Source organism: Lutra lutra, chromosome 6, assembly GCF_902655055.1.
Source record: "Lutra lutra chromosome 6, mLutLut1.2, whole genome shotgun sequence".
NCBI classification, from domain to species: Eukaryota; Metazoa; Chordata; class Mammalia; order Carnivora; family Mustelidae; genus Lutra; species Lutra lutra.
The window spans coordinates 27,536,533-27,680,711 of record NC_062283.1 but is presented as its reverse complement, the minus strand read 5'-3'; the positions used below and the strand labels follow the sequence as shown (position 1 = coordinate 27,680,711).

The following is a 144,179-nucleotide window of genomic DNA, read 5'->3' as shown; positions in this document are numbered from 1 at the left end:
ACGTGAGACAGGAATCCATCAGAATCATAGAGGAGAACATAGGCAGTAACCTCTTCAATATCAGCCACAGCCACTTCTTTCAAGATATGTCTCCAAAGGCAAAGGAAACAAAAGCAAAAATGAACTTTTGCGATTTCATCAAGACCAAAAACTTCTGCACAGCAAAGGAAACAGTCAATAAAACAAAGAGGCAAGCCACGGAATGGGAGAAAATATTCAAATGACACTACAGAGAAAGGGCTGATATCCATGATCTATAAAGAACTCCTCAAACTCAACACACACAAAACAGATAATCATGTCAAAAAATGGGCAGAAGGGGCGCCTGGGTGGCTCAGTGGGTTAAAGCCTCTGCCTTTGGCTCAGGTCATGATCCCAGGGTCCTGGGATCGAGACCCACATCAGGCTCTCTGCTCAGCAGGGAGCCTGCTTCCTCCTCTCTCTCTTCCTGCTTCTCTGTCTACTTGTGATCTCTCTCTCTCTCTGTCAAATAAATAAATAAATAAAATCTTTAAAAAAAATGGGCAGAAGACACGAACAGACAATTTTCCAAAGTAGACATACAAATGGCTAACAGACACATGAAAAAATGTTCATCATCACTAGCCATCAGGGAGATTCAAATCAAAACCACAATGAGATACCATCTTATACTAGTTAGAGTGGCCAAAATTAACAAGACAGTAAACAACAAGTGTTGGAGACAATATGAAGAAAGGGGAACCATCTTACACTGTTGGAAGGAATGCAAGTTGGTGCAGCCACTTTGGAAAACAGTGTGGAGATTCCTTAAGAAAGTAAGAATAGAGCTACCCTATGACCCCTGCAATTGCACTACTGGGTATTTACCCCAAAGATACAGATGTAGTGAAAAGAAGGGCCATCTGTACTGCAATGTTCATCGCAGCAATGGCCAAAATCACCAAACTGAGGAAAGAGCCAAGATGCCCTTCAATGGAAGAATAGATAAAGATATGGTCCATATACAATTGAATATTATGCCTCCATTAGAAAGGATGAATACCCAACTTTTGTATCAACATGGACAGGACTGGAGGAGATTATGCTGAGTGAAATAAGTCAAGCAGAGAAAGTCAACTAACATATGGTTTCACTTACTTGTGGAACATAAGGAATAACATGGAGGATTTTAGGAGAAGGATAGGAAATGTGAATTGGGGGAAATCAGACGAAGAGTTGAAGCATGAGAGACCGTAGACTCTGAGAAACAAACTGAAGGTTTTGGAAGGGAAGGGGGTGGAGGGATGGGTGAGCCTGGTAGAGGGTATTAAGGAGGGCACGTATTGCATGGAGCACTGGGTGTGGTGCATAAACAATGAATCTTGGAACACTGAAAAGAAAAAAAAATGGGAAAGAACAACAAAACAAAACAAAATGAAGCAAAGGGAATAGGAAAGCTGCAGACATAAAAAAAAAAAAGAAAAGAAGATATGATCCATATATACAATTGAATATTATGCCTTCATCTGAAAGGATAAATACTTAACTTTTGTATCAACATGGATGGAACTGGAGGAGATTCTGCTGAGTGAAATAAGTCAATCAGAAAGAGTCAATTAGGGGCGCCTAGGTGGCTCAGTGGGTTAAAGTCTCTGCCTTCGGCTCAGGTCATGATCCCAGGGTCCTGGGATCAAGCCCCACATCGGGCTCTCTGCTCTGTGGGGAGCCTGCTTCCTCCTCTCTCTCTCTCTGCCTGCCTCTCTGCCTACTTGTGATTTCTGTCTGTCAGATGGATAAATAAAATCTTAGAAAAAAAAAGAAAGAGTCAATTATCCCATGGTTTCACTTACTTGTGGAGCATAAGGAATAACATGGAAGACATTGGGAGAAGGAAAGGAGAAGTGAGATAGGGGAAATCAGAGGGTGAGATGAACCATGAGAGACTGAGGACCTGAGATAAAAATTGAGGGTTTTGGAAGGGTGAGGGTTGTGGGTTGGTGAGCTTGGTGATGAGTATTAGGGAGGGCATGCATTGCATGGAGCAGTGGGTGTGGGGCATAAACAATGAATCTTGGAACATTGAAAAAATAAAATAAATTTTAAAAAATGCAATGAATGAGATGCAGTCTGAACTGGATACTCTAACAACCAAGGTAAATTAGGCAGAATGAATTAGTGATTTAGAAGATAAGCTGATAGAAAGAAAGCATGCTGAGGAAGATAGGGATAGGCAGCTTGTAGCCCAGGAGAATAGACTTAGAGAGATCAATGATGCCATGAAATGTTCCAGTGTCAGAGTTATTGAGAACCCTGAGGGGGTGGAGAGAGAGAGGACTAGAAGGTATATTTGAGAAAATCATAGCTGAGAACTTCCCTAATCTGGGGAGGGGAAACAAACTTTTATGTCCAAGATGCAAAAAGGACCCCTCCCAAAATCAATAAAAATAGATCAACACCCCAACATATAATAGAGAAATTTGCAAATCTTATAGGCAGAGAATCTATCCTGAGAATAGCCAGGGGGAGGAGGTTCTTTACATATGGAGGGAGGAACATCAGAATAACACCCAACATATCCAGAGACATGGTAAGTCAGAAAGGGCATCAAGACATATTCAGGGTATTAAATGAGAAGAACACACATTCAAGAATACTTTATCCATCATGTTGGTCTTTCAGAATGGATGGAGAGCTTCTAGGACCAGCAGAAACTAAAGGAATATATGACCACCAAGCCAGCCCTGCAAGAAATATTAAAGGGGCTTGTCTAAAAGAAGAAAGACCACAAAAGTAATATAGACCAGAAATTTACATAGGTAATCTATAGAAACGAGGACTTTACAGGCAATACGATGGCACTAAATTCATATATTTCAGTAGTTACTCTCAATGTGAATGGGCCAAGTGTTCCCATCAAGAGACACAGGGTTTCTGATTGGATAAAAAAGACATGATCCATTTATATGCTGTCTATAAGAGACTCGTTATGAACCTAGTCACCTCCAGTTTGAAAGTGAGGGGATGGAGTACAATTCACCATGCCAACAGTACTTAAAAGAAAGCTGGAGTAGCAATTATCGTATCAGACAAATTAGATTTTAAACCAAAGCCTGTAGTAAGAGATATAGAGAGATAGTATATCATACATAAAAGTCTATCCAACAAAAAAATCCAAGAATTATAAATATCTACATCTCCAACATGGAAGCAGCCAACTACATAAACCAACTAATAACCAAAATAAAGAATCATATCAATAATGATACTTTAATATTAGGGACTTCAACACTCCACTCACAGCAATAGACAGATCATTGAAACAGAAGATCAACAGAGAAACAAGAGCTTTGAAGGACCCATTAGACCAGATGGACTTCACAGACATATACAGCACATTCCATCCTTAAAACAACAGAATACTCATTCTTAAAAAAACAAAAACAAAAACAAACTCAAAACAAACATACAGAAAAACCCACTCATTCTTCTCAAGTGCACATGGAACTTTCTCCAGAATAGATCACATACTGGGTCGCAAGTCAGGTCTCAACCAATACCAAAAGATTGAGATTATTCCCTGAATATTTTCAGACCACAATGCTTTGAAACGTGAACCCAAATACAAGGAAGCATTTGGAAGGAATGCAAACACTTGGACGTTAAAAAACATCCTGCTAAAGAATGAATGGGTCATCCAGAAAATTAAGAGGAACTTAAACAATTCATGCAAACCAATGAAAATGAAAACACATTGGTTCAAAACCTCTGGGATACTGCAAAGGTGGTCCATAGAGGGAAGGACATAGCCATCCAAACCTCTCTCAAAATAAGAAAAATCCCAAATGCAGAAGCTAAACTTACACCTAAAGGATCTGGAGAAAAAACAGAAAATAAAACCTAAACCATGCAGAAGAAGAGAAATAATAAAGATTAGAGCATAAATAAATAAAATAGAAACTAGAAGAACAGTAGAACTGATCAACAAAACCAGAAACTGGTTCTTTGAAAGAATTAATAACATTGATAAACCTCTGGTCAGATATATCCAAAAGAAAAGAGAAACAACCCATATTAATAAAATCATGAATGAAAGGGAAGAAATCATTACCAATACCAAGAAAGAAGAGATAATTATTAGAACTTATTATCAGGAGATATATGCCAACAAACAAGGCAATCTGGAAGAAATAGATGCATTCCTGGAAACTTATACACTACCAAGACTGAAACAGGAAGAAATAGACAATTTGAACAGACCCACAACCAGCAACAAAATTAAAACAATAATGAAAAACTTCCCCCCCCCAAAAAAAAAAAAAACAGAATCCAGGGCCAGATGGATTTCCAGGGGAATTCTACCAAACATTTAAAGAAGAAATAATACCTATTCTACTCAAGGTGTTCCAAAAAAATAGAAATGGAAGGAAAACTTCCAAACTCATTCTACAAGATCAGTATTACTGTGATCCCCAAACCAGGCAAAGACCCCATCAGAAAGGAGAATTACAGACCAATATCCCTGATGAACAAGGTTGGCAAAATACTCACCAAGATCCTAGACAAGAGAATCAAACAGTACATTAAAAGGATTATTCACCATAATCAGGTGGGATTTATTCCTGGGATGAAAGAATGGTTCAACATTTGCAAATCAACAAACGTGATAGATCACATTAATAAAGGAAGAGACAAGAACCCTATGATCCTCTCAATATGCAGAAAAATCATTTGAAAAAATACAGCATTCTTTCCTGATTAAAACTCTTCAGAATATAGGGATAGAGGGAACACACCTCAATTTCATAAAAGCCATCTATGAAGAGCCCACAGTGAATACGATTCTCAATGACAAACAGACGAAAGCTTTTCCTGTAAGGTCAGGAACACAACAGAGATGTCCACTCGCACCATTTTTTTAAAAAAATTTAATTTATTTTTTTTCAGTGTTCCAAGATGCATTGTTTATGCCCCACACCCACTGCTCCATGTAATACATGCCCTCCCTAATACTCACCACAAGCTCACCAACCCCCAACCCCCACCCCTCCAAAACCCTCAGTTTGTATCTCAGAGTCCACAGTCTCTCATGGTTTATTTCCCCCTTCATATATCCCCCAATTCACTTTTCCTTTCCATTTCCTAATGTTTTCCATGTTATTCCTTATGTTCCACACATAAGTGAAACCATGTAATAACTGATTTTCTCTGCTTGATTTATTTCACTCAGAATAATCTCCTCTAGTCCCATTCATGCTGGTACAAAAGTTGGGTATTCATCCTTTCTGATGGCTGAGTAATATTCCATTGTATATATGTACCACATCTTCTTTATCCATTTGTCTGTTGAAGGGCATCTCAGCCCCTTCCACAATTTGGCCATTGTGGCCATTGCTGCTATGAAGACTGGGGTACAAATGGCCCTTATTTTCACTACATCTGTATCTTTGGGGTAAATACTCAGTACTGCAATTGCTGGGTCATAGGGTAGCTCTATTTTCAACTTTTTGAGGAACCTCCACACTATTTCCCAAAGTGGCTGTACCAACTTACATTCCCACCAACAGTGTAAGAGGGTTCCCCTTTCTCCACAACTTCTCCAACATTTGCTTTTACTTGACTTGTCAATTTTTGCCATTCTAACTGGTAGAAGGTGGTATCTCAATGTGGTTTTGATTTCTATTTCCCTGATGGCTAATGATGTGGAACATTTTTTCATGTGTCTGTTAGCCATTTGTATGTCTTCTTTGGAGAAGGGTCTGTTCATGTCTTCTGTCCATTTTTTGACATGATTATCTGTTTTGTGTGTGTTGAGTTTGAGGAGTTCTTCATAGATCTTGGATATCAGCCCTTTGTCTCTAGTGTCATTTGCGAATATTTTCTCCCATTCCATGGCTTGCCTCTTTGTTTTGTTGACTGTTTCCTCTACTGTGCAGAAGCTTTTAATTTTGACAAAGTCCCAAAAGTTCATTTTTGCTTTTTTTTTTCCTTTCCCTTTGGAAACAGGTCTTTAAAGAAGTGGATGTGGCCAATGTCAAAGAGGTTACTGCCTAGGTTCTCCTTTAGGATTTTGATAGATTCCTGCCTCACATTGAGGTCTTTTATCCATTTCAGTTTGTCTTTGTTTATGGTGTAAGAGAATGGTCGAGTTTCATTCTTCTATACATAGCTGTCCAATTTTCCCAGCACCATTTAATGAAGAGACTTCTGACACCAACTATCTGAACTTGGCTAAATTTCACAGGTTAAGAGCACTATCCCTACCAAGACTGCCCTCATTTCTGACATTAGCTATGAATTCCAGGACCGCCCAGACTACCTGCACATCTGGTCCACTGGGTACAAATTCAGAGGTTCACATAACCCCTCAGGTTCAATAATTCACTAGAATAACTCAGAGAACTCAGGAAAATGCTGTATACATGATTACAGTTTTATTATAAAGGACATAAATCAGGACTTAGACCAAGGACCTAGATGATGTCCCAGACACAGAGCTCTGTGCCCTCTACCCATATCCTCAGGATGTACCACCCTCCTGGAACAATGGTGTGTGTGGTTTTTTTTTTAATTAATTAATTTATTTTTTATAAACATATAATATATTTTTATAACCAGGGGTACAGGTCTGTGAATCGCCAGGTTTACACACTTCACAGCACTCACCATAGCACATACCCTCCCCAATGTCCATAACCCCCACCCCCCTAACCCCCCTCCCCCCAGCAACCCTCAGTTTGTTTTGTGAGATTAAGAGTCACTTATGGTTTGTCTAACAATTGTGTGTTTAACAAGCAGTACACTCCACTGAGTCCTGGGGTCCAGAGTTTCTATTAGGGGTTTATCCCATAGGCATAATTGATTGAATCCTTGGTCATGAGATTGACTCAATCTCTAGCCCTCTACCACTCTCCAGAGGTTAGGATGATCTCACATGACTGAAAGTCCCAATATTCTAATGACATTGTTGGTCTTTCCAGCATGGCTACTGCCATCCTGATGTATTTAGGGACCACCAGGAGTCACTCCATCAGCATAAACTACAAGGGACCACAAGAAATAACAAAAATACTCCAATTACTGGGAAAATTCTATTCCAGAAACTTACACAAAGGCCAGGCAGATTCTTTGTTAGGCAGGAGGGATGTGTGTAGCTACATGTCTGAATGTTCATGAATGTACACATGCGCTCATCCTCTGTCATCCAAAGAATAAAATTGTATCTTCTTAGCATGCCACGTAAAGTCCTTAATTACTTGGCCTCATCTCAACTTACCAGCTCACTTGATGCCACACTGAACTCCTCACTATTTCCTGGACATCAAGCCCCTCTATGACTTCCAAGACCACCTCCCACCTTCATTGCCTAACACAAGGATCCTTCATAAGGCCTTTTCATGTAAGCTCTCCCCAGGTCCTCTGAGCAGGGCTGATTGTTTGATCTTTTGTGTAGCCAAAGCTCTTTGATCATATTTCTATAGTCATAATTAATACTATTACTCTTCTATTTAATTTAATAGTTTTCTCCACTAGAATTTTTTTATTAATTTCTTTTCAGTGTAACAGAATTCATTGTTTATGCACCACACTCAGTGCTCCATGCAATACGTGCCCTCTATAATACCCATTACCTGGATCCCCCAACCTCCCACTTCCCGCCCCTTCAAAACCCTCAGATTGTTTTTCAGAGTCCATAGTCTCTCATGGTTCATCTCCCCTTCCAATTTCCCTCAACTCCCTTCTCCTCTCCATCTCCCTATGTCCTCCTTGGTATTTGTTGTGCTCCACAAATAAGTGAAACCATATGATAATTGACTCTCTCTGCTTGACTTATTCACTCAGCATAATCTCTTCTGGTCCCATCCATGTTGCTACAAAAGTTGGGTATTCATTCTTTCTGATGGAGGCATAATACTCCATAGTGTATATGGACCACATCTTCCTTATCCATTCGTCCATTGAAGGGCATCTTGGTTCTTTCCACAGTTTGGCGACCATGATCATTGCTGCTATAAACATTGTGGTACAGATGGCCCTTCTATTCACTACATCTGTATCTTTGGGGTAAATACCCAGTAGTGCAATTGCAGGGTCATAGGGAAACTCTATTTTTAATTTCTTAAGGAATCTCCACACTGTTTTCCAAAGTGGCTGCACCAACTTGCATTCCCACCAACAGTGTAAGAGGGTTCCCCTTTCTCCACATCCTCTCCAACACACGTTGTTTCCTGTCTTGCTACTTTTGGACATTCTAACTGGTGTAAGGTGGTATCTCAATGTGGTTTTAATTTGAATCTCCCTGATGGCTAGTGATGATGAACTTCAAAGGTAACATGATGTCAATAAAAACGTATCTCTCAATAATCACTCTCAATGTGAATGGCATAAATGCGCCCATAAAATGACACAGGGTTGCAGATTGGATAAAACTACAGGACCCATCCATAGGCTGTCTGCAAGAGACCCATTTTGAACCTAAGGATACACCCAGACTGAAAGTGAAGGGATGGAGAAGCATCTTCCATGCCAATGGACCTCAAAAGAAGGCCAGGGTGGCAATTCTCATATCAGATAAATTAGATTTTAAACTAAAGACTGTAGTCAGAGATACAGGATACTACATAATTCTTTTTTTTTTTAATATTTTATTTATTTATTTGACAGACAGAGATCACAAGTAGACAGAGAGGCAGGCAGAGAGAGAGAGGGAAGCAGGCTCCCTGCTGAGCAGAGAGCCCGATGTGGGACTCGATCCCAGGACCCTGAGATCATGACCTGAGCCGAAGGCAGCGGCTTAACCCACTGAGCCACCCAGGCACCCCACTACATAATTCTTAAAGGGACTATCCACCAAGAAGATCTAACAACTGTAAATATTTATGCCCCCAATATGGGAGCAGCCAATTACATAAGAAAACTGTTAATCAAGATAAAGAGTCTTGAAATGAATACATTAATTGTAGGAGATCTTAACACACCTCTCTCAGTAATAGATCATCCAAGCAGAAAATCAATAAAGAAACAAGAGCATTGAATAAGACATTGGACCAGATGGACCTCAAAGATATATACAGAACATTCCACCCTAAAACAACAGAATACTCATTCTTCTCGAGTGCACATAGAACCTTCTCCAGAATAGACCACATACTGGGTCACAAATCAGGGCTCAACCAATAACAAAAGCTTGAGATTATTCCCTGCGTATTCTCAGATCACAATGCTTTGAAACTGGAGCTCAACGACAAGGAAAAGTTTGGAATGAACTCAAACACCTGGAAGCTAAAGGCCACCTTGCTTAAGAATGCTTGGATCAACCAGGAGATCAAAGAAGAACTTAAACAATTCATGGAAACCAATGAGAATGAAGACACTTCAGTCCAAAATCTAATTGGAAGGGGTGGTGAACCATGAGAGACTATGAACTCTGAAAAACAATCTGAGGGTTTTGAAGGGGCGGGGGGGGGTGGGAGGTTGGGGGATCCAGGTGGTGAGTATTGGAGAGGGCACGGATTGCATGGAGCACTGGGTGTGGTGCAAAAATAATGAATACTGTTACACCGAAAAAATAAAAAAATTTAAAAAAAAAATCTAAGGGATACAGTAAAGGTGGTCCTAAGGGGAAAATACATAGCCATCCAGGCCTCCCTCAAAAAAGTTGAAAAATCCTGAATACACCAGCTGTCTCTACACCTTAAAGAACTGGAGAATCAACAACAAATTAAGCCAACTCCACACACAAGAAGGGAAATAATCAAGATTAGAGCAGAGATCAATGAGATAGAAACTAGAGATACAGTAGAACGCATCAATGAAACTAGAAGCTGGTTTTTTGAAAGAATCAATAATATCGATATACCATTGGCCACACTAATCCAAAAGAAAAGAGAGAAGGCCCAAATTAATAAAATTATGAAGGAAAAGGGAGAGATCACAACAAACACCAAGGAAATAGAAGCAATCATCAGAAGTTATTATCAACAGTTATATGCCAATAAGTTAAGCAACCTAGATGAAATGGATGCATTCCTGGAAAACTATAAACTCCCAAAATTGAACCAGGAAGAAATTGACAACCTGAATATACTGATATCTAGTAACGAGATTGGAGCAGTGATCAAAAACCTCCCAAAACACAAGAGCCTGGGACCTGACGGATTCCCTGAGAAACTTTCAAAGAAGAAATAACACCTATTCTCCTGAAGCTGTTCCAAAAAATTGAAACAGAAGGAAAACTTCCAGACTCTTTCTATGAAGCCAGCATTACCCTGATCCCCAAACCAGGCAAAGACCTACCAAAAAGGAGAATTTCAGACCAATATCCCTGATGAATATGGATGCTAAGATATTCAACAAGATCCTAGCAAATAGGATCCAACAGCACACTAAAAAGATTATCTACCATGACCAGGTGGGATTCATCCCTGGGTTACAAGGATGGTTCAACATTCACAAATCAATCAATGTGATAGAACAAATCAATAAAAGAAGAGAGAAGAACCACATGGTCCTCTCAATTGATGCAGAAAAAGCATTTGACAAAATCCAGCATCCATTCCTGATTAAAACACTTCAAAGTATAGGGATAGAGGGAACATTCCTGAACTTCTTAAAATCTATCTATGAAAAACCCACAGCAAATATCATCCTCAATGGGAAAAAGCTTGCAGCCTTCCTGTTGAGATCAGGAACACGATAAGGATGTCACTCTCACCACTCTTGTTCAACATAGTATTAGAAGTCCTAGCAACAGCAATCAGACAACAAAGAGAAATAAAAGGCATCCAAATTGGCAATGAAGAAGTCAAACTCTCTCTCTTCTCCACTTGATTTTTAAAAATATTTCATTTATTTATTTGGTGGAGAGAGACACAGCAAGAGAGGGAACACAAGTAAGGGGAATGGGAGAGGGAGAAGCAGGCTTCCCACTGACAGCAGGGAGCCCAATGCGTGGCTCCACTCAGAACCCTGGGATCATGACCCAAGGTGAAGGCAGACACCTAATGACTGAGCCACCCAGGTGTCCCTCTCCACTAGGTTTTTAAGCCTGTGTATATATTAAAATATGTTTTCCTGGCTACAAGTAACAGAAAAATCTGGATTAAAGCATGGAGATATTTCTAGTTTACTTAAGAAGTCCAGAGATAGCTGAGCCCAAGGTGTTTCAGCCATTCAGTAATGCTGTTAAGGACTAGCTTATTTTGTTCTTCTACTCTACCATGCTTGGAGAGTTGGGCTTTCTACCAAGTGTATAACAAATAAGAGCAACAGCAAAACGCAAGGTTCTAGCTTGTAGATATTTTTAAGATGAGTGTACTTTACAACTAAACCATACCAAGATGATTTACTATGCCTTAATAGTTTTCATACTTTTAGAGCAAACAAACTTTGATTTTAAAAAAAATCTGTGTTTTTTTTTTTCATTCCATGGGTCAGTGTAAAACAAAGATAATCCATTTTCCATCCAAAAGTGACTTGCACCACATACTTTTTGGCTCATTTCTGGTCTGCTCTTGGAAAAAAATATTTCTCAGCCATTTTCTCACTTATAAACAATTTCTTTGGAGATTGACAAGGGAACAGAACAGAATTAAATAGTAAACTTTTGCAAACTTATTTTTTTCAAAGATGCAATTTCTCCCAAACCCTCAATGTGTGGGGCCTTTGTTAAAGTATTTCTTAGGTTTTTAGGCATTGTTGGTTGAATCTCAGCAACCACATTCTAGAAAGCCCAGATTTATGAGCCTTCCTTCTATGATGCCTGTGTTAGAAGAAGGGCAAGACAGTAGATGCATATCAGAAATTGTGTCCAAGAAACCAACGGACTAAGGGGAAGGCTTGCACCCCTCCCCACAGTGTCTAAATATAGAAAGGGGCACAGCCGGGCCATGGGTGGTGATATGTGGACTTATTTTCACTTCCCTGCTGCCGGGTGGATCCAAGCCAGTTTCAATGGTTTTGACAATGAAACTCACCTGGGTGTGTGTGGTTTGGCTTTGTTCTTCAGGTTTTGATGTTCCCTAAGGTCAAATTGAAACCCTCAAACTGGTGTCTTATAATAAGCTGACCTGTAATGTAATATAATGTAATGTAATGTATGTGTAATGTACTGTGTGCTTCAAATCCATGTCAACTGAAATCAGTGGGCTTCTTACAAATAAACAGGACCCACCTCCTTGACCAGCAACATCTTGGAGTCATGAACTAACAAACTGGCCCTTGCGTTCAGTGCTGACTCAGAATGAAGGACATCTCGAACCCCCCCCCCCAAACCCCCATTCACTTTAGACCTTTTAAACCTATTTCCAGTATACAGAGATAATGTAAATCCTTCACATTAATACTAAAATGAAATAATTATAAGCATATATACATATACAAATATAAAACATACCTATGTGTATGTGGACATACACATATGTCCACACATGTTTACGTATGTGTGTTTATGTATATGGCTCTTAATCTCACTTTTTCACTTAACAATACTACTTGTAGGAAAAAGTGAATTGGGAGAAATCAGAGAAGGATGAGAGACTGTGGACTCTGAGAAACAAACTGAGGGTTTTGGAAGGGAAGAGGGTGGAGTGATGGGTGAGCCTGGTGGAGGTATTAAGGTGGGCATGTTCCCCCAATTCACTTTTCCTTTCCTTCTCTTAATGTCCTCCATGTTATTCCTTATGCTCCACAAGTAAGTGAAACCATATGATAATTGACTTTCTCTGCTTGACTTATTTCACTCAGCATCCATTTTAAATTTTGACAGCAACTGCCCACCAAAATGGTTGGACAAATTACCTTCACACCAGTTTCACCAAAGACTGCTGTGTAAACTCCACCAATGCCAAGTTTTAACCAAGCTTATTGGTAACAATGGTTTATAGGTAGCCATTTATACTGCATTGTTGTTTTGATTTGCATTTCTTTAATTATGAGCGTTACTGAAAAATCTGTCCCATGTTTGATGGCTAGTTGCATTTTTATTGCCATGAACAAGCTATTAATAGTCTTTTTTTAATAGAATTATCCACCTTTTTCTTACTGATATGACAGAGTTTGTGGTACAGTTAAGAAAGAATCCTAAGGTCTATCATATGTTGCAAAATTGTATCTTTTGGCTTTGTGTATTTTATGTAAATTTTTAATTTCTTTTGAAAAGTTAAACAACATTTCTTTCATTATTTCCTGGACTTCTTCATCAAGATTATTTTTGAAATCAACTATCTTTTCTTAGAACTTACTGTTATGACTAATTGCAATATGTAACACACCTTTTAACAAATGGTAGTTATTAATTCACAAACTCAGTGATTCCTGGGTGATGTTCCTGTGCAACATTTGGCAGTTGTAGGTGAACTTGTATTCTAAGTATCCCCTTTCCCAAGGGTTACAAAGTCAAATGCCATTAGTTGCCTGTCCTTTTCATCATGTGAAAAGATGACTATTGAGAAAATTAGCCTATTAAATAATTATATAAACATTCATGGTAGCAATTGTCAAGTTTCCTAATTTTTTTATTATTGTGCAAGATTCATGGGCTGTTACAGTTCTAATTAAACCTACCATTTACCTTATTCAATTGTGGCGTCATTTCTTTTTGTTTAATTAGGATAAATTCCTTTTTTTTTTAAAGATTTTATTTATTTATTTGACAGAGAGAAATCACAAGCAGGCAGAGAGGCAGGCAGAGAGAGGAGGAAGCAGGCTCCCTGCTGAGCAGAAAGCCCGATGCGGGGCTTGAACCCAGGACCTGGGATCATGACCTGAGCCGAAGGCAGCGGCTTAACCCACTGAGCCACCCAGGCACCCCAGGATAAAATTCCTTTTGATGAAATTTTGTGAAAGAATGTAAGGGCTGTAGAAAATTGATGCTAAACATTTTAAAGATACTTGATGAGTTGGCAGATGAATGGATAAAGAAGATGTAGTATACATCTTAATAAATGATTAATAAATTAATAAATATTAGTCAGCCATAAAAAAGAATGACATCTTTCCATTTGCAAAAAAATGGACAGAGCTAGAGAGTATAATGCTAAGCCATATAAATCAGCTAGAGAAAGACATTTACCATATGATTTCACTCATATGTGGAATTTAATAAGCAAAACAAATGAACAAAGAAAAAAGAGAAAGAGAAAAGCCAAGAAACAGGCTTTTAACTATAGGGAACGAACTGATGGTTAAAGAGGGGAGGTGAAGGGGGATGGGTGAAATAGGAGATGGGGATTAAAGAATACACTTGTTCTGATGAGCACTGAGTAATGTATAGAATTACTGATCACTATATTGTATACCTGAAACTAATAGAAGAGCGTATGTTAAATATACTGGAATTAATAACCTAATAATACCTAGTTAATATCTCAGGTAATTGGGGGAGAATTCAAAATGGGATACAAATTATAGCAATCACCTAGCTGTGTAACAGAAGAACAACATAACCATAATAAAGTGATTGAGAAAGAAATCAAAATAATAATAATAATGGTAATAAAATATACTTAAAATATTAAAAAAATCTTATGTTAAAAAAAGATATTGTTGTGGATATGTGGTTATTACATAATGAAAAAATGTTAGTCCTACTTTATATGTTTCAAAATTGAGAGAATTAAAAATATCTAACCTGGGTCCTAAGAATCTCATCACATATTTTAAAGAACTGAAAGGTATCAGGAATGATTGCAGCTGAAAGTAAAAGGGTTAGAGGCAATTTGTTAGGTTCTAACAGGATACTGGAGGCCAGAAAAGGGAAAATCATGGCTGCCTGTCCTGGGAAAGTCAGAAGCCTGTTCTGGCAGCACTCTACAAGAAGCCAATCAAACCAGACAGGCCCAATTGTTGATCCCATGACAGGAAGCCCCTGACCAATAAGGAAGACATGAAAACCCTGCTTCCGAGAAATCCCTGCCCCAAATAATGAATATCCCTTCTACCAGTTAACAACTGCAATAAACCACACTCCAGAGCATGCAGTACTCTTCTGTTCTCTCTCACTCAAGCTCTCCTAATTTCACATCTCAAGAGTGTACTTTCACTTTAATAAACTTTCCCATTTGTGTTGCTCATCCACTGTATTGTGTTCCTGTTCTTGAATTCTTACTCATGAGGAGACCAAGAAACTTTGGCAACATTCTTGGGTTGAAGCCCCAGGGCCAAGAGTTTTATCAGTCCAGCCAGCAACAACAGAAACATGGGTAACAATGTATGTAATAGGGTATTTATTTGCCAGGGCTGCCACACAAGGCACTACAAAACAGTTTATTTACTCAAAGTCTGGAGATTGGAAGTCCAAGATCAAGGTGTCAGCAGCATTGGTTTCCTCTGTATCTACTCTCCTTGTCTTGTAGATGGCTACCCTTTCACATGATCTTTCCTGTGTGCCTGGATATTCCTGTGTCTCTTATTGTGTCCAAATTTCCTCTTATTATAAGGACTCCAGCCACATTGGATTGGGACAAACTCTAATGGCCTCATTCTAACTTAATTGAACTTATCTCCAAATATAACTATGTTCTGAAGTACTAGAGATCAGAACTTCAAAACAGTATTTAATCACCAAAAAAATTGAAGTGCGGCAATAGGCAGTCCAGCAGCTGGTTCATGAGCTCACCAATATCAGAAACAGATTTCTGTGTTCCTCGTTGTGTTTCCTTTATGGTTGCAAGATGGATCCAGTCTGAGGCCTTCCCTTTGCAATAAAAGAAGAAATAGGAAAAGGTGGTGCCAGAATTTTATGTTGTTTGTTTGTTTGTTTTGTTTTGTTTAGATGGTAAGAACTATCATGCAAGCTTCCTGGTAGACTTCCTTTTCCACTTTAATAGCCAGGACTGTGCCACATAGCTATTCCTGGATGCAAAAGAGCCTGAACATGCTCAATACTTATGTCTATAGTAGAAGTACAAAGGGAAGGAGGATGGGAGTTGGGTTAGCCAACAGTGTTTGCCTCATGGATTCCTCTCTGCTGCTCTGAGCTCATGCGTCCATTTATATATTTATATATAATTTGTGGTTCTGGTGCCTTTTGAGAATGGTTTATATCATGCTAATAATTACTGTGGTGAAAACATTTATGACATATCAAAATGGGAAATTGCTCTTCATTCATACCAACACTACATTATTTTTTTTCACTTACATTTACTTTTCCATAATGCTAATGCTTATGTAATAAACATATGTTAATTTTACACTTTCTTTTTTAAAGATTTATTTATTTGAGAGAGAGAAGGAGAGCACAAGTGAGAGAGCAGGGAATGGGGGGGGCAGAGGAAGAGGGTCAAGCAAACTCCCCTAAGCAGGGAGTCTTATGTGGTGTTGTTCATTGGATCCCTGGAATCATGATCTGAGCCAATGCAGATGCTCAGCTGACAGAGCCACTCAGGTGACCCCAAATTTTACATATTCAAAAAACAATGGATGTGGGGGGAAAAAAATCAAATGACAATAATATAGAGACTTAACTCCCTGGTGAACAAAAAAGATTCCTGGTTTCATTTTTAAACCAATGTGGGAGGATGAGAATATGAGAAACATACTATACAGAATACATGAACTGATGGGAACCTGAAAGACCATCTGGTCAAATACCTGTTTTCTATCCATAAGAAAACAAAGACATGGGACTTCATCAAAGTCAGTCAGCAAATTAGTGTTCAAGTCCCTATGAAAGCCCAGATCTTCCCATTCCAGGTATGTATTCTCTATCCTAACATATTCTCTTACATGAACTAAAGTGTTGGCTAATATATTTAGAGACCTGCAGCATGTAGTATAAGTTTTGACTTCCTTCAAGGAGGGAACTCTTGTTAAGGAGCAGCTCATGGTAGCTTCCTGGAAAGACTGAGGGCTTGTGGAACTGCTTTTCAGTCCCAGATGCACTGTTGCTCAGGGACTACCTTGAGCTTGGTGTCCTTCATGACCCAGAGCAGGAATTCCACAACAATAAAGACTGCCATTCACGGAGAACTCGCTATGTATGCCAGGCACTCAGTTCTATTGCTTTTAATCTTCACAACTACTATGCAAAGGAGAGTTATTTGCCCCATTTTATTATCATGGTATTTTTAAGGGTTCCACTGTAACCTCCTCAAAGGCATATTGAAATCCTTATATCTCCCACTACCTCAGAATGTAACCTTATTTGGAAATATGGCCCTTGTTCATGTAGTTAGTTAATATGAGGTACCTGGAGTTGGATGGTCCCTAATCCAATATTTCTGTTGTCCTTAAGAAAAGGAGACAGACATGAGACAGACACATAGGGAAAAGATGGCCATCTGGAGACAGAAGAAATGCCAGGGATTGCCAGAAACCACCAGAATGTAGAAAAGAGAGAGCATATGGTCTTGCTGACACCCTAATTTTAGATTCTTCTTCCAGAACAGTGAGGCAACACATTCTTCTTGCTTATATCTACCCTATTTTTAGTAATTTGGTGTGACCGTCCTTGCAAACTAATACAGATACTGAGGCTCATTAAGTAGAAAGTATGCCCAAATCTATTCAGCCAGAATTCAAATTGAGGTCTTCCTGGTTCAATAAAGTCATGTTCCTTCTTTCTTTCAAATGAGTTGTGAAGGTGGTATGACAGCACATCCCCCAAACACTGCTATGCTGGCAAAGACAAGGGAAGAAGACGAAGGCTCTTTAGAAGAGTGTTCCTTACAAAAGCAAAAATGAACTTTTGGGACTTCATCAAGATCAAAAGCTTCTGCACAGCAAAGGAAACAGTCAACAAAACAAAGAGGCAACCCACAGAATGGGAGAACATATTCACAAATGACAGTATGAATAAAGGTTGATATCCAGATCTACAAAGAATTCTTAACTCAACACAAACAAAACAGATAATCATGTCAAAAAATGGGCAGAAAACATTAACAGACACTTCTCCAATGAAGACATACAAATGGCTATCAGACACATGAAAAAATGTTCATCAATCACTAGCCATCAGGGAAATTCAAATTAAAACCACATTGAGATACCATCTTATACCAGTTAGGATGGATGTCAAAATTAGCAAGACAGGAAACAACGTGTGTTGGAGAGGATGTGGAGAAAGGGGAACCCTCTTACACTGTTGGTGGGAATGCAAGTTGGTGCAGCCACTTTGGAAAAACAGTGTGGAGATTCCTTAAGAATTAAAAATAGAGTTCCCTATGACCCTGCAATTGCACTACTGGGTATTTACCCCAAAGATACAGATGTAGTGAATAGAAGGGCCATCTGTACCACAATGTTTATAGCAGCAATGACCATGGTCGCCAAACTGTGGAAAGAACCAAGATGCCCTTCAATGGACGAATGGATAAGGAAGATGTGGTCCATATACACTATGGAGTATTATGCCTCCATCAGAAAGAATGAATACCCAACTTTTGTAGCAACATGGATGGGACCAGAAGAGATTATGCTGAGTGAAATAAGTCAAGCAGAGAGAGTCAATTTTCATATGGTTTCACTTATTTGTGGAGCACAACAAATACCAAGGAGGACATAGGGAGATGGAGAGGAGAAGGGAGTTGAGGGAAATTGGAAGGGGAGATGAACCATGAGAGACTATGGACTCTGAAAAACAATCTGAGGGTTTTGAAGGGGCGGGAGGTGGGAGGTTGGGGGAGCCAGGTGGTGGGTATTATGGAGGGCACGTATTGCATAGAGCACTGAGTGTGGTGCATAAACAATGAATTCTGTTACACTGAAAAGAAATTTAAAAAAAAGAAGAGTGTTCCTTCTTTTCTGAACTTGGCAATAGTGTAGGCAGGCTTGCTCAAAGCAATAACTATTATATAGAATAACCACAACTTCATTGTTCAGCTAAGAAATATTTATCCTAGAAATGCAAATTGAGTTAGAAAAGACTTAATAATAATAATAAATAGTGGCAGAAGAACAGCTCAGGTAAAGCGCTTTGCAAATATCATCTCGTTTATGAGTTCTCACTTTGTGAGACAGACAGGACAATGTTATATTGTCCCCAAGGTAACGCTGTTTCCTGTCATCATTTTCCATATGAGAACTGAGGCTCAGAAAGGGTAAGTGACTTCCTTAAACTGTGGGGCCCCACATGGGATGCCTGGGTGGCTCAGTCAGTTAAGCATCCAGCTTTGGCTCGCATCATGATCCCAGGGTCCTGGATCAAGTCCTGCACTAGGCTTCTTGCTTAGCAGGGAGACTGCTTCTCCCTCTGCCTTCTGCTCTCCCTTCTTGGGCGCTCTCTCTCTCTCTCTCTGACTAATAAAGTCTTAAATAGAAAATACTTTATATATTAAACACACACACACACACAAAAGAGAAGGAGGGATCTGAGTTTTAACCTAATGAGTGAACTCTATACCAGGAGCTGCTCTAAGTCATCAGAAGGGCTGAGTTCAGGAGATAGCTTTGAGGTGTGAAATAAGGTCACTTCTGTGAAGACTCACAGACTAAGACCTCAGTATCTGCCTCTGGAAAAGACGTATTCATTCTTTCAGACTCTCAGCCTGGGAATCTTTATTAGCCAGGATAACTGGAAGAAAGTAGATAAAACAAATGGGAGGATTGTCTAGGGGGACCTAGATTGAGGGACAGAGAGATATAGGTAGAGGCAGGAGGAAGAAAAGTAGGAAGTGAAAGTGATGTCCACCTCTCACTGCTGGTATGTACATATTTATTCATTTATTTATTTTTTAGAAGGCAACTTTCCTTTTTTATTATTATGATCAGTTAGCCACTGTATAATACATCATTCATTTTTGATGTAGGGTTCAATGATTCATTGGTTGCATATAACACCCAGTGCTCATCACGACATGCATATTGAAAAATAAGTAGTCTATAAATATTATGCAGTCATCAGAAAGGATGAATACCCAACTTTTGTATCAACATGGATGGAACTGGAGGAGATTATGCTGAGTGAAATAAATCAAGCAGAGAAAGTCAATTATCATATGGTTTCACTTACTTGTGGAACATAAGGAATAACATGGAAGACTTTAGGAGAAGGAGAGGAAAAGTGAATTGGGGTAAATCGAAGAGGGAGATGAAGCATGAGAGACTGTGGACTCTTAGAAACAAACAGGGTTTGGAGAGGAGGGTGGTGGGGAGATGTGTGAGCCTGGTGGTGGGTATTAAGGACAGCACATATTGGATGGAGCACTGGGTGTGGTGCATAAACAATGAATCTTGGAACACTGAAAAAAAATAAAAAAAAATTTTAAAAAAGAAAGAACTAGGTTGACCCATTAAATAGTATTTCCAATGTATTTAAATGTAGAGTTCTGTTTTACAAAGGCTTTGTATTTAATTTGCATACAATGTTTAACTTGGGAGTCCTTTGTGTGACTGGATAAAATATTTGATCAATTCCACTATTAAAAGTAATAATGAGGGGGTGCCTTGGTCGCTCAGTGGGTTAAAGCCTCTGCCTTCGGCTCAGGTCATGATTCCATGATTCCACATTGGGCTTTCTGCTCAGCAGGGAGCCTGCCTCCTCCTCTCTCTCTGCCTGCTTCCCTGCATACTTGTGATCTCTTGTCTGTCAAATAAATACATAAAAATAAAAAAATCTATCAAATAAATAAAATATATTTTTTAAAAGTAATAATGAGAAAAAAATAAAAATAAATAGTCCATAAATGTCCTCTCTTTTCAAAGTATCTGATGTTTGTTGCTTAGAATATTGGGGAGCTGTGTCCTATTAGCACTTTATGTGCTTTTTCAATGTATCAGTAGGTTGTTTCCAAATCCTTTCTCAGAAATTCATGATTATCAAGACAATCTCATTCTTATGTTCTCTACCCTTTTCCATAATAAACCCAGCTCAGCCTCAGAGGTCTTGGGGTCTCTTCCAAAACCATGATATGTGAACACAAATGTTGATCAGTGAAAATAAATAGTTTCCATTCAAAAAAGAGAGGGGAAAAAAGGGAAAGTGAAAAGATTTTGGAGACTTCCTCTGGTGAGTTGATTTCCCTCCATCTGTTGTGCTCTCTCTCTCTAGACATTTTTCATTTTTTCCGTTTTTTCAGACATCACAGAACAGAAAAGAAACTTATCTCATCTAGAACAAGGCACCCACCCACACACTGAAGACTGTAAGAGGGAGTGTGGTTAATCATTTCACAGAGAGAGAAACATTTCTCTGGAGAATGCAAAGAGAGAAGAGGTTGAACTCTTTGCAGATTTACAAATAAAATTAGATAATTAGTATCATCCAGAAGGCCAAGCGAGAAAGAGAAGTATTGAAAGAACAGCTACACAGAGTATCCTACCAGTCTGGGTCTTTCATGACCCCATTGCCCTTCTCCATTTTTCTGGAAACCCAGATTTTTTTTTTTTTTTTTTTTTTTTTTTTTTTTTTAGGAACCCAGATTTTTGAGGGAACTTTTTAAGGAATGGTTACGGGGAAAGGGGGATCTAGAAAAAACTGTTAGAATCAAGTAGGAGTTTTGCATTTATGACCTTAAACCTGTGTGGACAACAAATAGAACTTTCCTTCTATAACTAGAATCGATTTTTCTTTGTGTCTATTTCACTGGTTGGCAAAACTTATTTTCAGCCAAGCCAGGCCTCTAACCCCTTCCCACCCACAGGCTTCTGCTTTAGAATGAAAACCAAGCTTTCTTCTTATGGGCCTGTACAACTCTGGACCATACTCAGGTATACAGAAAAATCTCTCTGTTGTTGGCTATTGGTGCCTTGGCTGGAACACCATGAGCAGCATACGGTCATCTTTCCAGACACACCATTTTTATTTTGCTTTATTGGTAATCTCTTTCATCCTGTGGCCATCTCTCACTCCATATTGCCCCTTGTACTAGGAGTCATCTAGAGCTTCAGAGGAAAGTTATGCACAACATAAAAGGCAGTGAGAACTCTATGCCTGTTGCTATTTGATCCTACAAGGAGAAGAAAAGTTCTTAAGTTGCTGCTAACCTATTGGATTTTTTAAAATATTTTTTATAATGGTATGTTAGTCACATACAGTAGTACACGTTAGATTTTATGTAATGTTCATGATCAGTGTTTGTGTAAATACAGTACTCCATGCCCTCCTTAATATCCATCACTGGGCTGACCCAATCCCCACTCCCCTCCTCTCTAAAACCATCAGTTGTTTTCCAGTGTCCATAGTCCCTCTTGGTTCACCTCCCCTTCAAATCCCCCCCCTTCATTTTCCCTCTCTTCTCCCTAATTGTCCTCCATGCTATTCCTTAGTTCCACACATAAGTAAAACCATATGAAATTGTCTTTTTCTAATTGACTTATTTCACTTAGCATAATCTCCTCCAGTCCCATCCATGTTGATGCCAAAATTGGGTATTCATCCTTTCTGATGGCTGAGTAATATTCCATTGTATATATGTACCACATCTTCTTTATCCATTTGTCTGTTGAAGGGCATCTCAGCCCTTCCACAATTTGGCGATTGTGGCCATTGCTGCTATGAAGATTGGGTACAAATGGCCCTTATTTTCGCTACATCTGTATCTTTGGGGGTAAAATACTCAGTATCTGCAATTGCTGGGTCCTAGGGTAGCTCTATTTTCAACTTTTTGAGGAACCTCCACACTATTTCCCAAAGTGGCTGTACCAACTTATATTCCCACCAACAGTGTAAGAGGGTTCCCCTTTCTCCACAACTTCTCCTACATTTGCTGTTTCTTGACTTGTCAATTTTTTGCCATTCTAACTGGTAGAAGGTGGTATCTCAATGTGGTTTTGATTTCTATTTCCCTGATGGCTAAAGATGTGGAACATTTTTCTCATGTGTCTGCTAGCCATTTGTATGTCTTCTTTGGAGAAGTGTCTGTTCATGTCTTCTGCCCATTTCTTCACTGAGTTATTTGTTTTTTAGGCATTCAGTTTGAGAAAGTCTTTATAGGTCTTGAATACCAGCCCTTTATCAGAAATGTCATTTGCAAAGATCTTCTCCCATTCTGTGGGTTGTCTCTTAGTTTTGTCGACTGTTTCCTTTGTTGTGCAGAACATTTTGATATTGAGGAACTTCCAAAAGTTCATTTTCACTTTTGTTTTCCTTGCCACTGGAAATGTGTGTCTTGAAAGAAGTTGCTGTGGTTGATGTAAAAGATGTAAAAGGAATTAAGGAGTCAATCCCATTTACAATTGCACCCAAAACCATAAGATACCTAGGAATAAACCTAACCAAAGAGGCAAAGAATCTATACTCAGAAAAACTATAAAGTACTCATGAAAGAAATTGAGGAAGACACAAAGAAATGGAAAAATGTTCCATGCTCATGAATTAGAGCAAATATTAGATTAGATTAGATAGATTAGAAAAAATATTGTGAAAATGTCTATGCTACCTAAAACAATATACACATTTAATGCAATCCCTATCAAGATCCCATCTTTTTTTTTTTCAAAGAAATGGAACAAATAATACTAAAATTCGTATGGAACCAGTAAAGACCTCAAATATTGAAAAGAAAGCCAAAGTTGGTGGCATTACAATTCCAGATTTCAAGCTCTATTACAAAGCTGTCATCATCAAGACAGTATGGTACTGGCACAAAAACAGACACATAGATCAATGGAACAGAATAGAGAGCCCAGAAATAGACCCTCAACTCCAGGGTCAACTAATCTTTGACAAAGCAGGGAAGAATGTCCAATGGAGAAAAGTCTCTTCAATCAATGGTGTTGGGAAAATTGGACAGCCAGATGCAGAAAAATGAAACTGGACCATTTCCTTATCCCAAACACAAAAATAGACTCAAAATTGATGAAGGACCACAATATGAGAAAGGAATCCATCAAAATCCTTGAGGAGAACACAGGCAACCACCTCTTCGACCTCAGCCATAGCAACTTCTTTCTAGGAACATCGCCAAAGGCAAGAGAAGCAAGGGCAAAAATGAACTATTGAGACTTCATCAAGGTCAAAAGCTTTTGCACAGCAAAGGAAAGAGTCAACAAAACCAAAAGACAACTGACAGAATGGGAGAAGATATTTGCAAACGACATATCAGATAAAGGGCTAGTATCCAAAATCTTTAAAGAACTTACCAAACTCAACATCCGAAGAACAAATAATCCAATCAAGAAATGGGCAGAGGACATGAACAGACATTTCTGCAAAGAAGACATCCAGATGGCCAACAGACACATGAAAAAGTGATCCATATCACTCGGCATCAGGGAAATACAAATCAAAACCACAATGAGATACCACCTCACACTAGTCAGAATGGCTAAAATTAACAAGTCAGGAAATGACAGATGCTGGCAAGGATGAGGAGAAAGGGGAACCCTCCTACACTGTTGGTGGGAATGCAAGCTGGAGAAACCACTCTGGAAAACAGCGTGGATGTTCCTCAAAAAATTGAAAATAGAGCTACCCTATGACCCAGCAATTGCACTACTGGGTATTTACCCTAAAGATACAAACGTACTGATCCGCGGGGCATGTGCACCCAAATGTTTATAGCAGCAATGTCCACAATAGCCAAACTATGGAAAGAACCTGCATGTCCATCAACAGTTGAGTGGATAAAGAAGATGTATATATATATATATATATTGCAGCCATCAAAAGAAATGAAATCTTGCCATTTGCGATGATGTGGATGGCACTAGAGGGTATTAGGGTATTATTCTTAGCGAAATAAGTCCATCAGAGAAAGACAACTATCATATGCTCTCCCTGATATGAGGAAGTGGAAATGCAACATGGGGGGTTTGGGGGTAGGAAAAGAATAAATGAAACAAGATGGGATTGGGAGGGAGACAAACCATAAGAGACTCTTAATCTCACAAAACAAACTGAGGGTTGCCTGGGGGAGAGGGGTAGGGAGAGGGTGGTGTGGTTATGGATATTGGGGAAGGTATGTGCTATGGTGAGTGCTGTGAAGTGTGTAAACCTGGTGATTCACAGACCTGTACCCTGGGGCTAATAATGCCTTATATGTTTATAAAAAATTTTTTTAAATAATTAAAAAAAATAGACAAAGACTCCACTAAAAAAGAGAACTACAGGCCAATATCCCTGATGAATATGGGTGCAAAGATTCTAATAAAAATACTAACAGTGGATTAAAGAATCATTCACCAAGACCATGTGAGATTATTCCTGGCTGCAGGGTGGTTCAAAATTCACAAATCAATTGACGTGCTACATTATATCAATAAACAAAAGGATAGGAACCATATAATCATTTCAAGAGATGCAGAAAAAGCATTTGACAAAGTATAATTTCCATTCATACTAAAAACCCTCATCAAAGTAGGGACAGAGGGAACACACCTCAGCATAATAAAAGCCATATACAAAAATCTTACAGCTGATATCATTCTCAGCAGGGGAAAACTGACAGCTTCCTATATGGTCAGGAACAGACAGGGATGTCCACTCTTACCATTCTTATCATAGTACTGGAAGTCCTAGCCACAGCAATCAGACAACACAAAGAAATGAAAGACATCCAAATCAGCAGGGAAGAAGTCAAACTTCCACTATCTGCAGATGACATGACACAATCCAGAAAATTCCACCAAGAAATTGCTGGAACTGGTGCAAGAATTCAGTAAAGTCACAGGATACAAAACCAACATACAGAAATCTGTTGTATTACTATACAGCAACAATAATGAAGCAGCAGAAAGAGAAATCAAGGAATATATCCCATTTATAATTGCACCAAAAACCATAAACCTAACCAAAGAGGTAAAATCTTACTCTGAAAACTATAAGACACTGATGAAAGAAATTAAAGATGACACAAAAGTGGAAAAATTGTCCATGCTCATGAAGTGCAAGAACAAATACTGTTAAAATGGTTATATTATCCAAAGCAATCTACACATTTGATGCAACCCCTACCAAAACACCCCCAGCATTTTTCACAGAGCTAGAACAAACATCCTAAAATTTGTTATGGAGCCATAAAAGATTCTGAATAGCCAAAGCAATCTTGGGCTAAAAAAAAAAAAAAGAAAAGCTGGAGGCATCACAATTCCAGATTTCGAGTTACATTATAAAGTTGTAATGATCAAGATAGTATGGTACTGGCACAAAAACAGACTCTTAGATCAATGGAACAGAAGAAAAATCCCCAGAAATCAATCCACATCTACATAGCCAATTAATCTTTGAAAAAGTAGGGGAAAATATCCAATGGATAAAAGATAGTCTGTTCCACCAATGGTGTTGGGAAAACTGGACAGCCACATGCAGAAAATGAAACTGGACCACTTTCTTACACCATACATAAAAATAAATTCAAAATGGATGAAAGACCTACATGTGAGATAGGAAACCATTAAAATCCTAGAGGAGAATACAGGTAGTAACCTCTTCAACATTCACTATAACAACTTCTTACTAATATGTCTCCTGAGGCAAGGGAAACAAAATAAAAAATGAACTATTGGGACTTCATAAAGACAAAACTTCTCTGCACAGTGAAGGAAACAAACAAAACAAAAAAGGCAACCAACTGAATTGGAGAAAATATTTGCAAATGACAAGTCTGATAAAGGGTTAGAATCCAAAATATAAAAAGGACTTATGAAAATCAATGCCCAAAAAACAAATAATCCAATTAAAAATGTGCAGAAGACATGAATAGACATCTTTCCAAAGAAGATATATAGTTAACAAACACATGAAAAGATGCTCAACATTACTCACAATCAGGGAAATACAAATCAAAACTACAATGAGCTATTACCTCACACCGTCAAAACAGCTAAAACTAACAACACAGGAATTAACAAACTTTGGTGAGGATGTGGAGAAAGGAAAACCCTCTTACACTGTTGGTGCTAATGCAACCTGGTGCAGTTACTCTGGAAAACAGTATGGTGGATCCTCAAAAAGTGAAAAGATTAAGTACCCTATGATCCAGCAGTTGCATTACTCAGTATTTACCCAAAGGATACAAAAATATTGATTTGAAGTGATGCATGTAGCCTGATGGTTACAGCAGAATTATCAATAATAGCCAAATTATGGAAAAAGCCAAATGTCCTTAAGTGATGAATGGATAAAGAAGATGTTGGTGTATACACTGTCTATATATACTGCATGCATATATATGAATGGTAACTGAGTACATTTACATACATATATGTATAGAAACATGTTATACACAAATACATATATGTTACACATATATTATATACATATATATTAAATAATGGTAACTCCAATCAGTTACTACTCACATATATATGTATCTCTGTGTGTGTGTATGTATATAGTATATATACGTGTGGTGTATATAGTGTATATACATATATATAGTGTGTGTCTATATATATATATATATACAGAGTATACATACACACACACACTGAGCCATGAAACAGAACTAAATCTTCAGATTTGCAACCAAGTGCATGGAGCTAGAGATTATTATGCTAGGTGAAATAAGTCAGTCAGAGAAAGATAACACCATATGATTTCACTCATATGCGGGATTTAAGAAACAAAACAGATAAACATAAGTAGAAAAAAAGAGAAATCATAATAAAGACTCAACTATAGAGAACAAATTGAAGTTTGGTAAAAGGGGGTGGGTAGGAAGATGGGTTAAATGGGTGATGGCTATTGGTGAGGGCACTTGGGATGAGCACTGGATGTTGTATGTAAGTGGTGAATCACTAAATTCTACACTTGAAACTATAATTACACTCTATGTTAACTAATGGGGAATTTAAATAAAAACTTAAACCAAGGAAAGTCTTTGTCTAATAAATCTCTCACTTGGTCTTTCTCAGTAATCATTTCTGTCAATTCATTTGTACCTCTGAATGAGTCAGACTTTCTTGGTTTTTACTTTTTTTTTTAATGCCCTATAATTTTTAAAAACTGGACATTTGAATCTTTTCATTGGGTAACTATTGAAATCAGAAGCAGAAGAAAGAAAGGCAGACTAATTTTTGGAAATATTGAGTGCATTGGGGCACATGTCACACACTCTGATATTTTCATGTCACTTTTATTGCTGGAAGTTATATATGAAATGGGATAAGACACTTACCTTATTTTTAAAATATGTAGTTGTATAATAGATTTTTGAAGTTCATGAGAATATTTTCTGAAACCTTTTCATTTCTCCAAACTTGCAAATATATTTGTACCATAGCAGTTGAATTTCTTTTGAGGCAATTTCATAAAGAACAAAACTTTGTATTTATGGTGATGAATACAGTATAACCAAACCCAAATGATTTGGATACTGATCATTGGGTAAATACATCGATCAACTAAGTGAGTTCATTCTATACATTATGAGATAGAAATGATTCAAATTTGCCTCAGCAAAATTACACATGCCATATGTCAAAAACCTTTAGTGTCCCTCATGTGAATATTTAAATGTCATGGTACTGCTTTAGACCATAAATGGTATTTGTATTCTTTATTTTAGTTCTTCTACTTCGCTCTCCTTCCCTTCATCTCTCCTTCTTCTCCTCCTCCTCCTCCTTTTTCCTTCTTCTTCTTCTTCCTCTTCTCCCCCTCTCCTCCTCTTCCTCTTCCTCCCCACTCCTCCTCCTCTTCTTCTACCTCCTCTTCCTCCTCTTCCTCCACTTCCTCCTCCTCCTTCTTCTTCATCTTCTCTCTCTCTCTCTTTCTTAAAGCAAAATATCTAAACTTCTCACTTAGATTTTGTCATTGTGTTTAATAAAAAAAATATATCACAGCCTTAATGAAAGATGATAGAAGTCCTATAAATTGTACATAAGATTATACATACATATCATGTCCTAGACACTGAGATATTTGCATGTCTCTTTACCCTGCCCATGCAGTATAATCATCCAGGGAGCTTTTCAAAACACAGATAACCAGGTCCAAGCTGAGACATGCTCAACTGGTCACCAGTGGGGTCCTGTGCTTATAGCTACCTCATAAGCCACTTTTATACCATCACCTTATTCTCATCACAACACTAAGCCATAGTTTTTTCTGTGCTATACTCGAGGAGACTGGCTTACCTTAGTTACTTTCCAAGGGATACATGCCTACTGAGTGGAGTTACGATTATTTAAACTCAAATCAATTTGATGCCATAGCCTATTTCATTTCCACTCTGCAGTAAATTAGCAATTTTTCTATTCCAAATTCCACAAAATTCAACCTTCGTAGGTTTTTTTTTTTTCTCTCTCTTTCACATGATTTCTTCCTGGTATCTTTTGATGCACTGTTTTGTTTAAATGGAAAAATATATCAAGAAATTCATTTTTGTGGCTGAATAATATTCTGGTGTGTGTGTGTGTGTGTGTGTGTGTGTGTGTGTGTGTGTGTGACACATCTTCTTTATCCATTTATCTACTGATGTATACTTGGGCTGCTTCCATCATTCACTATTGTAAATAATGCTATTTTTAGATTTTTTTTCAATTAGTGTTTTTACATTTTTTAGGTAAATATCCAGTAATGCAATTACTGGATCATACAGTAGTTATATTTTTAACTTTTTGAGGAATCTCCATACTGTTTTCCAGAGCGGCTGAACAGTTTGCATTCCCACCAACAGTGCAAGAAGAATCCTTTTCCTCCACATCCTCACCAACACTTGTTTCTTGTGATTCTGATTTTAGCCATTCTTGCAGGTGTGAGGTAATGTCTTACTGTACTTTTATTCAGCCATAAATAGAATGAAATCTTGCCATTTGCATTACATGGGTGGAGCTAGAGAGTATAATGCTAAGTGAAATAAGTCAGTAAGAAAAAGATAAATGCCATATGATTTCACTCATATGTGGAATTTTAGAAACAAAACAAATGAGCAAAGAAAAAAAAAGGGGGGAAACAAACCATGAAGTAAACTCTTATTTATAGAGAACAAACTGATGGTTACCAGAAGGGAGATTGAAGGTGGGGAGGATGGTGAAATAGGCAATGGGGATTAAGGAGTGTACTTGTTGTGATGAGCACTGGATGATGTTTAGAATATTGAATCACTATTTTGTGCACCTAAATCTAACATAACACTGTATGCTAACTACACTGGAATTAAAATTAAATTTAATTTTTAAAAAAGAATTTCACTTGTGTAAACCTTCCTTATTTTTTTGCTTGCTCCACTTTCATTTCTGTAATACATTTTTTAGTTTTATTGAGATATAATTAACATACAAGATTAGTTTTAAGTGTACAAGATAATGAACTTATATATGTATATGTTACAAAATGATCACCATAAAAAGTTTAGTTAACATCAATCACCTCACATAGTTACAAATATTTTTTCTCATGATGAGAATTTGTAGGATTTACTGTCTTGGCAACTTTCAAATATACAATACAGTATTGTTGATTATAGTCAACATGCTGTATATTATATCTTGAACTTATTTATCTCGTAACTGGAAGTATGTACCTTTGACCAAGTTTATTTCCAGCAGCCCCACCAACTGCCTCTGGTACCCATCAATCTGTTTCTGACTCTCTAAGTTCTATTTTTGAGGGATTTTTTTAGATTCCACATGTAAATGAAATCATAGAGTACTTATATTTTTCTAACTTATTTCACTTAGCACTATGCCCTCAAGGTCTATCCAAGTAATCACAAGTGGTAGGAGTTTTTTATAGCTAAATAGTAGTCTATCACATATGTGTGTGTGTGTACATATGTATGTGTATATATATACATATATATATAATATCTCTTTATCATTCATGCATCAATGAACACCTAGGTTGTTTCTATGTCTTGGCTATTTTTTGTTCTTTTATTTTTATTTTTTTATTTCTTTTCAGCGTAACAGAATTCATTGTTTTTGCACCACACCCAGTGCTCCATGCAATATGTGCCCTCCTTAATACCCACCACCTGGCTCCCCCAACCTCCCACCTCCTGCCCCTTCAAAACCCTCAGATTGTTTTTCAGAGTTCATAGTCTCTCATGGTTCACCTCCCCTTCCAATTTCCCTCAACTCCCTTCTCTCCATCTCCCTATGTCCTCCATGTTATTTGTTATGCTCCACAAATAAGTGAAACCTATAATTGACTCTCTCTACTTGACTTATTTCATTTTTGTAGCAACATGGACGGGACGGAAGAGATTATGCTGAGTGAAATAAGTCAAGCAGAGAGAGTCAATGTCTTGGCTATTTTTTTAAAACTTTATTTTTTCAGTGTTCCAAGACATTGTTTATATATCACACCCAGTACTCCATGGAATATGGGTATGTCTTGGCTATTTTAATACTACAATGAATATGGGGATGGAGCTATCTTTTTGAGACAGTGATTTCATTTTCTTCAGATAAATACCTTGAAAAGGAATTGCTAAATCATATAATAGCTCTATTTTTTATAAACATATATATTTTTTTTAATTTTATTTTTAAATTTTATTTTTTATAAACATATATTTTTATCCCCAGGGGTACAGGTCTGTGAATCGCCAGGTTGACACACTTCACAGCACTCACCATAGCACATACCCTCCCCAATGTCCATAACAACACCCCCCTCTCCCAACCCCCCTCCCCCCATCAACCCTCAGTTTGTTTTGTGAGATTAAGAGTCACTTATGGTTTGTCTCCCTCCCAATCCCATCTTGTTTCATTTACTCTTCTCCTACCCCCTCAACCCCCCATGTTGCATCTCCTCTCCCTCATATCAGGGAGATCATATGATAGTTGTCTTTCTCTGATTGACTTATTTAGCCAAGCATGATACCCTCTAGTTCCATCCACGTCGTCGCAAATGGCAAGATTTCATTTCTTTTGATGGCTGCATAGTATTCCATTGTGTATATATACCACATCTTCTTTATCCATTCGTCTGTTGATGGACATCTAGGTTCTTTCCATACTTTGGATATTCTGGACATTGCTGTTATAAACATTCGGGTGCACGTGCCCCTTCGGATCACTACGTTTGTATATTTAAGGTAAATACCCAGCAGTGCAATTGCTGGGTCATAGGGTAGTTCTATTTTCAACATTTTGAGGAACCTCCATGCTGTTTTCCAGAGTGGTTGCATCAGCTTGCATTCCCACCAACAGTGTAGGAGGGTTCCCCTTTCTCCGCATCCTCGCCAACATCTTTCGTTTCCTGACTTGTTAATTTTAGCCATTCTGACTGGTGTGAGGTGATATCTCATTGTGGTTTTGATTTGTATTTCCCTGATGCCGAGTGATATGGAGCACTTTTTCATGTGTCTGTTGGCAATCTGGATGTCTTCGTTGCAGAAATGTCTGTTTATGTCTTCTGCCCATTTCTTGATTGGATTATTTGTTCTTTGAGTGTTGAGTTTGCTAAGTTCTTTATAGATTTTGGACACTAGCCCTTTATCTGATATGTCGTTTGCAAATATCTTCTCCCATTCTGTCAGTTGTCTTTTGGCTTTTTTAAGTGTTTCCTTTGCTGTGCAAAAGCTTTTGATCTTGATAAAATCCTAATAGTTCATTTTTGCCCTTGCTTCCCTTGCCTTTGGCGAAATTCCTAGGAAGATGTTGCTGAGGCTGAGGTCGAAGAGGTTGCTGCCTGTGTTCTCCTCAAGGATTTTGATGGGTTCCTTTCTCACATTGAGGTGCTTCATCCATTTTGAGTCTATTTTCATGTGTGGTGTAAGGAAATGATCCAATTTCATTTTTCTGCATGTGGTTGTCCAATTTTCCCAACAGCATTTATTGAAGAGGCTGTCTTTTTTTCCATTGGACATTCTTTCCTGCTTTGTTGAAGATGAGTTGATCATAGAGTTGAGGGTCTATTTCTGGGCTCTCTATTCTGTTCCATTGATCTATGTGTCTGTTTTTGTGCCAGTGCCATGCTGTCTTGATGATGAGAGCTTTGTAATAGAGCTTGAAGTCCAGAATTGTGATGCCACCAACTTTGGCTTTCTTTTTCAATATTCCTTTGGCTATTCGAGGTCTTTTCTGGTTCCATATAAATTTTAGGATTATTTGTTCCATTTCTTTGAAAAAAATGGATGGTACTTTGATAGGAATTGCATTAAATATGTAGATTGCTTTAGGTAGCATAGACTTTTTCACAATATATATTCTTCCAATCCAGGAGCATGGAACATTTTTCCATTTCTTTGTGTCTTCCTCAATTTCTTTCATGAGTACTTTATAGTTTTCTGTGTATAGATTCTTAGTCTCTTTGGTTAGGTTTATTCCTAGGTATCTTATAGTTTTGGGTGCAATGGTAAATGGGATGGACTCCTTAATTTCTCTTTCTTCTGTCTTGTTGTTGGTGTAGAGAAATGCAACTGATTTCTGTGCATTGATTTTATATCCTGACACTTTACTGAATTCCTGTACAAGTTCTAACAGTTTTGGAGTGGAGTCTTTTGGGTTTTTCATATATAGTATCATATCATCTGCAAAGAGTGATAGTTTGACTTCTTCTTTGCCAATTTGGATGCCTTTAGTTTCCTTTTGTTGTCTGATTGCTGAGGCTAGGACTTCTAGTACTATGTTGAATAGCAGTGGTGATAACGGACATCCCTGTCGTGTTCCTGACCTTAGTGGAAAAGCTTTCAGTTTTTCTCCATTGAGAATGATATTTGCGGTGGGTTTTTCATAGATGGCTTTGATAATATTGAGGTATGTGCCGTCTATCCCTACACTTTGAAGAGTTTTGATCAGGAAGGGATGGTGTACTTTGTCAAATGCTTTTTCAGCATCTATGGAGAGTATCATATGGTTCTTGTTCTTTTTTTGTTAATGTGTTGTATCACATTGATTGATTTGCGGATGTTGAACCAACCTTGCAGCCCCGGAATAAATCCCACTTGGTCGTGGTGAATAATCCTTTTAATGTACTGTTGAATCCTATTGGCTAGTATTTTGGCGAGAATTTTTGCATCTGTGTTCATCAAGGATATTGGTCTGTACTTCTCTTTTTTGATGGGATCCTTGTCTGGTTTTGGGATCAAGGTGATGCTGGCCTCATAAAATGAGTGTGGAAGTTTTCCTTCCATTTCTATTTTTTGGAACAGTTTCAGGAGAATAGGAATTAATTCTTCTTTAAATGTTTGGTAGAATTCCCCTGGGAAGCCATCTGGCCCTGGGCTTTTGTTTGTTTGGAGATATTTGATGACTGTTTCAATCTCCTTACTGGTTATGGGTCTGTTGAGGCTTTCTATTTCTTCCTGGTTCAGTTGTGGTAGTTTATATGTCTCTAGGAATGCATCTATTATTCAGATTGTCAAATTTGTTGGCGTAGAGTTGCTCATAGTATGTTCTTATAATTGTCTGTATTTCTTTGGTGTTCGTTGTGATCTCTCCTCTTTCATTCATGATTTTATTTATTTGGGTCCTTTCTTTTTTCTTTTTGATAAGTCTGGCCAGGGGTTTATCAATCTTATTAATTCTTTCAAAGAACCAACTCCTAGTTTCGTTGATTTGTTCTATTGTTTTTTTTGGTTTCTATTTCATTGATTTCTGCTCTGATCTTTATGATTTCTCTTCTCCTGCTGGGTTTACGCTTTCTTTCTTGTTCTTTCTCCAGCTCTTTTAGGTGTAGGGTTAGGTTGTGTACCTGAGACCTTTCTTCTTTCTTGAGAAAGGCTTGTACCGCTATATATTTTCCTCACAGGACTGCCTTTGTTGTGTCCCACAGATTTTGAACCATTGTGTTTTCATTATCATTTGTTTCCATGAATTTTTTCAGTTCCTCTTTAATTTCCTGGTTGACCCATTCATTCTTTAGAAGGATGCTGTTTAGCTTCCATGTATTTGGGTTCTTTCCAAATTTCCTCTTGTGATTGAGTTCTAGCTTCAGAGCATTGTGGTCTGAAAATATGCAGGGAATGATTCCAATCTTTTGATAATGGTTGAGACCTGATTTAGGACCGAGAATGTGATCTATTCTGGAGAATGTTCCATGTGCACTAGAGAAGAATGTGTATTCTGTTGCTTTGGGATGAAATGTTCTGAATATATCTGCGATGTCCGTCTGGTCCAGTGTGTCATTTAAGGCCTTTATTTCCTTGTTGATCTTTGGCTTGGATGATCTGTCCATTTCAGTGAGGGGAGTGTTAAAGTCCCCTACTATTATTGTATTCTTGTCGATGTGTTTCTTTGATTTTGTTATTAATTGGTTTATATAGTTGGCTGCTCCCACGTTAGGGGCATAGATATTTAAAATTGTTAGATCTTCTTGTTGGACAGTTCCTTTGAGTATGAATAGTGTCCTCCTCATCTCTTATTATAGTCTTTGGCTTAAAATCTAATTGATCTGATATAAGGATTGCCACTCCTGCTTTCTTCTGATGTCCATTAGCATGGTAAATTCTTTTCCACCCCCTGACTTTAAACCTGGAGGTGTCTTCGGGTTTAAGATGAGTTTCTTGTAGGCAACATATAGATGGGTTTTGTTTTTTTTATCCATTCTGATACCCTGTGTCTTTTGATTGGGGCATTTAGCCCATTAACATTCAGGGTAAGTATTGAGAGATATGAATTTAGTGCCATTGTATTGCCTGTAAGGTGACTGTTATTGTATATTGTCTCTGTTTCTTTCTGATCTACTACTTTTAGGGTCTCTCTTTGCTTAGAGGACCCCTTTCAATATTTCCTGTAGAGCTGGTTTGGTATTTGCAAATTCTTTCAGTTTTTGTTTGTCCTGGAAGCTTTTAATCTCTCCTTCTATTTTCAATGATAGCCTAGCTGGATATAGTATTCTTGGCTGCATGTTTTTCTCGTTTAGTACTCTGAATATATCATGCCAGCTCTTTCTGACCTGCCAGGTCTCTGTGGATAAGTCTGCTGCCAATCGAATATTTTTACCATTGTACATTACAGACTTCTTTTCCCGGGCTGCTTTTAGGATCTTTTCTTTGTCACTAAGACTTGTAAATTTTACTATTAGGTGACGGGGTGTGGACCTATTCTTATTGATCTTGAGGGGGGTTCTCTGAACCTCCTGAATTTTGATGCTTGTTCCCTTTGCCATATTGGGGAAATTCTCTCCAATAATTCTCTCCAATATACCTTCTGCTCCCCTCTCTGTTTCCTCTTCTTCTGGAATCCCAATTAGTCTAATGTTGTTTCGTCTTATGGTGTCACTTATCTCTCGAATTCTCCCCTCGTGGTCCAGTAGCTGTTTGTCCCTCTTTTGCTCAGCTTCTTTATTCTCTGTCATTTGGTCTTCTATATCGCTAATTCTTTCTTCTGCCTCATTTATCCTAGCAGTGAGAGCCTCCATTTTGATTGCACCTCATTAATAGCTTTTTTGATTTCAACTTCGTTAGTTTTTAGTTCTCTTATTTCTCCAGAAAGGGCTTTTATATATCTCCCGAGAGGGTTGCTTTAATATCTTCCATGCCTTTTTCAAGCCCGGCTAGAACCTTGAGAATCGTCATTCTGAACTCTAGATCTGACATATTACCAATGTCTGTATTGATTAGGTCCCTAGCCTTTGGTACTGCCTCTTGTTCTTTTTTTTGTTGTGAATTTTTCTGCCTTGTCATTTTGTCCAGATAAGAGTTTATGAAGGAGCAAGTAAAATACTAAAAGGGTGGCAACAACCCCAGGAAAATATGCTTTAGCCAAATCAGAAGAGATCCCGAATTGTGAGGGGGGAGAAAGGGGATAAAAAGGGGTTCAGAAAGAAAAAAAAAAAAGAAACTATTAAAAAGAAGAAAGCCGATAAAGAAAAAATATAAAAAGAGGAAAAAAATATATATATATTAGATAAACTATTTAAAAAATGTTAAAAAAGAAAACGGTAAAAGTTAAAAAAAATTTAGCAGAAGAAGAGAAAAAGAAAAAAAAAATTGAAAAAGAAAAAAAAATTAAATTAACTGCAAGGCTAAAAAATCATGGGGAGAAAGCCATGAGTTCCGTGCTTTGCTTTCTTCTCCTCTGGAATTCCGCCGCTCTCCTTGGTATTGAAACTGTACTCCTTGGTAGGTGAACTTGGTACTGGCTGGGTTTCCCGTTGATCTTCTGGGGGAGGGGCCTGTTGTAGTGATTCTCAAGCGTCTTTGCCCCAGGCGGAGTTGCACCGCCCTTACCCGGGGCCGGTCTGAGTAATCCACTCGGGTTTGCTTTCGGGAGCTTTTGTTCCCTGAGCGCTTTCCGTAGAGTTCCGGAGGACGGGAGTGAAGATGGAGGCCTCCCGGTCTCCGGCCCGGAGGAGCCGAGAGCCCGGGGCCCCACTCCTCAGAGCGCCCTCAGAGAACAGCGCCCAATGACTCCCGTCACCGTGGCCTCTGGCCGCGCTCCGAGCTGACCGATTCAAGCGAATCTTGACCGAGCCTGCGACCAGTTCAAGGCAACCCCGAGCTGAGAGTAACTGCTCGGCTCTGTCTCTGCAGCCGGCTTCCCCTTTCTAATACCGGTAAGCTCTGCAACACCCAGACACCCCCAATCCTTCTGCGACCCTGCGGGACCTGAGGCCGCGCTGACCCCGCCTGGGCTTCACCCCAGTTAAGCCTCTGGAGCGATGTCCCTCAGCGGAACAGACTTTTAAAAGTCCTGATTTTGCTCTGTTGCTCCGCCGCTCGCCGGGAGCCGGCCCCTCCCCCCGCGGTCTATCTTCCGGTCGCTTTGGATTCACTTCTCCGCCAGTCCTACCTTTCAGATAGTGGTTGATTTTCTGTTTCTAGAATTGCTGTTCTTCTTCTCTTCAATCTCCCGTTGGATTTGTAGGTGTTTGCAATCTTTAGATAAGCTATTTAGCTGATCTCCCGCTACCCGAAGTAGTCTCAGCCTGCTACTTCTCCGCCATCTTGACTCCTCCTGTCCCACAGATTTTGAACCATTGTGTTTTCATTATCATTTGTTTCCATGAATTTTTTCAGTTCTTCTTTAATTTCCTGGTTGACCCATTCATTCTTTAGAAGGATGCTGTTTAGCTTCCATGTATTTGGGTTCTTTCCAAATTTCCTCTTGTGATTGAGTTCTAGCTTCAGAGCATTGTGGTCTGAAAATATGCAGGGAATGATTCCAATCTTTTGATAATGGTTGAGACCTGATTTAGGACCGAGAATGTGATCTATTCTGGAGAATGTTCCATGTGCACTAGAGAAGAATGTGTATTCTGTTGCTTTGGGATGAAATGTTCTGAATATATCTGTGATGTCCGTCTGGTCCAGTGTGTCATTTAAGGCCTTTATTTCCTTGTTGATCTTTTGCTTGGATGATCTGTCCATTTCAGTGAGGGGAGTGTTAAAGTCCCCTACTATTATTGTATTCTTGTCGATGTGTTTCTTTGATTTTGTTATTAATTGGTTTATATAGTTGGCTGCTCCCACGTTAGGGGCATAGATATTTAAAATTGTTAGATCTTCTTGTTGGACAGTTCCTTTGAGTATGAATAGTGTCCTCCTCATCTCTTATTATAGTCTTTGGCTTAAAATCTAATTGATCTGATATAAGGATTGCCACTCCTGCTTTCTTCTGATGTCCATTAGCATGGTAAATTCTTTTCCACCCCCTGACTTTAAACCTGGAGGTGTCTTCGGGTTTAAGATGAGTTTCTTGTAGGCAACATATAGATGGGTTTTGTTTTTTTTATCCATTCTGATACCCTGTGTCTTTTGATTGGGGCATTTAGCCCATTAACATTCAGGGTAAGTATTGAGAGATATGAATTTAGTGCCATTGTATTGCCTGTAAGGTGACTGTTATTGTATATTGTCTCTGTTTCTTTCTGATCTACTACTTTTAGGGTCTCTCTTTGCTTAGAGGACCCCTTCCAATATTTCCTGTAGAGCTGGTTTGGTATTTGCAAATTCTTTCAGTTTTTGTTTGTCCTGGAAGCTTTTAATCTCTCCTTCTATTTTCAATGATAGCCTAGCTGGATATAGTATTCTTGGCTGCATGTTTTTCTCGTTTAGTACTCTGAATATATCATGCCAGCTCTTTCTGGCCTGCCAGGTCTCTGTGGATAAGTCTGCTGCCAATCAAAAATTTTTACCATTGTATGTTACAGACTTCTTTTCCCGGGCTGCTTTCAGGATCTTCTCTTTGTCACTAAGACTTGTAAATTTTACTATTAGGTGATGGGGTGTGGACCTATTCTTATTGATCTTGAGGGGGGTTCTCTGAACCTCCTGAATTTTGATGCTTGTTCCCTTTGCCATATTGGGGAAATTCTCTCCAATAATTCTCTCCAATATACCTTCTGCTCCCTTCTCTGTTTCCTCTTCTTCTGGAATCCCAATTATTCTAATGTTGTTTCGTCTTATGGTGTCACTTATCTCTCGAATTCTCCCCTCGTGGTCCAGTAGCTGTTTGTCCCTCTTTTGCTCAGCTTCTTTATTCTCTGTCATTTGGTCTTCTATATCGCTAATTCTTTCTTCTGCCTCATTTATCCTAGCGGTGAGAGCCTCCATTTTTGATTGCACCTCATTAATAGCTTTTTTGATTTCAACTTGGTTCGATTTTAGTTCTTTTATTTCTCCAGAAAGGGCTTTTATATCTCCCGAGAGGGTTTCTCTAATATCTTCCATGCCTTTTTCGAGCCTGGTTAGAACCTTGTGAATCATCATTCTGAACTCTAGATCTGACATATTACCAATGTCTGTATTGATTAGGTCCCTAGCCTTTGGTACTGCCTCTTGTTCTTTTTTTTGTGGTGATTTTTTTCACCTTGTCATTTTGTCCAGAGAAGAGTATATGAAGGAGCAAGTAAAATACTAAAAGGGTGGCAACAACCCCAGGAAAATATGCTTTAGCCAAATCAGAAGAGATCCCAAATCGTGAGGGGGGAGAAAGGGGATAAAAAGAGGTTCAGAAAGAAAAAAAAAGAAAAAAAAAAAAGAAAAAAAAGAAACAATTAAAAAAAGAAAACCAATAAGGAAAAAATATAAAAAGGGAAAAAAATATATATATATATATATTAGATAAACTAAGTTAAAAAAATGTTAAAAAAGAAAGGGTAAAAGTTAAAAAAACTTAGCAGAAGAAGAAAAAAAATGAAAAAGAAAAGAAAAAAAATTAAATTAACTGCAAGGCTAAAGAATCATGGGGAGAAAGCCATGAGTTCCGTGCTTTGCTTTCTCCTTCTCTGGAATTCCGATGCTCTCCTTGGTATTGAAACTGTACTCCTTGGTAGGTGAACTTGGTCCTGGCTGGGTTTCTTGTTGATCTTCTGGGGGAGGGGCCTGTTGTAGTGATTCTCAAGTGTCTTTGCCCCAGGCGGAGTTGCACCGCCCTTACCCGGGGCCGGTCTGAGTAATCCGCTCGGGTTTGCTTTCGGGAGCTTTTGTTCCTTGAGTGCTTTCCATAGGGTTCCGGAGGGCGGGAATGAAGATGGCAGCCTCCCGGTCTCTGGCCCGGAGGAGCTGAGAGCCCGGGGCCCCACTCCTCAGTGCGCCCTCAGAGAACAGCACCCAATTACTCCCGTCACCCTGGCCTCCGGCCGCGCTCCGAGCTGACAGAGCCTGCGACCGGTTCAAGGTAACCCCGAGCTTAGAGCTCACTCCTCGGCTCTGTCTCTGTAGCCGGCTTCCCCGTTCTAATACCGGTAAGCTCTGCGACACTCAGACACCCCCGATCCTTCTGTGACCCTGCGGGACCTGAGGCCACGCTGACCCCGTGTGGGCTTCACCCCGGTTAAGCCTCTGGAGCGATGTCCCTCAGCGGAACAGACTTTTAAAAGTCCTGATTTTGTGCTCCGTTGCCCCGCCGCTTGCCGGGAGCCAGCCCCTTCCCCCGCGTTCTATCTTCCCGTCACTTTGGATTCACTTCTCTGCCAGTCCTACCTTTCAGAAAGTGGTTGATTTTCTGTTTCTAGAGTTGCTGTTCTTCTTCTCTTCGATCTCCCGTTGGATTTGTAGGTGTTTGCAATCTTTAGATGAGCTATCTAGCTGATCTCCCGCTACCTGAAGTATTCTCAGCCTGCTACTTCTCTGCCATCTTGACTCCTCCCCTCAATAGCTCTATTTTTAATGTTTTGATGAACCTTCATACTGTTTTCCACTATGTCTGTAGCAATTTATATTCCCACCAATAGTGAAGAAAGGTTCCTTTTCTTAACACCCTTTTCATCATTTGTTATGTCTTTTCTTTTTTTTTATGTCTTTTTTTTTTTTTTAAGACTTTATTTATTTATTTGACTTAGATCACAAGTAGTCAGAGAGGCAGGCAGAAGTTGGGTGGGGGGGGGGGAAGCAGGCTCCCTGCTGAGCAGAAAGCCCGATGTGGGGCTCGATCCCAGGACTCTGAGAACATGACCTGGGCTGAAGGCAGAGGTCTTAACCCACTGAGCCACCCAGGCGCCCCTTTGTCTTGTCTTTTTGATGACACCCATGCTATCATGTGAGATGATAGCTCTTTGTGATCTTGATTTGCATTTCCCTCATGATTAGTGATATTGAGCACCTTCTCATGTATCTGTTGACTATCAGTATGTCTTCTTTAAAAAATTGTCTGGTTTTTCATTCATTTTTTATTCAGATTTTTATGCTATTTAGTTATAAGAGTTCAATACATATTTTATAAGACTGACATGCTACCTACTGTGCTAACAAGGCACCTTATATTTTAGATATTAACTTCTTATCAGATATATGATTTACAAATGTTTTCTCCCATTCTGTAGTTTACTTTTCATTTTGTTGGTGGTTTCCTTTCCTATGCAGATGCTTTTTTAGTTTGACATACTCTTGTTTATTTTTGCTTTTGTTGCCTTTGCTTTTTGTGTAAAATTTAAAAATAATTATTATAAAAACGGATTATAAGGATCTTATCCCCAGTGTTTTCTTCTGGAAATTTTATGATTTTAGGTCTTGTGTTCATTATTTAATACATTTTGAGTTTATTTTTGTAGATGGTGAAAGATAGGGATCTGGTTTTGTTCTTTTGTTTACAGCTGTCCAGTTTTTCCAACACCACTTATCGAACAGACTGTCTTTTTCCACAGTATATTCTTGGCTCCTTTGTCATAAATTAACTGACCACATCTGTATGGGTTTATTTCTGGGGTCTCTAGTCTGTTTGCTTGATTTATATGTCTGTTTTTATGCCAGTGCCATACTGTATTGATTATTATAGCTTTGAATTATAGAGTGATGCCTCCAGCTTTGTTCTTTTTCAAGATTGCCTTAGCTATTCAAGATCTTTTGTGGCTCCATATAAATTTAAGATCATTCTATTTCTGTGAAAAATGTCATAGAAATTTTGTTAGAAATTGCATTATATCTGTAGATTGATGTGGGTAGTATAAACATTTTAAAAATATTAATTCTTCCAATTCACGAGCATAGTAAATCTTTCCATTTATTTGTGTCTTCTTCAATTTCTTTTACAAATGTCTTACAGTTTTCATATACAGGACTTTCACCTCTTTAGTGAAGTTTATTCATAGATGTTTTATTATTTTTGATGAAACTGTAAACAGAATTGTTCTGTTAATTTCTATTTGTGATAGCTCACTGTTAGTATATAGAAATACAACTGGTTTTTGCATATTGATTTTGTATCCTGCAACTTTACTTAATTTATTCTAGATGTTTTTCAGTGAAATTTGGATTTTCTATATGTAATATCATGTTATCTGCAAATAGATACCATTTTACTTCGTCCTTTCTAATTTAGATGTATTTTCCTCCTTCCTTTCTTCCCTCCTTCCTTTCTTCCTTTTTTTTCCTTTCTTTATTTCTTCTTCTTTCCCTAATTGCTCTGGATAGAACATCTGATACTATTTTGAGTAAGAGTGCAGAAACAGGCTTCCTTGTCTTGTTCCTGCTCTTAGAGGAAAACCTTTTAGCTTTTCTCCATAGAGTATGATGTTAACCATGACCTTGTTTATGGCTTTTATTATGTTGAGGGGTTATGCTTTTTAATTGTTGAAGGATGCCTTGTGCTGGGGATGAACCTACAGTGTAAACTTAGGGTCTTCTCAGGTCTTGTCTGAATCTGCTTCTTTCTCTGGGTATGTGGGATAACTTTCTAAATTCTCCCATATAAGCAGTTGCTTTTGAATATCCTAATCCTTAAATGTCCAACAAGCCTTTCTCTGAAAGCTGCAAAACTTCAAATAGACTCCAGAGTTCCAAAATATTTTTGCCAGACAAGAATCTGTCAACAAAATTGTTGTCTAGGTAGATATATGACTTTCTGGAGCTTCCTACATCTTTCCTGATGTCTCCCTATACTGAATTTTAGAAGAGCTCATAATCAAGAATGTTCTTTGAATTAGCACATTAACTTTAGTCCTTATTAAATGAGTTATATAAGATGGTAATATCAATTTAATTTAGTGATAATGCAATATTCCAATCTCATTTTGAAAAAATTCTGCTACTACATTGTGTTGGCCATTATTATCACATAATAAAATCATTACATAGCCAACTAGTCAGAATTTTAATTTTTACATGTCTTTCATCCATATTTACTTTGTAAATGTAACTGGAATCTCTTGGTTAAAGGTCCATCTCATAATTACCATTTCTAAGAACAGTCCCCAAACACAGATAGGCTTCCAGGTTTAGGACTTATCTGCATAAATGTCACTGACCTCAGAGCCATAGTGAATCAACCCAGGGGCAGGCATCTGACCTAACCTAAGCCAAACTGTTTCTTCTGGGGTTTAAAATCTGGAAGTAAGAATACAAAGATGAGGAGTTTTTAGAGGAGAATCACATTACTATAGCATCCAGGGAGAGAAGCTTCACAAATTCCTGATGATCAAATCCTTGGGTATTTCTCTTCTCTCAGTTGCTTTATTTTTCTTTTGATTCTGTAGATGGCCCATTGTTCACTGCCTACCCAAAAACCTCCTTTGTTCTTCTTTGCTTAAAAACCCCATATATTTCCCATGATGGTTTCATGAGATGACTTTCAAGACAATATAATTTATCTGTATCAGGTACTATATTTTTCATCCTTTCTTGCAAAAGAAAAAAAGTGTCCATACAATCCAATTCTAATCAAGGATGAATAAGAGGAATTTGGAGGAGGGATTCTGAAATAGCTCTTCCTCTTCCTTCTAGCCTTCAATACAGACATAGTGCCTGGAACTGCAGCAGGAACAGCAGAAAGCTAAAACATTAAAGATGGTAGAGAGGAAGTCTGCCTGTCAACACCTTGACTTCAGCCCAGTGAGACCCATGTCAGACCTCTAACTTACAGAACTGTAAACTAATAAATGTGTGTTGTTTTAAGCCACCAAGTTTGCAGTAATTTATTAAAGCAGGAATAGAAAACTGATACATATATAGTAACATCTTAGTAAATTCAGTTCATCTCTGCTAGAACTGAAAGAATCTTCAGTAATTCAATAATACAGTCTTGTAAAATTAAACTCACATATTCTCTGAATTAAAAATAAAATATGCTTTTCCCAAATTCTCAGCTATGTGCCTGGATGTGCCCACTATTGTCTTTCCTTTGTTAGTCCTTACTCTAAAGAGACAAGGATACTTCTACATTGCTATGTGTTGTTCTTCAGAATTAGATCTAGAGTTATGTTTCCTCTTTATTGCTTCCTCCACCAACTTAGATGAACTCAGCCAAGCAAAGGCAAATATTTAGCAGATGTTGTCCTTTTAGCAGAATTAAAGTCACAGTAGATATCTAGAAATGTAAGTACATGAAATAAAAAAAAACAAAAAGTTCTAAGTCTGATTCTTTTAATCAGTTCAACATATAGAAACTTCGTTAATATTATTAAGCATTTAAAATAATTTTATTATTAAAATAGTTTTTAGTATTCCATGTGGGATTGTATGATTATCTAAAATGAAATACAAAATAGCAAGTAAATATGCATAGTACAGAAAGAATTCACACTAGAGTAATGGCTGTGTGAAGCCACTCTGCCTCGATACAAATAACACTCCTTCCACTTACTCAGCACATGATGATGAGGATATACCTTCTCTTAATTTCTCTTAACTCTTAATTCCCAATTAAAACAGAATTATAGTACCTGAATCATAGAGCTGTAAGTATTAAACAAGTTAATATATTTAAGGCACTTAGAAGAGTTCCGGCCTATAGCAAATACTTGACAAATATTATTATTTATTACCATTCATTGAACATCTTATGAAGAAAATATTTTAAATAAATATTTCAGATACCTTTAATGACTTTATCATCCTGAATTGGCAAGACTCTTTCATTTTACATTTGGACATCATTAAGAAATATTGTTGCCAAAACAGTTGCTTTCTTATTGGCTATGATGCTTTCAGCTGCAACAACATAAAATTCAACTAAGTGTGCTTAAACCTATAGGAAATTTATTGTTTATCCAATAATTCTAGATCCTTTAACTGTTCATATAAATTTTTAGAACCAGCTTATTGTTTTCTATAAGGAATCAGGGAATATAAATGGGATTTATATTGCATCTATAGAGCAAGTTGGGGGAGATTTTACATTTCAACAATATTGAGTTTTTAAATTCATGAACATGGTATACTTTCCCATTTAGATAGTCTTTAATTTCTCTCACTAGTATTTTGTTAATTTTAAACACATAGACCTTACACATATTAGATTTACATCTATGTATTTCATGTTTATTGGTGCTATTATAAGTGGCAGGTGGGTGGGGATGGATTAAATTAGGTAACGGGGATTAAGTGTGCACTAAGTGATGAATATTGGCTGTTGTATGTAAGTTTTGATCACTAATGGTGAGTATTGGCTGTTGTACCTAAGTGTTCAATCACTAAGTTATATGTTAACTAACTGGAATTTAAATAAAACCAAAAAATATAATAATAATATATGTTGGGACGCCTGGGTGGCTCAGTTGGTTAAGCAGCTGCCTTCGGCTCAGGTCATGATCCTAGCGTCCTGGGATAGAGTCCCACATCGGGCTCCTTGCTCATCAGGGAGCCTGCTTCTCCCTCTGCCTCTGCCTGCCATTCTGTCTGCCTCTGCTCGCTTGCTCTCCCACTCTCTCTCTGACAAATAAATAAATAAAATCTTAAAAAAAATAATATATGTTAAGGAAAAAATGGCAATATTCTTTAAAATTTAAATATCCATTATTTCATTGCTATTATATAAAAAATGTCATTTTCATATTGATCTTGTAACCTGTGGATTTGTTAAATTCACTTACTAGTTCTAGTGATTTTTTTATATTAAGAATCTCTATATAAGTAATCATCTCATCTATGGAGATGGTTGTATTTCTTTATTTATTTACTTATATATTTTTTAAGATTTTATTTATTTATTTAACAGACAGAGATCACAAGTAGGCAGGGAGAGGGGGGAAGCAGGCTCCCCGCTAAACAGAGAGCCCAATGCGGGGCTCGATCCCAGGACCCTGGGATCATGACCTGAGCCAAAGGCAGAGGCTGAAACACTGAGCCACCCAGGTGCCCCTATTTCTTTCTTTTCAGTGTCTATTCTTTCTCCCCCTGCCATTCCTTGATACATTGACTAGAATCTCTAGTATGATGTTGAATAGGACTGGTCAGAGTGGACATACTGGCCTTGTTCCTGATCTTAAAGAGATAGCATTTAGTTTTCACCATTAAGTATGAAGTATAGCTATATACATACATACACACATATCTTTCTCAGGTTGAGAAAGTTCCCTTGTATTCCTAGTTTGCTGAGCATTTTATCAGCAATGGATGTTAGATTGTGTCAAATTTTTTTCCTTAGATCTATCCAAATGGTAATTCTTTTTCTTTATTGTATTGATATAGTGAATTAGATTGTTTGACTTTCCAATATTGAACAACATTGCATTTAAGGAATAAATCTCACTTGGTCATAATCTATTGCTTTTTTACATATAAGTAGATTTTATTTACTAACATTTTGTTCAGGATTTTCACAAATATATCCCTGATAAAATTGGTCTGTGGTTTTCTTTTCTCATATTGTCTTTGTCTGATTGTGATGCCAAGGCAATACTGGCTTCACAGGATGTGAATGTGGATAAAAATTATATAAATATTTTGACTATTTTAGGTTAAAATGTGTTACCTCCCTTGACTAGAATTTAAATTCTTCAAGGATAACAGTTTTATTTTCTGGGTTTCAAGTCAAAGCTTTAGTTCCATAGGGCAGAAGGGTTTGGGTGGGACTCATGATTTTCCCAGTGGCATTGCTCCCCTCCTCTATGTCTGTACCACCACAAGAGGCTCTTTCCAATCTTCTGCCTGTCTTAGCTTCTAATCTCACCAGTGAGAATCTGGTGAAAATCTGTGGGGAAGAGCCTGTGAGTGGGTACAAATTTTCATATGATTTGGGTGGCACTCACACTAGTTTATACCTGGTTTCTAGCATCTGTCAAAAAATATTTACCTCTTACTTCTATGGTATCTGACATCTTTTCCTGTCATATTCTACCATTGATTGGGCAAGTGCTTGTATCCAATTTATCCTGGAGAAGACTTGCCTTTCTTTGAATTAAGGGGCTACTTAGTTAAACTAAGACTTCAGTTGTCTAAGAGTTTCAAGAAAAGTTACAAATATATAGTTTATCTAGCTCTTGCCTATTTGAGTGAGAACAATACTCCTTATTTTCTATATACCCAGAACTTCTAATCTTTGTACTTTCTTATATCTTTTATTTATTTATTTTAATTTTTTAAATTATATATATTTTTAATTTCTTTTCAGCATAACAGTATTCATTGTTTTTGCACCACACCCGGTGCTCCATGCAATCTGTGCCCTCTCTAATACCCACCACCTGGTTCCCCCAACCTTCCACCCTCCGCCCCTTCAAAACCCTCAGATTGTTTTTCAGAGTCCATAGACTCTCATGGTTCACCTCCCCTTCCTCAAGAAATTAAAAATAGAGCTTCCCTATGACCCTGCAATTGCACTACTGGGTATTTACCCCAAAGATAGAGATGTAGTGAAAAGAAGGGCCATCTGTAACCCAATGTTTATATCTTTTTTTTTAATTTTATTTATTTATTTATTTGACAGACAGAGATCACAAGTAGGCAGAGAGGCAAGCAGAGAGAGAGGAGGAAACAGGCTCCCTGCTAAGCAGAGAGCCCAATGCAGGGCTTGATCCCAAGACCCTGGGATCATGACCTGAGCTGAAGGCAGAGGCTTAACCCACTGAGCCACCCAGGGACCCCTGTACTTTCTTATATCTTTTTTTAAAGATTTTATTTATTTATTTGACAGAGAGAGATCACAAGTAGGCAGAGAGGCAGGCAGAGAGAGAGGGGGAAACAGGCTCCCCACTGAGCAGAGAGCCCGATGCCGGGCTTGATCCCAGGAGCCTGGAATCATGACCAGAGCCAAAGGCAGAGGCTCAACTCACTGAGCCACCCAGGTGCCCCTACTTTCTTATATCTTAATTGAAATCTTAATTAATACACAATGAAATAGAATTTTAAATGTTTGTATTGAAGACCTTTCTATTTGGCCTTACAAGTGCATAGGTTTTTCTATTGTAATAAAAAAAAGTGCATAGTACCTTATCTTTATTATTATACAATCTACATTAGGAACATTATTTGAACAACAGTGTAACCACACAGTTTTCAGAAGGGACTTTTAGGTGGACTGAGAGCCATCTTTCAATGAGGTTTTCTCTATTTTATATTACTGGAAGCTAAAAGTCCAAGACCAAGGTGGCAGCAGGGTTGGTCCTTCGTGAGGTCTCTCTACTTGGCTTGTAGATGGCCACCTTCTCCCTGTGTCCTTACAAGGTCTTCTGTGTGTGTGTCCTAATCTTCTCATAAGGACAGCACTCAGATTAGGGCCACCCAGATGACCTTATTTTACCTTAATCACCTCTGTAAAGACCCAATTTCCAAATATAGTCACATGCTGAGGTACTGTGGGTTAGGGCATTAACATAGGAAGTTTGGAGAGCACAATTCAGCTCATAACCCTCCTTAACTACAGCTCCAATCAGGTGGCCCACTGCCATGGCTCCAACTTCTAGTAGGCTCCAAGCAGTATAGTCTTCCTCTCCATGATCCAGACCTAGGGATGACAACAGCTTCCCACTATCTTAGTCTCCTGCTGCCTCAGCAGTTATCTTGGGTTCTGTTAACCTTGACTCACCTTTCACTAAGAAAATCTTCATTTCAGTTACTTGAACAATCTGACTGTTCAATCTGATTGGATACTATTTCCTGCTGAGATAGTGTTCTAGCACCTACTCTGTGGATACCCTTATCAACTTCTCTCTCCTGCTTCCAATGTGCTGCACATTGTATGGCAACTCTTTTTCTTCCTCTTCTCCGATGTGCTCCTCATGGCCAAACCTCGATCCCCACTGCACCTGCTGCAGAGTGGCACCTTTGCCTGCCGTGCCCTCTACCCCATGGCACAGTGTCAACTCCACAGAGTCTTTGGCCACTCAGGAGGCCCTTGTGGTGGACTGCTCAGCCTGTCCTTTCCCCATGAGAAGCTACTGCTTATGTGCACAGACCAGGAGGAGCTGTTGCACTGGCACCACAGTTTGACTCTGTCCATCAGCAGCCAGAAGAACTAGAAGAATCTTAATTCCAGAACCCAGTTTACTTGAGAGACAAGTCAAAGTCAGAGGAGTACAAAGAAATCTTCAGTACTAACTAAACAAAACACACACAACACTTCATGGTTGGAGAAGGGTCATTTCGGGTTTGCTTGGGACCAAGCCGTGCCAGCTCATCTGACCAGCCCTTGAGAATCAGGAAACCCAAGTCCCACCCTGGTGAAGCTCTGCTGAACCAGCCCCTTCAATGCAGATGAGGGAATTTAGGACTGATTAAGCTCAGTGCTGGGTCCCTGGGTGGTCGTTTATCAGGACTGCAGCCTTATAAACATGGATGTTTTTATGTTGAATACAGTTTCTGTAATTTATTTTCCCACTGCATTTTAGTAAACATTTTTTTTCTTCAAAAAAAAAAAAAATAGAGTCACCATAAGTGACTCTTAATCTCACAAAACAAACTGAGGGTTGATGGGGGGAGGGGGTTGGGAGAGGGAGGTGGGGTTATGGATATTAGGGAGGGTATGTGCTATGGTGAGTGCTGTGAAGTGTGTAAACCTGGCGATTCGCAGACCTGTACCCCTGGGGATAAAAATATATGTTTATAAAGCTGTAAAAAAAAAAAAAAAAAAGAAAAAAGAAAGGATGAATACCCAAGTTTTGTAGCAACATGGACGGGACTGGAAGAGATTATGCTGAGTGAAATAAGTCAAGCAGAGAGAGTCAATTATCATATGGTTTCACTTATTTGTGGAGCATAACAAATAGCATGGAGGACAAGTTTTTTTTTTTTTTTTTCACACACTTAGCATATGCAACTTTAATCAACCAAAAGAAAAAGTCCCAAATGTACAAGTGGAAAAAATCAAATTGTTGACACAGGCTTAACTAATATCAGCTACTTTTATGTACAGCTATATAAGTTCAAAAAAGCTATCCTATATGTATATACAAAAGTTGTTTATACACAATTCTGTACATAGGGTCTATACATTTATTTCCTCAGAACCCTTAGGTGCCACCTCTTGGTGAAGACACCAACACTTCATTCACATATCTTACAAAAAAAGACTACTGCCAGGATTGACAACAATGTGCATCCTGTATTCAGACCACATAGGCTCCATTCGATTGGTTAAGATACTTCCCTCTGCAGACCACACCAGGTGCCTGGGCTTCCCTAAATAGCTTCACAGAGTGCTCCAAAGTAAAACTCCATAAACCAACCCGCAATGAGGAAGCAGAGTCCTAATCAAGGTGCCACCGTAGGTCCAGGCACAGGTTAGTCCATGTACCCTATGGAACTGCAAATTCCTTTGAGGTAAAAACCAGGCCTTTTCATTTTTGTATGTTTAGGGCTTAGCCTGGTATCTGTTGTATAGTACATGCTAAAAATTTGTTGTACAATTAATTATTGACTAATGACTCACTTCCTCCCGATCCCGCCATCACTCTCTCTCCAGGATTATTTTATAGAACCCTAATACAACATCTCTAGGCTATGGAAACAGATTTCTAGTGGATCTTACTGTTCCACCTTCAGTACTAATAACAGGTTAATCTTCCTAATAAATGATTCTCAGAGGGATATAGCATTCAATAAACCACACTCAACCTTAACCTACCTTCAATTTCTCATTCTCCTACTATGCCAATAACTACCACCCACTTTCCAGCTGCCAGCCTTTGTGCTATTGCTCACATGCTTCCCTCCACATGACGCAGCTGTTACCCCTTTGTCTTCAGCTGGAATCTTAACAAGCCTTTGAGGTATGGATGTTCACAATATCACTATATCATGGGTATATAAAAATTACAAAAGCAGTTTGAATTAGAAGCAGGGTTTAAAGTCCTGAAGGCTTTAAGTTGTGTCATGGATTTACCTAGTTTCCAGGTGGTGGGAAGGTAGGGAATCCCAGAGAATGGGCCTGGTTAATGAGAGGGAAACCTGAAACAGCAAATAATTTCTGCTATTGCTTATCTGTGTGGCCCTAGGAAAATCACTTAATGTTTTGGTGCCTTAGTAGCCAAATACCTTAGACTAGAATCTGACGCTAGTCAAAGGTACTTTGAGTTCTATAATTTTATTTTCTTTAATATAAGCCAAATATGATTGCTGATTAAGCTCACTATCAACCATCTATCTCTTGATGCCAGGTTTTCCTCAAGAAGTATAGAAGAACAGGTTTCACTTCACAAGATTAAATATTTCACATATATATACAGATGTATATCTATCTATCTATATATATCTTTTACTTATTTGCAAATTCTCTGAAGTCCAGTCTTCCCTTGAAGATGGTACCTGTGAGAATTTGAATCAGTTTTGACAACCGAGAATCAGTTTGACTTCTAAGCAAGAACATATTCTGGCACTGCCCTTATTATATCTAGACATAAGGCACATGCATCACTCCCTATATTACCACACTTTTAGAAATTACACTTTATGAACCAAGAGCTTCAAAATGTGGCATTAAGACAGACAATCTTATATTCCTAGCTCTAAATAACCAAAATCATTGTGCTTGAAACACACGTGAGTATATATGTTTATAAAGAACTTGCATTCTCTTGCACAATACACAAAGATAGACTCAAAATATATGAAATACCTCAATGTCACACAGTATTCCATCAAAATTCTAGAGGAGAACATAGGCGGTAACCTCTTCAACATCAGCCACAGCAACTTCTTTTAAGACACGTCTCCAGAGGCAAGGGAAACAATAGTGAAAATGAACTTCTGGGAGTTCATCAAGATAAAAAGCTCCTGTACTGCAAAGGAAACAGTCAACAAAACTAAGAGACAACCCATGGAATAGGAGAAGATCTTTTCAAATGACATTTCTGATAAAGTGCTAGTATCCAAGACCTATAAAGACCTTCTCAAACTGAATGTCCAAAAAACAAACAATCCAGTCAAAAAATGGGCAGAAGACATGAACAGACACTTCTCCAAAGAAAACTTACAAGTGGCTAACAGACACATGTAAAAATGTTCATCATTAGTCATCAGGGAAATCTCCAACAAATGTTGGAGAGGTTGTGGAGAAAGGGGAACCCTCTTACACTGTTGGTGGGAATGTAAGTTGGTATAGCCACTTTGGAAAACAGTGTGGAGGTTCCTCAAAAAAGTTAAAAATAGAGCTGCTCTATGACCCAGCAATTGCACTACTGGGTATTTATCCCAAAGATATAGATGTAGTGAAAAGAAGGGCCACATGCACCACAATGTTCATAGCAGCAATGTCCACAATAGCCAAACTGTGGAAAGAGCAGAGATGCCCTTCAACAAATGGATAAAGAAGATGTGGTCCATATATATAATGAAATATTACTCAGCCATCAGAAAGGATGAATACCCAACTTTTACATCAACATGTGTGGGACTAGAGGAGATTATGGTGAGTGAAATAAGTCAAACAGAAGAAGATAATTATCATATGGTTTCACTTATTTGTGGAACATAAGGAATAGCATAGAGGACATTAGAAGAAGGAAGGGAAAAATTGAAGGGGAGGAGAGAATCAGAGGGGGATATGAATCATGAGAGATTATGAACTCTGGGAAACAAACTGAAGGTTTTAGAGGGGGGTGGGGTTTGGGGGGATGGGTTAGCCCAGTGATGGCACATATTGCATAGAGCACTGGGTGTTATATGCAAACAACAAATCATGGAACACTACATCAAAAACTAATGATGTACTGTACGGTGACTAACATAACATAGTAAAAAAAAAAAAAAGAAGAAGCAGAAGAACTTGCATGCCACAAATAAGGAAATAAGAGCCAATTAAGACAGTTCCATGAGTGCCTTTCTCTAAGTTCTCAAAGCAAATTTTGCAAATTCAAAGTCTACCACAGTACATGGAAATTATTTATGTATGAGACCTTTCCCAAAGACTTAATAAATAAATGTGAGTTTAGAATGGGCCAGTTTTTTTATATTTCTGTATCCTTGGCTTCGGGCACAATGCCTAGAATATAGGTTTTCAATAAATGTTGGTTGAATAAATAAATAAGACGCCTCGATGCTTGGAGATGGGGAACGTGTACAAGGACATCCAAGACCATGTCACCTGGAGACCAGTAACTGGACTAAGGGGTGGTAGGCAATGAGGGGATTTAGGAAGTGGAAGATGATGATTCATTTATGAGATAGTTTCTAGGAAAATATTCAAATGGAACCTAAGACAACTTTTGACTTGTTTTGGGAAAGATCAAAATGTATTTTTCTCTAGGGAGAAATACTGACATTGACTTTTCTTCAGTCAATATTTCCTTCTAGAAAGTATCAGTTGCCCATTACAACCCTTTAGGAGAGCCCAGTTCTTGCTTAGTGTGCAGCTTTCAGAGCTATGAACTGCCTGGCCCTGTAATGGAAGTAATGGAAGTAATGGAAGTAATGGAAGGCAACTGTTCCTTGTTAACATTAAACACATAGATCTATTTTTAAATAAAGAAGAAGATGCTTAAAAAAAAATTAAGTATTTATTCTCATTTCAAAGGAATTCATATTTCCCCAAAATATAGCATAGCTGTAGGGTAACTATCCTGGGTTGCTCAGGACTAAAGGGCTTCCTGGGACACAAGACTTTCAGTCATAAAAACAGGAAAATCCTGGGACAACTGGGACAAGTTGGTCACCCCACATGATCGATGCTTATGCCTACTTAGAGAACCAAACTCTTCCCTCTTTTTATGTGATCAGTAAATATTTTAGTAAGAAAGTTAAGACGAACAGAAAGAGACTGATGCAAACAAAAACCAGATATTTCTTTAGGAAATAGGTAAAGAAGGTTAAGACATTATTATCTTAACTCTGTGGAACTATTATACTTAATAACTGGAAGTGAACATGGTCTGTTTCAAAGTAGTTCTGCAACCATTTGATTAGAATTTTCACATCTGCAGTCCTAAAACAGCTCTGTAAATCTGGCAATCAGATTCAACACTTACACTGATTATAAATCTCTACATTTGCTATTACTCAAGAAAAGAAAAACACACAAACCATACCTTTATACCAAAAAAAAAAAAAAAAGCTTCAGGGGGAGGAGTCAAGATGGCGGAGAAGTAGCAGGCTGAGACTACTTCAGGTAGCGGGAGATCAGCTAGATAGCTCATCTAAAGATTGCAAACATCTACAAATCCAACGGGAGATCGAAGAGAAGAAGAACAGCAACTCTAGAAACAGAAAATCAACCACTTTCTGAAAGGTAGGACTGGCAGAGAAGTGAATCCAAAGCGACGGGAAGATAGAACGCGGGGGAAGGGGCCGGCTCCCGGCAAGCAGCGGGGCAACGGAGCACAAAATCAGGACTTTTAAAAGTCTGTTCCGCTGAGGGACATCGCTCCAGAGGCTTAACCGGGGTGAAGCCCACACGGGGTCAGCGTGGCCTCAGGTCCCGCAGGGTCAGAAGGATCGGGGGTGTCTGAGTGTCGCAGAGCTTACCGGTATTAGAACGGGGAAGCCGGCTACAGAGACAGAGCCGAGGAGTGAGCTCTAAGCTCGGGGTTACCTTGAACCGGTCGCAGGCTCTGTCAGCTCGGAGCACGGCCGGAGGCCAGGGTGACGGGAGTAATTGGGTGCTGTTCTCTGAGGGCGCACTGAGGAGTGGGGCCCCGGGCTCTCAGCTCCTCCGGGCCAGAGACCGGGAGGCTGCCATCTTCATTCCCGCCCTCCGGAACCCTATGGAAAGCACTCAAGGAACAAAAGCTCCCGAAAGCAAACCCGAGCGGATTACTCAGACCGGCCCCGGGTAAGGGCGGTGCAACTCCGCCTGGGGCAAAGACACTTGAGAATCACTACAACAGGCCCCTCCCCCAGAAGATCAACAAGAAACCCAGCCAGGACCAAGTTCACCTACCAAGGAGTACAGTTTCAATACCAAGGAGAGCATCGGAATTCCAGAGAAGGAGAAAGCAAAGCACGGAACTCATGGCTTTCTCCCCATGATTCTTTAGCCTTGCAGTTAATTTAATTTTTTTTCTTTTCTTTTTCATTTTTTTTCTTCTTCTGCTAAGTTTTTTTAACTTTTACCCTTTCTTTTTTAACATTTTTTTAACTTAGTTTATCTAATATATATATATATATTTTTTTTTCCCTTTTTATATTTTTTCCTTATTGGTTTTCTTTTTTTTAATTGTTTCTTTTTTTTCTTTTTTTTTTTCTTTTTTTTTCTTTCTGAACCTCTTTTTATCCCCTTTCTCCCCCCTCACGATTTGGGATCTCTTCTGATTTGGCTAAAGCATATTTTCCTGGGGTTGTTGCCACCCTTTTAGTATTTTACTTGCTCCTTCATATACTCTTCTCTGGACAAAATGACAAGGTGAAAAAAATCACCACAAAAAAAAGAACAAGAGGCAGTACCAAAGGCTAGGGACCTAATCAATACAGACATTGGTAATATGTCAGATCTAGAGTTCAGAATGATGATTCACAAGGTTCTAACCAGGCTCGAAAAAGGCATGGAAGATATTAGAGAAACCCTCTCGGGAGATATAAAAGCCCTTTCTGGAGAAATAAAAGAACTAAAATCGAACCAAGTTGAAATCAAAAAGCTATTAATGAGGTGCAATCAAAAATGGAGGCTCTCACCGCTAGGATAAATGAGGCAGAAGAAAGAATTAGCGATATAGAAGACCAAATGACAGAGAATAAAGAAGCTGAGCAAAAGAGGGACAAACAGCTACTGGACCACGAGGGGAGAATTCGAGAGATAAGTGACACCATAAGACGAAACAACATTAGAATAATTGGGATTCCAGAAGAAGAGGAAACAGAGAAGGGAGCAGAAGGTATATTGGAGAGAATTATTGGAGAGAATTTCCCCAATATGGCAAAGGGAACAAGCATCAAAATTCAGGAGGTTCAGAGAACCCCCCTCAAGATCAATAAGAATAGGTCCACACCCCATCACCTAATAGTAAAATTTACAAGTCTTAGTGACAAAGAGAAGATCCTGAAAGCAGCCCGGGAAAAGAAGTCTGTAACATACAATGGTAAAAATATTGGATTGGCAGCAGACTTATCCACAGAGAACTGGCAGGCCAGAAAGAGCTGGCATGATATATTCAGAGTACTAAACGAGAAAAACATGCAGCCAAGAATACTATATCCAGCTAGGCTATCATTGAAAATAGAAGGAGAGATTAAAAGCTTCCAGGACAAACAAAAACTGAAAGAATTTGCAAATACCAAACCAGCTCTACAGGAAATATTGAAAGGGGTCCTCTAAGCAAAGAGAGACCCTAAAAGTAGTAGATCAGAAAGAAACAGAGACAATATACAATAACAGTCACCTTACAGGCAATACAATGGCACTAAATTCATATCTCTCAATACTTACCCTGAATGTTAATGGGCTAAATGCCCCAATCAAAAGACACAGGGTATCAGAATGGATAAAAAAAACAAAACCCATCTATATGTTGCCTACAAGAAACTCATCTTAAACCCGAAGACACCTCCAGGTTTAAAGTGAGGGGGTGGAAAAGAATTTACCATGCTAATGGACATCAGAAGAAAGCAGGAGTGGCAATCCTTATATCAGATCAATTAGATTTTAAGCCAAAGACTATAATAAGAGATGAGGAGGACACTATTCATACTCAAAGGAACTGTCCAACAAGAAGATCTAACAATTTTAAATATCTATGCCCCTAACGTGGGAGCAGCCAACTATATAAACCAATTAATAACAAAATCAAAGAAACACATCGACAAGAATACAATAATAGTAGGGGACTTTAACACTCCCCTCACTGAAATGGACAGATCATCCAAGCCAAAGATCAACAAGGAAATAAAGGCCTTAAATGACACACTGGACCAGACGGACATCACAGATATATTCAGAACATTTCATCCCAAAGCAACAGAATACACATTCTTCTCTAGTGCACATGGAACATTCTCCAGAATAGATCACATTCTCGGTCCTAAATCAGGTCTCAACCATTATCAAAAGATTGGAATCATTCCCTGCATATTTTCAGACCACAATGCTCTGAAGCTAGAACTCAATCACAAGAGGAAATTTGGAAAGAACCCAAATACATGGAAGCTAAACAGCATCCTTCTAAAGAATGAATGGGTCAACCAGGAAATTAAAGAAGAACTGAAAAAATTCATGGAAACAAATGATAATGAAAACACAATGGTTCAAAATCTGTGGGACAGGAGGAGTCAAGATGGCGGAGAAGTAGCAGGCTGAGACTACTTCGGGTAGCGGGAGATCAGCTAAATAGCTTATCTAAAGATTGCAAACACCTACAAATCCAACGGGAGATTGAAGAGAAGAAGAACAGCAATTCTAGAAACAGAAAATCAACCACTATCTGAAAGGTAGGACTGGCGGAGAAGTGAATCCAAAGCGACCGGAAGATAGACCGCGGGGGGAGGGGCCGGCTCCCGGCGAGCGGCGGAGCAACAGAGCAAAATCAGGACTTTTAAAAGTCTGTTCCGCTGAGGGACATCGCTCCAGAGGCTTAACTGGGGTGAAGCCCAGGCGGGGTCAGCGCGGCCTCAGGTCCCGCAGGGTCGCAGAAGGATTGGGGGTGTCTGGGTGTTGCAGAGCTTACCGGTATTAGAAAGGGGAAGCCGGCTGCAGAGACAGAGCCGAGCAGTTACTCTCAGCTCGGGGTTGCCTTGAACTGGTCGCAGGCTCGGTCAAGATTCGCTTGAATCGGTCAGCTCGGAGCGCGGCCAGAGGCCACGGTGACGGGAGTCATTGGGCGCTGTTCTCTGAGGGCGCTCTGAGGAGTGGGGCCCCGGGCTCTCGGCTCCTCCGGGCCGGAGACCGGGAGGCCTCCATCTTCACTCCCGTCCTCCGGAACTCTACGGAAAGCGCTCAGGGAACAAAAGCTCCCGAAAGCAAACCCGAGTGGATTACTCAGACCGGCCCCGGGTAAGGGCGGTGCAACTCCGCCTGGGGCAAAGACGCTTGAGAATCACTACAACAGGCCCCTCCCCCAGAAGATCAACGGGAAACCCAGCCAGTACCAAGTTCACCTACCAAGGAGTACAGTTTCAATACCAAGGAGAGCGGCGGAATTCCAGAGGAGAAGAAAGCAAAGCACGGAACTCATGGCTTTCTCCCCATGATTTTTTAGCCTTGCAGTTAATTTAATTTTTTTTTCTTTTTCAATTTTTTTTTCTTTTTCTCTTCTTCTGCTAAATTTTTTTAACTTTTACCGTTTTCTTTTTTAACATTTTTTAAATAGTTTATCTAATATATATATATTTTTTCCTCTTTTTATATTTTTTCTTTATCGGCTTTCTTCTTTTTAATAGTTTCTTTTTTTTTTTTCTTTCTGAACCCCTTTTTATCCCCTTTCTCCCCCCTCACAATTCGGGATCTCTTCTGATTTGGCTAAAGCATATTTTCCTGGGGTTGTTGCCACCCTTTTAGTATTTTACTTGCTCCTTCATAAACTCTTATCTGGACAAAATGACAAGGCAGAAAAATTCACAACAAAAAAAAAGAACAAGAGGCAGTACCAAAGGCTAGGGACCTAATCAATACAGACATTGGTAATATGTCAGATCTAGAGTTCAGAATGACGATTCTCAAGGTTCTAGCCGGGCTTGAAAAAGGCATGGAAGATATTAAAGCAACCCTCTCGGGAGATATATAAAAGCCCTTTCTGGAGAAATAAGAGAACTAAAAACTAACGAAGTTGAAATCAAAAAAGCTATTAATGAGGTGCAATCAAAAATGGAGGCTCTCACTGCTAGGATAAATGAGGCAGAAGAAAGAATTAGCGATATAGAAGACCAAATGACAGAGAATAAAGAAGCTGAGCAAAAGAGGGACAAACAGCTACTGGACCACGAGGGGAGAATTCGAGAGATAAGTGACACCATAAGACGAAACAACATTAGACTAATTGGGATTCCAGAAGAAGAGGAAACAGAGAGGGGAGCAGAAGGTATATTGGAGAGAATTATTGGAGAGAATTTCCCCAATATGGCAAAGGGAACAAGCATCAAAATTCAGGAGGTTCAGAGAACCCCCCTCAAGATCAATAAGAATAGGTCCACACCCCGTCACCTAATAGTAAAATTTACAAGTCTTAGTGACAAAGAAAAGATCGTAAAAGCAGCCCGGGAAAAGAAGTCTGTAACGTACAATGGTAAAAATATTCGTTTGGCAGCAGACTTATCCACAGAGACCTGGCAGGTCAGAAAGAGCTGGCATGATATATTCAGAGTACTAAACGAGAAAAACATGCAGCCAAGAATACTATATCCAGCTAGGCTATCATTGAAAATAGAAGGAGAGATTAAAAGCTTCCAGGACAAACAAAAACTGAAAGAATTTGCAAATACCAAACCAGCTCTACAGGAAATATTGAAAGGGGTCCTCTAAGCAAAGAGAGACCCTAAAAGTAGTAGATCAGAAAGAAACAGAGACAATATACAATAACAGTCACCTTACAGGCAATACAATGGCACTAAATTCATATCTCTCAATACTTACCCTGAATGTTAATGGGCTAAATGCCCCAATCAAAAGACACAGGGTATCAGAATGGATAAAAAAAACAAAACCCATCTATATGTTGCCTAGAAGAAACTCATCTTAAACCCGAAGACACCTCCAGGTTTAAAGTGAGGGGGTGGAAAAGAATTTACCATGCTAATGGACATCAGAAGAAAGCAGGAGTGGCAATCCTTATATCAGATCTATTAGATTTTAAGCCAAAGACTATAATAAGAGATGAGGAAGGACACTATATCATACTCAAAGGAACTGTCCAACAAGAAGATCTAACAATTTTAAATATCTATGCCCCTAACGTGGGAGCAGCCAACTATATAAACCAATTAATAACAAAATCAAAGAAACACATCGACAAGAATACAATAATAGTTGGGGATTTTAACACTCCCCTCACTGAAATGGACAGATCATCCAAGCCAAAGATCAACAAGGAAATAAAGGCCTTAAATGACACACTGGACCAGATGGACATCACAGATATATTCAGAACATTTCATCCCAAAGCAACAGAATACACATTCTTCTCTAGTGCACATGGAACATTCTCCAGAATAGATCACATTCTCGGTCCTAAATCAAGTCTCAAACGGTATCAAAATTTGGGATCATTCCCTGCATATTTTCAGACCACAATGCTCTAAAGCTAGAACTCAATAACAAGAGGAAATTTGGAAAGAATCCAAACATGGACTAAACAGCATCCTTCTAAAGAATGAATGGGTCAACCAGGAAATTAAAGAAGAATTGAAAAAATTTATGGAAACAAATGATAATGAAAACACAACGGTTCAGAATCTGTGGGATACAACAAAGGCAGTCCTGAGAGGAAAATATATAGCGGTACAAGCCTTTCTCAAGAAAGAAGAAAAGTCTCAGGTACACAACCTAACCCTACACCTAAAGGAGCTGGAGAAAGAACAAGAAAGAAAGCCTAAACCCAGCAGGAGAAGAGAAATCATAAAGATCAGAGCAGAAATCAATGAAATAGGTACCAAAAAAACAATAGAACAAATCAACGAAACTAGAAGCTGGTTCTTTGAAAGAATTAATAAGATCGCTAAACCCCTGGCCAGACTTATCAAAAAGAAAAAAGAAAGGACCCAAATAAATAAAATCATGAATGAAAGAGGAGAGATCACAACGAACACCAAAGAAATACAGACAATTATAAGAACATACTATGAGCAACTCTACGCCAACAAATTTGACAATCTGAATAATAGATGCATACCTAGAGACATATAAACTACCACAACTGAACCAGGAAGAAATAGAAAGCCTCAACAGACCCATAACCAGTAAGGAGATTGAAACAGTCATCAAATATCTCCAAACAAACAAAAGCCCAGGGCCAGATGGCTTCCCAGGGGAATTCTACCAAACATTTAAAGAAGAATTAATTCCTATTCTCCTGAAACTGTTCCAAAAAATAGAAATGGAAGGAAAACTTCCACACTCATTTTATGAGGCCAGCATCACCTTGATCCCAAAACCAGACAAGGATCCCATCAAAAAAGAGAAGTACAGACCAATATCCTTGATGAACACAGATGCAAAAATTCTCGCCAAAATACTAGCCAATAGGATTCAACAGTACATTAAAAGGATTATTCACCACGACCAAGTGGGATTTATTCCGGGGCTGCAAGGTTGGTTCAACATCCGCAAATCAATCAATGTGATACAACACATTAACAAAAAAAGAACAAGAACCATATGATACTCTCCATAGATGCTGAAAAAGCATTTGACAAAGTACAGCATCCCTTCCTGATCAAAACTCTTCAAAGTGTAGGGATAGACGGCACATACCTCAATATTATCAAAGCCATCTATGAAAAACCCACCGCAAATATCATTCTCAATGGAGAAAAACTGAAAGCTTTTCCACTAAGGTCAGGAACACGACAGGGATGTCCGTTATCACCACTGCTATTCAACATAGTACTAGAAGTCCTAGCCTCAGCAATCAGACAACAAAAGGAAACTAAAGGCATCCAAATTGGCAAAGAAGAAGTCAAACTATCACTCTTTGCAGATGATATGATACTATATGAAAAACCCAAAAGACTCCACTCCAAAACTGTTAGAACTTGTACAGGAATTCAGTAAAGTGTCAGGATATAAAATCAATGCACAGAAATCAGTTGCATTTCTCTACACCAACAACAAGACAGAAGAAAGAGAAATTAAGGAGTCCATCCCATTTACCATTGCACCCAAAACTATAAGATACCTAGGAATAAACCTAACCAAAGAGACTAAGAATCTATACACAGAAAACTATAAAGTACTCATGAAAGAAATTGAGGAAGACACAAAGAAATGGAAAAATGTTCCATGCTCCTGGATTGGAAGAATAAATATTGTGAAAATGTCTATGCTACCTAAAGCAATCTACACATTTAATGCAATTCCTATCAAAGTACCATCCATTTTTTTCAAAGAAATGGAACAAATAATCCTAAAATTTATATGGAACCAGAAAAGACCTCGAATAGCCAAAGGAATATTGAAAAAGAAAGCCAAAGTTGGTGCCATCACAATTCTGGATTCAAGCTCTATTACAAAGCTCTCATCATCAAGACAGCATGGCACTGGCACAAAAAAAGACACATAGATCAATGGAACAGAATAGAGAGCCCAGAAATAGACCCTCAACTTTATGGTCAACTCATCTTCGACAAAGCAGGAAAGAATGTCCAATGGAACAAAGACAGCCTCTTCAATAAATGGTGTTGGGAAAATTGGACAGCCACATGCAGAAAAATGAAATTGGATCATTTCCTTACACCACACACGAAAATAGACTCAAAATGGATGAAGGACCTCAATGTGAGAAAGGAACCCATCAAAATCCTTGAGGAGAACACAGGCAGCAACCTCTTCGACGTCAGCCACAGCAACATCTTCCTAGGAATTTCGCCAAAGGCAAGGGAAGCAAGGGCAAAAATGAACTTTTGGGATTTTATCAAGATCAAAAGCTTTTGCACAGCAAAGGAAACAGTTAATAAGACCAAAAGACAACTGACAGAATGGGAGAAGATATTTGCAAATGACATATCAGATAAAGGGCTAGTGTCCAAAATCTATAAAGAACTTAGCAAATTCAACACCCAAAGAACAAAGAATCCAATCAAGAAATGGGCAGAGGACATGAACAGACATTTCTGCAAAGACAACATCCAGATGGCCAACAGACACATGAAAAAGTGCTCCACATCACTCGGCATCAGGGAAATACAAATCAAAACCACCATGAGATATCACCTCACACCAGTCAGAATGGCTAAAATTAACAAGTCAGGAAATGACAGATGCTGGCGAGGATGCGGAGAAAGGGGAACCCTCCTACACTGTTGGTGGGAATGCAAGCTGGTGCAACCACTCTGGAAAACAGCATGGAGGTTCCTCAAAATGTTGAAAATAGAACTACACTATGACCCAGCAATTGCACTGCTGGGTATTTACCCTAAAGATACAAACGTAGTGATCCGAAGGGGCACGTGCACCTGAATGTTTATAGCAGCAATGTCTACAATAGCGAAACTATGGAAAGAACCTAGATGTCCATCTACAGATGAATGGATAAAGAAGATGTGGTATATATACACAATGGAATACTATGCAGCCATAAAAGAAATGAAATCTTGCCATTTGCGACGACGTGGATGGAACTAGAGGGTATCATGCTTAGCGAAATAAGTCAATCGGAGAAAGACAACTATCATATGATCTCCCTGATATGAGGGAGAGGAGATGCAACATGGGGGGTTGAGGGGGTAGGAGAAGAGTAAATGAAACAAGATGGGATTGGGAGGGAGACAAACCATAAGTGACTCTTAATCTCACAAAACAAACTGAGGGTTGATGGGGGGAGGGGGGTTGGGAGGGGGGGTGGGATTATGGACATTGGGGAGGGTATGTGCTATGGTGAGTGCTGTGAAGTGTGTCAACCTGGCGATTCGCAGACCTGTACCCCTGGGGATAAAAATATATGTTTATAAAAAATAAAATTAAAAAAAAATTTCTCTATTAAAAAAAAAGCTTCATATCATCGTTTGAATAAAATAATTACAATGCAGAGAGCTTCCTGCTCCACTTGTTTGGTTGTTGTGACTACAACAAAAATCGTGAGATTTTATCCTTTTTTTTTTAAAGATTTTATTTATTTATTTGACAGAGATCACAGGCAGGCAGAGAGGCAGGCAGAGAGAGAGGGGGGAGGAAGCAGGCCCCCTGCCGAGCAGAAAACCCGACTCGGGGCTGGATCCCAGGACCCTGGGATCACGACCCGAGCCGAAGGCCGAGGCTTTAACCCACTGAGCCACCCAGGCGCCCCCCAAAATCGTGAGATTTTAAAAGCAAAAGATCATTTTAAATTGTACATATCTTAAAAAGCATTGCAGTGAGCATGCATTGATAGCCACATATCACACTGCCTTATATATCATTTATCTAATTTTCTTGCTAACCATCTACTGTGCTAGCCCCTCTGTTATTGCCCACAAAAACCTTGACAAGCAGGAAGTGGAACTGCCATTTAAAAATCACAAAGTTTTCTATCTGTAGAGATAGATTTCATATCACTTTCAAGACAAACTGTGCCTTTGATAGGGAAAAAGCACCTTCATGGACCCTTTGATTACAAGAGAGATAGAGCACTCCCTTGTATTCCTGAGCAGATTAGAGGAGACACTGATGTCATTTTAAAGGCAAATATAAATGCTTTTAGATTGAGACACTGTTCTAGTCTGTTTGGTATGCAAGTTGTGTATCAATGAAGTAGGGAAAGCTTTGCCTTAGACTATCTTGCCCTTTCTTAGGGCTTTGAAATTCCTTTGAATTGAATGTACCCCATGCTGCAACGGCTTGAATTTCTCTACAGCTGTTATTCTTGCTTTAGTCACTTACACAGGCCTGAAGTTGAAGCTCTGCATAGACAAGGCACACAGGTGTGAACGAGATGGTGAAAAGTACAAGTCTACCAGTGCTTGAAGGGTGCTGGTCTTTGAATAACACGATGTGGCTATAGCTGAGGTCTTGGCTGGGTTGGGGAGTAGGTGGAGTTTAGGGGGCAAAGGAGAAGGTAGTCTCCTGCAGAACAAGTTTTTATTGGGGAAATACAAGCACCTTGGTGTGGATAGGAAAGAAGATGCTGGTCTGTAGTCTAGCCCAAGCAGCTCTTTATGTATGATGGTTTTCTCATAATTCACAGGGTTTTAATGATGAGTGACTAATCAAAATAATGATAAATAATTAACAAATGTAAAATCCAACAGAGTGTTAAATAATGACACCATTATGTCATATGAAATGGACTTCCCCTCTCATGACAAGTGAAATTTCTCTTGGGACATTCCATTCTTTGAGGAAACCCCCTCCTCTCTCCAGCCCCCTACCCAAACTTTTTGTAGAATCTTCAGACCTAGTTCTATTTCTGTTTCACACACAAAAAAGGGTGAAACAAACAAACAAACAAATAAAACTAACCAACACAAAGCTCTTTACTAGAGAAAAACCTTAAAGTAACATTTAGCAGATAGATGTTATATTTGCTGAGGAGAGCTGCTCTTGACCAATCATTCTTCAGAGCTGTAGCTTCCCTTGACATCTTCCTTTCTATCTTCACTTCTGGGTGGCCCCAGGCCCTTGAGGGGCATATGAAGAAGCAGAAGTGTGCCTTTAAGAGGATGACAGGCCATGCAGGTGTCATAAATGCAGATAGATGTGATCCTCTGACCACGGACACTTAGGGGCCATCCCACTTCCCACTAGATATAAGGCCATGTGGTCACTTTGAATAGGGCTTTATGAAAATTTAGAGGCCAGCAATATAGTACTACATAGAAGGTAACTGGTCAGGGCTCCCGGGTGTATCTCTTCATACCCAAGTGAGTTAGGGTAAGAAAGCAAGGCCCAAGCCACATCTTATATCAGTACTGTCAGGCAGATTAAAAAGACAATTATTGTAGGGCACCTGGGTGGCTCAGTCATTAAGTGTTTGCCTTCGGCTCAGGTCATGATCCCAGTGTCCCAGGATTGAGCCCGCATCGAGCTCCCTGCTCGGCAGGAAGCCTGCTTCTCCCTCTCCCACTCCCACTCCCCCTGCTGTGTTCCCTCTCTCACTATGTCTCTCTCTGTCAAATAATAAATAAAATCTTTTTTAAAAAGACAATTATTCTACTGAATTTAAAAAGATATTAGTGGTTCAAATTTTAGTAGCTTTGGGCTGGGATCATCAACCTTGTAAAGTTGTGGGGTTTTTGTTATTGTTGTTGTTGTTTGTTTTTTTGGTTGTTTTTTTTTTTTTAGTCTTTTTTTTTTCAAGATTTTATTTATTTATTTGACACAGAGAGAGGGATCACAAGCAGGCAGAGAGGCAGGCAGAGAGAGACATGATTCGGGGCTCGATCCCAGGACCCTGAGATCATGACCCGAGCCCAAGATCATGGGCTTAACCCCCTGAGCCACACAGGTGCCCCTGTTGTTTGTTTTTTAAACAATGGAAAGTCTTTTTTTTTAAGATTTTATTTATTTATTTATTTTATTTATTTGACAGAGAGAGAGAGATCACAAGTAGGCAGAGAGGCAGGCAGAGAGAGAAGGGGAAACAGGTTCCCCGCCAAGCAGAGAGCCCAATGAGGGGCTCGATCCCAGTACCCTGAGATCACGACCCAAGCCGAAGGCAGAGGCTTAACCCACTGAGCCACCCAGGCCCCCAACAATGGAAAGTCTTAAAAGAACCATTTGTTGTCTCAGGTAGACCTTTCTTGACAAAGATAGGGAAGTACAGAGGTCAAGGAAAACCATTCCAGACAAGGAAAATAACCATAGCCAACCAGCAAAATGGATGTTCATAAACCAGGAATGATTTCTTAACCAAAGCTCAAAGAACAACATGATATCAAGGGCAGAACTACAGACAGTACTGGGCTCTGCCAGCTACAGCTATGATAGCAACTCAAGTGGCAGAGTACAAGAGTACAGCAATGCATGAAAGCACTATATGCAAGGACTCTCCCCGCCTACCACCATTACACCAGTGTGCACTACATCACTTTCAAAAACAAAGGACAATAGGGCTTTGGTCATCCTTAGATCAAAGAGCCATCTCACATAAAAATTGCTCTACAAAAGGAGAAACAGGTAGGTGAGGTGATGATAGAGTAGTATATAAAAGAATGAATTATTAGTGAAACTCACATTTGGACAAATGCAACAACCTCCCAGTTGTGTTTTCTATCTTTAATCAAAAACATCAGAAAATTTCCCCATATACTAGGAACTATTGGGTGGTGGATATAAAGAGGGATAACACCTGGTTCTTGTCCTCATGAAGCCTGCAATTTTGGAAGCTAGGTATACTCAAAATAAACATGCATCCATGTTATAACCCATAGCCTGGCAACAGTGTCTCTTTCTACCTGATTTTTAGGAATAAGGGCTATTATTTCCCCTTTTGCCTAGGGGTCCATTTTGTAAACTTCTGGATAACCCCATTCCTCCAACACTGGCCTTACCTCTGCCAACACTCCCAGAAACTCTACACATAGCAGATTTTATTGACTCCTAACTAAGTCTGCTAGTATCTCTCCATTTACCTACCCCCAGATTCTCTGACCCTCTATCTCTACCCTGCTTACCTACCTATGTAACCATTCCTCTTACTGCTCTTCTCTGACCTCACTAGATGGCTGTGCTCTGAGATCTGAGCTCTCCAAACCTCTTAAGGGGAAGGAGGACACCAAGGTCATAATCAGAAGACTGCTTGGAGGTCTGGAAACTGGTGGTTTTTGAAAGGCTGAGGTCACTGAGGAGCACATTCTTATGATCAGGCTTCTCTGCATGGCCTCAGTCAACCGGGTGACCTCTTTCTGGGCAGTTCTGAAGAAATAAAGAAAATGTTTTGTGCTTTTGCTTAGGTAGTTCTAGACTCCATCTTTCTTCTTCTTTCCATAAATCATTAGCTTCCTTTACTTTCAGTCATGCTTTAGTTATATTAGCTCTTCATTTTAACTTCCTGTTCTTAGTTTGTTCTTATGACAGCATGGCCTAAGAATTCTGTGGAAGACTAACATTATCTATTAGTATAAATTTAACTTGTTATAAAGCAAGAGAAAGAAAAAAGGAAAGAGTTACAGAAAGAAAGAGATTTCATGTCTGAAAGACGATATCTATGTGGCCCTATCATTCAGATGATAATGGCAGGAAATGCGTTTTGCTCTCCAAAGACTGGAGATAGAATGTCATGACACTATAGGGATGCTAGTAACATATAGTAATAGAGACCAGGGATACTCCTAAATATCCTACAATGCACAGGACAGCCCCACAAGCAAAAAATAAATAAATAAATAAAATAAAATCATCCCCAAATATCAGCAATACTGAGGTTGAGAAACTCTGGATTATAGAATGTTTAAAAGGCCAAGGAAGATTATGTAGCTCCTTTTCATTAGGTCAGATGTTTATCTTAATTCTCTGAAATTATCAGTACTATCCCTCATAATCTGGCTGACTTTGTTGAGCTTCTGCTTGTGGACTTTTGCACACTACTACCTTAAAGTTCAGTTATTGCTCACTAAATACAACATTAAGTGGTTATCCTTCACCACATGCCTATGAACTCAGCTTAACAGAGTATTCTTCACCATGCACATGTGAAGGCTTTACTTATTTGGAGTCATTACCAAAATTCATGGTGTTGATTGTTTTGAGAGACACAAAAATGGAAGGAAAGAAAATGGAAGCAAAAATCTTATATGGCATGAGATTCCACTAGGCTTGTGATGATTTAAAAAATTTTATGAGCCAGAGAGAATGCAAAAGAATAGTTTCTACTTTAGATGTGAAACTTGCCAGCTTCTTCTAGGAGTCTCCTTCCTTTCCTTCTTTCTATAATCAGGAGCTATCAAGAATAAAAGAAGACAGAAAGGCACTTGGAAATGGGCCGTTCCCCCGTTCAAGAGGAGAACTGAACCTGAAAATCTCAGAGGTGTTGCGGTGAAAATGAAAAGAAAGGAAACCAGGACTTGGTGCCCAAACTGGATCAGACTTTTCCTTTTCCTTTTCTTTAGTCATAGACTTGCAAGATATGACAAACTGTTAATTGTTGTGTGATGATAAAGAGAGGTAGGATTAAGCTCTAGGATAGGATGAGGGGAGTGAAGGGAGACAATCTCTTATGGAGAAACATCCCACAGAATATATTTTTAAAATAAGTCTTCTGACTTCTGATGTTAATGGTCTTCTCTTTTCTCATTTAACCAAAAATAAAAATTTGAGGCTTTGAAATCAGTTCTGAGCATGTGGATCTTTTAAGACCAGAGTATTGGTCTTATGAAGACCAGAGTACCCATTTTGACTGTTAAGAGATAATCATCACAAGTTATGAGCTTAGAAGAGGTTATAAGAAATGAGTAAGAGAACGGAAATGTTCCAAATGGATTACAGAAGAAAAAATTCATATGGATCTGCCATTTATTGGAAAGTACCAGCTTATGAACTGGTTATGTTCTTGAAAGTTCATCTGTCTACTGGAAACAACAACAGCAAAAGTGAAGTGGAGGGGAAAAAGTAGTTCATTGATTGCTGAATAGGATCTTCAAAAATTTGAAGTTCAATGCTCTCTAAAATGAGGAGGAAAAAAAAAAAACAGGTTCAGAAAAGTTGATCATCTTGCCAAAGATCACTATGAGATTCAGGAACAAAGGCTGGTCTTGGGATTCCCCAGACAGACTCCCCCAGGCAGTCTACTAACCACCTTGTGTTATCTATAAGCAGGAAGGCAGTAAAAAAATAGTGATGGTGAGGAGCAGAGGGATAGGAGATATGCTGTCCAGGTGTCTGGAAGGTGAGGAAGACAAGAGGAAGTGAAGGTGGTAGAGAAGAAACACTCCATAAGCAAGAGAGCAGGTCTGGATTCCAACCAACCCATGGGAGACAATTTGGGTGAACACTGAGTGGGGGCTTCCTACATGAGGGTTCTGGTCCCTGCTACTGCCCAGAAAATATATTGAGTCCAAGGAGAGATATGACTCAGATGGAATCTGGAAGTTCTTTACAAAATGTCAGCATCCTTCAGAATCTAATTGATGGTATCAGTCCTCCAGAATTCATTAATTTATTCAACAAGTATATACTGAACCCCTATTTCATGCCAGGTACTATCCCAGACCATGTGGCTTTGGCAATGAATGAGATGGGTAAGGTCCTTTACATCAGAAGGCTGCTTTTTAGTGAGACAGATAAAATGTAAGCAAACATATATGATAATGTCCAATTAGGTTAAATGCCATGAAGAAAAAATATAGGATAACTTAATTGTGACTTAAGAATCTGCTTTAAATTGGGTGGTAGGGAAAAACCTCTTTGAGGAGGTGACATTTGGGCTGAGACCTCAAAGAAAGATCCAGCTTTGCAAAGGGCTAGGTCTGGATGGAGAGCACAGCCCATACAGAGTGCACGATCCAGCCTGGCAGTTTCAAGAGGCACAAAGAAAGTCAGTGTGGCTGTTAAGTTGTTGAGCAAGAAGGAGCAGCTGAAATGAGGTCATCAGGGGTGAGCCCAGCCATATTAGATTGATAATATATATTCATTTAACATTGGGCACCTATTTTGTACAGAGCATTGCTAACGAAATAAAAATAACACTGAGAAACCCCTACCTCAAGGATTCCGTCCCCAGGGAAGAAAGCTGCTTAGTAGAAGTGACAGAATTCTCAAAACAATTCTACTATAGGTTGGAAAGTATTCTACTGTAGACACAATTATAATGCAGACATTATGCTGTTTAGCAAGGACAGGGGCTTTCCAGAAGTAACTCTATCAACACAGCTAAGCCACCTACTACAGCCAGTTTATATCTGAAGATGGGCACATACTAGACGTCTCATGACACAGTATGAGGTCTGAGATCTGGCCATCTGCTCCCCCACAGTAGGGAGGTTAGGTCATCCCAGAGATGAGTCACTGAGTCCACCTTTCCCCACCGGGTGAGTCTTCTCGGTCTTCGTGGGTGGGGCAGGGCCATAGGAATCCCCCAACCCGGGCCTAAAACTGTCGCCCTCAGAAAACCCAAGAAGGGGAGCTGCGAAGACCAAGGCTCTGATTAGCACCTGATTCACCGAGGCAGTCAAGGAAGGGTGGTGACTACTGGTAACAGGTCTCCCCAGTCGCCCCAGGGGAAAAGGTCTGCGGGAGTTTTGGTGACCCTGATCCCGGGGGAGGTTGCTGGGTGACGTGCTGAGGCCGGGTTGGGGAGGCGCCTGCGCGACCACCAGGCCCCGCCTCCGCCCTGAAGTCCTCCCCAACGGATCATAGCAGCTGCTCCCGGCGCTCGCTTTGCGCGTGCGCTTTGGGCTCAGGCTCCGGCAGCCGGGAAGCTGTGGGCTGCGCAGGGCGGGGCGAGCGGTCGCAGCGCCCGGGAGCCTGACTACAAGTCCCAGGGAGCCGCCGGGGAGGGTTGATTGGGCGCTCACGGGGCGTGCAGTGGCAAAGCGAGACCATTTCCCGGCAAGAGCGCCAGTTCTCTGCTCTGCTCGGCCGGGAAGTCCGGGGCGGACGAGCGGAAAGCTCTTCCATCCAGGCCAGCTGCCTGGAGCAAGCCGAGTGGCCTGGATGTCCCTGATTGTTGTTGTTGTTGTTGTTTATACTGCGAGCACGAAATTACTCCCCAGGGCCTCCTCCCCCGCCCGCTCCACCTGCTCCTCCCTCCTGTTGTAACATGCCATTAGAGAGCCTGCGACCTCATTTCCAAGGGTGCTAGAGTTCGCATTCAGCCACCATGGGGAATGGGATGAACAAGGTAACGTGTCTTTCTTTCATTTGTGCTGGTTTTGCTTCCACTTTTCAGGCTTCTCCCCGGCTGGTGTTTGCAGGGCAAGGAGAGCCCTCAACGGGTGCCCCCTCTTCGCGAAGGAGGGGCAGCGCGCCTGGCTTGGTGCTTGTGATGTCAATGTCTTTGGGGGTGCCCCCCCCCCTCCGCCACGGGCGTCCTGAGGGCTTCCGGGTAAGCAGTCCCCCGCGCCTACCCTGCCAGCCAGCCGGTGTGCTTTGCAACTGAGAACAAGCCGTGCCCTTTAAAAGCGTTGACACTTGTTCTGCGGAGACCTCAGCTGAGCTCAGAGGGATTGTGGTTTCTTTTTCTCTCCTCCCCTTAACTCCCAAACTCGGCTTTTGAAGCGTCACCACCCACATTATTAGTAAACTGGAGTAGATAAGTGTCTTATATTATTTAATTTCCTCTTTCTCCCACATTTTTTTTTTCTTCGTGTGGTCAGAGAAGTTGGCAGAGACCTAAGTCCTGAGGCGTTACCTGGCAAGGGTGGGGCTTGTTGAGAAAACAGATTCAGAGCTGGATTATATGGCTTCTGTAACAAGGGCAACCTGTTGGCTGGCTGCTTGTGCTGATTTTGCCTTATACAAAATCCATGTTACTGTCTTCTTTTTGTCTCTCTTTTGGCCCCCACCGTTGGCTCTTCAGTATCTCTAGAACCCCCTTCCTAAATTGTGAGATAGCCTGTGTCCTTCCTGACAATGGAAGATACAAGAATTAGCTCTTGCAGTTTAGAGCTGCCTAGGATGTGCATTCATGTCCACCAGGGGTTAAGGATTTTGTGATATGGTACTTTGGATTTAAATGAGATACAAAACTTTAAAAAGCCCTCAGCAAAGACAAGTACCTCTTCACAGGTCTTTAAGTAGTCCTGGATCAGAGCTTAGTTTCCGGCCTAGAGCTTGTCTGTCCCCATTCTAATTCGCTCACATACATCCATATAGAATCAGTTTTCATATTTGGTGGATATAACCATGTGACTGGCTGGCTGGCTTGCTTGCTTCCTTCCTTTCCTCCCTGTTCTTTCTTTTCTTTTCTTTTCTCTTTCATCTCTGCACTAGCAGTAGTTTGGATCTTTCAGCTAGAGTGTGAAGTGCGATAGAGAGTGTTAGAAGTTAAGGTTGGGAAGAAAGTGCAGTCCACAGGTAATCCTGGGTACCCAGTTAACTTTTTCACCTGCCCACATCATGTTTCTTGTGTTCTGCAGACCCAGTTTATGGAAGAACTGTGTGATTTGGGCCTGCATATCTGAGACTTTATGGTAACCAGAATTGTATTCCTTGTGTGGGGCTTTTTCTTGGGGCGGGGTGGGCAGTGACCAAGATTGGAAACACATTATTTCTCTTGGATAAATACTTGCATTCTGTCCCCATTAAAACTGAAATCCATCAGCACCATGAACCTTCTGCTTGTTAAATGAGAACAGAACAATAAAGGTGCTTCCACAAGTTGGTGGGCTTGTTAGTCATACCTTGGTTTTCCTTTGTTTTTTTCTACGTTTTTTTTTTTTTTTTACTTGTTGTTCATTCTGCACCGCTTTTAGCATTTAATTTATAGTATTTTTATATTATAATTCAAATAACATACTTAAGGATGTGAATGATTAAGTTTCAAAATTAAGGCTTTTCAGCAAAAGTCATTCATATTCATATCATGATTTTTTACCTTTCAAAGAAAGTAATGAATTTCTTGCTGCTATTATCATAATCATCTTATATTGTAAATAGAGCCACTATATCTAATGCAGAGATGCAGAAACAGAATAGGTTTAGAGAGGTGATTAATTTAACAAATATTTATTGTGTCCCTACTATTAGCCAGCTGCTGTGCTAGTTGAAAGGGCCGAGGGTAAATGACACAGTCTTGAGGTTGAACCAACTGAAGTATTTGCTTCCCACTGTCACAAGCTAGGTTTCCTTTGAAATCGAGGGACAGCTAGATTTTCACCAGGCAGGATGCCTTTTGGAGGACATAGAGCAGCAAGGAAAGAAGAAGCCACAGCCTGGGCAGCTGGGTTCCAGATGAAGTGCACCAACCCTGGCAGTTAATGGGAGGTTAAGTTATTGGATCCAGAGGGTCCTCACATCCTGCCTAGAATGGTAATGCTTCCTTCAGCCCACAATTAGATCATTGATTCAGGTTGATCAAGATAAAAACATGACATAGAGGGGGTGCCTGGGTGCCTCAGTTGATTAAGCATCAGCTCAGGCCTGGATCTCAGGATCCTGGGATAGAGTCCTGCATGGAGCTTCCGGCTTAGTGGGGAGTCTGCTTCTTCCTCTCAATCTCTCTCTCTCTCTCTCTGGCAAATAAATAAATAAAATCTTTTAAAAAATGCACATGAAGAAGGATTTGGGGCAGATTTCTCTAATAAAATGCTTGACTAGAGAGATTAGATTTTTGTTTCTCATGGGGTATTATAATACTTAAGACTAATAAGATGACAACGAGGATAGGAGTTTCCGTGATAAGCCCTCACCCAAAAGAGTAGCAGGTTCAGAGCCTTGAGAGAACTTTGAGTCAACTGGGAGTTTTCAAAGACTCCACAGAAACACGACATTTGCATGCAACAGGCTGTTTAGTTTAAATCTAATCCCACTAGAGACATTTACTAAGTTGATCTTTAGCAGCATAATGAGGCACTCTGTATTATGTCTATGAGCCAGACCACCTAGGCTTTGAGTCCAGGCTCTGCCACTTACCAGCTGGGTGACTTTCGGCAGGTCACTTAACCTCTGTGCACCTCATTTGTAAAATGGGAATGAAAATAACAGCACCGACTTCATGGGGTTATGGTGAAGATCAGATGAGTTACTCTGTGTGGTGAAGTCTCAAAATAGGGCCTGACACACCATAAACTCATTAGTGATTACATTTTTGGCCAATTCAGAGGGTCTACTTGGGAATTGCACAAAAAGTAATCAAAGATTATTTCAGTTGCCTGCCTTTCTCTCCTCTCTATGAATGTCAAACATGAAGGAAAAGAGAAGGTGGCTATTTCTATTTTGCAATTAATTTAGAACTCCGGGGAGCTTTTTCAGGTTACTTTTCAAAGTCTTTAGATTTCATTTGGGATGAACTGCCATCCTAGCACAAAGGAAAGATTTCCACTCTCTTCACAATCAACAGGAACTAAGTTTCAAACCTAGCATTAGGAACTCAGTCATGTTATTTAATTTCTCTGAGGGTCCATTTCCCAATCTGCACAAAGGGTAAGAAACACTGATTTACCATGGTTATAGTGAGGCTTAGATTTTATAAGCTTGTAGGCACATGATATGAGGCTTAAAAAATAATAGATTACAACTGTTGGGTTCTCTTTTTCTACTTCCTCATCATCTTTGATTGGCTAGAACACAGAAGCCTCTTTCCTCTGGCCTTACGTTGCCTATGTAACAAGCTGTGTCTGCCTCACTGAGGTAGACCTGACGTTTTGCCACACAGGAGACTGGAATGTATGGTGAGAATGTTCTCCATGAGGACGTGAAATGTACATAAAAACTGCTATACTTTAAGCAGTCAGAAGAAAAATCTATGTTGTTTAGTTCCTAAGTTTTCTTTTGCTAAGGATGACCAGCTTCTGTGAGATGGGAAAGAAATCTTGTCCCAATAACCTTATGGCACAGATACTGCAAATCAAGCTTCTCATTCCAAGGGCATTGTATGTTTTTATTTGTAAATGGTTTTAGAAAAGCATTTCTATGGTTAGTATTGATTCTGCAAATCAACTTGCTTTTACAGATGGAGAAAATATGAAGCCTAGTTTAAGACATACATGAACAAATTCTAGCTAAGGCTTTTAATTTCTAGATTCTAGCAATATACTTTGCCACTATTCCTGTAACTTTGAGCAGTTCCTTCTGATCTCAGCTTAAACATTTTTACTCCAGCAGATCTTGACCTAGATTGAATGCCACCTAAAATCGCACTCATCATCTACTTACCCCACTCTCCTCAAGTTGTCTGTCTTAACCCACAGGAACCTCTACACCTCCCCATGTCTCTCTTCCTTTTCTCTTTTCCCTCCACCCTCACACACACACACACACACACACACACATACATGCAACCTGTGTTGTGCAAAACAGTAGCCATTAGTCACAGGGCTATTGAGTACTAAAATGTGGCTAATTGCAAATGAGGTGTGATTTAAGTATAAAATACACACCAGACTTTGAAGAGTTAGTACAAAAACTTGTAAACCATTCTATGAATAATTGTGTATGTTGATTGCAGAAATATGTTTATATGTTGTATATTATAAATATTCTAAATATATTTCACTTAAATAAAATATATTAAAATTGACTTCATCTGTTTCTTTTTACTTTTTATGTGGCTACTAGAAAATTTTAAATTATATATATGGCTTACATTATATTTCCATTGGGCCACCACCGTTCCATGAGAAGTCCACTGTGGTGAAAGCGAGGGGGCCAGGGTTATCACAAAGCCTGATTTGGGGTGTCTCTAACAGTCTGCTGCTTTATGCATGTGATCTTGAACAAATCACTTAATGTCCCTGAGCTTCAATTTCTTTACCTCTTTCAACTCATAGAAATGATGGTGAGCTTATCTAGTGTCATTTGCTCAAAAATGAATATGATGATACTTCCCAAATTCTTGAGAGAAGCAAATGAGAATTTTTTAGAAGACATTCTTGCAGCCTGTGAAGTGCAAATGTGCACTGCTATTAGTGTGAGTTGATTTGTCCCATTAATGATTATAGTAATGATACTAGTTAAGGATAGCTCTGTTCTCCTTAGGAAGATAAGGCAGTAGAGTGGAGAAAGTTTAGTTCAAGAGGAAAAGATCAGAGACATAAATATGCCTCCCCTATGAGGGTTCCTCAACCTCTGCATTATTAACATTTTGGGCTGGGTCAGTCTTTTTTTAAAAATTAACATAGATTATTTATTTCAGGTGTATAGGTCTGTGATTCATCAGTCTTACACAATTCACACCACTCACCATAGTACATACCCTCCCAAATGTCCATAATCCAGCCACCCCATCCCTCCCACATCCCAGGCTGGGTCAGTCTTTGTTGTGGGGGTTGTCTTTTGCATTGCAGGTTTAGTAACATTCAAGGCCTCTCCCCACTAGGTACCAGTTGCACTCTTCCCCCATTGTGACAGCCAAAAATAATATCTCCAGGAATTCGAAGATATAAGCTGGGGGGCAGAATTGTCCCCCATTGAGAGCCATTGGCCTAGGCTTCTCCCTTCAGAGGAGAAAGTCTGGGTAATCTAGAACTGGATCATTATCAAAAGGTGAATAGGATTACATGTTTATAAAAAAATAAAAATGAAAGAGGAAGGCAAAAAAAAAAAAAGGTGAATAGAGCCTCAAAGGTTGAGAACCTCTGTTTTCATATGTTGAGGGGCTAGAAGGTTAGACATCTTTGTGCTGTTACCATGTGACAGCACCTGACTTGGCCACCTTCATAATTTATTCATCTGTCCATCCACCCAGTCATCAGATTATACTATTGAGCACCTGCTATTGTCAAGGCACTGTGCTAGAGCCTGTACTGGGAAATGAATGTGAAAGACAGGAAGACCCTGTCATCCAGCCCCAGGCAGCTTACAGAGGAGTCCTTCTGTGGGAGATAAGCACAACGTGTACGCAGCTGTGTAGACAGACTGCTGTTTGCTGGTACTCTGTCTCCTGTCCCCTATACTACCTTCTGGATATTTTTTCTCTTCAACATTAGAGTTTTATTTTATGTTGAAGGAACAAATGCTTAAGGCTTTATTCTAAGTGCATACAAAATTATTCTCAGATTCTTTTCTCTCTTTTTTTTTTAAGAGCACAAGCAGAAGGTAGGGGGTAGAGGGAAAGGGACAGAATCTTAAGCAGACTCTGTGCTGAGTGCAGAGACCAACATGGGTTCTATCTCAATGACCCTGAGATCATGACCTCAGGTGAAATAAAGAGTTGGATGCTCAACTGACTGAGCCACCCAGGTGCTCCAAGAGTATTCTCAGATTCATCCTTTTGCAAATGCAAACTGGTTAAGCCCATGGCCAAATGGCATTAAGAAAGTCTGTGACATTTAACCCTTCACAGAATCCACCAAAGTTCTCCCCCTCCTTCCTGGCTTTGAAACCCAGAAAGGTCTTTCTGACCTAGGAAGAATTAAGATTATCCCACCCCCAACAGCCTTGTCCTGCTGCTTGATTTTATCTGAATTTTATCTCTTAAATTTGTTTGGGTAGTGGTCTTAGATTGCATGGTATCTTGAAGCACTAAGAGAAATGTTTAAAAAATAAACTCAAAATATTTATTGCCCTTAGAAGCATTATTGTTTTGTTCATAAGTGCTTTTTTGTGGTGAAGGATTTGATTTTATGCACTTCTGTATAGACAGTGTTAGTATAGTGTGGGTGTGAAGGATATTGATCAAGAGGAGCCATTAAACATGGAGAATCTTTAGCATGGTTTCAAAGTATTTCTGCAAGAGTCTGCCTTCATCTCCTGTCTCTACACAGTCTTTTATCAGTAAACAAGAATCTTTTTTTGACTAGAAAGAGTGCTAGAGAGCATCTTCCATTGCCTTTTATTATCTCTTTATGTGCTAGACTCTGTGGCAGGCTCTTGAAACAGAGCAGGGAAGACAATAGACAAACTCCCTGCTTCAAGGTCAATCAAAAAAGTAAGCAAATATAAAATAATTTTAAGTACTGATAAATATGATGAAAATAACAAGGGGTTGTGATGGAGGGTGACAGGGAATTTAATGGTCATGAGAGACTTCCTTAAGAGCTGTCATCTTATGGGAGACTTAAAGGACAAGGCACCACTCAGGTGAACAATGGAGGAAGAGCATCCTCTGCAGAGGGAATAAAAATTATTTCTGAGGCCCAAAGACAATTAGGACCAATCTGGTGGTTCTTATCCTAGAGTCATAGAACATTCTGAAACATATCCAAACTGCATATACAAACTTCTTTCTTTGATATATGCTTTTCTTTGCTCCCAGGTGGCAATGATTTCACTTTCCTTGTGTTCTTGCTTCTGGCTTAAGTTCAGACTTCATGAATTGACTGACTATTCATCCACTTTGTCCCAGATGAACACTCTGCTCTTCCATGGTCTCTATAAGCTATCCTTCTGCTGGAAAATTATTTCATTTCATTTTCTCTTTCTCTGTACTTAAGGATTACCAGCAACAATCATGCCAGGGAAGTGGATAGGTCAAAATTTTGGGAGGGGGGGAGGTCAGATTTTTTGTTTCAAGTTTGAATTATGAAGCTGACTAGAGTAGAAGTTTAAATATTTATGGGGTTTCTATTCTTCTTGAAAACAAAAAAATGTAATTTCGCACCGTGCCAGTGGTTAGCCTTCCTTTCTCTTATTTTGTAATTCTATATGGAAGAAACTACAGAAACTGGAATTGAGCCATTCACTTTCTGTTTTTGGCCCTCGAAATGCTAGTTTACTCTTGTGGTCTTGAAAATGGAGTTTAAAGTTTACTGACATAGCTCTGTCTTCTTTTTGCATATGTGGAATTTAAGAAATAAAACAGATGAATTTGGGGGAGGGGCAGAAAAGAGACAAACCAGAGAACAAACTGAAGGTTGCTGGAGGGGAGGGGGGTGGGGCTTGGCTTAGATGGTTGATGGAGAATAAGGATGAGCACCAAGTGTTGGATATAAGTGATAAATCACTAAATTCTACACCTAAAACTAATATTACACTGTATGTTAACTAACTGGAGTTTAGATAAAGACTTGGAAAAGAAAAAAAGAAAAAAATTTTAGGGACATCTGGGTGGCTCAGTCGGTTAAGCCTCTGCCTCTGGCTCAGGACCTGATCCCAAGGTCCTGGGATGGCTTGCTCAGTGGGGAGCCTGCTTCTCCCTCTGCCTGCTCTGCCTGTTGATCCCCCTGCTTATGCTCTCTCTCTCCCTCTCTGACAAAGGAATAAATAAATCTTTTTAAAAAATAAATTTTAAATGCATACGAAATGTGCATCTTAACTGATTTTTAGTAAGTTGGCTCTTTGATTTTGGTAAGATTAAGCCTCGGTCTTTGCCAGCACTCTGACCTGGCCTCCTTTTGGGATGCTGCTCTCATCCAGCACTGGCCCCTGTGCTGCTGCTGTGACCATCACTGACCCCTATGGAAACCTGCCCAGGGCAGAACAGGGGCAAGCTTTGATTTCTTAGGCTTTACTCATCATTGTTTTTCATGTCTCTCCGTTCCTTGCTTTACTTCCTCCTACCTTATTCACATTCTCTTTTTGTTCATCTATTCATTGAAGAAACATTTACTTGAGTAACTAGGAATCAAGGGAGAACCATCCAAGTTTAGAGAGAACATACAATACATCATATCTGATGCAAGCAGCAGATAGAAGTCATAAACTTGATGTCCGTGGGCTATAGTCAGCGTGCAGATGTGTTTTGTCTATCAAAATATTTAAGGTTTTGTGGGGGGGGGGGTTATGTAGTTGATAGCAGTTGAAAATTGGGTTGTTTCCCTTAAAACCTGGATGCTAGAATTGGGGGTCTCGCCCTGCATCTTTGAATGGTTACTTCAGCTCTGGGGAAGTTTAGGGAAAGAACTAGGCATGGGGCTGAGGTTGCAGACATAGCAACTTCAGTACCTGAAGGTCTCAATTGCTGAGGTACTAGATTTAGTTTCTATGGTGACAGCTACTTGGAACCCTAAGAAGGTTTTAATCTGAAGAGTTACATAGTCAGTTTTGCACTTGGAGTCTGGTTGAGGATTCCTTTGAAGGGATCCATCCAAAGGTAGAGAGATCTTTAGGAGGCTGTTACAAGTCAGAGGGGAGGCACTAAGAAACTGAACAAAGGTACTGCATCGAAGTTTCAAGAGGAGCAGACAAATTGGGGAGCTATTGAGGAGTGGTGTAGTGCTTAATGAGGTTGAGTAAAGTCCAGAGTGGGGGAGGAATCTCCTGTTGGAGTGATCTCTAACTCTTTTTGGGAGTGCCAGTGGGGCTGCTGCTTACACGGTGGGTAGGACTTTGCTAGTCTGTGACTTGCCTGAAGGTCTGTACAGCTCATTTGCATTTATGCATTTTTACTGGGTTGAAAGCCCTACACCTTGGTCAGTGTTTATAAGCAACAAAATCCAAATGTGGCTGCTTTGGGTACAATAGGTAGGATGTTCAACCCAGCAATCGCACTACTGGGTATTTACCCTAAAGATAGAAATGTAGTGATCCGAAGGGGCACGTGCACCCGAATGTTTATAGCAGCAATGTCCACAATAGCCAAACTATGGAAAGAACCTAGATGTCCATCAACAGACGAATCAATAAAGGAGATGTGGTATATATATATATATATATATATATATGTATATATATATATATATACACATACATACAATGGAATACTATGCAGCCATCAAAATAAATGAAAGCTTGCCATTTGCAATGACGTGGATGGAACTAGAGGGTATTATGCTGAGTGAAATAAGTCAGAGAAAGACAAAATTATAATATGATCTCTCTGATATGAGGAATTTGAGAGGCAGGGTGGAGGGCTTGGGGGGTAGGGAAGGAAAAAAATGAAACAAGATGGGATCAGGAGGGAGACAAACCATAAGAGACTCTTAATGTCACAAAACAATCTGAGGGCTGCTGGGGAAAGGAGGGGTAGGGAGAGGATGGTTGGGTTATGGACATTGGGGAGGGTATGTGCTATGGTGAGTGCTGTGAAATGTGTAAGCCTGACAATTCACAGACCTGTACCCCTGGGGCTAATAATACAATGTATGTTAATAAAAATAATTATTAATAAAAAAATATTAGCCATAAAAAAAACACAAAACAATAAGTAGGATGGCCAGGAAGTTGGGAGAACTAGATTAAGGCTAACTTGCCAGAAGCAGATCGTAGAACTGATCTGGTGAGAGCATTTCTGGGGCTACTCCAAGATACTGCTGATGCTATTTTGGGTTCTAGATGTGCTACCAGCCCTACTGCCCCTTTTGGGGGAGAGGATATCGTGGGTTATCTCTGGATTCTGGTCTGGAGCAGCTGTTGCACATTTGTCACATTTCCGGGTCACAGCAGCAAAGGCAAATGCAAGCAGTCAGTCATCTGGTATTGGCAGCTTCTGTAGTAAGAGCTGGGCTCTGCTTCCTACCAAGACTCTAAATTGCGGGGAAATTCCTCAGAAATAGGAAAGGGCTTCAGAGGCTAGGAAACCAGTGAAATAATTGTCTATTATAGGGTTTATAATTTTTAGGATAGCCAAGGGGGATGAGGGACCCCAAATAGTGGGGATCACTTCTCTGTTTAAAGAGAATATTGAGAGCAAAGAAGTGTGCTATTGCAAAGTAGGACCAGTAAAGGGTATTGGGAAACTGGAGGTTACTTGGTTTGGCTGCAAATTGGAGAGAAATGGGGGAAATCCTTCAGGGGTAAGTTGGAGTCATCATGTGGAAGCCAAATTGAAATTTTCAGTTGAATTTCAGTTTTGGCTTTCATTTTCTTTGGAAAGGGTTTGCTACTAAACATTATCTAGAAAATGACCCAGTGAGAATATGACCTTACAAAATTAATTTGATGGGACAGAGAAGCTAGTTCAATGGATACTGCTCTAGCCCATGTATGAGCTCATGCTCTGACTGTGGGACAAGCAGCCAGGACTGTGCTAGGACTTTGTAACTCACAGGTCAGAGAGAGGCACAAGGGAGTGTGGAGGGGAGTGCCATGGTGGGAATGGGGTCCAGATTTTCATTCTAGGGGACTGGGAGAAGGTGACATCATCAGGAGACTTGAGGAATTGATAATGGGAGTGGAAAGATAATGTTATATTTTAGATACCAGTGCAGGGAGTAGAAGCTTGACTAGAGTTGGCTTCTAAAGGATGGATTTAGTAATCATAAAACCATGGCTCTAGAGCAGCGGGGCACAGAGGTGATCTAATCTCATGTCCTTGCTTTATTTTATTTAAAAAATAATATGAAGTGTATTAGTTTATTTTGGTAGAGAAAACAGTAGAAGTACAAAAAAGAAAAGCAAAACTGGGCCATAATCTTTTCCCTAAATAACCCCTCTTGACTTAAAAAGGAAAAAAGTAAATTGAAGTAAAGCATGCACACAATTAGAACATCAAAACCATATAGAAAAGTTCAAAGATAAAGACAGAAATGGCCCTTCTTGGACCCTCCCCACCAGCCCCCAGTGTTCCCCTTACAGAGGTAATATGATAATGAAGACATTGACTGCATACACAACTTTACCTTTCCTCTATTTTTATCATGACATTTCCAAGATATGTTAAAGAAAAATATATGAAAATATCTTTCTAATCGCCCCACACATCTTAATCATCTTAGTGGTACTTTATCTAGAGCCCTGAAAGCCTTCCATGGTTGCCTGTGTCTGCTGCATGCAGCCTGGTCCACAGCCTAGTCCTGTTCTTCTCTGCTGTGTCTCTGCCTCCCTCATGCTCTCTCCTGGTAGAGATTAGCCGCCTTTCTCTGCACTGGTGGTTTCCATTGCTCCCCTGCCTGTCCTTCCCTCTCTCCTGACCCACTGCTCTTGAACTGCAGGTCCCCTAAGTGTTCCTTCCTCCTGAAAATCCTTGGGGATCCCAGAGTGGTCAGGTCACCTCCTCCTTCCCTAGGCAAGAAGCTCCACAAGGGAAGTAGTATGCCTCTAGCAGGGCCCTATCTCTCCCCATCACACCTGTATCCTGAGTGTCCAGCATGAAGTCCACATGTGACAGGAATCAGTAAACCATTCATCTACTGTTGTACATTCTGTGATTTGGGGCAAATATACATGCTCATGTTATGGTTCATTATAACTGTCAGTTTTATGAATCTGGAGCTATTTGTGGTCAATGTTATAAAAGAAAAATTATTCTTACTAAAAATGGCGAGGAAGCCTTTATTTGAGGCTAGTGCAATAGGTAGAGATACTATTGCAAGTGAGAGAATTCTACTCTTTTTTTTTTTTTTAAGATTTTATTTATTTATTTGTCAGAGAGAGAGAGAGATCATAAGTAGGCAGAGAGGCAGGCAGAGACAAAAGGAGAAGCAGGTTCCCTGCCGAGCAAGGAGCCCGATATGGGACTCGATCCCAGGATGCTGGGATCATGACCTGAGCCGAAGGCAGCCGCTTAACCAACTGAGCCACCCAGGCGTCCCGAATTCGACTCTTAATACAATAGGAGCAAGTGGGGATTTATAGCCAACAGGCAAGGTGAGGGAAAGATGGAAAATTATTGAAAAGAATTTGATTAAATATCAAGGGTAGAGGAAGATGAGCTTGATTGGATATCAAGATTGGGAGGATTCTTGATAAACTGGCTTAGCAGGATTCTTTGCTAAAACTGGCAGGCCACAGGTGAGGCCTAGTCAAGAAGAAGGCTCAAAGGAGCCTGACTAAAGTTTGGTTAGGAGGAAGTTGCTGTTACTGTCAGCTAAGAGAGCCATGTGATGACTATGCCCTTTAGTATATAATGTCGCCTCCTAATAAAGACAGGAGAGACCCTGGAGAATGGGAGATTACACGTTGAAAAAGCATAGTCTATGCAGCCAAGAGCTGCCAGAGAAAATCAGTTTGAACCATCTCCAAGATGGACTTGTATTGTTTTTATATTTTAAGACAGGAACAATACAGTATTTATTCCACCCTTCCTCACAGGAGGATCTCAAAGACTGATTCTGTTTTAAGAAAGACCTGTCAAATGTTTTTGCTCCTTGGCAGTGGATGCTGGTGTTTTCCTCTGAGATACTGTTTCACATGATCCTAGTTACAGACCTAAACCAGCTTGCCTCAGTGCTATGACTTCAGTCATGGATATAACTGACTTCTCAGTCACATGGGGCACTCCAAACTAATTTTGCCTCCCTGAGTATTCCGTGAGCCAGGGTGATCACACATCTTCGTGACCTGGCTCACTTCTGGGCCTTGCCTGTTTTCCAGGAGGACAGTTGACCCTTGAACAACACAGGTTTGAACTACGCAGCAGGCCCACTTACTCAAGGACTTTTTTACAATACCGTAAATATATTTCCTTTTCCTTGTTATTTTCTTAATAACATTTACTTTCCTTTAGCTTATTTTATTGTAAGAATATAGTATGTAATACATATAACATGCAAAATATGCATTAATAGGCTGTTTCTTGCTAAGACTCCCAGTCAACAGTAGGTGATTAGTAGTTAAGTTTTTGGGAAGTCAGAAGTTATTCATGGATTCTCAGCTTATGTGGGGAGTTGATGTCCCACCCCTCATTGTTCAAGGGTCAACTGTAATTATTAACAGAGTCTCTTTTCCTTCTCACAAGTGTCCCCTTTTGGTCACTATATTCTGTTGTCCCTCGGCTTGGCAACCTTCCCTAGACCTAGTATTACTGAGCTCCATCAGACTGCCTGGATAGTACCACAGTGCATTCCCCCTATGGTGACTTGCACAGATGCCATTAATTTTTAGCACAGAAGCTGTTTGTCAGGAAGATGCTCTAAGAAATGTGCACACGTGAAGAATATTATAACATGCTGCTTTCAGCTTTCTTGGTGGAAGTGAATAAAAAATAGGGAGTGTGAAGCAGATGAAGCTGAGTGGGGATGTGGGACGGTAGTGCTGACAGGATGGTGTCACCAGGTCACCAGGGGTCTGAAGTGGCAGTATGCTCTATGCACTTGGAAATCGTGTCAGGTGATGTAACTTCCAAAGCAGTGTCTGTATTTGAATTTAAGACCTGTCATACAGGGACGCCTGGGTGGCTCAGTTGGTTAAGCAGCTGCCTTCGGCTCAGGTCATGATCCCAGCGTCCTGGGATCGAGTCCCGCATCGGGCTCCTTGCTCGTCGGGGAGCCTGCTTCTCCCTCTGCCTGCCATTCTGTCTACCTGTGCTCGCTCTCTCTCCCTCGCTCTCTCTGACAAATAAATAGATAAAATCTTTAAAAAAAAAAAAAAAAAAAGACCTGTCATACAAATTAGTTGCAGGACAAGAATTAGCTTTGTATTTTGCTAAGCGGGGGAGGGGGGGGTTGCTTGTGAAAAACCCAGCCCCTTGTTCTTATCTCAGATCTACTAAATCATTCTATATGGGAGCTGGGGCTAGAGCTTATTCAGAAATCTGAATTTTTTTTTAAGATTTTACTTATTTATTTGACAAAGAGAGAGAGAGATCACAAGTAGGCAGAGCAGCAGGCAAAGAGAGAGAGAGGGAAGCAGGCTCCCCGCTGAGCAGAGAGCCCGATGTGGAACTCGATCCCAGGACCTTGAGACCATGACCTGAGCCGAAGGCAGAGGTTTAACCCACTGAGCCACCCAGGTGCCCCAGAAATCTGAATTTTTAAAAAAGATTTTATTTATTTATTTCACAGACAGAGATTACAAGTAGGCAGAGAGGCAGGCAGAGAGAGAGGAGGGGAAGTAGGCTCCCTACTGAGCAGAGAGCCCGATGTGGGGCTTGATCCCAGGACCTTGGGATCATGACCTGAGCTGAAGGCAAAGGCTTTAACCTACTGAGCCACCCGGGCTCCCCAGAAATCTGAATTTTTAACAGCTTCTGGTGATTCTGATGGATTGACTTGAGAACCACTGCCTCAGGAAAAGTAGACATTTTGAAGCAAATTGTATGTTCTTATTAACTTGTGCATTTGGGCAGTTCATTCATTCATTTAGTAATTCTTTATTGAATACTAATCATGAGCAAAGCCCTGGGTCAGGAGCTAGGTATACAGCAGCAAGCGACAGGATGTGTTTGCTGTCCAAACAGCTTTCCACTGTAGCAGAGGAGACAGTGCTTCACCTAGCAATACCCCTGTGACATATCTCTGCAAGGGGAGTACTGAGGACTGTGGGTGCCGAAGCCAGCGTCTACCGCAGAGCCTGGGCAGGGTGTGAGTCAGATCTAGGACCTGAAGGTTGAGAGGAGAGTAGGAACATAGATACTGGACATGGGAACAGCATGCATAAAGGCCTCAGCAAAGGGAGGTTTGCTGGAGTTGTGGGTTAAGTGGTGGATGCTGACGTGAGAAAAGGTGGAGTCAAAGGGGAAGGGTAGGCAAGAGATGTGGAGGGCTGGAGGCCCTTGGGTTTCAGACTAGACTCTCAGAATGCCAAGGAGCACTGAAGGGCTTACATGTAGATCTTTTGGGGAATTCTGGTCTTCAAAGTCCCATGAGTTCATGGGCACCAATGTGCAACCATTCACATGCTATTTGAGCAGGCTTCCTAGTGGCCATGGGCAGGCCAAAGCCCTGGAGACAAGGACGCTGGCTCCTGTTAGCTATCTGGGAAGGTGCTGAGAAGTGGGTGTGGCAGGCAGCAGGCCTGGGATGTCCTCCCACTGCTCTGGTGAGGGCCTATATATACAAAACCCTGTCAGTTTCAGGTCTGTTACACTGACATCTGATCTGTGTCTCTTCTAGATCCTGCCTGGCCTATACATTGGCAACTTCAAAGGTGAGTTGTCTTTCTTATTACTGTGGTAAAATATGCGTAATAGAAAATATGCCATTTATGCCATTTTTAAGTGTACACTTCAGGTAGCATTAAGTACATTCACATTGCTGTGCAACCATCCATCTCTAGAACTCTTTTATCATTCCAAACTGAAACTCTGTGCCCATTAAACACTATTCCCTTTCCCCCAGTCCCTAGAAACACCATTCCATTTTCTGTTTCTGTGGATTTGACTGCTTAGGTACTTCACATGAGTGGTCTTGCATTTGGCTGATTTCACTGATCATAAAGTTGATTCATATGGTAGTATGGGTCAGAATGTATTTCCTCTTTAACGATATATATATAATTTTTCCCTTCATCTGCTGATGGACATTTTGCACTACTTCCACCAAGGGTGGAATCAAGCATGATTTGAGTCAAGGTATTGACTCAGTTTATGCAAAGTCTAATCTGGACATAGCCACCACTTTTGTCCATGCCTCTTGCTGGGCCCTTATACTTGTGCCTAACCTCTCAACTAATGGAGGTGTGTATACTTAACAGGATGGGATAGACTTAGGAAACTTGTAAGGCTGCAAGGCTGGTGACAGCCAACCATTCTCATAAGCATCTGAAGTTCCTCCCTCCTAGAACAAGAAAGAACACACTCTGTCTGTTTGCAGGTAGCTCCTTAAAATTGAGTTTAGGTTCAAACTGACTAAAAACAGTCTCTTTCTTCCGAATATATTTTAAATTACTTTAATGTCATAGTAAATTAGCCATTTAGATAATTACTAAAATATGCACAAAGGAGTATCTTTCATAGTCAGATGATCACTGTATCTACAAATCATTCAACTGTGAGATCCCACCACTGTATATCTATTTTCCTGTGGCTCTGTGTCAGGTTTTCTTCCCCCAAACAATTCTGAACTGGTAAAAAAAAAAAAAAAATACTATAGCATGCTATGTTTACTTCTCAGAACCCTCAAAAAAGGGACACCTTTGTAAAGTAAATTGTGCTAAAATAGAGTATGAGAAACTAATAAGACATACATAGGAACAGCCCAGAAAATTTCAGGTTCTATACCCATTGATTAACAAAAATGCCCCAGGACAATGTTTATTTCCTCCTCCTCTCTTCCCCTAACTGCCTTTTGCTCCTAGTTCTGTTAATTGGCCTCAGAGAGAATTGAGCATAGGGAGCTGACAGCTGCTAATTGCTGCTAGAACATTTTAAAAATAGTACTAGAGTTCCTAAATTAGTAAGCTTTATAGTTCTGAAAAAGCAACAAGTGCTTTGTGGTAGGTAGGCAGTATCTCTGGACTGCATTAAGGAACAACTATCTTTGGGGGTTTTGTAGGGAGTTATTAACTGCTTTAATGAAGACAGGAGAATGTCTTTATGTTTGAGAACAGAGTTTAGGATAAATTCCTAGAAATAGAATTGCTACATGAAAGTGTTTACAAATAAAAAATTGTAATGCATACCAACCAAATTCAGTACTTCTACCAACAGTTTATGAGAATTTTATCCTTATTCATAGTAGGTTACTTTCTTCTAGAAAGTCATGTGTGCACAATTTTAAGGCACATTTTAAATCTCTTTGGACTAAAATCTATACCTATCCAAAAATAAAAAATAAAAATAAATAAAATCTATATCTCTCTTCATTGGGGAGGGTATGTGCTATGGTGAAAAAAAAAAGTTTAAAAAAATCTATAGCTATTTTCAAAGTATTCAATGATATGGGAATCCTTCACGTTTCTGGATTCTTGCTGTGGGTTTTACCTGTTAGAGAGGGCTACAGTATCCCATACCTCTTCTTGTTCAGATGCTTAATTTTTTTTTTTTTGGTCACCTTCAGTTATTCTGACTTATATCTGGCCATGTTTTATTCACTCATTAATTTACCAAACATTTATTAACCACTAACCAGGTGGAAGGCTTATTTAAAGCAAAGGAATAATAGTGTAGTGAATTGACAAGAAGCTGGAAAGAAGCATTGCTCTCCATAGAGTTGCCTGTGAATTAACTCATTCATTCCAGAAAGTTGTTGCAATGTGCTGGGAGTATGATGTGGATATACATTTCGGTTTTCTGTAGTTCGGAGTCAGGAAGAGCAGGAACAGAACAGGGGAGCAGGTCTTACTGTGAAGAGAAGCTGTGAGGCAGTCTGCCTTGGAATCTGGTAATCCCCCACTGTCCATGAGCCATATGTTACCCTCAGACAGGGTAACAGCCTGGACATGAGAGGGGCTGTGGTGAGGATGAACCGGACAGTGTAGCCAGTGCACTCAGTTCAGTATCTGGCACATGACTGGTCAACCAGTGTCTGGCTCTCCTCACCCTCTCACCCTCTCTATCTGTGAACTAGGAATCACACACCTACTTCAGGCTGTTGTGGAAGAGAGCTAGATTACTCACAGCGCCATGCCATATTGGGTATGCAGTAGGTGCTGATCATCATTAGCTAGCAAGTATGGAAGACTGAGGTGAAAGGATCATGACTGCTCCTGGAAAGTGAATCCAGCTGTCATATGTGCTTTAGCACGATGTCTCATTTAGTAATTTTCTTTTCTTTTTCAATTACAAACAATATGTGCCTATTGCAACACAATAACCAGTACAAAAATGTATAAAGAAAAATTAATGGATTTTTTTTAACTTTCTGAGAGATCTTCATTTTTGTATGGTGTTGACTGGCACTGTTACCAAGGCCTTGGTTCTAGTGGATATGGTCTCAATCCAATCATTGAATAGTCTCCAGTCCTATCTCCTTCCTCCCCTCCCCCACCTCTCTCTCCTCCTCTTTTGCCTCTCTTCTCTCCCTCCCTGCCTTCCTTCCTTCCAGTGTGGATCCTTTACATGTCACTATGCAACTTCCCCTTTTTTTTTTTTTTTTTAAACTTGCAATGAATCACAAAGCACTTTCCAACACCAGGTCCTGGTGATTCTTCCACCTAGAGAAAAACTCACAAACCAACTCAGGTTCTGAAGTCTAGTCTTTGATGAGTCTCTCAGTTGAGGTGCCTTAACTTGCAGCTGGCTCTGCCCGGAAACCAGAAGGGAAGGTGGGAGTGGAAGCTTGAAGAGCAGCTCCATCCCAGACCAAGAGGGGTCAGTTATCTGCTGCTTCATAACTTGGCAGATCCCAAAATGGATGTGAGCTGACAGAAGAAGCCCTCATTGAAGATGTACACAAATTCTAGAAATGTGAGAAACAAATCTCACACCATGTGTGTGTACTGGTTATATACATAGTGACATGTTTGAGGTCTCAGAGTTTTTGTTCTGTCTGCCAGTGACAATGGTCATGATTCCCAGTGGTGGTTCCCCAGTTGTTAAGATAAGACTGACCTGGTGAACTACTGAACACTGATCTCTGGTAGTCTGCTGTTAACTTTGCCCAAGAGAACTGCATGGTGAATGGTGAACATTAGGTGGTGGAACAAGAGCTAGAATTCAGATGTCTTTGTAGTAAGCACATATTTGGAAACATGCAGAGGTGATAGAGATTGAAGCCCATACTGCAGCATTGAGACTTAATCTGGTCCCAATGATAATAATATTAATGATGGCAATGATAACATTTACTACACGTGAGCCAAGCACTATTGTAAGCATTTTATTTCATTTAGTATTTCCAGTATTAGCCCTTTAAGATGGTACTAAGGGCTAGTACTAGCCCTTTAAGATGGTACTCTTACCATCTTCCCACATTAAAGGTGAGAAGAGTGAGGCACAGAAAAACTTGTCCAAGGTTGGCACCAATAAATATCAGAGCCCACCATTTCGTACAGAAGGAAACAGGTAGGAGCTGCCCATTTTGGCCCCTATCCCAGGTTGGAAATATACCCACCTAAAGGTTGAACACACTAACAGCTAATTTACAATTCTAGAAGTTATAGTTATGTACAATAATTAGTAACTCTAGGATTCATTAATTTCACAGTGGGATCAAGCATAATTGAAAAACAGATCAGAATCACTTACCTACCACTGAGCAGATTCTCAATTTGGGAAGCAAAAGTTTTTTGAGAAAAGACTCAGAACATGGCTTGGGGTTCAGGGTCAGAACAGAGAGAATTAGGTCCTTTTAAAATAGAGACCTTCCTTCTCCTCTTTCCTCCCTCTCTCATCCTGAATGATCATGCTTTTGAGTCCACAAATCAGTGTAACAAGGTGCTGTGATATTGGAAAGGCATTACCAAAGAAGTTCTTTCCTTCCAAATATCTGTTTTTTTCAGAGTGCTTATATTGATGGCACTGTTTTCTAGTGTTTCTTCAAATACACTTCTGTTAATTTTGTTTAGAGACAATTCTGCTTGACTTTGTTGGACTAGCGTATTTGCCATGGCCACTCTGGCATTTTGCACATCTTAGCACTGGTTACCCCTGTACATCTTCTGTATCAGAATAAGATCTAGAGCATTAATTCCCCTTCCTAAGGAAGCATGTGGCTGCCACTTTGCCTGTTGAAGACAGTATCTTCCAGGAATCCACTTGCTCTCTTAGCAAGGTCCTATCAGTGATGGATGGGGTCTTCCACGAAGGGAACATGTCACAGCAAAGGAGAAAGTTCAGGTAGGTGTTTCTATTTCAGTGCTCCCACTGTATAAAAATGACATTTGCTTCTTCTAAAGGGCACGTGAGGCCTTAGGAGAGTAGACAGAGGCAGGCAGCAAGAGAGGGCAGGAGTCCAGGGGCCAGAGGAAATGTTGGTGGAAAGAGAAAAGAGTACAGTTAGCTGTTTTACCAATGAAGGAGTTGAATATTTTACTTATTAGTGTAATTCAGTTGAGTTTTATAGTGTTTTTTTTTAATTTTTCTTTTCCTGGTTATGAAAGGAATGTAGGCTCATCAGTTAAAATAAAATGAAAATTTTAAAAATCCAAATGTGATAGAAATATGTTAAATAGAGTGAAAACTTCCCCAAACTGACATCCCAATATAACCATGGCCAGTGTATATTCTTCTAGATTTTTTCCATGTGAATTCTAATTTGTAGTCTTCTTGTTGGTTTGTTAATAGTGTTGCATTAGTAATATTGCATTTGTAATTGCAAGAGGCTGTCAGTTGTTTTTTGACTTAGAAGTGGCATCAAAATGCCATGGTGGGGAAGGGGCACCATTGGCACCCAGTCATAGTTCATGCCCTGAAGGCCCTGCAGAGCTCCATGTGTACAGTGCACATAGTCTTCTGGGGTTCTTTTTAAATGTGGGTTCTGATCATGTAGATATATAGGGGGTCTGGGAGTCTGCATTTCCAGTAGGCTCCTGGGTAATGCCATGATGCTGCTTGGCAGACCCTGGTTTAAGCAGCAAGGGACTAAGTTCCACCCCTTTGATTTTGTGCACGAAGAGAGCTGGTGTGAAACCTCCAGGCTTGTTCACATGCATGTGAGTAAGCTGATAACCCCATGTCTTACAGCTACATTCACAGCTTGTTACCTTAGTGCTGGTGGTTATAGGCAGTCATCCAGAACTGTCAATAATTTGTAGTCCTAAAGAATAAGAAGTCCAATGGCATCATCTCAAAATGTTGATAAAGTGCTTTATGTATGCTCAAGTAGTTAGATACCATGCTTATGGGATAGGGTAATCCCAGAGTGGCATATCAGTACACACACTGTGATAAAATAGAAAGGAGCATAGAGCAAAAGGAACATTGTCCAAGAGTTGCTTCTGTTTTCTTTGGAACCCTACAGTCTGTTGTCTCATTTATGATCTCATTCCATATTCAAAAATGTATATTTTTATTACCAAACCACTTTTTTTTTAATTTTTAATCTGTGTTATAAAAGTATATTTATGAGGTGCTGAAAATGTTTTAAAGTTCGAGTGCAGTGATGGTTAAACAACTCTGAATATACTAAAAAAAGTTGAATCATACACTTTAAAAGGCTGAATTTATGGTATGTAAATTATCTCAAAGCTGTTTATAAAAAAGGAAAAAGTATATTTAAAACAGATCTATTTTGGGGGCCCCTGGGTGGCTCAGTGGGTTAAAGCCTCTGCTTTCGGCTCAGGTCATGATCCCAGGGTCCTGGGATCGAGCCCCGCATTGGGCTCTCTGCTCAGCAAGGAGCCTGCTTTCCTTCCTCTCTCTCTGCCTGCCTCTCTGCCTACCTGTGATCTCTGTCAAATAAATTTAAAAAAAATTAAAACAGATCTATTTTTTTAATTTTATTTATTTATTTGACAAAGAGGGAGAGATCACAGGTAGGCAGAGAGGCAGGCAGAGAGAGAGGGGGAAGCAGGCTCCCTGTTGAGCAGAGAGCCTGATGGGGGGCTCAATCCCAGGACCCTGGGATCAAGACCCGAGCCAAAGGCAGAGGCTTAACCCACTGAGTCACCCAGGCGGCCCCTGATCTTTTTATTTTAAAGATTTTATTTATTTATTTGTGAGAGAGGGAGCATAAGCAGGGAAAGTGGCATAGCAGAGGGAGAAGTAGTCTCCCCGCTGAGCAAGGAGTCCAATGCCGGACTCAATCTCAGGACCCCGGGATCATGACCTGAACAGAAGGCAGACACTTAACCGACTGAGCCACCCAGGAGTCCCTATTTATTTATTTATTTATAGATTTTATTTATTTATTTGACAGAGATCACAAGTAGGCATAGAGGCAGGCAGAGAGAGAGAGAGGAGGAAGCAGGCTCCCTGCCGAATAGAGAGCCCGATGTGGGGCTTGATCCCAGGACTGTGGGATAATGACCTGAGCCAAAGGCAGAGGCTTAACCCACTGAGCCACCCAGCGCCCCAGGAGTCCCTCTTTAAACAGATCTTTAAAAATCAAATCTTGGGGGGCACCTGGGTGGCTCAGTGGTTAAAGCCTCTGCCTTCAGCTCAGGTCATGATCTCAGGGTCCTGGGATCGAGCCCCGCATCGGGCTCTCTGCTCACAGCAGGGAGCCTGCCTCCTCCTCCTCTCTCTCTCTGCCTGCCTCTCTGCCTACTCATGATCTGTCTGTCAAATAAATAAAAAAAAAAATCTTTAAAAAAAAAAAAATCAAATCTTGGGCAGGGTCAGAATCCAGAAGATTCTGCCCTGGAGTGTCAGGAGACTGGTTTGGAGCCCTCGACTTGCTGCTCCTCCTTGAACCATTTGCTGCTATGGCTCGTCTGCACTCCACTGTGAACACTGAAAGCTCCAGCTTGATCTTGCTTCTCCACTTGGCTAAAACATACATACTGGTGGGAATTGGGAAAACTGCCTTTCGGTGAGAATGTGGAAGCTGGCTGCCAGTGGGATCCTAAATGATTCTTGTTCCTGTTCAGTTCCAACTTACTGATGCCAAAACTTGTGATAGTTGTGGGGCAGAGGGGGCTGGGCAGTGTTTGGAATTGAGTCCTATACGTGTTACGTCGATGGCTGCTAAGCACATCCCAATTTAAAGCTTGGGATGGTTGGAACTGTGAAGAAAGTCTTAAAACCAACATTTTTTTTTTTTAAAGATTTTATTTATTTATTTGACAGAGAGAGATCACAAGTAGACGGAGAGGCAGGCAGAGAGAGAGAGAGGGAAGCAGGCTTCTTGCTGAGCAGAGAGCCCGATGTGGGACTCGATCCCAGGACCCTGAGATCATGACCTGAGCCGAAGGCAGCGGCTTAACCCACTGAGCCACCCAGGTGCCCCTAAAACCAACATTTTAATATTACTTTTAAAGACTTTTTTTCTGAGTTTACAGTGGTACATGTTTATTGCAGAACATTTAGGAAAGTTTTTCAGTCTTTGGATGATCATCAAAGCTTCTCAAAACCATAGATTCCTCTTAGGGTCATGAGATCTAGCCCAGGATCATCTGGCTTTGTGCTCAACAGAGAGTCTGCTTATCTTCCTCTCCCCCTTCCTAAGTAAATAAATAAACAAATAAACAGTATTTTATTTATTTATTTATTTATTTATTTAAGATTTTATTTACTTGACAGAGAGAGATTACAAGTAGGCAGAGAGGCAGGCAGAGAGAGAGGCAGAAGCAGGCTCCCCACCCAGCAGAGATCCCAATGCGGGGCTCGATCCCAGGACCCCGAGATCATGACCTGAGTCGAAGGCAGAGGATTAACCCACTGAGCCACCCAGGCGCCCCGTAAACAATATTTAAAAAACAACAACAACTGCAGATTCCTTGCCTTGCCATAAATCTTGAACTAAGTTGGAGCTTCAACTTAGTTCATAGGCATGTTAAACTTTCAGAACCTCTTGTGTTACATATATATATATATATATTTAAAAATTTTTAAAGCTCTTATAATTCCATCTTTTTAAGATTATCACTATTGGAGCTAATTCCCTATAGCAGTATTTCCTCTGTATGTGTGTTTGTCTTTATTATGTTTTTACAAATTGAGTTCATATTGTATTTATAGTTTGATTCATGCTTTTACACCCTGCTTAACATTATATCCTAAGCATTTTCCCATGTCATTAATATTCTCTAGAAACATGATAAATAAATATTTCACTCAGTCCATTTTACCCTGTATCATTTAAAAAAGTTTGTCCCAGATTAGGACAAGGGCATGCAGGGAGCCTTTTCTTGCTGGACTCCTGTCTTGTAGATTAACAGAAGGGTTTCAAGTTGAGGATACTTATTCAGTCTTTCTCATGCAGCATTAGGTAGGAGCACTAGAAGGGAATGTAAATTTTGGTGTCTCCTTAGTTTTATATGCAGATAATTAAATAACTAACTGATAACTTATTCTGTTTGGGATTTCCAGAAAATGTTCCATTTTTATTTTTGCCTTGAAGTGAATCATAGATGTTATAAACCACAGTCTAATCTGCGTTTAAGCCCATCCCTGCCTTTGACATGAGGGTGGATAGTAAGTGGGTCTTTTGTATGTGATTTTAACTTAAATTATTGATCATTAATAACAAATGACAACTACAAAATGACCTTATAGGTTCACTTTCTTTAAAGAGCAACAATCATGATTATAATGTTAATTAATCTAAATACATTTCAAGTTTTAAGTGGACCACTTCATATCCAAAAAATCTGACGATCAGAAATAAATTTAGTTATCTGCGTAATACATTAAAGCAATAGTCTGAAATTCCCTAGGTCTAGGTTTTTCTGGGTATGGTCAGTTTTGAGGTTTCAAGAAAGAAATATGCAAGGCAAAAAAAAAAAATATGCAAGGCATTTTGTATTTTTTCCTAGCTAAACATTGTAAATAATTCACTTGCAGTGAAGAATAAAACGATCATCTTCTTTCTTCTATGACAGATGCCAGAGATGCAGAGCAACTGAGTAAGAACAAGGTGACACATATTCTGTCTGTCCATGATAGTGCCAGGCCTCTGTTGGAGGTAAGGGAGAGCTACGTGCATGTGTCTTTGTATTCCCTGGGAGTGCGAAAAACATTAGCAAAGGCAACCATGTTCTCTCTGACATCAGTGTGCCCCTGTTAATGCTATGTACCTGTGGTCATATTAATTTTGTTTCCAGGTCGTATTAATTTTGTTTCCAGGTCATAATTTTGTGTCTGTGCCCTGTCTGTGGCATGGTGGAAGAGTGTATTCTTTCTCTGTTATTCTTTTTTTTAAAGATTTTATTTATTTATTTGACAGAGAGAGATCACAAGCAGGCAGAGAGGCAGGTAGAGAGAGAGGAGGAAGCAGGCTCCCTGCCGAGCAGAGAGCCCGATGCGGGGCTCGATCCCAGCGGGGCTCGATCCCAGGACCCTGAGATCATGACCTGAGCCGAAGGCAGCGGCTTAACCCACTGAGCCACCCAGGCACCTTCTTTCTCTGTTATTCTCTTGCTACATTGTTAGTTTGGCTTTCTTGGCTAAATGCCAAAGAATAAGCTGATGCTGCATTTACTTCTGGATTTTAAGGATGTTTAAAACTTATTTGCATTCCCTTCAATATTATCCCTGGCTTTAGAATCCAAAACAATTCAGGTTCCTCATTTCTTGATTTTTTTTTTTCCATTGAGGCTCAATTATATACCATTTGCATTTAAAGACAAAAAAAAATAGAAGATAAGTTGTCATTGGAGAGTTCCAGGGCTTCTGATACAGAGGCTATCTGTGTAAAAGCTGTTGTTAAGGTTTAAGTTTTCAAGTAAACAGGGTGTGTCTGCCTGTACACTAATTCCAAAAACATTTTCGTATCTTCCATTTTATGCTAATGAACGGTTTGAGCTGTTGGCCAGGAGTAATCTATTTCTGTTTATTAGCCTCGACAGAGCCCAAGTTACCTTTTTAAAGAAAATAATATGTGTGTGGTTGGGGTGCATACGTGTTCTTCTGTTTTAGGGTGGGGTTTTAGGAGGGGAGGTGTGACTGGTTCTAGAAGAAATAATCCTAGTTCAAGCTGTTTTCATTTAAATTCATATTATGCAAGAGTAGATAGTATACTTTTCATTTTAAATTTATCTATTTTCCTTAGCCATTAGAGTTGCCGGCTTTCAGTTATTGTAAAAGAAATGGGAACATGGATTAGTAAGTGATTCTATTAAATGTTAATAGTACCAGAGAGCCATAGGTGGTGAAGAAACCTCCGTTCACTTCTCCAGACCTGTGAACTCATACTTCCTTCTGTTGTTTGGGCTCTGTTTTTTGTTGTTGTTGTTGTTGTTTTTTAAGGTGCTATAATTTGTGTGAAAGAATGATTTTGTTGGAAACAGGAACAACAGCACATCATTTCTTTCCAGATTAACAGTTTCTTTGAAAATGGCTACTCTGTTTCTTCATCTCCATTAACAATAGTTTATATTTAAAATATAGCCAAGCTATGGCCAAGATAATAAGTTAAATGCAAAATGGTCATGATTAACTTCCTCTTTAAATCACAAGATGAGGCTTGAGGTTTCCTTTATTTTAATAAATTACATAGATGTCCTTCCCACTCTCACCCTCTAGGCCTGCCTCACTACTTCATGTTTCATTTAATGGAACACATTGCCATGTGTGAACATGGGCCTTAAATATGTTCACATTGTAACTTCTGTTTAGATGCAAGACTTTCAGGTTTTAGAAATTAAAAGAACTCTAGTGTTTATGTGTCCAACCTCCTCCAGGTTACATGTGGGAAACAAAGGCCTAGAAAGTAAAATAGGTGGGACTGTAACCCCATAAAAAGAGACACTGTTTGTATAAAAACCTCAGAGCTGTGGGAAAACTGCATTTCCCTCCTCAGTATTCCTTTTTATTCTCTCATATTTCAGTCTATAAGGACAAATTCTGCTTTGGAAAAAAAAAAAAAAAAGAGAAACCATACCTTTCCTTCAGAGACAGCTTTTACTTAGCAACATCCTATTGTAGTCTTTGAATGCTATTATTACCTCAGCTTAATTATAAGTACTTTCCTGTGATTTCATATTCATTCAGAGACCATTGTTTTATAGCATAACATAGGTTAATGTTGCCCCTCTCATTTTGTTCATTTTTAAGTTCACAAATAATTCATGAATACATTCTTATAAAAAAAATTAAAATAGTACCTCTCAGATTGCAGAAGTGGGGAAAACTCAGGTACTGAAAGTTATTTGAACTCATGTGCTCACATAAGGTACTGGGATAGAGGAGTTTTGCCAGGATCCCCGAAGTTTCAGAATGTTGTTTACTCCTCTGCCTATTCATAAAGGCACTCTTCTATCTCAATTTTTTTTAAAGATTTTATTTATTTATTTGAGATAGAGGGAGAGTGAGAGAGAGAAGAAAAAAAAAAAAGCACAAACAGGGGAAGGAGCAGGCAGAGGGAGAAGCAGGCTCTCCACTGAGCAGGGAGCCCGACACGGGTCTCCCAGGACCATGGGACCACAACCAGAGCTGAAGGCAGATGCCTGATGGACTGAGCCACCCAGGCGCCCCTAGTCTTAAATTTTAAATTCAGTTCCAGAAGTCATGATCTCACCCAGCCTGAGATGAGTCAGGGAAAATGTTTGGAGTTGGTAGTGAATTGAGGGATGGATTTTATTCTTCAGCAGCTCTGGGAGGAAGTAAAGCAGGGATGATGGTGAGAGGACAGATCGTGTTCAGACCAGGCAACTGCAATAAGCTGAACCCCAACCTGATAAGAAGCCCTAATAAGAGGTGGAAGGATAAGGGATGCTAGGACCTCCTTCATGTTCCAAGATCTTCAAAGCTCCATGCATGTTTATTGAATGGCCCCTAACTTACTCTGGGCAGCACTAGCCTGGGGCCAGGTGGGAATGGCAAGGTTGTTATTGTTTAAAATTGAAGGGTTTCAGTGCTACTTATTCCATGCAGGAGTTCTCCAAGCCCTGCTGTCAGGTGGCTGTCAGGTAGCCCTGGTCACTACACTGTAGGTACGTCTTTGGTTCATTTCCAGCAAATATCTGAATGGGTTTAAAAGCACTGGGTGCTTAGTATCAAGTATCAAAGGCTTTTGCAATTAGGTATGCTCTTAATCTGATGGAGGCTAAATGAGAGAGGGCACTCATATTGTGCTATGTGGTTTCTAGAGCAGAGCTCATAGGCCAAGGGCTTCGTGAAGATTCTAAAAGGATAGATAGTTGAACAGTATGCCTGGGATATGATGCTTTTCAAAAATATAAAGAAGTTTAGGGAATTTAGCACACCATAGGCTCCTCCGGAGGATTCACAGATTTATTGACAGAATACAATCTTCCAAGTTCTGCATTGAAGACACACATTTGTCACTCTAAATAGGGAACCAGTTTGTGTGTGTGCCTGCTTATGTAACACACTACCTATTAACATCCCATGGGACTACGTTCTGCTGAATACAGTCGTGAACATTCAGATTAAGAAGGACTCAGGAAAGGGATCTGCTATCACTTAGAGTCCAGGGTGAGACTCTAGGATGAGCACTTTTTAAGAGGGGTGCTTATATAACTAGTAAACTAAGCCAACTGTGGTCAAAGAAAAGGCGCCAAACCTGATCTTATTACCAAATGAGGCTGTATAGATTAGCATAGTATAGATTGTCGTGAGAGCCTAATATTTGTAGAATGGAAGATTGCACAGTTGTTGTGCCTGTTACATCCTCTGTGGCTGTAATGATTTGTAGCCTGTTGCACTGACAAATGATGATACTATAAAGTGCACTTGCTGTGAAAAGCTTCATGAACATGCTCAGTTCATCTTTAGTATGCATTTATTTTTACTTTGGCAGGGACTTTAAAAGAAATCGTGACTTGGTTGATTTCACTTAGATTAGATGTGATTCTCTATTATTCGGGTACTTTTTAGACAGGTTTCCCAACATAGTGTTAGCAGGGTTTTGTATCCTTTCTAGCAACCCCATAGGTGGAAAGCAATGAAAGAATAAAAGGTGCTGTTCTCAGGCCTTTGCAGTGGCAGGGCCTCACCTCACCTCTGGTCATCTAGTGAAGCCAGGTGATCTTTGGTGCTTCCCAGTGGATGAGACAAGATTGTTTATCCTTTGAACCATGGGGCAAGGTGGTGAGCCAAGAGAAGGAGGTCCAAAGCCCCAATTCCTCTTTCTGCAAAAGAGTATCTGAGGAGTAGATCTTCCAAAATGAAGATTTTTAGGAACAGTAGAAACTTAGGGGCCTTTATATTCATTTGAGTCAGCTCTTAACTAAAATCTAAGATTCTGAAGTGCTCTGACTCCCTTTCCATGCCTACTGCTCTATGTTTGACTTAGACATCCCAGCTGAACAGATTCACAAGAATCACTTACCTTGATTCTATCACTGTGTAGACAAAGAAGCTGAAGTTCAGAGACATGAAGGGACTTGCCTATAATTCCATAGTTGGTCTGGGTGGCTTGGTAGAAACCTGAGTCTTCTTTCCCAGGCCAGAGATTCCCCCAGAGTGCCTTACTGTCTTGGTCCTCTCCTTGCATGACTGATGCTTGTTTATCTGCAAATAGTATTAGTAGATATTGCTACATTGGCTTTGGAAAGGGTTATCCCATTTGTGCCCTTATTGGCAGCGTATGAAAGTTACTGTTTTCCCATACTCGCACCAGCACAGAATTTTATTTTTCATTATTATTAATTAATAAAATTTTTGTTTCGTTTTATCTGCTGTGAATGCCATCCTCACACTATCAAGCCTCTTGTCCAGACAGTTCTTTCCTTTGAAGACAAAGAGTGATTGATTAACTGAGCAGTTGAGTTCTTGCTACATGCCAGGCCCTGGAACAGATGCTGGAGATAACAGAAGTGAATCAACACCAATATTTGCCCCGGTGAAGCCCTTAGAGTATAAACAAGATATATATTGTGGATATGTTATAAATACGACTAATAATTAAGTCCAGTGAAGGAAGAGCTCTGGCTTAGGACAGGCCCTCAGTGCTAGAGGTCAAGTAGGAACAGAGGCTATAGAAGCTCAGAGAATAAGGTCCTTCCTCTGCCACATGAATTTGGAGACGTTTGACTGGGTTTTTGGAAATGACTGGGAATTTGAAAAATCTGGTCAGTGGCATTCCAACCAGAAGAAAGCTGGTCGTGCCAAGATATGACTTCTGGTAGAGCTCTGAATCCATGACAGTCACACCAATCTCTTTCAATCCTCTAAGAACTCTGAGAGCCGAGCAAGGCAGATAGCATTGTTCTAGTTCCTTCACAGCATAATCAGACCTGGTGACTTGCTCATATCACCTCCAACAAGTGACAGGACCAGGTGGAAAAATTAATTGCCACATTTCTTAATTTCACATTGGAATTAAGTCTAGAACTGTAATTAAAATATTTAAGAGGAAAAAAAACCTCTGTCTCTTTCTATGTTTAAGACTTGGTTTGGGGGGTTGCTTGCTTTTTCTGGGGTATTTCCTTATTTGTGAGTGTGTCTTCAGTGCCTACTGATTGCTCCAGATTTGTAGGGTGATAAAAATTGCTGTCACAACGATGGTGCTTTTTCATATCAGGAACCCTATATTGTTTATAGGTGCTGAGGAAGTAATATTGAGCAATGAAAGATTTCTCCCTTCCCCTGAAAAAAGAAACAAAACTCTATCTTTCTAATGTAAAAATTTCAGAGTTTGTTTCATTTTTCATTCTGTGTATTTAACCAGAGCACCTGCAGGAAACAAAACTATTTTTTGCTATCAACAAAAATGCTTTAAAAAGTATTCTTATTCCTTTGCTGGACTAATTCTCCAAATAATTTAAATTTTTAAATGTTGTGTATTTTAGGATTAAATAGAAAAAACAGTAGTTTATATGCATCTATTCAAACCAGGGTATTGTATGTTTACAAAAGGTAGGTTTTGAACTTGAGTTCAGCTTGGCTATATATTTTTTCCATTTTAAGTTTTGACTTTTATACTTTGAACCACCAAAGTTTTTTTTTTTTTTTTCCAAAGAAAAAGATGTTGCCATAGAAGGCACCTATTCTTGATGGTTCTATTTTGTATTTCCTTTAACACTAAAGACATTTTTTTTTGAGGTGCCCTAGCTCACAATTTAATTCTGTTAGTTTTCTTTATAGTTGGTCATGTCTTCTGGTTCTAAAACTTCTTGTTATTTACATGTCTACACTGCTGTCTTCATTAGCCACTTATTTATGAGAAAATTCTCACCATGGTGATATTTTCATTCTACTTGGAATGCTGGGGGACTGAGAGCCTCCTTGACAGACCTTGGTCATCTGCTGTATGTCTGTCTGGTGACCCACCCCATTTCACTACCTCAAAAGTTTAGCTGGTTTCCCAAGTGTAAAGCAAACTAGAACCAAGGTGCTAAATGGTATTTAAAGTATAAGAAACTATGCTTCTGTGTGTTCTTTCTTCTACTAGCCTCTTGCCTCCCTAAGCCCTACCCTTCTTCACAGCTCAGCCCCAGCTTTCCTTCTTCTGAGAAGGACACTCCCAGTACCCTCCAACCTCAGGACTTCTTCCCTTTTCTCTATAATATTTTATAGAGAAGCTATAGTTTGTACTCTTAACTGGATGATGAATTGTATACACTCTGACAGCTTCTATAATGTATTGAATGGCCATTTAACCACTGTTTGATGAACTAGCTCTTCACTGCCTGTGTCCAAGGTCCTCAGCTGACCTCAGGCTCACTGCAGGCAGGTGCCACATTGGGATTTCTTTGGTCTTCCCCAGCACTCAACCTGGGCCTGGCACACAGGAGCCCCTCTGCAGATGCTTACTGATGAACTGAGAGCCACATGCATTTTCAGCTCCATACCAAAGTGAGAAATCATATCTTTGGTCATTTGTGGCTCATTAAGGAGTGTGAAAAAAGAGCTGTACCAAGAATGATTTATTAACCATGAGTAATAAGTGAAGCCAGAGGATCTGGTTAATGCAATGCGACCTCACTTATGTGGGTTGTTTGTTCCGTTCCTCCCATGTCAGTGAGTGTTAGCAAATGGACTCTAGTTCAGAATTAACCTCTTGCTAAGTTAGAAACAAGAATCCCCTGTGACACTTCTGTGACTTTCTGATTGATTTCTTAAGGATCCTTCAGCTACCTTTGGTTTGCATTAGAAGCTTGGTCCTACAAGGAGGAAAGTATATCTAAGACACAGTGAATGAAAAGTTAAAAGGTTTGTCACAGCCAAGGCAGCAAGCTTGAAGTGGAGGCAGAGTTGGTTGAGGCATTGTTTCAGATTTTAAGGAGTTTATAGGCAGATCATGAAAAGCTGGGAGAACATTCAAGGTACATGGGCTTGTGTTCTGGTTCAGGAGGAAGATCCTCATTGCTTGTGGTCCTCCTTTGGCAGCCACACAGGAGACTTGCATGGTGTCACCCCCAGCTCTGCATGCGGCCCATGTCAGTCCTCAGCTCCTGGGACCCGGGGCCCACCCTGCTCATGACCTTCAAATCACAGGAGCTATAGGCCACATTTCTCATAGCATATTTCCCCTAAGAGGAGAGATAACTGATGAAAGCCACATGTTTCATCCTATACCCACAGAGGTATGGGCAATGATGTTCACTGCAACTGTGTTTGTAATGGCAAAAAATTGGAGCCAACCCACACATTCAGCAGAAGGGTAATGTTCAATTATGATATATCCATATTAAGAAATACTCTGCAGCAATTCAAAAAGAAGAGTAAGGTTTATATGTATGCACAGGGAAAAGGTAATTGTTAAGCAAAAGAAGCAAGTTGTAGAATAATATTCATAATATCCCATTTATGTAAAACTAAATATTAGTTATATATTTCTGTGGGTATATATATATGCATGTAAATGAACAGCTAAGGGTCTAGAAGGACCATACTAGATTGCTCAGAATCGTAAAGTGGAATAGGATGGGAGAAGAAGGTAGGAAGGATAAGTTTCACTTTTGTCTTTATTTTTATTTATTTTTCACAATAGAAGTATCTTCATAATTTCTCTTTGAATGAAGGGAGATAGGGAAGGAAGGTAGGCAGGTGGGTGGCCATACTCTTGGTGTCTGTAGTAGTGACTAGTAGATTGCATTTGGTTGTTCAGGTTTGGCCAGAATGGGTTCTGTGGTAACAGTTTTCCCTATGCATTCATATGTGCATGTTTGACATTAGGCAAGTTGCATCCTTGTTGCCCATGATCAGGGGGTATAAACCATTCATTTCAATCATCTTAATCTTAAAAGGGAGAAGATAGCCCAAGAAAAACCTTTCAACTGTATAGATTTTATTTTTGGTATCAGTTATCTTCTACTTCATTGTTTCACTTAAATGAGTTTATGTCCTTTCTTAAAGATTCACAGATTCCCTAGTGATGCAACTTGAAGCATTGGGCAAGGTTTCCTGTTTGGATTGGCCATTGTATCCAGTGTGGATGATTTTTGTTATTTTACTGGCATTGCAAAAAACATCACACTATCGAGGTCCAGGGCCTTCGAAAACAAATCATTGTTTGACCATGGTTTTCAGATTGACAACTATTTCCAGTGAACCCCGGTTGTTTTCACCTCTCTAAGAAAGTCTCTTTGATGCCACCCAAGTATCAGTGGTACCTACCATACCAAAGTCTTGCAGCAGCTTTCATGTGTTGAGGTAAATTTGTTTGAAGCCAACCCCAGACTTAAATAGAAATGACTCAAATAGAAATGATTATGGTAGGTATCGAAAACTGTCTAGTAATCACTCTTTCTTGAATCAAGCTGTATCTGAGTTACATGTGTGTGGGCAGTCAAGTGCATAATACAGCTCCATCTGGCTGCTGACCCTTCTGTGACAAGCTCACTTGCAAATGGAGTTCTAAAACCAGAATTCCAGCATGAATGGACTAAATGGGACTGGAAATATTCTAGTACCTCATTGATTCTAGAGAGGAAACAGTGCTTTTTTGTCTCTAATTGAAACAGATCTATGTTAATCTTTCTTTTCTCTGGCTTTCTAGAGTACTATGCATTTTAGGTGTGGACCTTCTCTTTAGTGCTCAAACTTACTGACCAGCCTCTCCACAAAACTGGACTTTTATACAACACTCCTGCTAAAATTTTCTCTAACTCAAGTCCCAGTTTTGTTTTTTAATATTTCCTGCAGAGTGCCCTGTCTTGTCCATCTTGTCCTGACTCCCCGTGCAATCAAGTCCTGAGCACATTGTGTGCTGAGGACTGTGTTTCTGAAGTGGGCTTGCCTTGTTTGCATCCCTCCTTTTCCTCAAAGGGAAATATACCAGTGGCAAGATCTCCTGGTATCTCCAAACCAGGACTTCAGAAAAAGCATGTAGCACATGGTCTCCCCTCTGTGCTTTAGCTGGAGTGATAGTAGGCATTGACACAACTACATAAATTGCCCATAAATGCTAAAGCACAGGGTAAAATCTCTGTCCATTTATACAAGATCTTTAGGTTAATAAACTGGGGAATTTGGGGAAGGATTTGTAAAGAGGGGTGTTTAGGCAGCCTTGTAGGACTAGTATGGTTTGGTTCAGTGGAGAGAGATGTCTTGAGTTGGAGCAGCCCTTCCGGGCTGGTCAGGAAGGGGGAAATAAGCCCTGGAGCCATAGAAGATGTGTGGAAGTTGGCTGATTATAGAGTGGAGAAGGTGGTCACCGTGGTGGTGTAAGGGTGGGGCCATATTCAGTTCTCTTTTTGGCTAAATTAGGAGGTATTCCTTCAGATTCAGCAGATATTTACTTACCTTGTAGTAAGGATTGGGAATAAAATACAAAGAGAAGTAATATGGGGCTCAGTGTTCAGAAGAGACAGGCACAGAAATCCCCTTAGGGGCACCCCAGGGCACAGAAGGGCTGGAGAGAAGGAGCTCTGGTGCAGATACAATGCAGTTTGGCCATTCTTTGGCTGTCAACCCTTAACATGGGTCGACCTAAAGCAGGGTACAATGGCTCTGTAGGTGCTGTTGTTTTTAGCCATAAGAAAAAGAATGATTTAAATGTAGCTTGGTTTACTGAAGACTGGTTTAAGCAAATTTGCCATTTTCAGGTGCTCCTAATACTTCATTGCTGGTAGGCATTGCAGGTGGACCTTGTGCCTGCCACAGCTGCAAGGGAAGTGATCCAAACTGACTAAAGCAGTGATCCAAACTGACTAAAGCAGTGGCACCTAGCTAGTGTCATCATCTCAGCGCAGGCTAAGTGGACACGTCGTGCCTGTACTGCTCATTAAAGTGCTTCCCCCTCTCTGTGGTCTGACTCCTGACATGTTTTGTAGACCTTTGTGTGTGTCCTGGGGCAGAGGATGCTGTCAAGCCCTGGGTTTGAATTGAGAAATTATTTCTCCTTTCAGTTATCACCACAATTAGTACAGATGTTGAGTTTCAACAGTCAGTACTGAGCAGTGGCATTTTCAACTAGCTCTAATCTGCTTTTCTAATGGGAAAACAAACGAAATGCATGGTCAAAGTTTGAGCTAGTCGAGCCATATCTGCATACAGCACTAGTGAGGGAAAAGAAGTAGATGCACCTAAAATCTGAATTAGAGCCTCCTTCTCTTGAGGACCAATATGGACATGCTTGTTTGCTTCTCAGATTTTTCCCCAATTAAAGGGAGATAATTCATAAGATTCCCTTGGTGAAAAGCACAGCCAGCTGCCAAAGAAGGAAGAGAACATGTGGGAAAACTGCCTTTGGATTGTCCTCTTATCCTTTAAATGGTTGCAAAGAGATAGTTTTTCTGATATTGTGTGATCATGGAGAAGGCATCTCAGACAAACATAGCTGAGCCCAGACCTTGAAGTGAGCCTTCTGGTTATGGAAACTATTCCTAAGCACAATAGTACAGAGATTGTTTCAGAGTGTACTGGTTTTTAAAGCAGTTGGGGCTTAACAGTGGTGGAACTGGTCCAAAAGGACTTTACCTTACATTAAATTAATGAAATACCTTGTCAAGGAGACCAGCCCCACAGCACCCAAGCAGATAGCAATTCCAAATCTACTGTAAATGGTTAATTTAAACTGCATTATAGAATGCTCTGATACTATGCCCTAAAGAACAAAAATGATCTTGTAGCTAACAAAGTCAAAATAACATTTCCAAGTATTTGGGTTTTTTTAAGTGTTCCTTTAAACTGAGGCTAGCCACCTTTTCTCATGGAAACCTCTCTTGCTGCTGCTCCTGCATGTGTGGTGGTGTTGTGGTTGAATAGCCTCAACCAGTCATCTTGAGGTCCTAATGACCCCAGTGAGGGAAGGATCTCTGGCCTCCTTGGTAGCCAGTGCTCACTCACTCACTCCTTGCGAGTCCTACTCAGGCTCTAATGAAGGTGGCCTGGGACTTCCTTCTATGCCCAGTGCAAGAGGATGCAGCTGTCAAAATAAAAATAGACCATCAGATTGCTTTCAATGGCAGCAGTGGGGGAGGGAAGATTTGGTGAAGTGCTGCCCTTTCAAAGGAATGAAAGCCCCCAAAGGAAGTCTGTGGAATGTTGACCAGCCAATCCTTAAAACAGAGCAAGGAAGATGCCGCCCCCCCCATTATGTTTGGGAAATAGACAAAAATAAGCAGAGAGGCAGGCAGGCAGACAGAGGGGGAAGCAGGCTCCCCGTTGAACAGAGAGCCCAATGTGGGGCTCAATCCCAGGACCCTGGGATCATGACCTGAGCCGAAGGCAGAGGCTTTAATCCACTGAGCCACCCAGGCACCCTTTTTTTTTAAATCAAGGGACAGATAGTAAATATTTTGAGCTTTGTGGGTCCTAAGTTTCTTATGACAGTACACTGCTCTCTCCTTTAATGAAAGGAGCGTTAGACAATACATAGATGAACAGGTGTGACTGTGTCCCAGTAAATATGGGCCTTTTTTTTTTTTTTAAGATTTTATTTATTTATTTGACAGAGATCACAAGCAGGCAGAGAGGCAGGCAGAGAGAGAGGAAGAAGCAGGCTCCCCGCCGAGCAGAGAGCCCGATGCGGGGCTCGATCCCAGGACCCTGAGATCATGACCCGAGCCGAAGGCAGCGGCTTAACCCACTGAGCCACCCAGGCGCCCCTAAACATGGGCCTTTTTGCCAACCATGCTGGCATCTTCCAGGAATCTGTGTGCCAGCCATGTGGGGTGGTGTCAGGGCATTTAGAACAGGGAGCCGGAGCCAGCCTGAGGTGGAGGGAGATGATGTCAGGGAAAGCTCTGTGGGTAGGGCTGATGGGTTACATCAGGTGTGGTTCCACTAAGGGAGTGCCCCTGGGAGGAGTCCTGAAAGAGAAGGGTATTCCAGAGGAAACAAACACGGGGGAGAAGAAGAGATCCTGGGAAGGAGTGGGCAGGAAAGTACAGAACATTTGGAGAGATTCTCAGGCAGCCAGGTACCTGGAGTTTGGTGAGCTGGTGGAGGTGAGCTTGGGAGGTGAGTTGTAGACAAGTGCTGAAGGATTTTGAAGAGGATCTTTACTTTGCAGACAGGATGGATCCACTGATATGTTTTAGCAGCTGAGGCAAATTTACCTTTATATCTTTAACAAGTGGTAGCTTGTGATTCTGAAGTAGCTACTGCTGATTTCTCCTGATTTCCAAGCATCAGTTTTCAATCATGGTAATTTTTTTGGTATGGTCATTTATCATTAACATTCATTAAGTAATATTATAGAATTACTTGGTTTGGAGAGATTGCTGAAATTGGCCCTGTTTTCATGAGTCACACTGAATACATCAAGGGTGCCAGACACAACTGAAATCACAGAAGAGGGCTTTCAGTGGTAGGTTGGACCTGGCATGAATCTCCCTCACCACCTTCCTATAACCCACCCATGCTGGCTCAAGGAAATTCAGTGTGCTGACCATGCCTGCTTTAGCCTTTCATTGAAATAACTTGAGCAAAAATAAGCATTTGGGTCCTCATCTGTTGATCTGACAAGTCAAATGTATGTCGTTTTTTGACTAACCTGAAAGAAGCCAACAGGTGTTGGAGGTTTCTCATTTGCATTTTTTCTCACAAAATCAAACCAAAGGCTAAATCTTGTCTCTCCACTCTGACCTTCCCACCCCTCCCCACCCCATCAAGTACCACAGAGTTCTTGGAAGTTGTTATTTGTAGTAGTGTTTCCTAAATATAGCTGGTGCAGGAAGAATCAGTGGCAAATGGGTGCCTGAAGAAAATGCATCTTCAGTTTAGAGCCTAGACTCAGAACATGTGTTATGTAGCACAACTCAAGGACTGTATTTATCTTCTGTGGTGATTTTCTACAGTAATTCCTATGAGATTTCTATTATAGTACAAACAAAAAAGGAGATTATCAAGAATCTTACCCCCTAGACCTTACCTGGTTTGGTTTGGTTTTGTTTTAGATCTTATTTATTTGAGAGAGAGAGAGAGTTTGAGAGAATGGGTGGGATGAGGGACAGAAGAAGCAGATTTCCCTTGGAGAGGGAGCCTGACTCAGGACTCAACCCCAGGACCTCAGGATCATGACCTTAGCTGAAGGCAGATGCTTAACAACTGAGCGACCCAGGAGCCCTGTTTTTGTTTTTTGTTTTTTTTTGCGTTTATGCCTGCTTCCAGTTCTTAGTCCACAGACATACAAAAGTTTTTCCAGAGGTAATCTTTCTACAGGTAAAATTTTGTATTCTACTTTTTCCCTTTAAAAAATGTTACTGGCTATGTGAAAGTTCTTAAATTGAGGAGAAATAATGATCAAACTCCATGGGCTAGGTACCGGCTTCGGCATCCATGTACATGGCATCCATATAGTAGCCTAGGTGGAGATCTTTCTGTGCTTTCTCTGGAGTGAGATACTCCATGAAATGTAAAGCTGTCAAACCTTGCAGGTACATCTGAGCAATTTCAAGTCAGCAGTTGCCATCTCTTGGTCTATGACCTTCAGGAGTGTGGCTAGACTAATTTTTTCAGATTACCTGCCTTTAGGTTTATATAAAAATGCAGAAGTGGGGTGCCTGGGTGGCTCAGTGGGTTAAAGCCTCTGCCTTCGGCTCAGGTCATGATCCCAGGGATAGAGCCCTGCATTGGGCTCTCTGCTCAGCAGGGAGCCTGCTTTCCTCCCTATCTCTCTCTGCCTGCCTCTCCGCCTACTTGTGATCTCTGTCAAAAAAAAAAAAAAAAAGTGTAGAAGTAGTCAAATTCATAGAGATAGAAAGTAGAATTGGGGGTTACAGGGGATGGGGAGAAGGGTTAATGGGAGTTAGTGTTTAATGGGTTCAGAGTTTCCATCTGGGAAGATGAGTTCTAGAGATGAGTGGTGGTGATGAGGATGTGAATATACATGATGCAACTGAGCTGTGTATTTAATAATGGTTAAAATGGTAAATTTTATGTGATGTATATTTTACTACAATAGAAAGTACAGAGTGATTGTCTCAAGTGGGAGAGACTTTTGTTTTTTATAGTGGTGTATAAACTGTGGTCTTGCTTCTGATCAAACTTAATTCTTTTTTAATTTTGTTTCTTTTTTGGAGTCAGATTTTTGGATAATTTGGGAATTAGGTCTAAGTGGGGTCCCCAGCTTACTTTGCTTAATTCATTAATGGGCATTAGATTATCAGTGTTAATAGATTTCCATGTGTAGGAATTGCAGAGCCCACTTCAGCGTGCCACTCTGTTACTTCATAAATGTGACTGTCAAAGAAAAAATGTCATCTCTTTCAGAAGACTCCTCCTTTGTACACCCATATTGCTATTGGTATTTGGATGGGATCAGATGAGAAACCAAGATCCAAGATCAAGTCACTTTTATTAGCAGCTAAAATAACTTTTCCATCACATGGGTTTCCTGATTCTGGCCTCTTAGTAACTCTATCTCCTACTCATGTTTCCTCTTAGGTTGTGAATAAGTCCTTGCAGAAACTGATTTTATTGGTTTTCTTGAGAGAGAGAAAACAGATTCTGAAGGCCTTGATCTTTCTTTTCTTTAGAAAAGTAGAATGTCAGCTAGCCTCTCCAGAAGCCTCTTACTTATGTTTCAGAAAGAAAAGATCAGTGAATTTTAGAAATTGTACTTGAAACAAGCGAGAGTTTGATCTTTTTACTAGTCCTGAAATCAGAATCTTGCCCCTGTTTCTCAAGTACTTGACGATGTATCGTTTTAAGTGTAATCTTTAGTTTCAGCCCCAAAGAAAGGCAAAAACCTTACTTTTGGTGGTTACTATGCTTGTTGAAACAGAAAACAGAAAAATATTAGAACTTTTGAGAATAAGGACTTAGAAAGCCTTAAACTTTGTGCAAGAAGAATCTCTGAAATACTTTCTAACTTTCTTTTCAATCAATTGATATTTGTTGTCTCTTTCAAAACCTAACCTAAAAACTTCACCCCCCAAAATTTCTTTGGATGATCCCATTGAAATCTAACTTCTTTCTGGTATTTTCCTAATGTCTTTCCACACTATGTAATACTAACTGATGTGTTGCCTGTTATTATGAATATTCAGTGTGTATGTGGTCAGTGTAAATATGAGCCTTTTTCTTAATTCTTTGCCTTTTCTTCCTTCTGGTCCTCACCTTATCAGTATTAATAGCATTCTCAGGATGTTATAGGCCATTTAAAATGCCATGTAGTCAGAAGAAATTATCTGCTCATTCTTTGTCCCTCCTAGAAATCAAGACAGTCTTAAAGCATAGACTGAGCCCTTTCCCTTAGCTAAACTGGTTTTTGTATTCTTCGGCTAGCTGCCTAAATTGAAAATCTGTAACTTGACACTTACTAGCTCCATGAAGTTTAATATTAATTGGCTTTCCACCAATCACTGTTTTGGAACATCATGAAAAGTACTAAATTCTTATCTATGTAATAATTTTCTTTTAAAGAAGATAATTTTAATGTTGGGTTTTTGTTTGTTTGTTTTTTAGTTTAAGAGGTAATATGTAGGAGCAAATATCACATAGCAAATCCTGTAGGAATGGAAACATTGCTGTTATTTTTTTTATTTCAGTATAGTTAACATACAGTGTTATATTAGTTTCAGCTGTACAATATAGTGATTTAAGGATTCTGTACATTACTCAGTGCTTATCATGATAAATGTGCTCTTAATCCCCTTCACCTATTTCACTCATCTCCACATCCACCTCCCCTCTGTTATTTTTATTACTTATGATTTTCAGATTGTTCTAGAATTTTGTCCTAGAATAAAATCTGTTACTTTTTTGCTTCATTTGTCATGTTTTCCATAATTTAGCTAAACACATCCTGCCCCATATCTCTGTCTCTACAAACCTCAATATGAGAGAATGATTTTGGGGGGGGGGATTCCATTAATACTAGGACAATTTTAAGTCTCTCCAGCTTGTAGCATTGAGGTCCTTAATGCTGTCAGCACTCTTGCTGCTTTCTGAATTAGTAATTAACTGCCATGAATTGTACACATGTGCAGGCATCTGAAGACTTTTTTCAGGTACTGTATGTTCTGCAGTCTGTGGCCTGCAAGAAAGATACTTTTCGTGCTTTGTTAATGACTAAGCCAAGATAAATAGATGTTCTTGGGCAGTGAGCAGCTGAACCTCTTTGACAGTTTTGACTCCTTTCTTTACTGTATTTGCATAGTTTGTTCCCTTCTTATTGTAGATCACGGTGAGCTGATTCTTAACCAAGTTCTGGCAGTATGGACAGGCAGGAGGCTGGTGTCTGGAGCATGTGCCTGCAGTGCGCCCTTCCTATGTCATGGCTGAAAGTTCAGCTCTCTTATTTTTATGGTCCCCAGGCATGGGCACTTTATGATAGTTTTCTTCCTGTATACTATTCCTGTAGTGTGATCTTCATGTTAATTGGTTTTCACCTTGTTCAACAGATATTTAGTGTTTACTATGTGGCAAGGAAGGTTCTTGTTGTTGTTCTACTTTTGACAGAACATGATCTTATGTTTTCTATTTTCTCTGTCCTTCCTTAACAGTAGGGGATCCCCAAACTTGTGGCTGAGAGCTACTTTGTTCCTCCTTAGAAGCTTCACAGATGGGAAGCTGTAGCTGCCACATGCACATCCCAGCTAGTGAGGGTGAGGGGCCCAGCATGGCTGAAAGTTGCCTCCTCATCAATCTGTGGGCTTGAAGGGAGGGATACCCTTTGCCATCTTCCTGCATCTTACTCCTGCCATATGGGGCCAGCAGCCTTTTCTTTTTCTCATCAGGCACCAAAAAGGGGAATGGGACCCCACTCAGGGAACACCTGAAGGAAGTGAGGTGCTTTCCAATCACACTGCCATTGGAATTTATGGTGAATGCTCTTAATAAGCTAAGAGCTATTAAGCCGCCTCTTCTAGCCCATTCTCTTCCTTTCCTTCTTTTTTATTTTTTTTTTCTTTCCTCTCATCGTATGGCCTGGGGTGATTTTAGATTCTGTTAGGATTAAGTGGCTGTCCATCAGCATGTGTGACAGGCAAGCATTTTTATCCTATGTTGGAGGGGAACCACCTCAGCATTCTTGATTGATTTAAGTTACCCAGGTGACAGTCACAATGGTAGGGAGGGTGGAAACCTGAGAATCCTTCCCATCCCTCTGGAAGTTCTGGTCTGAATTGGAGGAAGTGTGTGGGAGGAAAGAATTTCATAAGCTTCTGGACCTGATCCATGGCCAACTCTCACTTAAAAGTAAAAGAAAAAAAGTAAATGAGTCATTCCAGTGACAGATTTATGAAATGATCAGTATGTGTATCTATACCAATAAGCTTGCTTGACCCTGATGAAGGGAAGTAGTGAAATTACTTTTTTTTTTTTTTACAGTATCATTTCCTTTTCCATTTTCTTTCCTTTTAAATCACTGCTTTAATACCTCTCTGGGTTTGGAGGTGCTTTAGAACTTCAGACAACTGCCTTGTTATTTCCAACAGAGCCCAGTGCCCAGAGTCCAGGAAGAAATGAGGACAGACAGAAGGAGGCAATTAGGGATGACAAAGTGAAGGTTGAATGCGGGAGGAGCATAGTCCGGCAGCTTATCCTTAAACTTTACCCTTGACATGTTCAAACCTGTTAGGTCTCATGTAAAGTATTCTCACATGGAGAAGCAGTAGTAAAACGCATCTTCAAGAGTTTGTTGGAAGATGTAATGATTGACCCAGAGCTGGGGAAAAAAAATGTATGTGTATATGAATTAAGCAGGAAAAATGTTTTGTTTTGTTTTTTTTCTGACCTCTCCTAATACTAGGAGACCCAGAGGGGAATTTTATCTTTTAGGTCTTAGTGGGAGACAACTGGTTTAAGCAGGAACCTGTTTGTTAAGAGATAGTTGAGAGCTTATGTTCTCAGAAGAGCTGGAGAAACAGACTTTCAGCTGAAGGTAAAGGAACAACACTCAGACCACATCACACAACTGGTGAGATCTGCTGCCACGTCTGCCCCCAGAACCACCTGCTTCTACTGCCACTTGCACCTGCCAAGCAGGTGCTCTTTACCCATCTGACTTGTCCCATGTCCTGTTTCCAAATCCACCTCAAGTAGGTGTGTCATGTGATGAAACCAGGTCCTGAGTCTACACCCTAATAGCAAAGGAGATTGAGAAATGTAGTTTACACGGATTCTGTATTGGAAAAGTAGAATTCACAATGTCTTGAAGTATCAAAGTGTGGAGGTCTAGAAGAGTTTGGGGCAGCCGCAAATTTGGATGTTCCTTACTAGACTACATTAGTAAATACACCCCAGAAATGCCTCATATGAATTAGCAATAAAATTTTAATGATCAACTGCAAAAAAATTCAAATAATTCTAAAAGACAAGTTGTTTTATGACTTTATTTGCTGAGGTACTTGTGGTAGTCTATATATTTCTATATGTTTCTCCTTCATTAACTCTCTTAGATTGGTTAATTTTTAGTGTTTGATGTGTTTCTTCCCCTACTTATTTTTCATGACATGGTGGCAAGATCCTATGAGATTAGGCTATCAAAGGAGGAAGGGTTTAAAAATGGTTCCTCTAAGTTCTCACAGAACCATATTGTTTTGCAAAGATTGCTGAGATTTCTAGATTTTGTTTTTTACATGACATTGAAGACCTTTGGAACTATAAATCCCTCTGAAGAAGAAACAACTAGGTTTTTAAAAAATATATTTAATTAATTACCTAATTAATTAATTAATGTATTTATTTGAGATAGAGCATGAGCAGGGGGAGGGGCAGAGAGACAGCTAGACTCCTCCCTGCAGAGCAGGGAGCCCAATGTGGGGCTCAATCTGAGGACCCTGGGACCATGACCTGAGAAGTCAGACACTTAACTGACTGAGCCACTCAGGTGCTCCAAACAACCAGGTTTTTAATAAAACTTAAATTTAGCATGGCTTTTTATAGCATGAATTTACACAGACATTTTTTATAGATTTTTATGGAGACCTATATGAAGTTCATTTTTTGGTTTTCAAATTAGGCCATTCTTTTAAAAAAATGTGAGTTTGGTACACAAACTTTTACTCTTTTGAAAAACAAGCAAAATCAAAATACAGATGCCTCAGTGGCTCAATCATTAAGCATATGCCATCAGCTCAGGTCATGATCCCAAGGTCCTGGGATCAAGTCCCACATTGCATTCCTTGCTCAGGCGGCGAGGAGCCTGCTTCTTCCTCTGCCTGCTCTGCCTGCCACTCCCCCTGATGTACTTTGTCTCTCTCTCTCTCTCTCTCTCCCTCTATAACAAATAAATAAATAAAATCTTTAAAAAAATAAATCAAGATATTTTGAATGTGTAAATTCCCAATAATGTATCAGGGAAACTATAATTTTCCAATTACTAAAATTTGATGTAGAATACTCTGTAATATAACATTGTAATTTAGTCATCATGTTAAGGATTTTACTTAAAGTGCTTCCTTTTTGGTCACTTAGGATCTTAAATGAAATAGATTTTTTTAAAATGTTGAATATGTAAACAAGCATCTGAAATGATAGTTTTGAAACTTGTTGACACTTACTGGAAAGCACTCAATTATTTCACTTTTTTGATAAACCTTATATAAGCCTACAAACAGTTTGCAAGCCAGAGCATGAATATTCATATGCACGGTCAAGGAAATAACCAGGAACCTTAATGAAAAAGTTTCCCCTGGTTCCTTGGCAACAAAGGATGAGGGAAAAACTTCTCCTTTTTACTTTTTATTTTTTGATCTGAGTAAACAGTTCCTTTAACTAGTATTCTCCACTAAGTATCATCTTTTTATTTTATTTTTATTATTCTACAGGGGGTTAAATACCTGTGCATTCCAGCAGCGGATTCACCGTCTCAGAACCTGTAAGTGGTTTTTTTCCTATATTTTTGGAGATATTAAAAATGAATAAAGGCCAGTAAAGTCAAGCAAGTTAAGTGCCGTGACGTCATCAGAGCCATGGGACTCTTGATGCCAAGCATAGAGGTCTGTGCTGCGAAGTTAGAGCCGTAGCGGGAGGCACACTGTTTGTTTACCAGTCCTTCAACTATATAACACTGACTGATGGGATATCTACAAGAAGAGGCTCATTTTTAGAAACAATGCCTCAAACCAAACTTTTAGCATGTTTATCCTCTCTCTAGAAGCAAAGGTTTAAAGAAGCTAATGGGTTTTGTCTAAGACAGCACCATCCAGTAGAAATAGACTATGAACCACAAATGTAAGCCATGCAGGTAATTTTAAATTTTCTAGGAGCCAAATTAAAGAGTAAAAAAGGAAAGGTGACAATAATTAGGTTGTGGTTAGGCTTCAGCAGAATGAGGGACAGCTCTTTGGAGACCCACAGCACTTCACAGCTTTAAACATTCACACTATTTGGTGTCTAAAAGTGACCTAGAAAGACCACGATATGGAGTTAAGTTTTACTGAAGCATGGATTTGAACCTTGCAGGCTGAGGGACTGGAGCAGAATTGAAGTACTGAGCCATTCAGTGTATCTAGTAGACACCAGCCTCTGCTTCTCAGGCTGGCCTCATGCTTACATTGCATGTCACATACAACAACCCTGCTAGTATTATACATTACTGCATTTTATTAGGAAAGTTGTAAGCTAAGGTGGTGTTTGTAAATTTGGGAGTCTGCAGACCTATCAGGATTCATCCTTCACGATTCTTAAGCTCTATTGCTTACAAATCCTGCACATTGGAATTACATACCACATAATCTTCTGTTTAGTATCCCAATTGTCTAGCATCTCTAAAAGCTATTGAACACTGAAACATCAGCCAATCTTGATTTTTATTGCTGGACAGCAGATTTTTCACAGATTATACAATAATTTTGAGAGATCTTCCTGTTTGGGGGGAAGAAAAAACAAAAAACGTTGCCAGAGTCAGATCGATTGCTGTGGGGAAAGATGTGGGAAAGCAGGTGGGTAGGACAGGAGACAGGTGGTATAGAGTTAGACCAGGAAAGGTAGATTGGAAAGCAGGGACAGATAACATTCTATGCATGACTTGTTTTCACACTAACTCTGTATTTCACAGAAAAAGTCAATCTTTAAAATCGAGGATGGTGGAGGAAAGATTTTACTAGGATCACTAGGAAAACTGTAGCAGCCTACGTCTAGGAGAAGAAGCACCAGAGAACTTCCTTGGTTACTAGTCGTGTCAAGAAACAGAAGTGGTTGGAAGGGCATGGCGTATACGGAAGGAAGTGAGCCACTGCCTTTCTCTGGAGACCACAGCAATCTTCTGCCCATGTTTTGGTGGCTATTTTTAGAACAGTTGCTTTGCTCTTATCTCAAACTGAGATTCTAATGTACTGTGAACTTGTCAATACCTGATTGGCAATGACTCTTTGGAGGAATCAGATTGTAACACATTCTGGGCATTTGTTGTCAGAGAAGGTAGCCACCTGTACTCGATTGCCCCCAGGATTTTTCAGCTATGCTAGGAGCCAAGCACTGTGCTTGATGTCCAGGACAATGACTGATGTATGAAATGAAGATTGAGCATTGAGCAGCCCTACACTATATAAACAAGTAAGCAGTAGACCTTGATGTTAGATATCTTAACTTTAAAACTAGTTGCATCTACCTTGACAAGTCATTTAAACCCATCTGAGCTTCAGTTCCCTCATTTGAAAAATTCCTGTCTTCAGGATTTTTGAAGACAGATCACATATCTATGAACTCTAAGCACTTTTGAAAATCAGAGTATACTTTTACTGTCTCCAGGGTGTGTAAATATATCTTGAGAGTTACAAAAGAAGATAGTTGAAATAACAATTTTTGGTGCTCAGGAGGCCCACTTCAGTGGAATATTTGAAAGATTTCTTTACATGGAAAGGCCAGAGTGACAGAAAATATTTCTCTGAGTTGCAGTGTCTCATGGGTCAGTTCAGATCTGGCAAAACCAGCCCAAACACAGTCACCTTGGGTCCAGAGGACTAGCCCATAAGATTTGAATTTGTTCTCTCCCATCCCAAATATGTGCAGAGGTCTTGTTAAGATGAGTGATTTCCCTTTTTAGCCCTTTCCTCACATCTTGGTGAAAGTGTAGTGTAGGATTCCAGTAGGTGGTTATTATAGCACCCAAGGGTGAAGCTAATGACAGAGGGAACTTGAGGAGAATGTGCCACTGCTGCTATTTTGAGTGAAGTCCTATAGCAGTACAACCTCTGTTTCAGTTGGAAAATAAAGTCAAGGCCATAACTCATCGAAAGGCAGAAAAGCTGGCACTCTCTTGTTGGGAATTATGTTCATAGGCACTCATGTGATTCTTTGAAGAAACTTTTAGTTTTAATCCATTAGTAATAGCAAATCTTATGCATTAAATAAGGATTTGGGCACATCGATGTCCATGATTCTATAAATACTTCTTGCTCTACTGAAGTTACATGGAAATTGTGGAGTTAAGTTTGGAATATGAGTATACTTTGTATGTTAAGAGACAGCCTATGAAATAGCTTGAGTTTCTCTTGTTACAAATATTTTATTGGAAGCATAATGTGCCTTTTAACAGTGAGCATGCTTTCATGATATAATTAGACCATAGTCAGTGAAACACTTGATTCTGTTTATATGACCCACCTCACTGCAGGTAGCCTGAAGTAATTACTCAGCAAATACTAGGAACATATAGGCTAATGTGAACCTTTATTTTCTGTACAATTAACCAATGTAGGTGGTCAGGAGATAAATAATATTAATGCTCTGGTTAACAAAAACAGGAGAAATCATGTCTGTCATTTGGAAAATATGCCCTGGGTAACTCAGATGAGTAGAACTAGTAGTTCTTTAGTCTAGCCATTTTCAATTACGGATGCCTAGAATTCTTATATTTAATGACAAAATAAATTCTAGAAAACTGTATCCCTGTTTTAAACTTACAAACTTTTAAAATTATTTCTCACTTGGGATATAACTTAATACATATAATATATATTTAATATAATATCCTAAGTCTCTCCCCACAGATACTTACACCAACAGGAATTCTTCTTGCCAATTACGCTTAGTAAGAGGTTTGTGACCTTTTGAAACTAACTGCTTCACTTGGCATTCAGTGGCTGTAAACTGCCCAGAAAGGTCATTTTTCTGTCGTGGCTTTAATCCTCATAAACTCCCCCTCTGATCTTCCAGGAACTTAAAACACAGAAACCTGGTGGAGATAACATTAGCACATTAAAATTTTAGCTTAGTTCCCCCAGCCACCTTGCCTTTCAAAGTCAGGAAATGTGAAAGTTCAAGTTCTCATAGTCATTATAACCCCACAGACCCAGGTTGGTATGTTTTGCATGATTTGTCACAATTAGAGGCATCCTTGAGTTTATATCAAATGCACAGGCCACATGTTCTCTGGCCAATGTGGCTAGAATTTCTCAGACTTTGAGAAATAGTTGCTTTTGCTTTCTCTCTGTAGTTTCTTATACAGGTCATTTGTAGCCTCATTTCTCTCATCTGTAAAATACCTATCTAACACAATTTTTGTAGTATAAGGTAGATAAGTGAAAGTGTTTTTTATGAACTCTAAGCATTTCTAAAAATAAGATTATATTTGCTGTCTATCCAAGAAAGAAGTATTAATGTATTTTGAGAGTGAACTACTTGAGAGTGAACTAGTTGAGAGGGAATTACTGTAATTCACTCTCAAAATACATTAATACTTCTTTAATTAATGAATAAATAATTTATCAATGAACAAAGAACTACTCATTCTTATATTAATATTTATTAAATTGGTATTTTGTATTTAGACATTGTTAAGGGAATAATTACTTTTTTTTAAATCTTTTTTAATCTTCTTCTTGAAGTCCAGGAAAGTTTGATCTGTGCTGTGGAGTTGGTAGCATTGCATCATTACAGTAGAGCCTTTGTGACATTCAGTGGTTTGAATATTGAGCAGGTCTCTAAATTTTTTGAGGTTTTTGTGGGGAGAAGAGGTATTAGCAATACAGTAAGCTTATATTTAAAGTATCAGTAAAACTTCCTTGCCTTATTCTACCTCCTTATCTTTTTGTGTATGTTTTGTTTAGTTTAGCTGATGTCTTCTGTACATCCAGTTCTCTCTTTCACTCATTTACAGTTGTTTTTGTTTTAATTATTAAAAAGCAACTTTGCAAGATCAAAGTGATGTGGGCCCTTAGAGTGCTGTGGTGGTCCTATTTCTAGACAGATGCATACTTACCTGAGCATCTGTGTGCACACACACACATGCTCACCCGTGACCCCTGAGGACTTTGCAGCCCATAGAAATGAGAAATACTCAGAAAAGGCATATTGAGTTTTCCATAAGACTTGACTTTTTGAATTTAACTATTTTTTAGTCTTCCTTTTTTTTTTTAAAAAAGATTTTATTTATTTATTTGACAGATAGAGATCACAAGGAGACAGAGAGGCAGGCAGAGAGAGAGGAGGAAGCAGGCTCCCCCGCTGAGCAGAGAGCCCGATGGGGCTCCATCCCAGGACCCTGAGATCATGACCCGAGCCGAAGGCAGAGGCTTTAACCCACTGAGCCACCCAGGCGCCCCAACTATTTTTTAGTCTTAAACTATGTCCTCCTTGTTTTTCTAGTGTTCAGCTACTCTTTGTGAAATGACATTATAGTAGGTGGTAAAGAGGGTTTTGTTTTGTTTTCAAAATGAACTTATGTGGCAAAATGAAAAGCATGATCATACCACATGTGTGTTTTAATTCTCCCCAGTTAAAAACAGTGTTTAAGTGCAGGACATATGAAATTTGGGACATCATTGATATATGAGTAGTTTGTGTGTGTTCAAATCTGCGTGCCGATAGAGCAGCTCTGCCATGTACTACTGTAGAATGTTCCTTCCTGCTTGCTTCTGGGGGGGGTGAGAGCTTTACTGTGTTCCAGCTGGGCCCACACAGAGCCTGGGGGCCTGTGCTAATCCTGCCCCAGGAGAAACAGCTTTCTGATCCTAGCCCACCTTCCAGAGCACAGGTTCACTCACTCAGAACTTTCCACCCGCTTGCTTTTTGCTTTTTTGCTTTTTTTTTTTTTTTAAGCATTCTTTTTTCAGGAGGAAAGAAATAAAGAGTGCTTATCTTTCTTGTTTTCTCCTCCTTTGCTTTCATATACAACATACATGCACATATATGTTTGTGTGTACACATAAATACACACATGTGTATGTATGTGGGAAGGAGAAGTGTCCTGAGTCTCCATGGCTTTTGCTCTCAGTACAGCCTGCTCTGATACTGCTGGCTTTGGAGTAAGCCCAGCTACCATTCAAGGGGTATGATCAAGGGATCATGACCAGATCCCTTTGGCTACTGCTCAGATAAGCAGAGTCCTCAGCAGGAGAAGGCTGTCTCTGATCCCACAGTCTGCCTGTGGGCTGTCACAGGCTGTCTGTGATCTCACAGCCTCCATATCTCGTAGTCTTGGAATAAGAACTAGTTGTCAGCCTCAAAAAATGAGCATCATGGGGTGTAGTTTTGCTAGATCCCATCCACATCTGTTTTGTGCATCTCTGAAGGTCAGGGAAACCTGGCTGGTCCTGTCTCTTGACCTCCAGACAGAGAGAGGGAGGAGGCTCTTCAAGGGGAGGACAGCCAGCACAAACTGAGAAAGGGGGACAGTGGCAACTGCAGGGCTGAGTTTGCTGAGCCCCCACAGAGGAGGGTTCTCCTCTGAAGTGCCCTCTGCCCTACCCAAGGTGTTCTTTTCAGATTGCTGGCAGCAGCAAGCACTATGAGGTAAGTTTGTGACACATATAGGTGGATGAGCCCCACTGGCTTTCCTCCAACAGAACTTATACACATGTCTTTGTACGGAAGTGAGGGTACAAAATGAAAAGAAACAAAATGAAGAGCAAGAATAGGGAACCTATGTTCATTGTAACAGCCTGTGGTGGGATGGTGCTTAAGATGTGTGCTTCTGCTTCACATTGGAGAATTGGGCAACAAGAGCCAGAGTCGCGGGTATTTCCTGTGTGGAGGAGGGAGTTTAGTGACCAGCGCTAGAGTTTATGTCATCAGCTTCCCTGGAAATAACCCCCGCTCCCTGCAACACACCAAAGCAGTAGTAAATGTTCCTGCCTCCTGGTTTTACTTGGAAAAAGCACTTCTAGGAATGTCTGCTTGGTGTGGCCTTGTGCCCAACTGTGTTTATGAGTCAAGTTTTGTGGTGGGGCTTTGAGCCATTTCTTCAGTGGCAGCATTTACACTCCTGGGCTGGGCTGTGAGCTGTCCTCTCACAGATGTCTGCCCTGGGGTTCCACAGCCCTTGCCCCAACATGGTGGTGGGCAGGAGCCATCTATAGGTTTGTCCTAGACTTAAGGTTGGTGCAGTTAGAACTGAAAGAGGAAAGGGCTGGCAAGGAGCAAAGTGGGGGCACCTCCTCATGACTTCCTTGGCCCTTCAGCTCTTTCACACACACTCTCTAGGCTCTGGCAGGTTTGCATGTTGCCCTACTGACCCCACTCCCACCCCACTGTCTTATCCTGAGAATCCAGATATACCCGATAGTATTTAAGACCTGGGTTTCATCGTGCATGTGGTTTGGTACATGCAGGAATAAAAGGCAGATAGAAGTAGTTGTTCCCACTCTCAGGTTTCAGTAAAGGGATTTGTTTGTTATCACTTTGCAAGATCTTGGTGAGCTCCACGGCACTGACCATGTTCCCCTAAAACACGAAGTCCTACTCACTTCAAGGGCCCTGGTAACTTTCACGTCACTCGGGCCTTTGCACTGTGTTCTGGAGCAGTCTGTGGTTTGTTCACTACTCAGGCAGTTGTCATTCATTTCGAGATTTGTTTTTCCTCTTCTGGTTGCTGTGTTCTTCCCTACCCATCTTGTCTCAGATGCAGCTCTGCTCAACTAGAAAGAGACCTGTAAAGGACAGGCATGAGTATAGGCAGGCATGGAGAGGACTCTCAGAACCTTTGGCTCCCCCAGCATGGCCGACCTAGTGGACAAATATGTACCCTCTAGGCCACTGCTAGACTGAAGTCAGGGATGAGCTTTGAGTTCTGGGCAGCCTGTCCTGGTACTGGGATCTGCATTCAGACCCACCCTACCCTCTGGCATGTCTGGTATGTACAGTGACCACAGAGGAGGACAGGCTGCATTGTGTAAACCATGAAGCAGAGGGCAGGTGGGCAGCCTGTAGCCACTCCTAGGCCAGATGAGTTGGCTCAATGTTTTTACTTTCTTTTATTTTTTTATTTTTATTTTGTTAGTAGGCTCCACACTGAGGTGTGAAGTCCAATGTGGGGATTGAATTCACAACCCTGAGATCAACACCTGAGCTGAGATCAAGAGTCAGAAGCTTAACCAACTGGGCCACTCAGCTGCCACCTAGCTCAGTGTTTTTAAAACTGTTGAATTGGTTGCTGCTATCAGGTAGATTGTATTTGACTAAAGTAGCAGGGTGATGATGTTTTAAGTTACAGAGAAATTTACTTTAAGCCTTGACTGAGAAACGTGGTGGTGGGTGCTCCCAGGCCTGGCCATCAGTACCCTGAGGTCTCCCTTTGCATCCTTCTGCCTCTCCACCCCAGGGGCTTATCACCTGTGGTTATAGGGCAGCTGATGCAGCTATAAGCATGACGCTTACTTCCAGTTTCCTAGCAGGAAAACTAGGGCAGAGATAGATAACTTTCATTAGGAAGAGAAAACTTTTCCAGAAGTCCCCACCCCACAACCTTTTCTTTACTTCTCCATGGCTGGAATTAGAGGGAAGGGGGACTATCCTGACAAACTTTGCTGCCCCAAACAAAATCAGCACAACTCAAGATGTCTGCTGCAGTTTCAATACTTAAAAATTGGAAGGCTCCACTGCAGACTATTTTTGCTTGAGAGACAAGCTCTAACAGCACCAAGCTTTCTTTCCTGCCTCCAGTGGGCCAGGCTTCTGCCAGTCACATCACAGTGTCCCCATCCCTTCACCCCTCTGTGCATTCAGCTTCACTGCCTGGCTTCCAGCCTTCTGCCTTACAATCCTTTCTGAGATCTCTTTCAGTACTGACATTTCAGATTTCAGAATTACAGCAGGAATCTTTTCTTGCCTGCTTTAGAGCAAGCCAGTATTTGTGAGTAAAGTTGCAATGCCTGGAGTCATTTTATAAGTGTATGTCTCGGAGCATTTGTGCCTGGGAAAGTTAGCGGAAGTGTGTCTTGCAATGTTCTCATAGTTAAAGATTTTAATTAAGAGTCTGGAGTCCTTGGGTTCGATTCCCTAGGACTTTTGATCATGCCTTATGGCTGGCTATGGAATATGTATGTGTATGCATGTGCATTTATAGTTTACTGTTTTGTCTCTCCACCTTAATCTAGCTGGACACCTCTACTTAGGTTGCTAAGTTTCTTCTGTATTTAATACCTGGCTGAGTTTGTTATGCCATACCTGAATTTCTCATTATTACATTCATTTGTCCTGTTATCCTTCATGAAACAATAGACCTAGCTTGTGTGGTTGGAAAATAATTTTCAGTCTTCCATGAACCTCCCGCAGCTTTGCAGTGTTCAGTAAATAGTACTCAGTTGGTGTTTAAAAGAGGATGAATTTATTCCATGTGCAACTTTAGGTGTTTTGCTGCTCTGTAAGTCAATCAAAGGTAGAAGACCTCCAAAAGCATGTACTCTGTAGGTGCCCTTGGAGTGTGTATAATTAACCCACCAGTCAGTCCAGAACATGCTCTAAATGATGCTGGTACATGCATGCAGGAGAAAGGGTGTTAAAAAAGCTAAGGGTCAGAAGAAGTAAAGATCATGGTTTCATTGTCATAAAGGACTTCAGAATTTGCAAAGCATATTGACATATATCACCTTGTTCAACCCTATAAGACAATATTTCCACTTTATAACTGAAGTTAAGGAAAACTAAGTGACTCTCCCAAGGTCACACAGCCAGTAAGTGGCTGAGCAGGGATTGGAGCTCTATTTTCCCTTTTCCTACAGCCCTCTGACAACATGCTGACAGGATGTAACAAAGTCAAGGGAGACCAATATGGGAGAGTATTATTAGGTTTTTCAGATCATCAAAAGTAAACTACCTCTTAGCACTGGGGAGCCTACAGGATACAGGCATCTTCTTCACCTGGATGGTATTGAATGTGCACAGCTGGTGTGTAGATCATCACTGTGGGGTCACTAGTATGCTCTTGAACATTCAGTGGCTCCAACCGACCCCTGGGCTAGGCTGAAACCACCCCCCACACATACCAGTCAGTGGCAACTCTGTGTTTCAGGGATTCCTTGCAGAGAAATTCTGAAAATCCCAGAAGATGGGCAGCCCTCCCCAGGTCCCAGCATTGTGTGTGACAGATTCTAAAGCTGAGGCAGCTCCAGCCCCAGATAGTGTGACCACGGTTTTGAAGCTGTGGGACTCTGAGACCTTTTCAAGAAACCTCAGGCGGATTTTTCTTTTCATCATATGTTGAGTAAAGTAGAGAGATGTCACTTCTCTCTTTTTTCTTCCCCCACAGGACAAGACATTTCAAAGAAAGTATTAAATTCATTCACGAGTGCCGCCTCAGGGGTGAGGGCTGTCTTGTACACTGGTATGTATGCCTCTGCCTAATCAGAGCTTGGTGTTTCTGCTCAGCCTGATTTCTCTCAAGGGTTTTTCTGTGTGTTTAGATTAGTTATTTCATCTCCTAATAGTTCTGTCTGCTCTCTGAATCTTGAATACACACTCCATCTGACCCCTGCCATTTGTTAGTCATCATTTGTTTTTGATGAAAGAGAACGCTATAATTGTTTTTTTTTTTCATTTTCACTTAGGATTTTCATTTTCACAGTTAGGATTTCTGTAGGGTCTGTCAAGGCTACTGGACAGGAACCTCTTTTCTAGCCCATGTCCATTATTCCCTTAGAATAGCCTCCTATAGAGGGTACAGATTTTGTGGGATCATCCCTGAAACCTCAGTGCTCTTTCAAAACACTGTTTCTTTCTGGAGAGTTTTGATCACGTATTTAGCACGTGTTTAGCACTGCATGAGTGTAATACCAGAATGACCATTTCTTCTCCATTTACAGATGGGGGATTTTATATGTGTTTAGCTTAGTACTTTGCTTTGAAAAGATCTGAGTAGACTCTTAGAATCAAACAGTTTATATACAGCTCTCCACCTGCATTCAGCTATACTTTGTATGGATATGAATACATATAAATGAGTACATACACACTGCAAAGAAAATTTTATAATACACGCAACCCAAGGACAATGCCTGGCTCATGGTAGGCTCTCAGTGGATGTTAGCTCTCATATTTTACTTTTTTTTTAATTTTTATTTTTTTATTTTTTTTTAAGATTTCATTTATTTATTTGAGAGAGAGAGATCACAAGTAAGCAGAGAGGCAGGCAGAGAGAGAGAGGGGGAAGCAGGCCCTCCGCTGAGCAGAGAGCCCAATGTGGGGCTCGATCCCAGGACCCTGAGATCATGACCTGAACTGAAGGCAGTGGCTTAACCCACTGAGCCACTCAGGTGCCCCTATTTGTTTTATTTTTAAGTGAAATATAGTTGGCATTACTTTCAGGTGTACAATATAGTGAATTGAAAATATGCATTATGAAATATTCATTACCACTAGTACTCATACTCATCACATAACTGTTATGTCAAAGGAACCAGCAGCCAACATTCTGGAGCCAGAACTCTGCTGTTTATCAAAGTGCAGGCTGAGCATGTTTCCTCTCTATATTGAGTCAGACTCCATATTGAATATTACTCAACCATTAAAAAAAAGAGAGAGAGATCTTGCCATTTACAGCAACATAGCAACATGGCTAGACTGAGAGGTATTATGCTAAGTGAAATACATTAGAGAAAGCAAATTCTGTATGATTTCACTTATATGTGGAATCTAAAAAACAAAACACATAAAAAAAATCAAAAGGCAGAACCAGACCTATAAGTACAGAGAACAAACTGATAGTTGCCAGAGGGGAAGGGGAAAGAGGATGGGCAAAATGGGTGAAGGAGAGTGGGAGATGTAGGCTTCCAGTTATGGAATGAACAAGTCATAGGAATAAAGGTGTAGGGAATACAGTCAATGGTCTAACAGGGTTGGATAGTGACAGATGGCAGCTACAATTATGGTGAGCACGGCATAATGTAAACTTATAGAATCACTATGTTGTACACCTGAAAGTATGTAACATATGTCAATTATACTCGGATATTTTAAAAGACAATATTATGTTGTGAAATAGATTAAAAAAAAAAAAAAAGCTTAACAGTCTTTTGAGTTTCCCCAGAGAAGTTGCTACTTTAGTGAAAGCTCTTTGGAAATGTGAAGTGATGTCTCCTGGGCTGGGTTGCAGCTGAAGTTGGTGACAGTTCTGTTATGACAGAAGAGATCCAGTGCATGATATCCAGAGGAGCCATTCATGAAAACTAATCTGTTCTAAGGGTCTGTAATCTATATTAGGAAAGCAGGGATAGTAGTTTGATTGCTTTAGAAAGAAATACTTTGCTGATTTTATGCAGTTCTTAAGATTGTGTAATTTACTTTTTTTTTAACTTTAAAAAAGAGTAGGACATGTAACAAATTGTAGATTTTATTATGTTCATCTACATTTGCTTTAAGGAATTTGAGGGGATGCAGTTGGAGCCATATAAGGGGAGGTCTATAATCCTGTCCCTGGGCTTCTGTGGCTCCTGGTGAATTAGAACCTCCAGGTTTGCAGCCAAAGAGGATGTATTTTTTAAAAGCTCTCTCAGTATTTCTGATATAAAAGCTTAAGGAAGAGCCACTATGTAAGAATGGTTATATTATTATTACTATTACCATCATCATTTGAATATGTGTAGCCCTGATATTCTAGGAATTTGTATTTCATATGGTTATATAAATCTAAGATAGGCCTTTCTAAAAATGAGAATTTTGCTAAACTTCCCCATCTTAAACCGTTGCTAGAACACTCTAAATCTGACGCAGCACAGCCTTCTGTGACCACCTTAATTTGCATATGCATTTAAAATTGGTCCCCTTACTCAGCCGGCTAGATATAATTAACCGTTACTGACCCCCACATCCCAGAGCACGTGGAATGTGCCCACTCTTGTGCTCTGCTCAGTTATTTCAAGAAGAATACAAACCGTTTCATAAGAGCTTCTGTATTTAATGGGCTTTCAGTTATAGATCTAGCCTTCATTTATCTAAGAAAACCAGACCTAAAAAAAAAAATGAAACCTTCTAAACAGTGCAGGTTGTAAGTAGATTTATTGCATAGATCCCAGACCCTTCAAGTTCCCTCAACGTGCTTTAGTTAGTTATTTTTTCTGCCCAAGGAAATGGGGACTATCTGAAGAAGGGCTCAGGAGCATAGAGAATCATAAAACTGGTGCCAGAAGCGATAGTAGAAAAATCTGTAAAAAATTAAAAAAAAAAAAAAAGAGGCTAACACAGACACTGATGCCTATGTTTCTGAGTAATTTCATACTGGCTTGCTGTCCACTCATAATCCAAGGCAGGAAGACTTTCTAAAATGAGATCCACAGAATCCCCTGATCTCGATGAATCAAGAGATAGACTCATGGACTAAAACCCCTTGCCCCTGTGGGTTCTTTTGGCCCTTGCAGCCTGGCGGGCGTCTCCAGGAGTGTGACTCTGGTGATCGCATACATCATGACCGTCACCGACTTTGGCTGGGAGGATGCCCTGCACACTGTGCGTGCAGGGAGATCCTGTGCCAACCCCAACCTGGGCTTCCAGAGACAGCTCCAGGAGTTCGAGAAGCATGAAGTCCACCAGGTAACCATGCTCAGGGGACTTCGGTGATGTGAGCAGCATCCTCTGGGAAGATGCCTCAGTCTTTCTGTACACACCTAGGATCATGGAGGTTGGAGTTTGGAAGGCCCAGAGAGGACAAGAATGCCCCACCTGCATCCCAATTAAAGTCATCACTGGCCCCTTGTTCGCCAGCTGCAGCTGTGGGATGTTGTCTTTTACCATCTTCAGACCCCATATTAACGTCTGTTTATTGCTCTTTGGGCCAAGTGCCATTTTCTTGGTTTGGCTTGTTTTCGTGTCCTCAGGCTAAAACCTACAAGAAGCAGTTATTTCTCTGGCTTGACACTGGCTGGCCAACCACAGACCTATGATTGCCCAATACCCATTTATTCGTTGTTTACATGTGACAAAATCTGTACCATTAAGTAACAGGTATAATCTGTGTAGATGCAGGGGGGTGTGTGTGTGACATTTTGGTTATGTTTTCAACTTCTCCAGTACCGGCAGTGGCTGAAGGAAGAATATGGAGAGAGCCCTTTGCGGGATGCAGAAGAAGCCAAAAACATTCTGGGTAAATATAAAGAGCAAGGGCGTGTGGAGTCCCAGCCTGGTACAAGGCGGTGGAGCAGCTTTCAGACCCTGCCTCCTTTGGCCTACAGCAACTATACGACGGAGACCTAGTAACTGAGTGATCTGGTGCCTACCTTTCCATCCCTTGTCTTCAGTGCATTTCTGCTGGGTGCCCGGGTGTGCTGGCTGCCCCCATGGAGGACAGGAAAGGGAGGGTGGCAAAGGTGGATCCAGGTTCCCTCTCCATGAATCCACCAGCCCTGCCCCAGGCCCCTTCATCCTGCCCACTCCTGCCCTGCCTGAGTTTGGAGAGTCTGCTTGACTGCCCCGCACCATCTCATGCATGCGCCTGTGTGCAGGCAAGTGAGCGTGTGTGCCCATGCGGGTGGGCATGTGAACTCCAAATGTTCATATTGCTGGAACAGTCACAGAATCCATGATGCCAGGCTTGGTGTCACCACCTTTCCTTTTGTCCAAGACTCCACATGGAAATAGCATCTTAAAAGCTGTTCAGCCTAAACAAGCCTGTGGCTGGGAGCAGACCGAACCCAGAGTGGTCATGGTGAGGGCAGCAGGAAGCCAGTCTCCCTCCTGAGGGTAGTTCCAGGGGCCCTGAAAGGTGTGTGGGGCTGTGCTCTGAACATTGCCTCAATCTTAATGAAAGTGCTCTAAGCTGTGATTCCTACCACCTCAAGACCCTCATCTCAACCCATAATATCCCTGAGTTCTTCTTGGTGTAAGTTCTGAGTGGCACTGACCATATTTCAGTTCCATGGGAACCACACCACATCAGCCCAAGCTATATGCCCAGAGCTCTCTTCCATTCTCCTCTTGTCCAGCTTCACTTACTCTCAACCTCTTGTTTTCTTGCTGTTGTAATTCTGCAAGGGTGTCTTTGCAACATCTGCATGCATCTTCAGGAATTGGAAAGAAAGAGCATTTATTAGGCACTGTAGCAAGTTTGCATTTAAAAATACATTTTAAAACGCCTGCATACTTATTAAGCACCGTCGTATATCCTGTGGATTTGATATTTGATCTCAGCTACCTCATTAAATGTTTTTTTGAAAAAGTATTTTTGTTATTATAATCAGCTCATGGTCGGAAATGTTTCGTCATGATTGCTTTTGAATCCAAAGGGCAAAAACATCAGTATCATTGAGCTATTTAAAATTTCTACTTGAGCTCCAATAATGCTTTCTGGTGGGTAAAATTCTACATTCAGGCCAAGCCCAACAGGGCTGGAGAGCATCTGCAGTTTGCAGCATGGAGCAACAGGATCCTGGAATCTGTGAGCAATTTTGTGGTCCAGTCTTTTATGCCAGCTCAAATTGTTTAAGCACACAAAATCACAAGAATGAAAAAGTTTACTTGCCTTCTCCCTAAAAAGATGTTGCAGCCCAATTTCTCCAAATTCCACCAACAACAGAGCCTCTGACTAAGAAGAGCAGCTTTCCCCATGCATATAAAGCATATGTCACAGGTGAGCTGCTTTGGGGACCAGGGGAAATTCTACTCACCCACAAAGGCCCCAGATATATACCAGGAAAGAGAAGCATGGCCATGGAATTTTCTACCCACAGCTGAAACAATTTGTCTATTAAGTACGTTTTTTTTTTTTCTTGAACCAAAAAGAAATGTAAATATGGTCACAGAAAAAGTATTTAGGATATCAGCTGAAATGCTTAAATATGTATGTACATTTATGAACATCTAAATATATTCCTGTAGGTCTTGAAATGTTTTAATTTTTGTTGCCAGTAATGTTCTTTCTCCACAGCTACTGCAGGAATTCTGAAGTACTTGGCCTTTCTCAGAAGACTGTAATATACCTGAAGTTTCTGAAATAGTGCAAAGCTGCAGAGTTTAGGCTGGTGCTGCCAAAAAGAAAAGCAACCGAGAGTTTATTTTTAAGTTTCCAGAAGTGATGTGTAACTTGTTTTTCATTTTAAACTGAATATATGTGTAATGATATATGTTGAGAACTAAAGATACTCTTCAGCAAGAGAAAATATTTTTACCTTAATGCCACTGCTACAGCTACTTCTTTAACCTTAACTTTGGGATTTATAAAGCAATCTCAAGAGCCCTGCTGCACTGTTTTGGTAACTGTTTAGTAATCATGATTGCTTCTCATGAGAATTGTGCTGTGTAAACTCTGCTCATGTGCTCTTAAATTCCCCAGCTTGGGAAATATTTTTTGGTGTGTGCTCTACCCACGGTTTGTGTTCTCCTTGGTGGACTTTACCAAAAGCTACACATTTTTGTTAACAAAGGGCAACCGAGCATTTAACTTCATATGCAATGCACTCTTCCTTTGCTGAAGTGTGGATGTCATATGTGTTTCTGCCTGTGAGGGTTGTGAAGCAGGATCGGAATCTGCTCCTGTAGCAGTAATGCTGGTTTAATGGCAGAGGCCACAGTTTCCTCCAGAAGGTAGTACAGAGAGCACTCAGGAGAAGTGAATTAATTTCACCATGAGAGAAAAATTGATCCTCAATGTGAACAGAAAGAAATCCAGAAATTGGACTCGTATTTCTCTTGACCACACGTGAGCACTGATTATGTGGCACTAATGGAATTACTGCATTTGCCACAAGGCTGCATAGCCCTGGTGCTCCATGAACACTGGCTGCACATTGTTGAATGAAGTTTACTCTGATTCCATATTTAGCTTTTAATTTGAAGAAACACAGACTGGCTTGAAGAGCGATTTAAGTCCATTTCCTAAATTGTCCTTGTCTAAATCCAGGGGAAGAAGAAGGAGATTTAACTTTTGACTCCAGGGATAATTTGGGCCTGAACTAAGGATACAGGAGCTAATATACGTGGACCCTTTAACTGTAGGTGGCAGGCTTCACCTGTATTCTGAGTGTCTGCTTTGAATGCCTGGAAGCTCCTGACAAGGGCACAGGAAAGGGGCTGGAATGGAGATGACCCTCTGTACTGGCAGCAGCCCCTGCCGGTGTGGGATGATATTCACTGATCAGTGTCAGTCATTAAAATGCTTATTCTGACTCAACAGGCCTGTCTAGATGTAGCCCAGGTAATCCAGTTGTAGAACCTCTGAGTACTCTCATGTGCCAGCCTTAAAAGCCCTGAGATGTCTCCACTTCCCACTCATGAGGGTGTGCCAGAGCCTTGTCTCTGTGGAAAAGCACAGAGCCTCAGCAAGACCTCTGTGCTGTGTGTAGGACATGAGGCAGCAGAATTAGGAAAATAGGTGTTTTGGTGATGGCCTCAGTCCAGTAGGGTCACCCACCCCTCACAGCCTAACATCCTTTCCTGTCCCCCTCTTCTTGCCATAGGACCAGATCTGGCACCAACAATAATCCTCTAATAATTGTCTGGTGTTCTGTGGGTTACAAACTATCACTGTAAAGCTTTATAAACTCACAGAGGGAATTATTTTATTTATTCACGTCTCAAAGAGGCCAAAAAATACACCCCAAACTGAAAATGTTAGTTCTGCTTTGCTTGAATTTTGATCTTTTAATTCCGAATCAGTGGGTTAAGTGAGAGGGAGGAGCTGAGCTGCCCCTGCACTTTGAACACAGAAGTTTATAAGGCTCTAATGAGGGTCAAGGGAGAACCAGCACCCCTGCAGCAAAGCAATATGGCTGCTGAAGCCAGAACCTCTCTTTGGTTGCTTCCACCCCAACACACACCCCTTTCTCCTTGGGGAGTTTGTTTGGGGCCCCATCAGTGGAGTTGGCAGTTAGGAAAATTGACAATTACAGAGTGGGTCATAAGGACTAGTTTAGGTGCTCCTGGTGCTATGTGGCAGGGGAGGGGAAGAGAAAAACCATTCCAGTTTCAGGGTGAGGAAGGCAGTGTTTAGGGAAGGCATCTTGGAAGAAGTAATACCTAATTTGAGACTTCAAGCTTAAGAGCTAAAATTAGTTGGGCATAGTGGGAGGAAGGGGAGTCCAGGCACAGGCCCAGCATGTGTGTTAACATGGTGGCATGAGGGAGCACAGTGCACTGGGATGACCCTAAGATACTCTGTGTGACTAAAGCAAGAACCAAGGAGTGGGCAGTGTTGGTAAGTGATACAGACAAAACTGTACACACAAGCAAGGGCCCGGTCAGCCAGGTTGATACTATTGCTTAGTATCTGTATATATATTAGTATTCAGTAACTGGTTTACTTCTTATACTAGCCCTTGGAGCTAATCAAGCTCAGAGGTCATGTCCTGCCAGCTTCCCACAGGGCTGATTTCTGAGCTTAGAGCCTCACAAGAAGCATGCATGCCATTATGCAGATGTAATGAATAGAGGTGGGGGCTGGCTACACTTGCTAGAGCGAGCAGGTACCATGGTTGGTTGGCGTGTAGGTGGAGAATGGAGGGTCCATATTGGAGGCCAGTCAGGGGCAGCTGTTATAGTCATCCAGGTGATGGAAGATGATGCCCTGAACAGGGTCATGGTGATGGAGATGAAGAGGGACAAAGAAGGCAAATAGATTTGGGCTTGAGGGAGTTTGGGAAGGGAGAAACAAATGCTCTCAGTACTGGATTGAATGTGGGGGACTATGGGTTTTGTGGCCTTTACACTCTGGAATCTAGCTTCCAACACAATGGTCCTTTGTGTCAACATCCTACTTTCCTTTGATGTCGGTGTGTGGGTTCTGAAATGTCAAGGTTAGATTTAAGGGGACTGCCAGACCTGGGGCCTCCAAGGACAATCATCCCAGCTTTGCAAATTAGGTCAAATTTATCCATGCACCCAGAACAGACTCCCAGGAACTAGATTCATAACAATGTGGAAGTCAAATGTCCAATTTTGTAATTTATTGTGAAAGATAAAAAAAAAAAAGTAGCTTTATGAAAACCAATTTTATTCACTAGGCTATCTCTCTTTCATTGTCAGGATTTTGGAGGAAGACAAATTAGTCATTAGGCATTGTCTTATGAGATGGACATGGAGCTAAGAGCCTTGGCAAGGAGGCGGGGGATAATCCTGATCTGGTGTGCCCCATAATCAGATTGATATTCCCATAACATACTTAAGTGGTATTTCTACCAGGCTCCTGTTTTGCGCCCTGAAGTTATCTTTCCAGGGTCTAGTGGACCATCAAGTTTATGTACTCTCTCTGCCCAAGGTGATCTTGGACTTAAATCACATTTTTAGAGCAACTTCATTTTTTAAAAAATTTTATTTTGTTTTTTTTCAGTGTTCCAAGATTCATTGTTCATGCACCACACCCAGTGCTCCTTGCAATACGTAGAGCACCTTCATTAACCTTGGGTATCCTTATGTGTCTTCAGTAGCATTTATGCTTTTCTGTGGGGATAGGTTCCCACTCGTGGCTTTTTTTCTTATTTATTGGGTGCCTATTCTTTCTAGTTTCTGTCTCAGCAGGGAACCTCACTTCCAACTTCTGGGTCTGTTTTGTGTTCCTCTTGCATAGAGACAGCTTATAAAATCTGGTGATTTGTGTGCATGTGTGTGTGTGTGTGTGTGTGTCTGTGTGTGTGTGTGTGCACATACACCTGTGTCTTATGTTTTTATTAGCTTTAGAGAAATCCTTAGCTTTCAGGGGAGTCATGTGTGCAACATCAAGGGTAACTTGAGCTCGGGTACCTTAAATGGCAGGTACTTGGGGCACCCAAGGAAATGTCAGAGCCCATATTGCACAACTAGAGCTAGTCACGAAGAGCTGCTCTGCACACCAGTATCTAGTCATAAAAATAGGGAACACACTAAAAATCAAAACCCTGTGATCCCACACTAGATGACTCCTCCCATCCTGACCCTAAGTTATTAATAATTTTATTAAGAATGTGCTTTCAACATGCTTACATTTATATATGTACTTAACAAGAAATCACCAAGACTCCAGAGGGAAGTTCTTCTTCCCTTTCCTTTTTATTGCCCAGAGAAAGAGAGAAACTGCGAAGAAGGAGGGGGCAAAAAGCTGCATTTGACTTGTCACCGGAGGCTTGAGCATATCAATCATTCACTTCTTAGAATTCAGTAGGGTCTCCTGAGGCCTTGGGTTCATTGAGACTGTCATGGACTTGGATGCATGTAATGCACTGGCCACATTTCATCATGCAGACAGATCTTGACACTTTGCTCTTGTTTTCCTATCCCCACTCTAGATCTTGAGACCTGTCACTGCAGTAACAGGACATAATTAGTTCAGCCAGTACCAAAATTAGTAATCAACATTGGTATCTATTTTGCAGCTAAGGCTTAACCACCTAATAAGCATCCGAGTAAACGTTGCAAGTGCTGTGCCTGTGTCTCTTTCCATCAGGGGAAAGAACTGCCAGTCCGCATTTGAACATCTGCACGTTTAGGTTTATTTTGGCTCTGGATATCTATGCAAACTGTTGATCAAGAGTTAGTAATTTGCAGTTAATTTTCCTGAAGTTTCCAGTTCACTTATTAGAGTCTGGTGTCAAAAGAGCTATTTTAGCAGGTGACTGAAATTACTAGGCAGTTCAACATTCTGAGTGTGATGTTGACTAGTTAGAGGTGGGGTTAGGAGATATATTGAATGGGATTGTACCTGAGCACATCCTTCATTCAAAGACCTACTTAAGAAAACTAGATAAGGGGGCGCCTGGGTGGCTCAGTGGGTTAAAGCCTCTGCCTTCAGCTCGGGTCATGATCCCAGGGTCCTGGGATCGAGCCCCACATCGGGCTCTCTGCTCAGCAGGGAGCCTGCTTCCTCCTCTCTCTGCCTGCTTGTAATCTCTGTCTGTCAAATAAATAAATAAATAAAATCTTTAAAAAAAAGAAAACTAGATAGGAGCCAGAGGTTTAAAAAAAATAAAACTTTGATTTTTGTGGGGTTAACAATTTCTTCTAGAAATAATGTAGTTTATGCTGATCACACCATTTGTCTATTTGCCCAACTTGACCCAAGGAGGCCGCATTACAGTGGCCTTTCCATTTAGCTTCTTAGTCTTCCAGGACACATATCAGTGACAAGCAAATATGTGATGAATGGAACATTGCCATCAACATGGTGTTGGTCCCTCTCTCCCCTTCAAGTCTGTTGATCGATCACCAAGTGCTTTGCCCTCAGCCTCTTGTGCCCTTCACCAGAAGTGGCCAAACCAGCACAAACAGGAACCATACTTTCTGGTGAGCAGGTTTGCCTTTTGTTTGTTGGCTATGGGTTTTCCCAAGGCACTGATATGGAGCCTTTTTGGAAAATAAAAATCAAAAACCCTCCACATGTGCACTAAAGAAATGTCACCTTCTGCTTTGCAAAGGGTGTGCCCTTCAAGGCAAGAGACCCAAGTAGCACTGAGCTTCCTCAGAATGGGAGTCCCTAGAGAAGCTTGTCATGTGCCAGGGGTCAGATGTTTGTATTCTCCTTGGTTCATGTTAAGCCACACTGATATGGTGGCAGAGAGAAAGGCAAGAAGGTGTGAAAGGAGAGGACCATTTCTCAACTGTTTGCAGAAGCCTTCATGAATCTCCCCAAATCAGGTGCATCCCAGAGGTGTACTGAAGATGTGGGCTAAAGCCCATTTCATGCCTTGATAATTCACTATCCTACAGCAGACAGGCCTATTTTCTGCTTTGCCAGAACCCCTTCCCATCATCTTCCACCTTCCAAGAGCAGAAAGGCACAGGTCCTGATAGAGTAGGTTGGAGGAGATGAGAGGCCAAGGTCTCTCTGGTGACCAGGCAGCCAAGATAGTCACAGGCCAGACAGGCCTGACTAAGGTCCATTTTAATCCCCATTCTCTGGAATACCTTGGGGAAGTCCCAGAGGAGGCAACCCACTCATGTGGGGAACTTCTTCTAAGACTGGAGTAAAGAAGCTCTGTAGAAGAGATGAGCAGAGCTAGAGGACACCATGTGTCATGGCACAGTGATGTGCCCAGAGACAGCCTCATAGCCTTCCTGGGTAGCATTTTATGTGTCTAGAAAGGCCTTTCTAATTGTGAAGAGCTCCCATGTAGGTTACAAGACAATCAGCCTCTTGATGGTCAACAGTTATTCAGCACTTAATATGGGAGAGAAGCTGGCATTGAGACTTTTTCTTGAAATCTCTTCTGACAACAATCTTATGGGATAGATTTTACTATGGGAGGAACTAAGTTCTAGAAAATTTGAGCATTACCCAGTCTCAGGGCCAGAAAGTGACCAAGTGAGGATTGTAATCCAAGGAATCTGGCTCAGGTGTGCCTAAATGTCACTACTTCTTTCAAAATGCCACTACTCCTGGGAGGCTAAGCTAATAAAGTGCTAACAGTCATGTGTACTCATGTTCAAGTTTTTTTCTGAAGGTGGGTTTATGTTAGATTAGAGGCCTAGTGGGAAGATTAAGGTGGAAGATTGCTAAGTATAGTTAAATAGGCACATGAGAAAGGCATTTCTTTTTTCTTTCCATCAAAGCCTGGCCATTGTGTGTACACTATTGCTGCCACACATACCTCTGACTGGGTATTTCTGATTTAGCCTAGAGTAGCAGGCAGAGTACTGAGATACCCTAGGGCCCCAGGAGGCCCTTTGCAAGAACATAGAATGGCCATGTGTGTACAGGAAGAGGAAAGAGAGTGCCTGTTACTTTAAGCAGATGGTATTCTGTCTTTGATGTGCCATCATTATACAAATAGAGGAACCTCAGTGAAGTTTTTTCAAGAAGCTCAGGGATTTGCTGCCACCCAAGTCAAATAACTCACATGGAAACATTCATCAAGGACAGAGACGTGGAAAGCAACAGTAGATGTCAAAGCAACCAGAGACTGACAGGACCTCCTTCCAATCCCTGGGGCTGAGGGCCAGGGCTGAGAGATGGAGTTACTAGAGCCAAGTAAAAAGTGAGCCATGAAGGGGTGCCTGAGCAGGGCAGGTCTTTAAGAAGTAAGGGAGACTGGGAGGAAGCAGAGTAGAAGTCTCCCATCTGGGGCGCCTGGGTGGCTCAGTGGGTTAAGCCGCTGCCTTCGGCTCAGGTCATGATCCCAGGTCCTGGGTTTGAGCCCCACATCGGGCTTTCTGCTCAGCAGGGAGCCTGCTTCCTCCTCTCTCTCTGCCTGCCTCTCTGTTTACTTGTGATTTCTCTCTGTCAAATAAATAAATAAAATCTTTAAAAAAAAAAAAAAAGAAAAAAGAAGTCTCCCATCTATTATCCTCTTGTCCTATCTCCCTGTACCTAATGGGAAGCTGGCCAGCAGAGGATTTTGCATGCCACGTCCATGGGGGACAGAACAGTGTGATTACCGTACAATAGGCAGCCCTGGTGGGCGGAGACACAGTGATAGGATGGAGGAAGTGCCACAAGCTTCCAAGAAGTATCTAAGTGTCAACAAGCTGATACTAAAAGTGGGCCTGAGTGGGGAGCCTGGGTTCTCCTACACACTTTGTCCTGAAGTATGCTATCTGGAGCTTGGCCTGTGACTCACTGCTTTCATCTTTAGAAAGCTTTTAGAAGCATCCATGTCTGCCAGTATGCCCCTGCTGATCTGTGCTTTCTTATGGCCTTTCTGGAGAAATGACACCCTCTAACATTAAGGCCATCAGCCATGACATCTGAGCCTCTGCTACAAATTGTGCCCATGTGAGAGGCCCTACCCCCTGTACTGAAGCCCATGAAGAGGAGGGAGGATAGTTTGCAGTGCCTCAATCATGCCATATTGCCTGCGGCTCACTGGGAAAACTATGTCATGAGATGCTTACAGAGTTAGCACTATGTGCCATGAGGGAAAGGACAAATTCAGCAGGGCAGCCTTGTCTTCCAGATTTGAGCTGGAGAGAGCCTTGTGTATATTCACAAATATTCTGTGAACAAATGCGGAGCACAGAATCATGAATGCAGGCCATGGAGAGTGTCCTGCTGGGGATGGAAAACTTGGAAGAAGAGTGAAGGACATCCTGAGCAGAGGGTGACATGCAAGCAAAGGCACAAACAAGAGTGAACAGAGTGTACTTGGAGTCCAGGACCTGTCTTGGAGATGACTATGAGGGAGGTGAGGGTTGGAAAGTAAAATGGCTAATCTTGTCCTGAACTGTAAACTGTGGGCAGATGTGGGTGGGCCTTGGATTGATTTGGGCCCATCAGAATGGGCTGGAAGCAGGAAGGTAGAGCAGTTAGGAGGGAAACAGGCTCATAGCCTGGACCAGATGCCCCATGGGACCTCTCCAAAGATGAATCTACCAAGTGAGGCAACATAGATAATGACCATCTTGAAGTAGTGACAGACAGTGCTGGTTTGCTTTCTCCAGAAGCAGAAACAGAGTTAGGGGTACAAAAGATTATTGGTGACAGGAGGGCAGGAGGCTTATGGGCCAGTGGGGCTGTCAGGTTGCAAGATAGCCCCACCTTCTCTCCACCAGAGAAGCCTAAGAGCAGGCATGACTGATTGCCCCAGAAGAATGGTCTGAGCTGCCAAGCAAGGCAGCCCTGAGAGGCCAGAGCTCAGCGACACTTACCATGCTTGCAGGGAAAGACAGCCTGACACTCTCCAGGGACACCTGGTGCTAAAGTGCAGCCTTGCAGAGATACTTCTCCCCAGTGTATCACACAGCAGGGCTGCCCAGAATACACCCAAACTCCAGTGTTGGAGCCTCCAATGTAGCTTGGTCAATTGGGTGTCTCTGGCAACTAGAAGTCCTTTCCCCTTGTTTCCTCCCCATGCCTCCTCTCCCTTTCTCCCCTTGTCCTCTCTGTCCTCCTGTCCCATTCTCACTCCTCTCTCATTCCTCTCTCCTCAGTTCTCAGATTAGAGCTGGGTGTTGAGGAAGCATGAAAGCAACACCAGGAGTTAGGGGATTCCAAATGTCCCTCCTCACAATGATTGCAGCCTCAGCAGCCACCAGAGATTTATCGAAAAAACAAAATTTTTTAAAGGTTTTATTTGTTTATTTGACAGATGGGAGATCACTAGGCAGAGAGCCAGGCAAAGAAAGAGGGGGAAGCAGGCTCCCTGCTGAGCAGAGAGCCCTATCTAGGACTCAATCCCAGGACCTTGAGATCATGACCTGAGCTGAAGGCAGAGGCTTGAACCCACTGAGCCACCCAGGCACCCCTGAAAAAAACAAATTTTAGTAACAAGTAACTAAAAGATAATCTGTCTTTTATTACCAGCCAGAGCCCATAGTCTTAAACCATTCCAGTGATAAAATATATCCCCCCCAAAATTATTTTATTTAAGTTCTTTTTTTTAAAGATCTTATTTATTTATTTTAGAAAGAGAGAGAACAGGGGGAGGAGCAGAGGGAAAGGGACAAGCAGACTCCCCACTGACCACAGAGCCTGACTTGGGGCTTGATCCCAGGACCCCCGAGATCATGACCTGAGCCAAAACTGAGAGTCCAAGTCTTGACTAACTGAGCCACCCAGGTCCCCTGTTGATCTAAGTTCCAAATCTTTTTTTTTTTTTTAAAGATTTTATTTATTTATTTGACAGAGAGAGATCACAAGTAGACGGAGAGGAAGGCAGAGAGAGAGAGAGAGAGGGAAGCAGGCTTCTTGCTGAGCAGAGAGCCCGATGCGGGACTCGATCCCAGGACCCTGAGATCATGACCTGAGCCGAAGGCAGCGGCTTAACCCACTGAGCCACCCAGGCGCCCCCTAAGTTCCAAATCTAAACAATGTATGCATAAGCTTAAAATGTCCATGTTTTTATTATATCCTTTATTAACAGCATGTTCTGTATGGAAATAAATGTGGAGAACTCCCAGTTAATGGGCGGGACTGGGACATAGGGAATCAGCTTGTCTATTGTTTTGGGGGGTTTTTGTTTGCTTTTTCTTTTCTAGTAAATTCAGAAAGATCTGGAATCCAAACTCTGTGATAATTGCATTTCTGCACGTGCAGAATAGATTTGACATACCCAAGGATCTTACATGCAGTCCCTTCAGTCTGGCATTCTGAGTGGCCACTTGGATTTTTGCTTGTCCTTACAATTTTTTGATTGCAGACATATTAGAAGACCACCAGAATTGGCCCCAAAGAAATACAGATGTGCTATTTATGGAATTTGATGTGAAATGTCTTCTTTTTTTCCCTCTCTCCCAATCTTATCCTTTTGTTTAACACCTTTCTTAACTACTCGTATGTATGTTGCTCCACTGAAAGCAATTTTTCAAAATTAAAGTAAAGCAAGTGTTCTATGATCCATGAAGAGTGAAGATCAATCGACAAATCTAACATAAGGAGAAGTTCTGTTTTGACGAAGTCATTGATAAATTTGAGGAGGCTCAAAAACAAATTGTAATTACTCATTAATGTCACAGACCAACAACTAGGTATATGTTTCCCCCATTTTTCAACATACACATTATTGTAATTAAAAAGTATTCATACATGGCTTTTTCATTTTACTGTGATATTTCTGTTTTTATTTATTGACGTGATAACCAATATAAAATTCAATAAAGAACATTTTTACAGCATGCATAACATGTCCCTTATTATTCTTTTTTCATTCCATGATCACTACTTGTAACAGAGTATCGGGTGTCAAATGCACAAGTATGCTTCTAAGTTCACAAGGTCCTTCTTGAAAAACAATACACATTTTTATGTGCTTCACTTTTCTTCATTCTGTATCAGTCCTCTCTCCTTAAGCAATAATGGAGGCCCTGAAAACCTGTATGATTTCACTAGAGCCTGTGTCAGTGGGTGCCCTGGTTCCCTAATTTACTTTTATCACATTTCCTACCACCTAAGATTTGGCTAACTGTTTCCATTTTATTTTCCTTGTAGAGACAGCAGTAAAAAAATAATGAAAATTCTCCAGCTTTTCACATGTTTCTTTCATTTTTTCTGTGTTCTTTCGTCAAAGATAATTAAAGATTACTGTGGTTAGTTTTGAGGACACTGGGTGAGAAAGCTGTCTTATTTTCCCTGTGCTATTCTCCTGTGGGTATTCCTTCCATTAAGAGGCTCATTGTAAGAAATTCTACATTTCACAAGAGGCCAATGGAGGCTAAAGTTTCCCCTTTTCTCTTTGTCAAAGAATGCCCATTTGTGTGTCTTTAAATTGCCATCTCCCTTAATATGTTTCATAGAGTCAGATATAAAATAATCCCATGTACATATAATTTATTAAGATTACTTCTTCTATTGTAAAAATCACAGTACACATCTTTAAAAAAAAGATTTATTTGAGAGACAGCACAAACTGGGGGAGGGACACGCAGTGGGAGAAGCTGGCTCCCCGCCAAGCAGGGAGCCTGAGATGGGGCTCTATCCCAGGACCCTGAGATCATGACCTGAGCTAAAGGCAGACACTTAACCGGCAGAGCCACCCAGGCACCCCACCCCCTCCAGTACACCTCTGTTTGCTGATGGGACCTAATTTAAATATTTGTGAAGTTTTGATGACCCCGAGTCATAAAATTTGTCCTTCCCCTGTGCTGAAAATCATTAAGTCCATTTCTCTAACATAAAGTATAAGCCTCTGCCAATGGACCTTCAGCTTCTTGAAGGTAGGGCCTGGTGCATAGTAGGTGCTCATATTCTGTTCTACCATGAACTCTTGTTCAAATCACTGGTCCTGTAGTTTTCTCTGCTCCTCCCAGCCTTGCCTGTTGTCAGAGCCTTTTGTGGCCTTGCTTTATTTAGGTGGTTGCTACACTGCTTGGGCCAGCAAGCATGGCTTCAGTCCCCGATCCCCCGACCCCGCTGCAGCCAAGAGTCCCCTGACTCCCCTCTCTGTCCTCCAGCTCGAGAACTCCAGGGCACCAAAATCTATGCTTTTACTCCTGCAACTTTTCTCCTGTTTCCTTGCCAATGTGTCTCCTTGGAGCCACATGTTTGCCATCTCTTATGTTCTGGACCAGCAATCTGTGAATAAAAAGCCCCTCTGTTCACTGAGTCCTTCCTGCCCACCAACCCAATTTTTAAGAAATGTACTTGGGATTTCTTTGCCTCTTTGGGAATTGCAGAAATATGAGCACTCTGTGGAATGGACAGGACCTGGTTTAGCACCTGGAGCTTCAACATCTTCCCTACATGTTGACATCATTTGTTTCTGAGCCTTTCTTTAAAAAAATAATAATAAAATCAAATGTTTGAGAATTCAATCTTAGTCTCTTAAAATTTCTATTATCAAGGCCTTCGCACCAGCCTCCTAATCTATTGCTATTTTGCATTTTAAACAAATAAGAGGCTAGCATATTCATTTCCTTTTTTGTGTGTTTAAGTCAATCAATCCAAAAATTTTTTTTAGGATTTTATTTATTTATTTGACAGAAATCACAAGTAGGCAGAGAGGCAGGCAGAGAGAGAGGGGGAAGCAGGCTCCCTGCTGAGGAGAGAGCCCAATGCGGGGCTCGATCCCAGAACCCTGAGATCATG

The 144,179-nt window shown here is 40.5% G+C and overlaps 1 protein-coding gene across 5 annotated transcripts; it reads left to right on the top strand.

Annotated features, from left to right (window-relative positions):
• Positions 1-71,222: 71,222 nt before the first annotated feature.
• DUSP22 (dual specificity phosphatase 22) lies at positions 71,223-139,478 on the top strand. Of its 5 annotated transcripts, XR_007128077.1 has the most exons (9): positions 71,223-71,590; positions 72,828-72,881; positions 87,000-87,033; positions 96,250-96,332; positions 116,440-116,489; positions 126,081-126,155; positions 129,184-129,355; positions 129,833-131,387; positions 131,685-139,478. XR_007128077.1 is itself a non-coding variant. In XM_047733190.1 (8 exons), the coding sequence occupies exons 1-8, from the start codon at positions 71,735-71,737 to the stop codon at positions 131,729-131,731; spliced, it is 594 nt and encodes a 197-aa protein (XP_047589146.1). In that variant the 5' UTR covers positions 71,610-71,734; the 3' UTR covers positions 131,732-139,478. The 5 variants fall into 5 exon arrangements, 2 of the variants coding, with proteins under 2 accessions (XP_047589146.1, XP_047589145.1); XR_007128076.1 differs by lacking the exon at positions 72,828-72,881 and having other exon boundaries at positions 71,226-71,590; XR_007128075.1 differs by lacking the exons at positions 71,223-71,590; positions 72,828-72,881 and adding an exon at positions 71,610-71,794.
• Positions 139,479-144,179: the final 4,701 nt, after the last annotated feature.

What these genes read in the sequence shown, in the direction of transcription:
- DUSP22 (XM_047733189.1), top strand. Translation starts at nt 71,735, where the DNA reads ATGTCAATGTCTTTGGGGGTGCCCCCCCCCCTCCGCCACGGGCGTCCT. An exon ending in ATACATTGGCAACTTCAAAG is followed by an intron (nt 87,034 to 96,249) that starts GTGAGTTGTCTT and finishes CTTCTATGACAG; the next exon opens with ATGCCAGAGATGCAGAGCAA. An exon ending in GATTCACCGTCTCAGAACCT is followed by an intron (nt 116,490 to 126,080) that starts GTAAGTGGTTTT and finishes CTTCCCCCACAG; the next exon opens with GACAAGACATTTCAAAGAAA.